Raw genomic sequence first — 144,179 nt, forward strand, 5'->3', positions numbered from 1 at the left:
TCGGTAGGAGAAAATTTACTAAGAGCTATCCGAAAGGTGTCCCAGCTCTCTGGTGGCAATGTGACCAATATGAACATAGCTTTTATAGGATCATTAAATGTAATGCCTTGTGCTGATAAAACTGACTGAAAATGGTGCTAAACTCATTAAGATGATTGGAAATGTATGTCCCTTCATGTTCAATTCAACAAATTGTTTTAGCCAATGAACCTGAGAAGCTGCACTGTGCTTCTTATATAAGTCACATAATTTCTGCCATAAATCATAGCTAGTGGTCTTGTCTTTGACATTGAAGCAAACAAACTTAGAGAGTGTAAGCATGATGGTAGACCTAGTGAGCTCATCCAAGTCTTGCCATTCCTCTTGTGGCATAGCTTCTAGTTTAACTCCTTTTAGCTTGTTAGACTTAATCTACTTTTCCTGCACCAAGACATTATAAATATGCTCTTTCCAAAATGGGAAGTTAGTGCCATCTGACTTCTCAATGTTCAACAATGTATTCTCCAAAGATGATGCCATCTTTAACCCTAGAACAGCTTACGGGCAGATTTCTACATAGCCCAAAATTCTGCGTAACCAAATTCTAATTGAAATTTGTCAAAGTTTTAGTTATATTTGGATATCAAAACCAAAGCAAACTATAGTATGGACTATAGAATCACTGAGAACACTACTCAGCTATATGCCTAAATAAGCCAAGAATACGATTCAACAAATGCATATACACAACAAAGTGATATTGCAGTCCAATGACTAACTGCTGACTACCACAAGTCCATACATAGGTGCAACTTTAAGGGGTTTGTGGAGGGATCGCTCCAAAAACCTATATCACCGAAGAGATATCAACATCCGAGAATTTCCCAACTCAATAATACCTCACCTCGACCCTCACAAAAGGTTGCATTCCATCATTGTAACAAAGATACATTTCACAATTTCATACATAGGGAAAACCACAAGGCCAGATGAGACAACGCTCACATACAACTGGCACAAGCCAAAATATGTGTAACAAGCACACTAGCAAGTGCTATAACAATGCATGAATGTATCAACACTGTGTCTTGCAAGATTTAATGTGCCAATGACTGAAATTTGAGCCAAAAATCCTGACTCTGACAAATGAAACAGAAATGTCCAAAATTTGCAATTTCCTATGAGACATGTAACCTTTATTTATGCATCCTACAACCTATAGATTTGAACCAATATACCTTGTTCTTGCCACCTACAACTTGTCTAGAAAATGACAAAAATGCATGTGTAGCACTTACAATGTCGAAACAAGACTCAAAATGAGCTCAAATGCAATTTTGAAGTGTATGTTGACCTTGATGCGCTTGTCGAAGGGCATCTCATTCTAAGAACATGACCTTGTGTACTGGTAGTTGTACCCTAGAGCTCAAATATGCTCTCATACCAATTCAAGAGTGCACGCGGAGCGTGTTTGTGTATGTGGAGTAGCATAGAGATGGAGAAGAAGAAGAAGACACAAGATGTTGACTCCTTGTCATAATGAGTGACTAGGGTTTGAGAGAGTCCTTATTACTTAGACTACAAAGAATGGTGTGCGGCCGCCCACTTACTTACAGCTAGCATAATGGGCTTTACCACCCCAACAAATTCAACCCAACATCCGTGTCGCATATTGAGTTCTAATTGGGTGAACATCCACTTGAGACTTGTGTGGTCAATAACAAGCTTAAATATCTAACCTAGCAGATAGTGTTGCCACTTTTTGAGTGCGTGAACCACTACTGACAGCTCTAGATTATGGGATGGATAATTTTTCTCGGGATCCTAAGCAACAATATTCATATGCTATGGGGTGACCCTCTTACTACAAGATTCCACCTAGACCTTGGGCACAAGCATCTATTATTACCTAAAAGGTTCTCTCAAAATCTAGAAGCCTAAGGACTAGTTCACTGGTGAAAATCTCCTTCAAGTGAAAGGCTATTATTTCTTAGTGAGTTCAGTGAGAGGTCCTATTATGAGTGCATAATTCTAACACATACTCTGCACCTTCCTGTGAGACTAAGGAATACTTTTGAAATGGTCTTGGGAATTGGCCAAATGACTATGGCTTTAATCTTAGCTAGATCTAGGAAGAGACCATCTTTGGAGATGATGAATCCTAGATAGGCAACTTTTTCTACAAAAAATGAGCATTTGCTATGCTTGGCATATAGGTGAGCTTTCCTAAGGATTTCCAGGACATGGCATAGATGTCGTTTGTAATCTTCTCTGGTTTTTGAATAGAATAGAATGTCATCAAAGAAGACCAGAACAAAATCATCTAGCTCTTTTTTTAAAAGATCTATCATGAGAGATATGAAGGTAACACGGGCATTTGTTAGGCCAAGGCATAAGTGTAATGGTCAAACTTGGAGTTGAAAGCCATCTTGGGAATATCTTCTTCTTTGATTCTAACCTGGTAGTACCCTGATCTGAGATCTATCTTGGAAAAGTATTTGGCACCACCAAGTCAATCAAGTAGTTCATTTATGCAAGGCAAGGGATATTTAGTTTAAGGCTCAAAAATCTATGTAGAGTAGTTTGAAAGTTCCATCCTTCTTTTATGGAATAGTATGAAAGCACCCAAAGGAGTAACACTGGACTTGATGAATCCTTCCTCTAAGAGTTGCATTAGCTGGTTCTTTAGCTCTAGAGATCTAGATGACGAAATATTATAAGGAGTTATTGCTATTAGCTAGGTTCTTGGCTCAATTTCGTGGACCAACTCCCTAGGAGGAGGAAGATCTGACAATTCTTTTAGAAAAATATCTTGATACTCACTCAACCACTCATGTTCTAATCCTTTGCATTCTCTCTCTCTTATTGAGTTTCAAGACATAAATTCACAACCCTTTGACTAATCGATTGAACTTAACTACTTTCAAGGGAGATTTACCCTCCTCTATGCCTTGGACTTTAACTTGCTCACCATCACCATTGGAGGATTGAAAAAAAATGATGCCACGGCTATAATGGATGTTTGCTTTATTCTTACTTAATCAATCCATCCCTATGATTCCTTCAAACTTGCCCATATTGAGAATTTTGAATCTTTGCTTAGTCGAATGGCCTTCTAGCTGAAAGGATAGATCCCTGTTTGTTCGTCCATTTGAATGATGGATCCATTGCTCTAGAGAGCCTTGTAGATTATGGCCAGTGGGGTATGAAGCGACTTGCAATCTTTTGACAATGCTACGATATAGAAAAGGATGTGAGCTACTAGAATTAATGAGAAAAGAAAGTGGCTTACCCTCATATTCTCCTTGGGCTTCAAGGATTGAGAATTGTCAAAATTTCCCACTCAAGTCCAAAGTAGCATAAATCTACACTTGCTCCTCTATTTCATCTTTTACTGAGATAGAATTATTGTTGTTGTTATGGAAGGGTTGTTGGGTGCATGGCACATAGGATTTTGAGTTGCAAGAGGGGGTTATAACTTGAAGTAGATATCTCCTTCCATCTCTAGGGTTTCTAACTTGTCCACCCTGGTTTGTTGGCTGAGGAGGCATAGAAGGCACAATAGGTTGATTTTGAAGAGGAAGGGTTTTTTTTAAGAAAGGTGGGTTTCTTACCATTCACGTACTTTGCCTTCTTATGTCCCCATTCTTTGCATCCAAGACATTTAATGGGTCTTCCGATTTGAGTGATTGAAAGAGCATTCATGCGGGGTAACTGTGACATGGTTGGCTGGGCAACTAGTCTTTGCACATTTGGCACTTTGGGTGGTCAATAGGCTTAATCCAGGTAAGAAGGGATTGTCCACTTTCTATCTTCAGTAATGCCACACTTGAAGAGGCTTCTCACCTTTGATTGAGCTCTAATAAAAGCATCTACTAGTGACATAGGTTTGAGAGCATGTACTTTATTAGCTAACTTTCCCTCAAATCCCTAGGGATGAAGCAGCTCAAATTCTGTTCTTCAGACATAAGGGGGACATACTTATTAGAAAGTTTCACAAATTCTTCCTAGTAGGTGTCAATAGCTTTGTCCCTTCGAATGTAGGAAAGAAACTCATTCATTTGGGTTGTTGAGTAATTTAGAGGAAAGTATTATTCTTTCAGATAATACTTTAGTTTTTCCCATCCCTTGGTTACATCTACCACACTACGGGATTGGCAATTAATTTTCCACCATAGCTTAGATGGTCCTTCCAACTTAGCTCTTCCCATTATACCTTAGGTGAAATGGTTATATTCTATTAGAGCAAAGTAGTCCTCCATTTATATTATCCATTCTTCTAAGGCATTGGGGACATTAACAACTTTTCATGTAAAAGATTTGGGTTGTAGAGATTTGAGTAAAGTCTTGAGGTCTGTATCTCACTTGAAGTCTTCCACTGGGGCTACTGTAATTGGTATCGGGTTTACAAATTGGTTCTAGAATTACATGTGGCATTTATGCGATATTTGTCTCATCATAAGTTTTTGTTAATTTACCCAAATTTAGAGGTATCCCAATTTGTGTTGCATTCTTTGCCATCCATGGGACATCTCCATGGAATCATTTGGGAGTTCTTAGCTCAACCATTCATAAGCACAACTTTTGTGAAGCCATCCTATTAATCTCCCTCCCCCCCACGTAATTGCACAACAAACTTGAAGTAGACAAACTTGAAAAACAATGAAGTGGTGGAAGTGAGAGTGTTATGCTTTCCTTTCCTACTTATGGTCATGCTTTATGGATGCAACTTATTAGACTTCCTTCATTACATTGACTACATTCTATGCAAGTGTATTGGTTTTTTGACATCCTATCTACAATTCATGAGAGGTATTATTTTCATGGATTAGAGTTATGATTTTCCTCTTCTTTGTGAAAGAGGTTTGGATAAAATCTTCAAGTGAGTGAGTGATGCATCATTTTGTTGCACAAATGAAGTGTAAGTTCAAACTTTAAATGCATTAACTTGAAACTTTATTGTAGAGAATTGTGAAAATTTCTATGAGTGATTATGCAAGAGAGTCCCTTTTTTATTAAACAACATTTCCATGGAATTGGATTAAGGGCATAGATCTATTACAATGAAGAGAATAAATTTTTATAAGTAGCCAAGAGGTTTAGAGATTATGGTTTTTCGAAAGAGGAAAGGGGAGAAGGTTTCTTTAGGCTATCTTGCTTTAAGACTTAGGAGAATAAGCATTGAATCTTAAAATTTAAATTGGCAAAACTTTAGCATGCTTCTTTTTAATTAAGAGGCAATTAAGGAAAAAAAGATTAATCCAAATTTGCATTAAAGTGTAAGTAGTCAATTATCATGAGCTTAGTCCTTAGGAAGGAATGAAAACCTTCCTTGAGTAGTACTATGTAAACAAAACTAAAAGAATAGCTTATACACATGAAAAATCAAATGGATAGTAAGAGGGTTATGGAGTGATTAAGGAGGAATTATTATATTAAGTCATCATCTTCAAGTATACTATTACTTCTTTATGATCTTGAAACATTTATGGGTAAAGAGAGTGCTTTCTACTCTCAATAGACCATAACATTCTTTCATGATCCACTCAACTTAACAAAATAGAACTTGACCAAATGTGTAGATTAGTGTGTCAAGCATTGTTTGTAAGAAGGTTGCAAGGTAATTAAGGAGTAATTATCATGTTAGTCATCATCTTCAAGCATACTATTACTTAATTATGATCTTGAAACCTTTATGGGTGAGAGTGCTTTCTAATATCAATAGACCATAACATTATTTCATGATCTACTCAACTTGAGAAATGATTAGGGAGGTAAATCATATAAGTATAAATATGTTGAAAATGAAGAATTAAATCAAGCATAATATGTAGGAATTTAACTTTGAAGGAAGCTAAAGGATGGAGGCTCTTCTTGGTTGATGGCTTGAAGGAAGGTATGAGCAAGGAAGAGGTTATGAAGGTTATTTTACTACCTTGTTCACCTCCTTCCACTTACACCAAAGGGCCTTATGGGGTAACTTTGTGTAGCTTGAGAGGAAGTTTTTTTAATGGATATGGGACACCAAAAATATGGGCAAAGAAGGAACTCTCCTTCCTTGATTGCAAGAGGGGTGAAATTACTTGAAAAGAGAGGGTTTCTTCTTCTTCTCCTTCTTCCACTTCTTCTTATTGTGAAGAAGAGAAGATTGTAGTTCACCTTGGTTGAGATTGGAGATGATTTTGAGAAGATATAAGCTATGAGAAGTTTAGGAGGCACCTTTTTAAAAATCTAGAATGCTACCCACATGAGAAGGAAAAGAGGATAAATGCACCTCTTTTGTGGGAGAAGAGGTCTTCTTCTTACAAGCGTGAGAGAGAGGGGAGATGGGGATTGATGAGCATGTGGAAGGCTTAGCAATGGGAAGCAAAAGGTATGACTAAAAGCTTGTTGGCTATGGAGGTGAAGAGCATGAGCTTACTCTCTATGAAGGATAATGGAAAAATGAGAAGAGAAGCCCTTCTACCATTTTTCATCTAGTTTTTAGAGGAAAAAGCTAATTTCTCAAGCATTGCTCACATTTTCAGATGTTGTGGCGCAAAACCTTCTTGAAAATAAGTCTTAAATACTCTCTAGTGGAGTTCCAAAACTCTAAATTCTTTCTTTGTGCACGCAATTGAAGCTTGAATTCTATTACCCACCTAAGGTTTGGATTTTTGAAAACATACTATGAAGGTTATACAAGAGAATCCTAGTAGATTTGTTATCCTTAGGGTACCTCAATTTAGCCCTAGTGCACCTAGAACTGACCTTGGAATGCACTAAAACAGTATCGTTATGCAAAGATTGTTCTTGAATTGGCCTCGCCTTTTGAAATTAAGTTATTTTATGTTAAGACAAAGACTTAGATGTATTAAAGACAATTGGCTCTAGTGCTGCTGCCTCGGGTCTGCCTCGGGTCAAGAGTACGAGACTTTTAGAAGGCCCTTACACCATTGACATCCCAATTTTGTGTACTCATCCTCATCATCAGCTACATCCTCCGTAATATAATTAAAAAATAAAAAAATAAAAGAAAAGATTTACTAATGGTATATTTTATTCATAGCTACACATAAAAGCTAAAATAAGGTTCCTATCTTGTAAGATCCTACCACATAAAGCCATAACTTGTACATTACTTCTCCCTCTCTTAAATCATTTCTTGGAATTCTTTTGTCTAAATCCATAAAGAAGAAACTAAGCTCTCTTAGATTAGAGATTAAGCTTTCTCCCATATCTTCATGCTTAGATTGAGCTCCTTTTATCATTACATATTCTAATGGAGCTCCATTATACATAAGTATGGTATGAATAAAGGTTACTATTGGGGCTATCTTGTGTTGCATTTAAGCATTAAAAAGAAGCCTATGATCTTACATTATTGAGAAACTAAATTCAAGTCAACAATGCATAAGGTGCATTACCTCTATGATGTTCTAAAGGTAAAAGGACGTAAAGTTGCAATTGTTGGGATGAATGCGAGTGTGCAATATTTTTGATCATTAAGTTGTTGTACCTTGATTGTATATTTCTTATGTTTTCTATCTTTAGTGAGTGAGAGGGAAATTTTGCTTTCTACTTGCGATGAAAAGTGTATTCTATGGGCCTTCAATAAGAGACATGTAGATTAAGAACTATTTTAAGAAAGGCAAGGAGTTATTATTATTGAAAGGGATTGATAATTCCAAACAAGTGCATAATATGCCACTAAGTTGGTAGTTTTACCAAAGCTAGGAATAATCGTGATATGCAATGTTAACCCTACCTCTCTAGTCTAATTCCTAAGGTAGCCAGCACGGATCATGGGCATGGGTGCTACATTAAAAGCTCTTGGACTTGTATTAAGAAAGGAAACTTTGTAGACCCAATATCCTAAAAGTAAAAAAATTTCCCTTTAATAAAGTGGTGTATAGGTGTGTACAATTTGTGTTTGAAATGTGTTTAAAGAGATTTTAAGTGGCAATTGATAGAATGAATATGGGCATGCAAGATTTGCTAACTATGGAATTGTACTTTTAAGTTGTTGCACCTTGATTGAGTATTTCTTGTGTTGTTAATCTCTTGGGAGTGAGAGTCTTTTGGGGTATAGAGGCCACTTCCAAAAATTTCTCCGTTATAAATTTGGTGCCCCCACTGAGGACATTTCATGTATTATTTCTTTAGCTTGCAAGCTTGATGTACATATTCATTTGATTTGTGAACCACGAATTCAAATCCACGGTCAACACTTCAAAATTTGAACCCAAATCTTGATATTATAGTCCAAATTTGTATAAACATTTATGTATTTTTCTATCAAAGGATTGTACAATTATTTGGTGTTGAGCTTTTGTAGGATATTATGGCATCTCCTCACCCTTTTATTCTTCCCATTATTAAGTATCACACTTCTTGTAATACATATATTTTCTTTTTTATTTAACAAAAAGATTAAATCATTATACATAGCTTTTACTTCACTAAGTGGAAGAAGATTTTGGGGATTCTAGTAAACTTCTCTACATTGGTAAGTCTTCTTGCTTTATTATATTAAGTACTTTTTTCTTTGATTGGATGGACCACATAAGGCATTCTCTTAGTATGCCATTTGTAGCCACCTCAAGGCAATATATTCATGTAATTATTGGCACAAAGTTTTGATTTCAACAATGCATACGTAGCATGTTTGGATAAAATGTGTTGGCTACCCATCAATGCGTGAATAGAGCCCTTTATTTTGCTTATCATAAATTATGACCCTACTTGTGATATTTTTATTTTTATTTTTTGCTAGAAGACTTTAGTTAATTTGAAATTGTAAATAAAAAGAAGAAAAAACCAAAAACAAGGAAGAAGAAGAAGAAGAAGAAGAAGAAGAAGAAGAAGAAGAAGAAGAAGAAAAAGAAAACAACTTTGGTAACCATGGCTAGCACTTTTTCTAACTTTCATGGTCATCAAGGTGAGGATGCTTTAGAATTTCTTGATAATCTTGTGATGGCTCATGTGATTTCAAAAAGAGACACTATGGCATTAAGCTTAGGGATTTTTGTCTTGTCCTTAAGGAGGAGGCAAAGGCTTGGTATGCAACTTTACCACAAACCATGAGGGGAGATTGGAATGCTCTCTATATAGCCTCCTTTACCACAAAAGTTGGGAGAGAAGATATGCCAGAAGATTTATAGAAAAAACTTTTCAAACTATCCAAGTTTGTCTTCAAGGCTATGCCAATTATGAGTCTAGATTTGAGGAGTTATGGGCTAGGCAGACAAAACCACTTTTGGGCTCTAGGATATGCCATTTTCCACGTTGGAAGACGTTGGGATGTGACATAATAGTTTTGAGTGTTTTTCTCACTCTTAACATAATAGAGAAAATGAAAATTGTTTTCCTAGAGTCTAACAATTGCACTTGGTAGAATTGCATAGGACCATTCTATATAGGCTTGCATTGTCAAAATATGATGAGTAGGATATTTTTAATGATGTTATTTTTAAAATAATGACTTTAGGAAAATTATATATGTTCTTACAAGATTTTAGAAATCTTCTCAATAGATTTCCCTAGTAGAATCAATCTATATAGGCTTTTTGAATCATAAAAAGGTGCTTCATAAATGGGAACTGCCTACAAAAACCTTAACTTCAAGGTTAAAATATCTCCTTGCTAGAGCTCAAGAGGATTAGAAATATCCTATTACACTATAATAGTGCAATTTTTGTAGCTAGTACCATTCTATATGTCTTTGCATTTTAACAATGTTCTTGGCAAGATGTTCCATAGAATTTGTAGGTCTAATATGCCTCTAGGGGCTATCTACATCTTCTTACATTTAAACAATGGGCTTAGGTAGATTGGACCTAGCATCATTGTATACCAAATTCTCTCATTAAAAAAGGTGCTTGTTAATTGTAAGTAATTTAGCTTACAAGCTAAAGCACCTTCTTGTTGTGGATTTGAAACAAGGATCACATTACACTCGACTAAACTAGATAATGTCAATAGTGAAGTTTTTTATAATACATTTTGAGATACATGGTCTATTTTATGACATTGATTCATTTTGCAATCAATGGTTAAAAAGCCTCTTCAAGGGAGCCTCCTTAGTAGGGTACAATGCACTCTGCTCGTCGAGACGGACATTCCTTGCACAAAACGATAGAGTAAAATTTAATCATACAATACGTACTCATTGTCATGTTCTCTAAACATTTAATGCTAGAATCTCCTTTGCAAATGCAAAATTCTCTTTGTCACAATGGCCCTAATGCCAATTTATTATTCTCATCTTCCAACACTAATGCTAGAATCTCCTTTGTAAATGCAAAATTCTCTTTATTATAATGGCCCAAATGCCAATCTATATCTTTTTACCTTCTAACACTAAACTTGATATATTAGCCACAATATAATAAATCTTAGATTGGAAGCATCACTATTTTCACACTCGTTCTCACGAAGTGGTTGATTTGGGGAAGTAGCTCACGGAGGATACGTACTATGTCAAGGACACATGTGCCTCTAGCTTAATGTTTGGGTGACCTTTGACTAATCAAGATACACTAACTTACTCTAATCAACATGAGAAATTATTGTAAGGATTTCAAGCATCCTAACTTACTCTAATGACTATAATCATGCCACCATAAAGAAATAACACTCATTCATTTATTAGTTAACTACTTAATTAATCAAGGATTAACACAACTCAACAACTGAAGCAACAAGTGCAAGGCAACTCATTAAGAAAGCAGGCTCTTCTTAATCACTACTTATCACACATAATAAGATTACAAGCTTAGATTAGATAGAATCAAGAGAACGAAAAGAAGAAGCATATCAAGATGATTACAAGGATGGAGCTTAAGTAAGAGTGCTTGAAGCTTCCATAACTTGAGTAGAAAAGGAGGAAGCACTCTCTTGTGTACTCTTGAGAATAGCCGAAAAGGTGTCCTCTCTTTAGGAAGGGCTTATTTTATAGAGAAATGACTAGGGTGCCCTAAGTTATGGTTCATCCCACACTTGGGCATCCAACTCCTAAAAGGATAGCTAAATCTATGTTCTAGTGGGCTCAAGTAATTACAAATTGGAACTCATATGAGCCAATTTAGCACTTTCATAATGCGGGCATTTGCCAAAAATTATATGACTTGTTTCACCTTGCCGTAATTTTTATAATGTCACTCTCAAGCTCTCTCGTACACCTTCATCATCATTGCATTCTTCTTGAAGTACACCATATTTGTGCAAGTTCCATGTTTAGTGGAAAAATCCCCCCTTTCTAATCCGCACACATCCTCGGGTGCATCATAGGTAAAATCTACAAAAAAGAGAAGAAATCGAGTAATGAGTCTTTATGATCATAAAAAATGTGATGTAGGTAGCACAAAGACAATAGGTTGCAAGATGATGTGCAAATGTGGAACTAGTTAAAGTTTATAAAATGCAAAAACTGAGAAGTAACACTAGTCCCATCAAGGCTAAGTAATAATCATGTCTATATGAAGATGCATGTGTTAGTGTGCCTCTAGTTATGAGTGTAGTCTTAATTTCTTTTTGTAGGTGGTCCCTAAATTGCACTCAAACTCATCAATATAAGAATGGGTGATTGGAATTTGTTACAGGCTTGAGCATTTAATACATATATATTGTAGCATTTAAGGTTAAGGTTCCACTGCAATGAGAGCCAAGCAATTGTCAGAAGATCTCCATGTAGAGAATCTACAAACCACAAGGTGACTCAAGGGCGATGGAGGCTTGACATGTTTGATCTCAAGGAGAATCCCATGAAGGTGAGAACATCAGGTTCAAGGTCCCATATGGTAAAACCAAGAACCCTACTAGCAATAGCTCCAAATAATCGACTCTTATACCTTTAGTTTCTTTTTTGGTGAGTATTCCATGGAAACCAAGGCATCAATCCCAAGGTGCAAAAGCAACCTAAGGCCCTACCAAGAATCTCAAATGGCAATACACACATCTTTTGTTAACCTTTAATGTTTGGTGAATATTCCATGGAAACCAAAGCATTGATCCCAATGTGCAAAAGGAACCCAAGGCTCTAAAAGTAAGCATTGTCTTCACTTTTTTAAATCAAATATATGACAATTTTGGATAATATTACTATCTAATGCAAGATTCCAACATTGAATACCTCTAGAATAATTTGCAAAAAAAATTACACATCTAGGTCATAGTATTAGGTATAATTTTGGACCTTACATAACAGAGCAATAAAGTGTCAATTGTTGAAATCCACACTTTATGAGTGATCCATTCAAATCTAAGATTTTAATAGTGATCCATTCAAATCTAACACTATGATTAGAACTAAATTCATTAAAATTTTTTGGCACAACTCTCATCGTCGCTTGCTTTTAACTTTGTTTTCTTATTAATGTTAGAGGTTCTTACCCAATTCAGAGACAATGTTATTCTAGATGGAAAGAATATGCTCAATGATTGCGATGCCATTACTCTTAAAACAATGTCTATTATTTAATGTCACAACCTTTAAACTACATGTGAATTAGATAAATTTAATTCAATTATAATGCATAATAATTTTGAGAAAAATCTTATTGAGCTTGATTCAAGGTTCATGCAAGAAAGGCCATAGGGCCATTCAAACATGACATTAGAAACCTTGCACTTAAAAATAATGCCTTACGATGTTAGGGAATTTTTTCGTGCTACCAAAACTTCTTTAAGGTCATACATTACTGGTGCTATGGCCGTTTTTGATGCTCTTTAACATGTAAGAATGACCTTAGGGCCATTGATGTTGCTCTTCATTACAAAAAGAATAGCTTATAATCAGCCATTCTTGGAAATCCTAGGGACAACTCATCATGACTTCGATAATGGACTTGGGGACATGCAATAGCCTATCTTGCTACTCTTTTGCATGAATGTCATGGTTATAGAACCATTGTTGGATTTTTCAAGACATTGTCACATGGCTTTAAGACCATTAGAGCATGCAAGAAAAAGATCTTCTCTACAACCATTCTAGCATATCCTTATGTAATTATAGCATGCAAGAACTTATTTGCACATAAATCATTCCTACATGGCTTTGATGCCTTTATAGTATCCGAGAATGGCATTTGGTCATGTCATAATGGCCTTGGACAATGGCTGTAGGGCAATTCTTATTGCTTGTAAATGAATAAATTCTTCATACTAGATGCCTATGTAATCATTTGAGCTTGGCTTTGGACGCACTTGTGAATGCAAGAATAGCCCTAAGGCCTAGACATAAGGCCATTCTTACATGTCCTTAATAGAGGGATTTGATTACCTTTATTGACTAAAGGATAGAGTCAATAACAACACAAAGTTTTAAGGTTAACAAAGAAAAACATCATCATTTCCACATTAGCTTGATTCTTTACTTCCTTGACCATAATTAAGTAGCACAAGAAGTACACACATTTGAACATAGAGTATAGACACCTTTTGATTCTTGCATTGTGGTTGATATTCAATGGAATTTTAATGCTCATGTGCTTCATGTAATGATGGTGTTGGATGATAATTTGTAGTATCTTTAAGAGAAATTCATAAAATATATGTAATCATGTGGCTTTACATACAAAAGAAGGCTTTCCAAGCACTTAATGGCTCTTTGGGTCTATGATACTAAAATTAGATACCAAAGCATTAGCATCAAATGGGATCATTGGGGATTGTATTCAACATGGCTTCCAATGCTTGGCCCTCTTGCATGTAAAAATAGCCCTACAGTCATGCTTTCTCTACTTTATCATGAAAGAGCATTTCGTCATAGAACAATTCTTTTCATGCACATGCGTAGCTTTTGTGCATTTTACCCCACATATTTTGATGATTATGTGCAATTAAAAATTATCCTAGTGTCACTAAGAATAGCCCTAAGACTATTCTTGAGGGATAATTTGGCACCAAGGTAATTTCTAAATGCACATAAGCATCACAACATGTGGGATAAAATGGCCCTAGGGCCATACTTGATGCACAAGGGCATCACAATATGTGGGATAAAATGGCCCTAGAACCATACTTGATGCACAAGGGCATCAAGATTTGAAATGCAAATGCCTGCCACTTGCCTAATATCCTCAATTACCAGTTCATCTTCGTTGCTTTGCATGAATAGATGTAGCCTTGGAAACTTCTGACCTTGTACATTGTATAAGTCAATAAACCATTTTTTTCATTTATTGACTATTGGGTGAAAGCAGGAAAAGCTGGTATAGTTTTAGTACTTTTTAGGTACTTCAAATGTAAAAAAAGAAAGAGGTTTTTGAGTTTTGATGAGAATAGCACCAATCGAAGTACCAATAGACTTAGAAGTACTTGATAACACTTTTCAACACTATTAGTACACATCTTAGATTTTTATATAGTATGGTTAGAATAGAGTTTTTCTAGTACCTTCAAGCTAGTGTCCAAGATAGTCAAAACTGCATCACCTTTTCTTGCTTTCACCTCATCTCAACATAGGTGGTAGGAGTAATTTTTTCCTTGAGAGTCATCTTCTTAACCAAGAAAGTACCTAAAGTAAGGACCAAAATTAGGAAATATATGAATATTAACACATAACATTTAATACTCAAATATCATACATTAGATAATAATAGCCCTAGGGCCATTCTTACATGCTTTTGTGATTACAAGAATGGCCATATGTCCATTCTTGATGGCTTTAATGCATGCAATAATGACCCTAATGCCATTCTTTCACACACACACACACACGCACGCACGCACGCACGCGCGCGCGCACGCACGCGCACGCCCACGCCCACGCACACACGCGCGCGTGCACACACACACACACACACACACACACACACACACACACACACACACACACACACACACACACACACACACACACACACACACACACACACACACACACACACACACACACACACACACACACACACACACACACACACACACACACACACACACACACACACACACACACACACACACACACACACACACACACACACACACACACACACACACACACACACACACACACACACACACACACACACACACACACACACACACACACACACACAATGCAAGAATGGCCCTAAGAGACCAATCTTAGTTGCACACTCACACACACTCTCTCCCTCTCTCAAAGATAAAAATAATGGAGCTAGGGCCATTATTGCATGATTTTGTTCATGAAAGAATGGCCCTAGGGCCATTCTTGCATACTCAACAGCATTAAGAATGGCCATATTGCCATTCTTGCTTACTTTTTATGCATGCAAGAATGGCCCTCTGACCATTTTGTCATGTAAAAAAGTAGCACAGAGTGGTCCTAGGGCTTTCTATTTTGCACATGTAAAGACACTAAATGTCATCAAAATTCACTTTTGATGAGTTTTGTGCTTTATCAAGGCTTTTCTCTCTCTAAAAGTGGCCAATCGAGAAAGAAACACAAGAAAGCACATATGGTTGGACAATGAGGTATGTATGAAAGTGAATTCCAGGCTAGGGAAGTGCCAAAAGGTGAATTTCATTTCACAAGTGCATGGAAGATTTTCCAAGCAAAATCTCACCACAGTATTTAATGGAGTGCAAATGGGCCTCCAAAGGACATAAAAAATGGTTAAAATCGATGTATGAGAGGTAGCAAAAGTGGGAGTAAGGATGAAGAATAATGAAAATGGGAAGGAGGGCTTTACTTGGCCAATTTGAGACACTTTTAACCCAGTAGGAGGGCAAGAATTAGGTGCCCTCCTCCCCCCATGACATGCTCTACCTCTCTCTAGCTACATGGATGCTAAACTTGGCATCACTTTTCGCCTCATCAAGTCATGAACTTCAAGGAGGCTTATCTCTCTCATTAAGAAGGAAATTAGAGTGATCAAGAGCACAAGTGAAAGCTCTCACCAAGCACTTCAAGCTCAAGTACTCATATGCAAGCTATATGCTTATGATTATGTATTACCCCTTGGTAGATATGTAAGCTAGGCTATGGAGCACTTTCAACTCAAGCTCCTTCCCTAATCCTCTTCAAGGCTCTACTTTTCTCTGCAAGTACTCTTGGCTTGAATATCCATTGAGGCTTTGAGAAGACGACAATGTAGTGCAAGGAGGAAACAAGCACACAAGCTCATGGGTTATGGAGATCCTAGCCTCCATGGTCCAAATGATGTATTAATTCAAGCTACTCTCTTTCTATAAAGAGTTCAAGAGCAAAGATTAGTACAAAGAATTTTGAGGGGTTGGCCTCAAGAAATCCAACCCTCAATCTTGGTTGATTGTGCTAAGTTCTTGCTTTAACGTTTTTGTTATGCATATTATAATTGTTCATGTGTGTGAGTAGCTAAATGAATGCATTAGCCACAATGTTAATCTTACACATGCTATCACTACTAAGGGCATTTATTAAAAAGGAAATCATAAGTGTTATTAAGGCTAGTTGCTAAAAGAGTGAATACTTGTTATTTTCCCTAAAAGAGCTTAAAGAAAATTTTATTTCATTGGTATCAGAGTGAGGTTGGTATTGCCTTCATTAAAACTAGCACTTTGTTTAAAGCTAGAATCCAAGCATTCACATAAAAAAGGTAGTGATTTTTGTGAAGGAATCATGTCTTGTATTCCATACAATGAACATAGTTGGCACCAAATAAACTTTAATGAAGATGAAGCTTCAACACAAGGAACTCATGCTTTAAGAAATCTAGTACAAAGCCTGCATGATGCACAACATAATCCATGTTTAAAGCCCACGGTTCAAGCTTTGATGTTGTTTGCTCATGGCATGGTTCTTGCAACAAGGTCTCCTCCTCGAGAAGTCAATTCTCCACAAGGGAGTGAGCACGTAAGAATGTCTTTGGAATGGGAGGGGCAATCTCCATGAAGTGCTTCTCAAGAATGGCATTCCCATCACTCTCCTATTCACACTCATAGACGGCAAAGATCTTCTTCTAGCAATGGTTCTTCCTCATCCAAAAGTGAAAGAAGTGCAAGAAGTTGTTTTCATCAACAAAGAAGAAGGTCTCCTTCACCTCCATCAAGCCCTTCACCCTTCAAATATGATGAAGAGAGCTTCCCACAAGAAAGGTCAAGTGCATTTACTTGCACACCAAGAAGGCACAAGAGGACCCAATATGCTTGGAAGAGAGCTCTCAAACTTCAAAAGTTCAGAAAGGGTGGAAAGAGTGTGACTTTTCTCACATTTGATGGTATATATGGCAATGCAGATAAAGTACTTAACTTTATCCAACAATTTGGTGCAACTTTTAGTGGTGGGGAGCACTTCACTGAACAATCAAAGCTATGCCGTGTAGCTATATACATGCAAAGGTCCGCCTACCAATGGTGGGCAAGCCTTTGAGCTCAAGGATTGTGGCCCAAGAATTGAGAGCACGTAGGGTTTCTATCATGAAGCAATTCCTAACTGATCAAGCCAATGATGATGTGCTAACATCATGGTGTGCTCTCAAGCTCGAAAAGGGAGAGACTATGCAACACTTTATAGAAAAGTTTTGGGATTTTTATCTCAAAGCAATTGTCTTCGAGAAGATCAACTTTTCTGAGCAAAAGCAGCAGTACTTGGCTGGGATCCATGAAGATGTGCATGGCTATGTTCATGAACAAAAGCCAAAAACTATCTCTAAATTCATCCATCACTCATTGGTGGGTAGTAAGATTTTCCCTCTCAATAAGATGACTATCAAGTTATATGAGAAGGGCGAAAAGATTCCCAACAATGAGTGGCCTCCTCAAGACTCGAAGGGCACGTAAAAAAGAAGGAGAAAGGAGTGTACAAGGGGCAAAAAAAGCTCTCACCTAAGGAGCTTGAAAGGCTTATCCCATAATTTGATTTCAGTTGAGCTAGCCCAAAAATTGGGCATCAAGACTAAATAAATGGGACCTGCACTTGATGCGGATGGAGCCTTTAAATGGCAACAAGTCCCTATCACACCATTGATTGCAAAGCTTAGGCTACACATCCAAGCCTATGTTGATCAAGAGGATTTCTATGTATCTCCTTTGTTGCATGAGGATGTTATTTTAGGGGTGCAATGGTTTTATCGCATGGCCATACAACTCACTTATCCTAATAGTATCATCACTTTTCATCATAGAGGTAAAGCTATTAGTATTAGCAATGAGAAGAAGGGAAGCACCATACCTATTGTATCTAGTGATGCTATACAAAAATCAATAAGGTCTTGTCTTTTTGTGTATATGGTTTTTGCCAAAGACTCTCCTTCCCCTCATGTTACACTCTCTCAAATGACTAATGCTAATATGAGCTTTAATAATGAAATGCATTATAGGTCTTTCCTTCAAGCATATGGTGATTGTTTTTTAGAATCTATTCCTAGTGAGTTACCTACACAAACAAGGAGAGGATGACTATAGGATTAAATTAGTGCCAGGTAGTGCACCCCCTAAAAAGCCCCCATATCATGTCTCTCATGCTCAACAAGAAGAGATACTCTCTCAAGTGAATGAGCTTCTTGAGAAGGGGATGGTGTGACCTAGTTCATCTCCCTTTTGCTCACCTATGTTGTTAGTGCAAAAGAAGGATGGGTCCTATTGCATTTGTGTGGAGTATCATGCACTAAACAACAACACAATTAAAAATCAATTTCTAGTCTCTCGTATTGAGGAAATTTTTTATGAGCTACAAGGTTCATCTTACTTTAGAAGGAAAGACCTTAAAGTGGATATCTTCAAATAAGGATAGTATCTCATGGCATCCATAAGACTACTTTTCATACGTGGTTTGTTTGAGTATATGGTGATGCCCTTTGGTCTTACCAATGCTCCAGCAACCTTTAATAGGTTGATAGAAAGACTATTTATTTAGGAAGCACAAGACGTACACTAGATTGTCCTTTGATTATATTATCATCTATTCTAGAACAATAGAAGAACACAAGGAGCACTTAAAGGCAAATTTTGAAGAATTGCATGCTAATAAGCTTTATGTTAATGGGAAGAAAAGTGAGTTCTTCCTTAATGAGATCAAGTACCTTGGTCACATTATCTCTAAGGAGGGTATCCAAATGGATCTCGAGAAGCTTAAGGTAAAAAATGAGTGGTCCCAACCAAAGAACCTCCATGAGTTAAGAAGCTTTATTGGCATGTGCTCCTATTATAGACACTTTATTTCAAATTTCTCTATAATAGTGGGTCCACTCCATGATTTGATGAAGAAAATGGTCAAATTTCAGTGGACCAGAAAAGAAGACAATGCTTTTAAAGAGCTCAAGGAAAGGCTTATGATGAAACCACTTTTGGTACTCGATTTTAATAAGCCTTTCAAAGTTCATTATTATGACGCTTGTGGTGATAGCATTGGAGTTGTTCTTTCTCAAGAAGGACATCCTATTGCTTATAAAAGTAGAAGGTTGAACTCACAAGAACAAGTACTAGGAATCTATGAGAAAGAACTGCTTGCAGTTATCCATGCTCTAGATTCTTGGAAGCATTACTTGTTGGGTACACCCTTCATAATAAATATAGATCACCAAAGCATTAAATATTTTCTTACACAAACCAAGATTTTTGACAAGTAAATGAGATGGGAAAATTTTCTTTGTCAATTTAATTTCCTCATAGCCTATATTCTCGAAAAGCAAAATACAGTTGCGGATACACTCTCATGAAGGCCTAGAGGAAATGATGTCTCCATAGCATATAATCATGATCTTGCAAGCATGATTTGACAAGTATGCACAAGATGAAGACTATACCTCTATTATGGCAAATATAGAGAGTAAAAAGGTTTATTAACCTTTCTCACTAAAGGAAGGATTCCTCTCGCATGGTTCACAATTATGTGTAACCAAGGAACTTTGTGTAAGAAGGTAATATATGAATCTCATGCTTCTCCATATGATGCAGGGCATCATGGCATTCAAGCCACTACTCAAGCAATAGAAACTTATTTCTATTGGCCCTCTATGCAAAAAGACATCCATGATTATGTAGAACAATGCATGGTTTGTCAAAAGGTCAAGTATGATAGAGGAAAAGCCCGTGGATTATTGCAAACCTTGCCAATTCTAGAAGCTCCATGGGAGAGTATTTCAATGGACTTCATCTTTGGATTGTCAAAGTCCATACAAGGAAATATAAGTATATGGACAATGGTAGACCGATTTAGTAAACACGTTCATTTTATACCTATTAAGAAGACTATTAAGTCACACCACATGGCTACAATATTCATATCCCAAATTTTCAAGTACCATGGGATGCCAATTTCAATAGTCTTTGATTGAGACCCAAGAACGACAAGTCTCTTTTAGAGAGGGCTATTTGAAAATTTGGGCCCTAAAGTCAATTTCTCATTAGCTTATCACCCTCAAACAAATGGGCAAATAGAAATTGTGAACTCCATCATTCTTGATCTTCTCAAAAGGTACATTTGGGAGAAAGATCAAAGTAAAGAATGGTAGAAATACTTACCCTTTGTAGAGTTTTCATATAATAACATGGTGCATACCTCGATAGGGAAGTCTCCATTTGAGACTGTGGAAGGACGTCCAAAGCCTCCACTATCTTAAGGATGCATTCAAGTATATTTGCAGCTGATGAGTATGTGCATGACATCAAGATAGCTTTTCAAAAGATAAAAGAAGCTACTAAAGTGTCACAACAAAAGTAAAAACAAGTTGTAGATAAGCATCGAAGGCCTTTAGAGCTAAAAGTGGATGAATGCTTTGTTCAAGTTCCCCATAGCTCTTTTACATCAAAGGATAGGCAAGGAAGACCCACAAGTCATCAAAAGATTTATCCTAAGCTCTCCAAGAGGTATTATGGTCCATTTGAGATTCTTAAAAGAATTAATGAAACATATTTTAGACTCAAGTTACAGAACATTGGCATATACATTGTGCCTTTCATGTGAGTGTACTACTCAAGCCATTTAATAGTATGCCCCCAATGGACCCCATAGAAGAGGATCCGCCTAAGATTGAGGACCAAGAGGAAATCCTACGACCTGAGGTCATCCTTAAGCACGAGGATAACATTCTTCGAAGTGGTAATGTAAAACATAGATATTTATTTAAGTTTATGAATTATCCTCTTGAAGATGCTAAATGGATGCAAGAACTCTAGTTGAAGGATTCTCTTGCCCTGTTGAGAGATTACAAGCTCCTTCATGCTTTAGATCATAACCAAGACATCAATGTATAAAAATTTTAAAGATTTAATGCAATGCACTTTTTCTTTACTAATGTGCATTAAAATGTTTGATGGTGTACACCAATGTTTCCAAGGAATAGTTTAACAAGACTTGTCTCCTAAACACCTACTAGACTTGCCATCTATTTCAAGAATGTATTCTTGCTCAAATGTGGATCTAGAGCATAGATGGGCTACTTTTCACTTGATACAAGCATATTCGAGAATGACTATGATTTCAAGGGACAGGTAATGTCATCAAAATTCAATTTTGATGAGTTTTGTGCTTTATCAAGGCTTTTCTCTATCTAAAAGTGGCCATTTGAGAAAGAAGAAGCACAAGAAAGCACATATGGTTGGAAAATGAGGCATGTATGGAAAGTTAATTCAAGGCTAGGGAAGTGCCAAAAGGTGAATTCACTTCACAAGTGCATGGAAAATTTTCCTAGAAAATTTTAAATACTATTTTACGGAGTGCAAATGGGCCTCTGAAGGACATAAAATGGTTAAAATACGGATTACAGGAGGTAGCAAAAGTGGGAGTAAGGACAAAGAATAATGAAAATGGGAAGGAGGGCTTTATTTGGCCAATTTGGGACACTTTTAACCCAATAAGAGGGCAAGAATTAGGCGCCCTCCTCACCCCATTACATGCTCGACCTCTCTCTAGCCACATGGATGCTAAAATTGGCATCACTTTCCACCTCATCAAGTCGTGAACTTCAAGGAGGCTTATCTCTCTCATTAAGAAGGCAATTAGAGTGATCAAGAGCACAAGTGAAAGCTCTCACCAAGCACTTCAAGCTCAAGTACTCATATGCAAGCTATATGCTTATGATTATGTACTACCCCTTGGTAGATAAGTAAGACAAGCTATGGATCACTTTCAATAAGTAAGATAGGCTATTGATCACTTTGAACTCAAGCTCCTTCCCTAATCCTCTCCAAGGCTCTCCTTTTCTCTGCAAGTACTCTTGGCTCGAATAGCCATTGAGGCTTTGAGAAGAAGAGGACAACATAGTGCAAGGAGGAAACAAGTACACAAGCTCATGGGTTATGGAGATCCTAGCCTCGATGGTCAAAACGTGTATTAATTCAAACTACTCTCCTTTTGTAAAGAGTTCAAGTACAAAGCCTTTCGAGGGGGGGTTGGCCTAAAGAAATTTGACTCTCAATCTTGTTTTTTTCCTCTTTCTAGAAAAGAAACTTTCATTAGTTATTAAAAAAAAAACCACCCGTAGGTTACAATCGCCCCTCATGTGGGAGAAAACTGTACAAGAAGGAGTATCCATCCTCCAAAATCACACGCACACCCAAGTCACACTAAGCTATGGGATCCGGAGGAGGTGGAGGAGGAAAAAGCCACACTGGCGGTCGATACTGCCATTGCGAAGTACCTTGATGTAGAACTGCAAAAGGTAGGGATCACCATATCCGAAGGAAGGCATCCCTACGTCACCATCTGCTCTCTGAAATGCCCTGAAGTTGCTCACACTCTCCGCGAAGGGTATGGATCAATAACCCCTAGAAATCCCTCACTATCTCATCTATGGGGATCCTCCTGCCATCTATACAGAGAGTGCAGTGAGCTTTCCAAATCTGCCATGCCGTGAGGTGGCTGATGACCTCTTACTGGCTGTATCGTGTCACCCTACCCACCCAATATCTGCATCCGATTGATGCCTGCTGGGAGGCAGAGATAAAGGTCCGCTGCTGGTCCCGCGTCGTCTGAATCCGGATGTGACTCGCCTCCATCTTGTAGTCGAGTGCTGGGCCAGAAAGTGTGCTCCAGGCTACTACTCCCCAAGTGTAGATGTGGTCCGAAGTGGGCAACAGCCTGAGAACTCTCTGCCACACCTGCTGTGTGCAGCCTCGTAGTCCCATAGGCAGTGGCGCTTGACTCACGGGGGAATCCGCAAGCAGCTCAAGCTGGGACTCCACCACTACGTAGAACTCTGCAACCCCATATAAGCCTGGCCCAGTAGTCCTGGAGGAAATCTGCTCCAATCCCCTGACGACGCCTACAATGCTCAGCAGCAGCCGCCGCTGGAGCTACCTGGCACTGAGAAATCTGTATGCGCCTGCCAACCCACGTTGAATACTGGAAAAAAAGGGATGAGGCCTGGCTTGCCTAGGGGGGAAAAGGTGTCACGCCACTCCCACTCCGCAGGATCCCACTCAATCTCGGCCCAGTGGTCTCCTCTCCCTCACCCAGAAGGCCCAATCAACCTGATATAGTGGGGCTGGGTCTATGATCCACCATCTCCGACCACACCTACCAACCACTCTGATACCCCGTGTAAGAAGCTGAAGCCGCTCCACCGGTGGTGGGGATATGCGCTGAAGACGGCCGTCCTCCTGGGGTTCAAAGAATGTCAGCTCCTCCTCTGCGAAGCACCAAGTAACACCTATGAGAAAGCCGAGTCGTGAGAAGTGGCTTCTCCATGCATTTTCTGAGTGAGTCTTCTTATTAGCACAATTTCTACCTCACCACAAGATATGCCTTTATCCCAAATTTGGTTTACCTGTTAGAGGTCCATTTGATAGGTCGCTTCATGCTAGTGAGTTGGGTGTTGCACTACCACGTCAGATTATTTCGATGGTGGATGAAAGGCCTAATATTTGCCCTGCTTGTGAGCCCTGCTTTTGTGATCATGTAATGGATGGACTCACTGAGGTGTAATAATATCTTTCGCTGTTGTATCTTTATCTTCTTTTGTATAAAGATGTGAGAATTAATCTAAAGATGATATTCCGTTTCTTGTATTGAGCATTTCTTTTTGAAAGTTCTCTGCAAGTGTAATTGGCTTGCATTTTTTGTACTTTGCGAGTGCTTATTTTAACCTTGTGGATCACAAAATCTTTAATTGATTGTTGTGAGCTTATGCACAATGATTCTTTATTGATTTATTTGTTTGCCCAAAATCTTTCAGGAAAGAATTTGAAGAGTTTATGATAAAGATTGAATTATATTCATCTTCAAAAGATTACATCATCAAAAGTTTTTACATATCGTGAAGAATAGAAACACTAGAATTGAGAGGAAACAAAACTCATAGCATTGATAATAAGGGTTTACAAAAGATCATATAGATTACAAAAGATAGGATAAATATTATGCAAGGCGGGAAAATTGTGCGACAAGATTGTCGAGTCCTCTTGAGAAGCATCTTCAATGGGGTATCCCTTCCCCTAGACCACAACTTCCCAAATAGTCCTATGGTGTAGTTTTTATTCCTTCATATCCAAAATTTGCTCAAGTTCCATCTAGAACTCCTCTTGGGTAACAAGAATTATATCATCATCATTTAAAATATGTAGTGGATTTACAACATACATTTTTAGCAAATTGACATGAAAGACATTGTGCACATGTAGATGAGGGGGTAGGCTAGCTCCTAAGCTTGTTCTCCAATTATTTCTGGAATTTCAAAGGGACCACGATATTTGTATGCTAGCTTCTTGAATTTTACTAGATTTAGGTAGATCACCATAGCTTTTCATCTTGTCACTTGCCCTCTTGAGGTCTTCCGTTATTACTTAAATTTGGCAATCCATTTCTTCAAGGGTATTCCTGGTTGTGGGTACTGGGAGATTTGGATCTGACATTCTAAGCAAAATTAGATCATCTTGACCACAACATCTCCAAACTTTGGTGATGTGAAGAGTTGTAGGCAAACTCAACTAAAGGTAGATACTTAATCTAGAGATGGACTTGCTGACTACAGTAACATCTTAGCATATCTTCAATTATTTAATTCCCTCTTTTTGTTTGCCCATTTGTCTCTAGATGATAAGTTGAGGTTGAGAATTGAGTGCCTAGATATTGAAACATAGCCTACTAGAACTTAGAGGTGAACTTGGTATCACAATCACTGATTATCCTGGCAGGGATCCCATGTAATTTGACAATCTCCTTTATGAATATTTGGGCAATATCTGTTGTGCTTGCGATGGTGTTTACTAGAATAAAATAAGCTACTTTGGTTAACTTATCCACCACAATGAAGATTGAATCAAAATTCCCAAATGTCGTGGTGGGTAATCTTGATACAAAATCCATAGTCATGCATTTCCACTTCATTTCAAGAACGTCTAGTGGTTGCAACTTTCCTGGAATGACTCTCTCTGCTTTGAATTTCTGACAAGTTAGGCACTTCTTAACATAGTCCAAGGCATCCTTCTTCATTCTTGGCCAGAAGAAAATTTTCTTATGAGAAGTAAACATTTTGTGATACCTTGGGTGAGCTACAAGAGGAGATCTATGTACTTCCTTTAGAATTTGTGGCCTTAGGCAGATGGATATACATAGTTTATTTTTGAAGAATAGTATCCCATCTTTGATAAAATAATCTTCAAAGTATTTTTCATTTACTTAAGTTTGAATCTCTTCCATTTATAAGAGTCCAAAATGATCATCAGTATGAAGGGCTTCTTGGACTTCCTTGGGTAAGGTCGAGTTGATAAGAGAGATGGCAAGGGCCACCACTCTTTAGCTGAGAGCATCTGTGGCCTAGTGTTCTTTGCCTAGTCAAAACTTGATTTCAAAAGTGAACTCTTGTAGAAATTTTGAAGAGTGCGTGTGGAGCATGTGTGTGCATGTGGAGTAGCACAGAGATGGAGAAGAGGAAGAAGACACAAGATGTGGACTCCTTGTCACAATGAGTGACTAGGGTTTGAGAGAGTTATTATTACTTAGACCACAAAGAATGGTGTCCGGTCACCCACTTACTTAGGGCCGGCACAATGGGCTTTACCACCCCAACAACCTCCCACTTAAAGGCCAATGTGCCTTTAAGTAATGGGGTGCCTATATATATATCTACATATACATACAAAAATGGTAGAAATGGTTATCTACCGAATGCTCATCAAAGTTCAACAATGAACCACTCTGAAGGAAGCCCCTTTGTAAGAAGACTTGCAGGGTTTTCATTGGTGTGAACCTTGGCAAGCTGAATCCGCTTATTCTCCAACACCTCTCATGAATGAAGTGATACTTCACAGCCACATGCTTTGTCTTCGCATGAAGCACTGAATTCTTTGCTAGCTGGATAGCACTTTGACTATCACAATGTAGCACTGGTATCTCAATGCTTATGCCCAAGTCTCCCACTAGACAAGTAAGCCATAAATCTTCCTTGCAAGCCTTTGACGCTGCAACATACTTAGCTTCAGTAGTAGACATGGTAATGCAATATTGTAATTGAGATTGCCATGAAATTGTGCCTCCAGTGAATGTGAAAACATAGCATGAAGTAGAGCTTCTCTTGTCTAAATCTCTTGCATAATCTGCATTTGTGTAACCACTTACACATGTTCCTTGACTTCCAAAGAAAATGCACATGTCTTTTGTACCATTTAGATATCCCATGACCCCTTTCATTAATTCCCAATGTTTCTTGCCAGGGTTTGACATGTATCAGACTTTGGGCAATCATTCTGACTTAGTTTCACATATGGGGGCAATGGAGTACTCAATGCCTTCCCCCTATCCATATTGAAATGCTTGAGCACCTTGGAGATGTACTCAGCTTGACATAAATAAAGTACTTTCTTAGCTTTGTCTCATAGAATGCGCATACCAAGTATGTGACTTGCCTCACCTAATTCTTTCATGTCAAAATGTGCATGTAACTTTGACTTCAAGGCTGAAATTTCATCACACTATTTTTCCTGGAAATTAGCATATCATCCACATAAAGGATCAAAATCAGCAAACTACCATCCTGAGCTTGCTTTGTGTAGAGGTAGTGGTCTATGTCACTCCTTTTGTAAGCCTAAGATAGCATAAATGAGTGGAACTTATGATACCACTCTCTTGGTTCCTGTTTCAAGCCATAAAGATTTTTCTTTAACTTGCACATCAACTTTTCCTTGCTCTTCTCAACAAATTCTTCTGGCTACTGCATATAGATATCCTCATGAAGGTCATCATGCAAGAACACTATCTTAAAATCCATATGGACAAGTTCCATGTCCTCTTTGGCAACCAACCCAAGAACACACCAGTAGGGTAGTCATCTTTACAATAGGAGAAAAGATCTTATCAAATTCAATGCCATGCTGTTGCTTAAAGCCTTTAGCAACGAGTCTTGCCTTGTACTTTGATCTGCCACCATCATTAGGCATAACCTTCATTTTGTAGACCCATTCTCATGGTAATGCATGCTTATCCTTAGCCAAACTTCACCAAATCCAAGGTCTCATTCTTAAGCAACGAGCCCATTTTCGATTGCATAGCTCTCTCCCACTTCTTCTTATCGTACATTTGCATGGCCTCTTTATAGTAGGAGGTGTCTCCGCAATTTTTCAACATGACATAATCAAGAGATGGAACATAATGATTAGGAGGATGTGAAACACATGTAGACCTCCTTAACATAGGCTGAAATGCTTGTTGTTCTACTCTATCACCTTGCCCTTCAGCATGTACATTAGGGACTGTTTGTTGTTCATTTTGACTAGTGTGTTACCTGTCATGCACATGTTCATCCTCTTGAAAGATAACCCTTCTTATCTCCACAATAGATGTAGGCCTTTTATGCATCTTTTATTCATTGAAATACACGTCATTGCTGTGAATAACCTTCCTAGCTTCTGGGTCCCATAAGTGGTAGCCCATCTTACTAGAATCACCATAGCCAAGAAAAATGCATTTCTTTGAATTTGGAGCCAACTTGTCTCGAAATTCCTTGGGAACATGGCAAATATGCCTCACAGCCAAAAAGTCTAAGATGCTTATAAGAAGGTGTCTTTCGGGACAAACCAAAGCTCTTTAGCAACCTTCTCATTTATGACCTTATTAGAAGACCTATTAATGAGGTGAACAATAGTACACACTACCTCTGCCCAAAATCCATTAGGCAATTATGCCTTGGATAGCATGCAACACATCTTCTCTTGGATAGCATGGTTCATCCTCTTAGCAATGCTATTTTGTGGAGGAGTGTATGGGGCAGTCAATTCTTTCTTGATTCCTTTCGAATCACAAAATGAATGAAATGCCTTAGATACATATTCCCCACCATTGTTAGATCTCAGTCACTTTAGTATTTTGCCGCCAAACTAATTCTCCACAAGGGTGACAAACTTCTTAAACACTATTAGAATATCATCCTTTTTCTTCAAAGGATACATCCACACCTTACGAGAGAAGTCATCTATGAACGTGACAAAATATGATGCACCACCCAAAAATAAAGTAGGCATACGCCCACATAAATCACTATTATGAACAAGTTCTAGTGGCTCACTCTTGTGTTGGCCCACTTTTCTATGTGGTGAATGTGTCTGTTTACCATATAAACAATGCTCAAACATAGAAAAATAAAAAAATTTGAAGTGAGGGACATAACCAAAACGAGATAGTGATTTGATTCCTTTTTCAAACATATGACCCAACCAGCGATGCCACAAAGAGATGTTTGGCTGCTCGGTCACACAAATTACATGATTTTTAATAGATGACACATGGTGTACAAAGTACCACACTTTGGCCCATGGGAAATAACAAGAGAACCCTTGGATATCTTCCAAGAGTGATCACCAAACTCGCAATGATAGCCTACATCATCCAACTGTCTTGCACTGATCATGCTTTTTGTCAATTGTGGCACATGTCAGATATCCTTTAAGATGAAAGAGGATCCATTTGGAAACTTTAGATGGGCGTTGCCAACTCCTGCAATCTGACATGCAATATCATTTACCAAGACGTACACATCCTTTCCTTGATGCATCATATGTGATAAACCACTCTCAATGTGGAGTAACATGAAAGGAAGCACCTGAATCAATGATCCAATCACTAAACAACACATACGAATCCATGGCAACAAGCTATGCAACATCTATAGATGAGGTGAATAGGATTTCTCCATTCTCATCAGAAACTTCATCCTCAATGCACGTAGAAGTGATCTCTTCAATCTTCATGCTAGAGCCTATCTCCTTTCTGCCTTCATCCTGCTTCTTGTCCTTTCCTTTTTCATTTTTCCATTTGTTGTAGTCCTTCTTCATGTGGCCTTTCTTATAACAATAATAGCATTCAATGTCCTTCTTGCTTCAACCACGTGATTTGCTGCGAGATGGATTTCTATCCATAGACTTCCCCCTTGCATGGGATCTCCCTCTCACCATGAGAGCATTGGAGCCCTTGGCCAGTTCCATGTTCTTTCTATTTAATTCTTTTGTTATTAGCAAACTAGCTTCAACATTTGCACTCGTAGTAAGACCATCAGTAGGGGAAAAATTACTAAGAGCTATCCGAAAGCTGTCCCAGCTCTCCATTGGCAATGTGACCAATAGGAACATAGCTTTTATAGAATTAGTAAATGTAATGCCTTGTGTTGATAGCTGACTGAAAATGGTGTTGAACTCATTAAGATGATTGGCCATGGATGTCCCTTCCTTCATCTTCAAGTCAATAAATTGTTTCAGTCAATGAACATGAGAAGCTACATTGTGCTTCTCATACAAGTCACATAATTTCTGCCATAAATTATAGCTAGTGGTCTTGTCTTTGACATTGAAGTAAACATACTTAGAGAGTGTAAGCATGATGGTAGACCTTGTGAGCTCATCCAAGTCTTGCCATTCCTCTTGTGGCATAGCTTCTAGTTTGACTCCTTTTAGCTTGATAGGATTAATCTACTTTTTCTGCACAGAGACATTATAAATATGCTCTTTCCAAAATGGGAAGTTAGTGCCATCTAACTTCTCAATGTTGAACAATGTATTCTCCGAAGAGGATGTCATCTTTAACCCTAGAACAACTTACGTGCAGATTTCTACAAAGCCCAAAATTTTGTGTAACCAAATTCTGACTGAATTTCAATAGAGTTTCAGTTGTATTTGGATATCAAAATCAAAGCAAACTGTATTATGAACTATATAATCGCTAAGAACACTACTTAGCTATACACCTAAATCAACCGAGAATACCACTCAACAAATGCATATACACAGTGAGGGAGGAAAAATGGGGCGGCCTCTAAATACTCCCACTAAACCCAAGGGTCACAAAAGGAAACTAGCATGCAAGATCCCAACACTAGACCATCTCAAACAAAGGACACAAACCCAGATCCCTTGGCTTACTCCTCAACAAACAAATCCAAATCACACACATGGGGATGGGATCCCTACTCCTCTAGGGTTCACTCCACTTACTCCTCCTCATAAATCATGCACTCAACTCACTAGCCAAGGTTGGAAGGGGCTAAATACTTCCAAACCAAACACATCAATAACTTCTAGTGTATCTTGGGAATATGCATGCAACATATCATGAAACCCTTTTCACAAACAACTTCCTTCAATTAGCAAGACTAAAAGGGGGGCACCACCTCCATAAGGAGGGAAACAAAGAAAATCCAAACTTAATATTTAGCAACACAAACACAAGCAACAACTATGCATAAGACACTATACTTGATAAACAAAATAGGCTTTTGCAAGGAACAAACACACCTTCTTTATGATGATAATTTACAATGGTAGAGAGTTGGGTTGCAAATGAAGTTGATGGAGGTATTTTTTTGTGCCCTTCTTGGTAGCAAATTGCATAACGTGTGGGTGTAGGTTGGCAAAAAAAACATAGGATTGTATTTGGTACTAAGCATGTAGTGAAGATTGATAGCTCATATGAAGCACTAATGGAGCTAATGACTAAAAGGCTCAACTAGGGGGAAAGAAACTAGGGCTCAAGTAGAGTATGGCAAGAAGCCAACTCTCTCTTAGATCCTCACAAGAACTCTCTTGATATTGTAGGTGTGTGTGTAGCTTGCTTATTCTTATGCATGATTTTGAAGGAAGAAGAGGGGGGTATTTATACAATTTTGGAGTGTCTTGGGTTCCCCCGTAACCATGGTTGAGTTTAGTTAAGGGGTTTCCTTTATTAGAAATGAGAAATTGCAAAAATAAAAAGGCTTTACATCCTTCCTCTTGGATATGGTGAATGCCAAGAGTAAAGGGTGCAAAAGATGGGGAAAATAAATTACAATGGCTAGTGGCTCAAGAGTAAATTATATATAGTTTGTACAAAGGAGAGGAGGAGATGGAAGGAATGAAATGGGGGTGAAAACAAGACTAATATTACTTGTTTTGAAAGCCCTTGCGATGTAGAGATGAGGATGAATCCACTTTGTCATTTGTAGAAAGCAATGTTGGTGATGCCTTGGTGGGGCTCGCAAGCACAGGAGCAGGTTGCATGGTGAGGCTTTGTCGTCTTGCGAGATCGGGGTGGTTGATGGAATCCCAAGTTAATGTGATGAGGATACCATGAAGAACTAGCATTTTACTTGATTTTTCTTAAATTAATTGAGAAATTAAGTAATTATTTATTTATATGTACATAAATAAGAGAGGATGATGGTGAGGTGTAGAGATATGGAGGTGGATATGGTGTGAAGAGAAGTAAGAGAGTGTGGGTATGATGGAATGAAAGTGAGAGGGGCTAAAATGGGAGAGAAAGAGAGGAATTTGTAGGTTTGTGTAGGAAAATATAAGAAATTAAGTGAGGTGACATGTGTTCTTTTTGGGATTAACCTATGTGGTAAGAGCTATTTCACCTTTCACCTTGTTTCCTACTATAACTTTTTATCTGTAGCTCAAAATTACATACTTCAAAAGGCAAAAGTTGATGGTTTGTTCCAAAGGCCAACTAAGGCATTTAGATGAGCTGGAGCACACTTTGGAGTCGAATTATATGATTCCTTTTTTCAAGGGTCTTTAAAGGGAAAGTCTTCAAAGAGGTCCCTCCTTAAGATGTCATTAGAGATTATCCCAAACCAAACAAGTAAGGTGAGGCTAATATAGGTCATACACACATGGCTCAAGCAATGATAGTTTAATGGAACCCAATGAAATGTTGCCACAAAAATTATACAAATGATGGAAGATGCATATTGCATATAAAAACATAATGAATATGAAAAATAAATACTAGTAGAATATATACATAGATATTTGTGATTGGTGTGCATATGTAATAAATATAATAAATATGAGGATAATAGGAGGAGTGCCAATAGGATTTTTTCTTTTATTTTTGGAAAAAGATGAGATTGTTGTGACTAAATTAAATCGGTGCACTCAAGTGCATAATTCTCATTATTTTAGGTATTCTCATTATTTTAGGTAGTCTAAAAGTAAAAATAAGAAGATATATAATGAGAAAAGTAGGAGAATGATCTAGAAGCTTTAGCAACATTATTTACAATATAGTCACTGTATATTATAAGAGTGAATAGTGAGAATAAATCCCAAAATCCTTGTGTTAGAGTGGGTACACCCACGAGCAAGAGAATTCTTGTCGAGACTTATTGTGCAACCTAATGTGATACTTAATTGTGCACATAGGTGCTTTAGTAAATCTATTAGGGGCAAGGGAAAAATAGCATTATATACAAAGAGTGAAAGTAATGTGAAAGAGAGTGCATTGTGCAAGATTTTAAGAAATGTGAGTGGTGAAGTGCTTTTGAAGGCTTTTCCTTAATGTGTAGTGTCAGTGGTGGCAAAGACTTGTGCAATGTGCAAAGTAGGCATAATGTAGCCATACTAAACATGTGAGTGTTGCAAAAAATCCCCTATCAACAGCAAAGTGATACTGTAGTCCACTACCACAAGTCCATACATAGGTACAACTTTAAGGGGTTTGTGGAGGGATTGCTCCAAAAACCTATATCACCGAAGAGATCTCAACATCGAGACTTTCCCAGCTCAGTAAAACCTCACCTTGACCCTCACAAAAGGCTGCATTCCATCATTGTAACAAAGATACATTCCACAATTTCATACACAGGGAAAACCACAAGGCCAGATGAGACAACACTTACATGCAATTGGCACAAGCCAAAATATGTGTAACAAGCGCACTAGCAGAGGTGCTATAACAATGCATAAATGCATAAACACTATGTCTTCCAAGATTTAATGTGCTAGTGACTCAAATCAGAGCCACAAATCCTAATTCCAACAAATGAAATAGAAATTCCCAAAATCTACAACCTCCTGCAAGAACTGCAACCTTTATTTCTACATCCTACAACCTGTAGATTTGAACTAATATACCTGGTTCTTGCCACCTACAACTTGTTTTTCACCCAAAAAGACTAAATTTGCAGACTATGTAGAAAAATGACATGTTGCAAAAAATGACAAAAATCCATGTGTAGCACTTATAGTGTCAAAACAGGGCCCCCAAAATGAGCTCAAATGCAATTTTGAAGTGTATGTTGACCTTGATGCGCTCATCGAAGGGCATATCATTCTAAGAACATGACCTTGTGTGCCGGTAGTTGTACCCAAGAGCTCGAATATGCTCTCATACCAATTGAAGAGTGAGTGACTAGGGTTTGAGAGAGTCCTTATTACTTAGACTACAAAGAATGGTGTACGGCCGCCCACTTACTTACAGCTAGCATAATGGGCTTTACCACCCCAACAAATTCAACCCAACATCTTTGTCGCATATTGAGGTCTAATTGGGTGAGCATCCACTTGAGACTTTTGTGGTCAATAACAAGCTTAAATATCTAACCTAGCAGATAGTGTTGCCAACTTTTGAGTGAGTGTGAACCACTACTAACAACTCTAGATTATGGGCTAGATAATTTTTCTCGGGAGCCTAAGCTAACAATGTTCATATGCGATGGGGTGACCATCTTGCTACAAGATTCCACATAGACCTTGGGCACAAGCATCTATTATTACCTCAAAGGTTATCTCAAAATCTAAAAGCCTAAGGATTGGTTCACTAGCCAAAATCTCCTTCAAGTGAAAGGCTATTCTTTCTTAGTGAGTTCAATGAGAGGTCCTATGATGAGTGCATAATTCTAACGAATACTTTGCACCACCCTGTGAGACCAAGGAATACTTCTAACATGGTCTTGGGAATTGGCCAACTGACTACTACTTTAATCTTAGCTAGATCTAGGAAGAGACCATCTTTGGAGATGATGAATCCTAGATAGGCAACTTTTTCTACGAAAAAAGAGCATTTTCTATGCTTGGCATATAGGTGAGCTTTCATAAGGATTTCCAAGACATGGCATAGATGTCATTTGTAATCTTCTTTGGTTTTTGAATAAACTAGAATGTCATCAAAGAAGACCAGAACAAAATCATCTAGCTCTTTTTTGAAAAGATCTATCATGATAGATATGAAGGTAACATGGGCATTTGTAGGCCAAAAGGCATAAGTGTAAACTTGTAATGGTCAAACCTGGAGTTGAAAGCCATCTTGGGAATATCTTCTTCTTCAATTTTAACCTGGTAGTACTGTGATCTGAGATCTATCTTGGAAAATTATTTGGCACCACCAAGTCAATCAAATAGTTCCTTTATGCAAGGCAAGGGTTATTTAATTTAAGGCTCAAAAATTTATGTAGAGCAATTTGAAAGTTCCATCCTTCTTTTTATGGAATAGTATGAAAGCACCCCAAGGAGCAACATTGGACTTGATGAAGCCTTTGCTCCAAGACTTGCATTCGCTAGTTCTTTAGCTCTAGAGATCTAGGTGACGACATCTTATAAGGAGTTCTTTCTATTGGCTAGGCTCCTAGCTCAATTTCGTGCACCAATTCCCTATGTGAAGGAAGATCTGACAATTCTTCTAGAAAAATATATTGATACTCACTCAACCACTCAGGTTATGATCCTTTGCATTCTCTCTCAGTGTTATTGAGTTTCAAGACATAAATTCACAACCCTTTCTTCAACCCTTTGACTAACCGATTGATCTTAACTACTTTCAAGGGAGATTTACCCTACTTTGCACCTTGGACTTTAACTTGCTCACCATCACCACTTGAGGATTTTTAAAAAATGATGCCTTGGCTTTAATGGATGTCTACTTTATTCTTACTTAGTCAATCCATCCCTAATATTCCTTCAAACTTGCCCATATTGAGAATTTTGAATCTTTGCTTAGTCGAATGGCCTTCTAGCTAAAAGGATAGATCCATGTTTTTGTTTGTCCATTTGAATGATGGATCCATTGCTCTAGAGTGACTTGCAGATTATGGCCAATGGGGTATGAAGTGACTTGCAATATTTTTACAATGCTAGAATATAGAAAAGAATGTGAGCTACCAGAATTAATGAGAAAAGAAAGTGGCTTACCCTCATATTCTCCTTGGGCTTCAAGGATTGAGAATTGTTAATTTTTCCCACTCAAGTCCAAAGTAGCATAAATCTGCACTTGCTCCTCTATTTCATCTTTTACTGAGATAGAATTATTGTTGTTGTTATGGAAGGGTTGTTGGGTACATGGCACATAGGATTTTGAGTTGCAAGAGGGGTTATAACTTGAAGCAGATATCTTCTTCCATATCTAGGGTTTCTAACTTGTCCAGCTTGGTTTAGTTGAGGAGGCACAGTATGTTGATTTTGAAGAGCAGGGGGTTGTTTTGGAAAGGTGGGTTTCTTACCATTCGGGTACTCTGCCTTCTTATGTCCCCATTCTTGGCATCCAAAATGCTAAATGGGTCTTCCAATTTGTGTGATTGAAAGAGCATTCATGCGGGCAACTATGACATGGTTTGAGGTTGGGCAACTAGTCTCTGCACATTTGGCACTTTGGGTGGCCAACAGGTTTGATCCGAGTAAGAAGGGGTTGTCCACTTTTTATATTTAGTAATGCCACTCTTGAAGAGGCTGCTAAGCTTTGATTTAGCTCTAATAAAAGCATCTATTAGTGACATAGGTTTGAGAGCATCTACTTTCTTAGGTAACTTTCCCTCAAAGCCCTAGGAGGAAGCGGCTCAAATTCTGTTCCTGAGACATAAGGGGAGCATACTTATTAGAAAGTTTCACAAATTCTTGATAGTAGGTGTCAATAGATTTGTCCCTTCGAATGTAGGAAATAAACTCGTTCATTTGGGTTGTTGAGTAATTTAGAGGAAAGTATTATACTTTCAAATGATACTTTAGTTTCTCCCATCCCTTGGTTACTTCTACCACACTACGGGATTGGGCATTAATTTTCCACCATAGCTTAGATGGTCCTTCCATCTTAGCTCGTGTTGGGGGTAAAGGTGCCTCTGCCTAGCCGCCCGTGTATTACTATACTGACAGTACTTGCCCACTGCACACTGCAGGTGGCGGGTGCCCATCACAGTCACTTATTCTTTATTCTTTTAGTGAAAGTTTGAATAAAGGAAGGCATAGCCACACATTGTGGTTGTTGGAGTTCCCACTTTTGAGTCTTTCTCTCTTGGCTCTTACTCTCCATCTGCCATAGCTCTCACCGCCAAGCTTCTTCCTCCTGGGTTACACTTCCCTCTCAACTGGTATCATACCAAAGGCATTGGAGCTTGCCCGACATTCTCTTCGGCCCAGATTTGAAGAGCTTTAGCCCGAGCTTCAATGGCAGCCATGGCACCTTCATTTGCAGGTATGTTTTGATCTCTCGCCTCCTCCTCGATCTTTCGGACCTTCATCGGCTTCTTTTCGGGCTGTATTGGAGCCCCCTTGACATTGCCAAGTGCCCTGGAGGGCTGTTGAATATCCCCCAACCCCTAGGAACAGCCAATGCAATTTTTAGTGCATTTTTAGGGGGCTGTACTGATCTGCTCCCTGGCATTTCCATGCTCTTCCTTGTCTTCAGGCACTCTTGGTAACCCTCCCGAGAATTGCTTAACTCCCCGGCATTAGTGCTTGACTCCCAGTTGATCGATTCGAGTGCTTCCCCCTTCAGCCCTTTGCTGTATACATAGTCCCAGGAATATCAAAATAGGACATTACTTGACGTTTACTGTTTGATGCTTCTTGGCACTGCCCGTTTGATGCCTATTGATGCCCGGATGTTATGGGATGCTATTTCTATGCTTTGGGACTGATTATTTGAGCACTGTTTGAGCTTCATTTAATAGTAAATTGCTTGCTGTAATATAGTGGGCTGAACCTCATTTACTTGGTGTATACATTGGTTCATGGATACGGGTGTTTACTGAAGGTTTGAATGATCATACCAATGTATTTGGAGGTTGTCAAATGCTTCTTCTTGGTTTTGGAATGCTTTTGAGCTTGTTTTAAGCTCCGACTTGGTTATTATTCACTGGCATTTGGCTTTAGTTGGCATGCTTTGGACCGATCTATGCCTATTGTCACTGCTTGACATTTAGGCCTCTTGTATTTATGCTTTGGTCAGATATGGATGCCACTTGGTTTGCATGCTTGACAGTTACTTGGAGCTTCATATTTAGCTATATTTGAGCATTTTTGATCTACTGGACATTACATTTGTTTGTTAGTTACATGCTCTTTGAATGCTTTCAGGCTTATGCTTTATAGGTTTGAGATAGCTTGGGATTTATGCTCTGGATGTACCCTACTAGGATTTGGCATGTCTAATGCTATTTATTTGATGTATTAGAGCATTGCTTGCTCTCTTTGAATCTGACTTCACTTCCAGTGGGAGCCTCTTAGTATATTCAGATGTACACAGAGTCTTATTTACAAATGATCTTGAGCTTGTGGGACAGTTACATGCATTTGCTCTCTTGAGAGCTTTATATCTGCAATTTGTCTGTAGTGGGATGATTTGATGCACCTATTGGGGTAGGCACCTATCTTCGTCACAGGTTCGTCAATTTTGTATGCATCTTGGATGGTTATGTATTGAGCTTCTTGCTCTATTAGTTATGCTTGTGCTTGGTCTCTTCTCTTACCCTGAGACCCATTACATGCATAACTTCTAGACCTATGAGATGTCTCTTGCCTGACAGGTGATTGGTTTAACAATTCTTGGTACCTTCTTGCCCCGGGTTGGAAACTCACTCTTGGATGCATCTTGCTACCTGGCAGTTGCAGTGACATATGTATTAGTGATTGCTTCACTTTAGGACAGTTTACATACTGCTGTCATTTATTACAGCAAGCTGAAATCTGCAGATTTTGAGCACTTCTATGAGGGTAATGCTTACTATTTGATGTTATCTTGGTCATATTTGGTGGACATGTGCTATTCTTGGTGAAATCCACTCTTTCAGCCAATTTTAGCAGTGTTTTAGTACATTTTCTGCTAATTACAACAACCTACAATTTTACTTTTTTGCATTGATTTGGGAAAATATGGCTGGTCATCTGAAAGACACAGCTCTCTTTAACATTTCCAAGTTGGATGGTACCAACTATGCGTATTGGAAGTTCCAAATATGGCATGTTTTGGTGCAAAAGTTTCAGATTAAATCCTTGCATTTCAAGGGTGTTAAACCTGAAGATATGGATGATGACGTTTGGATGGAAGTTGATGAGCTATGCAAGTTTACCATTATTTTGTCACTCTCAGAAGAAGTCCATCATAATGTTGTTGTAGATGAGAATCAGAGTGCATGGGATTTATGGGAGAAGATTTGGGAGCTCTGCGCAACAGAGTCCTGCATCACAGTGTATTGGCTGAAGCAGTTAATGGACCTTCGCATGAAGGAGGGGACCTCCCTTTCATCTCATTTCAGTCAGTTTCATGCTATCATGAAGAGTCTGTTGTCATAGGGTATTGAGTTCAAAGACAACTTGCAACCTTTGTTTTTACTTGGCACCTTGCCTGAATCAAGGGATGTCTTCCATACTGCCATATGCATGAACAAGCTTGATGGGCTGAAAATCAAAGATGTTGAGAGTGCTTTATTAACTGAGGAAATCAACATGAGAAACAATGATGCTTCCCGCTCTTCACATGAGTTGGCCATTAGAGGTGGCAGACATGGCATGCATGATAATGATCATAAGGGTAAGGACTCTCAGAAGTCCAGGTCTAAGTCACGTGATCGCAATAAGTCCCATGGACGAAAGTGTGGGAGATTTCGCTCAACCGCCAAGACAGACGGACCGCTTATTGCTTCAAGTGTTTCAAGCGAGCTCTAATGGCTATCTCTCACGTAGCCGACACGCCGTCGATCCTACAAGTGTAGTGAGCTTACCTTGATGCCAATGTGAGTAGCCTCCTCTCTTGCACACCTCGGTAGCTCCACGATTCTCGATGCTAGCTCAAGCATCCTCAATCCTCCTCCATTTCCAAGCTCCATCCTCCATAGCCGTGTGCGCAAGAGAAGAGAAGAGAAGAGAAGAGAAGAGAAGAGAAGAGAAGAGAAGAGAAGAGAAGAGAAGAAGAGAAGAGGAGATGGTGAAGAGCTTCACCCTCTTGATCCCTCACTCCCACACACTCACTCCCTCACATTCTCACACTCCCTCTCTCAAGAGCACACACAAGCAAGAAGGAGAGAAGAAGAGAAGAAGATGAAGACTCCTTTTGCCACACACCAATGAATGAGCTTCTCATTCACTTTTCAACTTTATATACAAAACCCTAAATCCCTTTTGGACGGTCATCTCCCTTTTTACAAGGCCGGCCATTGGCCTAAGCCCATTTCTCATTTCCCACCAGTCTAATTTATCCTATTCCCAACTAATGTGTACAATTTGCACAGGAGCGAGCCTGGCACTCTTTTACAAGGATTCGGGAGTGCTTCCACATTTAATGGTGCGCCTTTTACTCTTTTGTTGTCTTCGGGCGACATTGAGACTTTCTAAGGGTCGTGCCCAAACATTTAAAAATTTTAGGGTCTGGTTAGCAGTCAAAGCGCCTTTTCCTTCTTTTATCATGCGCCCTTTTTTTTGCTATTTACTTTTTTCCATTTTCCCGCTCCTCTGCTCCATTTTCCCACTCCTCTGTGCTGCGGTAAACACGGTAAACATTACCCCCCTCCTAGCCAAGTGCCAGTCCCATGGCATTGTGGTGGGAAGTAGTGGCTAGTTGGGTCTGCTGCTAGGCGGAACTGGTAGGTAGATGACACTGATTCAAAGGTGATTGTGTGAATGAGAGGTGATGGAGTTTAATGACGATGACCAGGAGAGATTCTGGCGTGCTTTAGGCTTCATGAAGATGCTCGACATTTCTCACACAGTTGTGGCTTCCATTCTGCGAGATGGCTGATAGGGGTTCCAGTTGGCTGGTGGAAAATATGTAGCCGGTCGTCCCTTGAGCATCAGAAATGCTTGATCACTAAGCAATCACTTAGGAGGATGGTATTGGAGGGATTTATCCTGGAGGAACCACACTCCCCCGCCCCCCCCCCCCCCCCCCCCCCCCCCCCCGCCCCCCCACCCCCGAACTCTGCCTTGACAAAGATATGGTTTGTCTTTGCATTGAAGACCTGTGTCTTTGATTTGAAGATATTTGTCTTTGATTTCAAGATCTTCAATGCTGCATTGAAGATCTTCACCCTTGCATTGAAAATCTTCAGGCTTGTGGAATCAATAAGAGATCCGTAGATCTTGAGACGTTAGGCATGCATCTTTGGAAGATGAGGTTCCAAGATCTATGCCAATGGCAAATCTATTACTGAGCAATCCTTTTGCTTGATTTGGTTTAGTCATGGTAGCCATCAACATGCAGACGGTTGGCGACATGAAGCATGTTGATCCATCCAATCCAATGTAGAAAAGCTCCTGAAACAGCAGCAATGGTGTCACGTCCGGCACATGGAAATTTTTTTGGTCATAATAGGATGCCGTGGGTGATCTTCTTCAGCTGAGTAGCTAGTTCTTGAAACACGAACATAACCTGCAAGAAAAGTTGTGCACTCCCTAAGGGGTGTGTCTGCCTCTCCATGTAGTGCGTGGTGCCCGTGGCAGTGGAACTGGGAGATGGGTCTAACCTTGGGCAAGCCCTTGGTAATGTTCCACACTTGAGAATCCCATTTGTGCCAAGGGAGGTGCGGTGCGAGTGGATTAGGGTGACAGGTCTAACCATAGGCGAGTGTTACCTCCCTAGGTATGTCATGCCCTTGATGTGCCCTAAGGGTGAAGTGGGGGAGCAAAAGGGGCTAGGGGGTTAGGAGCGGAGCCGGCCGACCGAAGCCACCGGGCACGCCTAACTTGAGAACCCCTAGGTGCAGTGATAGTGCTTATGTGGTGATTGAGTGCTTCTACAAGTGAGTGCTTATGTTGTCATGCTTTTTGCTTTGCCTTTCTTTCTTAGCTTTTCTCTTTTTGTACGTTCTTTGCTTTTCTTTTCTTTTCTTTTCTTTTCTTTCCTTCTTCTTCTTCTTCTTCTTCTTCTTCTTCTTCTTCTTCTTCCTTTTTTTTTTTGGGTTGTTAATAAGGGAAGAAGTTACAGAGGGGGATATGGCTACTGTTGCTCACTCTGATCATGTTGGGAAGGAGGTTGGGGTTTGCGGGATCTATTAAGGAAGGGTCAGCTTTGTAGATACCTACGTAGATTGAGGCGGGTTTGGAGTGTGGTGGTGGAGAGGAAGGGATGACTACAAGTTGAAAATCGGTTGTTGCTCATATCCTCTAAAAGGGCTAGGAAAAACGAGGGTAGGAGCATGGCTTGCATCGTGAGACGGGCCATGGCACATCTATCAATCATGTTAGGATCGAAGAAGAGAGGGGGCAAGTTGCGCTCTTGCGGAGTGGGATCTATCCTAAGGAGAATTCTAAGTAGGCAAAGGTAATTACAAGTGGTGATAAATGCTAGGTCAGGGCAAGAGGAGAATGTGTCTAGGAAGTGTACAATGGCATTACATAGATCGCTCGGGGTGAAGGTAAGAGAATCCTCATAATTTGTACAATTAGGGTTGTAGATGACTGGGAAATCATACCTTCCATGGGCACTTGGGTCAAAATCGACTCCAATCCTCGGAGGGTATGGCATGTGAGTGGGATCATTACGCTCGGAGGGGAGTGCATTGCAAAAGGTCATCCAAGTGTCCATATTTTTCAAACATAGCCTTCTCCTCCACAGAGGCTGGCTTTCGAATCCTGGCAGAGATCTTGGCGGTCTGAATATCTTGTTTTGCCAGTATTCACTGTCTACATTGCTCCATGCAGTCGGATGCTACTCTCTTTCCAGCAACCACCTGTCTCTTAGCCTTCCAGCGACACCTATGACTTCGTCTACCATTTTAATGGGTAAAACTCTTCTTAAGTTCGTGGGGAAGCTGAAAGCGAAGTCATAGGGTTGTCTATTCAGTTCCTGCTGCTCCTAGGCGGTGATGTCTGCTTGGAAGCGCGTAGGGCGCTCTTCTAGGGTGGGCAAAATTGGCACTGCGGCCGCTATCACTGGACGAGCCCTCTGTCTAGCCCTGACCTCTTCAATAAGCTTCCTCTGCCTTTCTTCTTGAGCGGATGCTCTCTCTGCGGATGGGTCAGTGGGGTGGCTGGTCTTCTGGTGGTGGTGAACGGGGTGGATGGACCAACTCCTCCTCTTGAGGCCCATTTCGAAATTGAAGTCGATCTCATCCCCCTCTTACCGTTGCTCTTGTTGCACTGTCTCTGCTGTGAAGCCCAATGAGTCTATCTCCTGGGGAGATAGCCCTGCCTCTAGTAGTGAATTTCGTTGTTCTTCCAGGCTTGGGCTGGCTCTTGTCATTCGAGCTGACAGCTGTAGTCCTGCTTTTAGTGCTCTGCGTGCCATGCCTAGTTTCTTGCAGGCTGTTTCCACTGTCTCATTGTCTTCTGGCACTGTTACGTCTAGCAGGATGGTCATGAAAGCACATTGTTGAGCATTGAATCTCATGAGGACGACACCTACCCTGCTTTCCGCCATCAGTTTATCTTTCTCCAACTGTCCTAGGCGTTGGGGTGAGAGTCTTCACCGGCCTTTCATTGTGAGTGGCCCACTCCTCGGCCCTCTTTCTCATATCTTCCAGACTCTCGCCTTGCCTTTGAGCCAGCACTGTCAGTCGCACTGCTCTTGGTCTTGCATGTCCTTCTTTAGCTATACCTGTTTCTCTTGCTCCGCACTTAGCTCCTGTTTCAACTTTTCTATCTCTTGCTCATACCTATGAGCCCTCTCTTCTCGTACCACCTCCAGGTCATTTGCAGCCTTATGGATCTTCTCCCCCTGGGCCTGCAGATCCTCGCAAAATCCTATAAGTTCATCATTTTGCTGTCTTAAAAATGCCATGACCTCGGTGTCTTCACTGGCCTTGGTCTCATACTCGGCTTCCGCATCCTCCTTTTCTTCGAGCTACCCTTTCAGCTCATGTAGTTCTCTCTGAGCTGCGGCTAGCTGCCTCGTTGTTTCTAGCTGGAAGGCAGCTCTAGCCTCTTTCTCAGCTTCTAGCTCAGCAGCCGCGCTGCTTTATTCTCTTCCTTCGCCTTTTCCAGTTGAGCTAGCAGTTGCTTCACGTATTCATCATATTCTTGTGTTGGCATGCCTGTTGTGGGGACGGAGGTGGTGGAAGTTTCTATTTTTTGTCTCTTTGGGTCCCTTTGCGACTCTGCATCAGGAGCTATAGGTCTCTTAGCTTTGGGTGCAGAGGGCGTGACCTCTCCTCCTCCTTGGCCCATCTGCTTGTCAACCAAAAATTGCACCCACTCCAAGACATTGCTGGGATTGACCTTGGGAGTGGAGCCTTGGGTGGCGGTGGTAGTGGGCATTGTCGTGATGAGAGTGGCTGGGGTGGTAGGTACAAGAGAGGGGGAATTGGCGCCATTGGTTCTTTGCCTTTTCCTTCTGCTGGGAGCGGGGCTGTGATTTCTGACACGCTGGTACTGGAACCAGGTGCTTCTGTTCTACGTGGGCTCCTTGCGCCCTCCTCATCTCTTTTGTGTTGCTCCTCAATGGAGCGACGGGTGGCCAGTGCTATTTCTTCCTCTTCCTTTCTTCTCAAATCCTCCTCAGTCTTCTTCCTCTCCTCCTCTGCCTTCTTTGATTCCATCTCAGCTAATCTTGCCTCCTTCTGCTCCTTTTTTCTCGCCTCCTCATCCCTAAGTGACTCCCTCTGAGCCCTCTCCAGATCTTCTTTTTCTTTTTTCTTGCGCTCTTCTTCCCTCTTTCCATGTAGGGCTTTCATTCTTTGTTCTATGTGCCTCTGTGGGCTGCCCTGGGACTCTCCCTCTTCGTCTTTGTCAGTCTATGTTTCATCTGAAGACTTATGCTATTCTTCTGTGTGAGGTGGGGATTGTGATGGTGACTCGTCACTTCCTTCTTCGTCTCCCTTCTTATCTTCTTCTTCCTGCCCTCGCCCTAGTGCTTCTTAGATTATGGTAGTAAGGACGCCTCCAAACCCTATGGTTGAGGCCTTGGAGGACGATGCCTTGCGTTTTGACCTGGACGATGGGGATTCTCCTCCAACTGCTCTTCCTCCTGTTGCTAAAGCCTTAGCTGAAGCCTCTATGGTTCTCCTCACAAACCCATTCAGGTTTACCTCGTCCAATGATTGTGTTGCAATGCTTTCGAGCAGAGGCACGTTGATCCGGCTCATTATGGTGTTGTACCTGTGGCTCAAGAACAAAGTGTGCACCATTTTTGCTTGTAGCTAGATATCTGGGTTTGGGATGTCTGCCAAGCTAATCCCATCGTTGGTATGGACCTTCACCTTGTCCATTCCCAACATGGCATAGACATCCCTCTTCGGCTTTCTTTCCACTTTATTTGGTACCCCCAGTACCCTCTCCACCAATTCCGGGGTCAGCTCAATCTGTACTTGTCGGGTGGCTTCATTCTCGCGCACCGTGATGGTGCCTCTGTTTCTGTCAAAGGTGCGCAAAAAGTCGGCGCACTGGGTGTAGTCCACCCTCTGGCTCATTGCTTCTAGGTATTTCTACAGATGGCACTGGTTTATAATCTGGCGCACTGCTGGCTCTTCGATGGCCACATCTTCAAGGTTGAAGATGTGACGGAACTTCAACTGGTTAAAGGCTCTAGTCTCCACCGTGAGCCCGTACTTCGCTTGCTCCTCCTCCGAGAAGGGGAGCTTGCCAGCCTTGTCCTGGCTTGCCATGAAAAATGCCTGCAAGTTCAGCCATTTCCACTATTAGTGCTTTTTGACAAGTAACTTGCAGAAAGAAGAAAAGCGTAGCAGATTTTATTGATCTGAAATATTTTGAGTATAGCCTTAACTTTTCTTTTCAGACTTTTACCATTACATTTTACCATTGCATTTCAAATTTTATTGACATTTCATACTTGGTTCACTTTTTAAATTCCACTTACCATTGCATTTCAACTTTTATTGACATTGCATACTTGGTTCACTTTTTAAATTCCACCCTACCCCCTCCCCCTTTGGAATGAGAAGAATCCGATTGGAGGTTGAGAGGACAAGGGCATTCAGCATACAGAGCATCGCTCTATTTGCGCAGGAGCCAAGCATAGAAGTTGGGATTGTACTCTAGCTGAGCTTCACGGTCTAAATTGAATGGATGGATACCCACACACGTGATGTATGTCAGAACATTAGTTAGGAGATCGCCAGAATCGATGCGACTAGAAATGTGGAGTTCTTCCTCTGTTAAGAGGCGGTCAAGGTAGGGATGCCCCTTGATGTGCTCTTCCATGGGTTGGCCACGAAGAGTGGTTAGTACTTGATACGAGGTTGGCGCGACGTAAGTGGGATCGTACTCTGCTGTTTTGATTGCGTGGCGTTGCTCAGCGTTGGTCATTATGCGGCACCCCTCAACTTCCCATTACAACCTAAGAGTGTACCAATGCTTCAAAAACGTGGAGTCAGTATCAGTGAGCTTGGATAACTCTGTGATTTCCTGATCAGTGATAGCAGAAGTGGTTCGCTGATCGTAGGATGTGATGAGATGTCGTTTAATGGCTTGCTCTTTGGAGATCTTGCTGTTGAGCAACTCAGCAGTAGAGCGATAAGCTTTTGCAAATGCGAATTCAAAGGTCTCCCAAGAGCAATGCATATTGCGCACTTCCGTTGCAAAGGGTTCTTCTAATAGACCTAAGTCCAAGCAATCGTAGCTAAGGGCTAGTGATAGGAAGGTGACATCGAGTCGTTTAATGCATTCCACCATGTCATCCCCGGTGTTCTCAGCGACGTCGGTGGCCAGCGCTAAAAAGGATTTTCGTTCATAGGAGGGCATAAGGCCGATAGGTGGTCGAGGTTTGACAGAACAAGAGCTTTTGACAACGAAGATGGGCTGTTGGAAGTTTCCTTGAGCCTGTAGTTGGGCTATTTGGAATATGGGTGGATTGGGGTCAGCCACAACAGATGGACTGCTACATTCAGGTTTGCTTTGGGGAGTCGGATTGACTTGGTCGGATGATGCCTCCTATGATGGTGGCTATTGCTTGGGCCGATAGGCCTATGCGACTCTCTTGGGCCGAAGCGTAGATGAGCCGGATGGCTGGGGCTCTGGAGAGCACTAGGCTTATGGTTTTGAGGTGTTATGGGATGTGAGCTAATCAAGCTTGAGGGTGGCGTATGAATAGTGCCTCTGGCCGTGGGGACCTTAGGGATCCACAGCCAGGTATTTCCCTCGTAGTAGCCTTGCGCATGCAAGAGGGCTTTAGGGACCCATCTTTGCTTGATCACGCGGCGCTTCTTGTGATTGCGTCTTGGCCTCCTAGGTTTAGAGTTCTGAGTCTTATGAGGATAGGAGCGTCGACTCCTAGGCGGTTGTTGCGGCTGTTTAGGCACCAATTGAAGGTGAGGCTATAGAGCCTTAGCTTTGGCTGCTGTGGGTTGCGGTTTATGGAAGTTGGGGAGTGGCGGCCGCGCATTACCCCCCTCCTTAGTCTTGCCTACGGATGTTTCTACGGGTGGCTTTGCGGACGGTGATGATGTCGCACAACCCTTGCTGAAAGCTATGACAATGCGCACGTTGCCTATTGTTAGGTGGATGCACTGCGACTCATAATCAACATTGAAGTGAGTCTGCTTTTTGAAGGTTCGCCCCAGCAATGACTTCGTGCCTGCGTATATAGCACTTGGAAATATGTAAAAAATCATTGCGACAGTCTCAGACTCGATAGAAACAGCTACCTTGCACTTGCCGAGGACATTGAAGTCTGCTCCCTCATTGATCAAAGTGTTGAAAGCGCAGGTTTGTTTTGTAGTGACCGTTATGTGGAGGTATGCGGGCTCTACAGCTTCCTCATCCTTGTCATCAATCTCACTGATTGTGGCCACTCGTACCTTGACAGGCGGTTCTAACATTGGGGGCTCGTGCAAAGGATGGGTGGGAGGGTAGTACTTCTTGACACGACTGCCATTGAAGAAGCCTATTCCCTCACCATCTAAGGTTTTGAGTTCGACATTGCTTGTGTGGCTGATTACACAAACTTTGAAGAGTCCTAGGCCTCGAAATTTAATTTTCTATTTATGTCCCTTAACGGAGTAGAGAAGTACTAGGTCGCCCTGTTCAAAGTCACGCTGCTTGACATGCTTGTCAAACCAACTCTTGCGACGGGCCTTCTCGCATATAAGTGCATGGATGGCTAGAAGACGGGTCTCTGATAGGCGTTCAAGCTCGACCAGGCGTTGTGTCCATGCCTCCTTCCCTTCCCATCGTTCTTGAAGGGCTATTCTCAGGCTAGGAATAAAGAATTCTAAGGGTAGGATTGCTTCTATTCCATAGATCAACCGGAATGAGGTTTGACCCGACAGTTGTTTTATAAGCTGTACGGTAAGCCCACAAAGCTGCCATAAGCTTGTTGTCCCAGTCGCTATGTGAGGCTGAGACTACTTTGGTCAGGATATTGACGAGAATCTTATTCGTGGATTCTACTTGACCATTCGCCTGAGGGTAGTATGGCGATGATTTGCGATGGATAACGAGAAAGGTGGATAGAAGATGCGCTGTCACTTCATTGATGAAGTGCATGCCTTGGTCACTGACTAGTTCGATGGGGCAACCGAATCGCAAGATCACTTGCTCCTATAAGAACTTGGCAGTCGTCCTAGCGTCGTTTTTATGTGTGGCTCTTGCCTCTGCCCATTTCGTGAGGTAATTCGTGGCCATAATGATGTACTTGGCTTGTGAGTACTGCGCCACAGGACTGATGGGTCCTATGAAGTCGATTCCCCATTTCTCGAAGGGTTATCGAGCAATAATTGGGGTCAATTCCATCTGATCCTTGCAAATCGGGATCTTTGTCTGTTGGCACTCGTCACAATGCTTGACAAATCGCGTGGCATCGCGAAAAAGCGTGGGCCACCATAGTTGAGACTGCAGCACCTTCCACGCTATCGTGTCTCCGCTAAAGTGTCCTCCTGCAATGCCGCTGCGTGTCTTCGAGAGCACATCGTGCATCTCATGCTCACACACATATCTACGCAGCAATCCGTCTTGCCCCATCCTATAGAGTTGGCCTGCAATTAGCTGATAGGGCTGGATCTTAAGGATCAAGCGCCTAAGTCGGGCTTTTTCTATTGGTCGCTCAGGTAGTCCATGCTCAAGCACTTGGACTATGTCATCCGCCCAATATGGCGTTAGATCAGCCTTAAATAAATCTCTCTTGCTAGACAGGTGAAATAGATGGGTGTCGGGTAACTCATCAACGATGCCTTGTCCAACGGCTTCCCCCATGGGAATGCTTAACATATGGTCAGTCATGTAGTGCTATTTTCCTTTCCATGCAACCACAGAGAAATCAAACTCTAGAAGAAGAAGGAGCCATCGAGCTATGCGTCCTGTAGCGCAAGGTTTGTTTACAAGATAGAGCAAGGCTTGATGGTCCACAAAGAAGGTAAAGGGTGTGGCCAAAAGATAATGCCGGAATTTCTTCACAGCGAACACCATGGATAATCCTTCTCTTTCTGTTGTCGAGTAGTTCATTTCCATCTCAGTGAGTTGTCTGCTAGCAAAGCTCACAGGATAATCTAAGTTGTGTTCACTAGGTTGGCACAACACTGCCCCCATGGAAAACTTAGAAGCGTCGATGTGCACATGGAAGGTAATGGTCCAATCTGGGGCTCGTAGAATTGGTGCTGTCGTTAGAGCCTTTTTTAATTCTTCATATGCTTGTTGGCATGCCTCGGTCCATTTGAAGATGATCAACATCTTGTATAATGGTCTGGCGATCAACGCATACTTCAGTACAAACCGTCGATAGTACCCCATATGGCCTAAGAAGCATTGAACTCCCTTGTAGTTCATTGGGGGTGGAAGGTCAACAATAACCCTGACCTTCAAGAAGTCAGTGGCAATGCCGTTCTTCGACACCACGTGCCCTAAGATGCATCCGTGCTTAACCCAAAATTGGCACTTTAAGGGGTTCAAGGAGAGACGATACAAGCAACACCGCTCAAAGACTGCGCGGAGTTTGTCTAAGTGTTCGATCCAGGTCGAGTGGACATAGAGATCGTCAACAAAGACTTCTAACTCCTTGCGAAGCATGTCCTTAAAGATGGTGCACATGAGACGTTGGAAAGTGGCAGGGGCATTGGTCAATCCGAAGGGCATGACTATGTATGCAAAGACGCCCCACTTAGTGGCAAAGGCGGATGCACTTGCACCTGGTTGTACCCTGAGAAGCCGTCCAGAAAATTGTAGGCTTCCTTGCCTGCCACCCTCTCAAGCATGTGCTCGGTGTATGGCAATGGATAGTTGTCCCTCCTCGTAGCAGCGTTCACCTTCTTGTAATTGACACACACTCGGATTTTTCCATTCTTCTTCATCACAGTTACTATGGGCAATATCCAGTCTGTGTGCTCAATTTCGTAAATGAATCCAGCTCTCATCAGCTTGTCAATTTCCTCTTTGACAGCATGAGGGTGTTTTGGATTCATAGGGTACGGTCGTTGCTTGATCGGCGTTGCGTCTGGCGTCATGGGTATGTTGTGAGTCATGACACTCGGATCTACCCCCTTAAGCTCCTCTAAGGACCAGGCAAACACGTCCATATACTCTCACAAGAGAGCGACAAGACTCATTTCTTCTTCATCGGTCAAGTCATTGGCAATGAATACTGGTCGGGGTGTTTTCCCTTCCTGGGCTAGGTCTACCTCCTTGACTTTGGCTGGTCCCTCGATTGGTTCGCTTGTCTGCCCTTGACGTTTGGCACCTAACAGAACTACTACCCTATCCCCTTTTTTGAATTTCGTGAAGCGTTTAGGGAGGTCCTGTAGCTTTCACTGTTCTTCTGTTCGTGTATCCCTGGGTTTCTTTGCCTTTTCCTACCTTAACCGTCTGCGCCTCAGGTGGACAAGTAGGTCCCCCTTGGTACGTCTGGTCGTGGGTGGCCTAGGGATCTCTGGATCACTGTCCGAACTAACTTCCAATTTAGAGTCAAACCCTCCGTCTTCCCTAGAAGAGGTGGTCTCCCCTAGTGGTCGCAGTTCAGATGGTGATTCAGTCCTAAGTACTGATGTCGTTCCTGGCTGGGTTAGGCCTGCTTGCTCAAGGTCTATGGCTCCTACGTGTTCCAACCAAGCACGATCACATTCCATGTGTATGACTTCTCACTTTACCCTAAAGGTCTGCCTTTCCTACGGCTTGGAGTCTGCTTGTATCTGCTCAATTTCTTGTCCTTCAGTGTCGTATTCTACGGTATCTACTTCACCCTCGCTCTCATCACTGAAGGATTAGTAGTCTTCGTATTCATTGCTAGAATCTTTGTCATCCGACTACTCGTCATCTCCTAGGGGTTGGTATGTCTCGTGTTGTTGGTCAGGAACTAGGGCCCAGTTTTACATGAGGTTTAAATCATGCACCCTGGTCCATTGCCACTTGGGTTCCTCTAAGAGATCCTGGATTGGTTTGAAGTTTGCAGCTGGATTGCTAGCTAGCTTGTTCGTTAGGTATTCCAGTATCCCCTGGAGTTCCCTTTTGTTGGATGGTACTTGGAAGGTGACATGCTTAGGCTTTCCATGGAGGCTTCCTGCCATCATGCAGACTGGTATAGAGAGTGCTTCGTTAGACTTGCCGATCGTTTTATGGCTTGCTCATACGCCTCATGATCTGAGAATGGCAGGTCGATTGTAGCGAGAATGTGCATCCGATCCCACTCATCCTCTGGGCATGGGATATACTTGGTCAAGGGCCCATAAGACTTCTTGACCTGAGTGTTACCCTTGAGCATAGCAGAGATGGCATCTAGGTCAACTGGTGAGGTCTTCCAAGTGTCAATCTCTATTCTTATGGCATCCGTTCTATTGCCAAGGAAGATCAAGCCATTACCCCAATCTTCGATGATTCTAGCATTGTGCATCCAGGGTCGGCCTAATAGGATATCGTAGCCTACTCCCTTCATGACTATAAAGTCAACAGAGAACTGGATACCTGCGATCTTCACTGGCCAATTCTTAAGTACACCGAATGGCTTCACTCTCATACCATTTGCTAACATGACATTAAACCTAGCAGTTTCGACAGCGGGTTTCCCCAAGTCTGAAGCACTGCGTGGCTAAGCACACTAACCCCAGCTCCCGTGTCTACGATTCCTTTTCTTGTTGTGTCACCTAGGGCTAAAATGGCAAGACCGCATGCATCTCGGAACCTTCCTAGAAGGCATTGACGTGCAGCGTCAAGCTCGGTAATTGTGTTTCGGTGTCATTGTCTTGAGGGTCTGCCGTGACCTGCTCTCGTGACCCTTCAACTCACTGCTTAAGATCGTGCCATAGGGTAGGATGCTGCTTAAGTAGATCTCCTAGGCTAAGTGTTACAGGGGTAGTCACTAGCGTGGTCAGGAGATCGTTGGATACTCATCCTTTCCTTAACCTAGATTGTCCTGGCCAATGGCCGCGACTGATCTGCGGCTCTGTAGCAGCAAGGCTTGGTCTTAGTGGCACTGCTTATGGCGTAGTTGCTTTTGCCATGAGGCAGTGATATTGGCATGCTTACGCTGGAGAGATCATCGATCTCGTCCTCTATGATGGGCTCAACGTCCTTGAGATGCTCTTGAGCCTCCTTCACCCATTCCTTCACCTTTTCTATGGCCTCTAACTGTCGCTTCGGATGCGGGTATTCCCCTACCTTAGCATTTCCCTTTTTTTGAATATTTAAATTGTGCATCCATGCGCATACAAAATAATAGATATATGTCAAGGGCTTCAATAAATAGGCGCGCCTAAATAAATATTAGCGTCACACCTTTAATGATAAGACGTACGTCCATAAAAAATGATAATTTCTTCTGAATAACTTGAATACACACTATCGCCCAATGCTTCCCAACGCCATTGCTGCTTGCTCTACACATCAACTGAAGCATTCACAATTGTTAGAAAATAATAAAATTAAACTGACAAAAGTGAATACCTAGCTAGCAATCTTCAGCTACAAAATAAATAAATAGGTTGGAACTTTATCCTAACCTTAATTTAATACGAGTGCACACTCTAAACTCATAAACGTCCATTAATTTAAATATGTATTTTGTGGAATCGCCCACTTGCACATTAAATTAACGTGACGCCCGAAAATGACAGGTGTCCCTGTCAATTTTTCACACAAGGAATCCACCTTGTGTACGAGCCCCTGCAAATAAATATAGTTTTACGGAATCCACCACAAAACCTCACGGAATCCACCGTGGAATATGCCTCCTAGCATCAATCTAATCAACATGAGAAATTATTGTAAGCATTTCAAGCATCCTAACTTACTCTAATGACTGTAATCATGCCACCACAAAGAAATAAAACTCATGCGTTCATTAGTTAACCACTTAATTAATCAAGGATTAACACAACTGAAGCAACAAAGTGCAACTCAACTTGTTAAGCAAGCAAGCTCTTCTTAATCACTACTTATCACATATAATAAGATTACGAGCTTAGATTATATAGAATCAAGAGAATGAGAAGAAGAAGCATAAGCACACTTAGTTAATCAAGATGATTATAAGGATGGAGCTTAAGTTAGAGTGCTTGAAGCTTCCATAACTTGAGTAGAAAAGAAGGGAGCACTCTCTTGTGTACTCTTGAGAATAGCCAAAAAGGTGTCCTCTCTTTAGAAAAAGTTTCTTTTATAGAGAAATGACTAGGGTGCCCTAAGTTATGGTTCATCCCACACTTGGGCAACCAACTCCTAAAAGGATAGCTATATCTATGTTCTAGTGGGCTCAAGCAATTACAAATTGGAACTCATACAAGCCCATTTAGCACTTTCACAATGCCGGCATTTGCCCAAAATGATATGACTTGTTTCACCTTGCCGTAATTGCTATAATGTCACTCCCAAGCTCTCTTGTATACCTTCATCATCATTGCATTCTTCTTGAAGTACATCATATTTGTGCAAGTTCCATATTCAGTGGAAAAATCCCCCCTTTCTAGTCCGCACACATCCTCGGGTGCGTCATGGGTAAAATCTGCAAAAAAGAGAAGAAATTGAGTAATGAGTTTTTATTATCATAAAAAATGTGATGTAGGTAGCACAAAGACAATAGGTTGCAAGATTATGTGCAAAAGTGGAACTAATTAAAGTTTATAAAGTGCTAAAAATGAGAAGTAACACTAGTCCCATCAATGCTAAGTAATAAGCATGTTTATATGAAGATGCATGTGTTAGTGTGCCTCTAGTTATGAGCGTAGTCTTAATTTCTTTTTGTAGGTGGTCCCTAAATTGCACTCAAACTCATCAGTATAAGAATGGGTGATTGGAATTTGTTATAGGCTTGAGCATTTAATACATATATATTGTAGCATTTAAGGTTAAGGTTCCACCCCAATGAGAGCCAAGCAATTGTCAGAAGATCTCCACGTAGAGAATCTACAAACCGCAAGGTGACTCAAGGGCAATGGAGCCTTGACATTATGTTTGATCTCAAGGATAATCCCATGAAGGTGAGAACATCAAGTTCAAGGTTCCATAAGGTAAAACCAAGAATCCTACTAACACCCCACATGGCGATGAGTCTCCAATAATCGACTATTATACCTTTAGTTTCTTTTTTGGTGAGTATTCCATGGAAACCAAGGCATCGATCCCAAGGTGCGAAAGCAACCTAAGGCTCTACCAAGAATCTCACATGGCAATAGACACATCTTTTGTTAACCTATAGTGTTTAGTGAATATTCCATGGAAACCAAAGCATTGATTTCAATGTGCAAAAGCAACCCAAGCCTCTAAAAGTAAGCATTGTCATCACTTTTTTAAATCAAATATATGGCCATTTTGGATAATATTACTATCCAATGCAAGATTCCAACATTGATGAATATGTCTAGAATAATTTGCAAAAAAAAATACACATCTAGGTCATAGTATTAAGTATATTTTTGGACCTTACATAATGGAGCAATAAAGTGTCAATTGTTGACGTCCACACTTTAATAGTGATCCATTCAAATCTAAGATTTTAATAGTTATCCATCCAAATCTAACACTATGATTAGAATTAACTTCATCAAACAATTTTGGCACAACTCCCATAGTTGCTTAGTTTCAACTCCGTTTTCTTATTAATGTTAGAGGTTCTTACCCAATTCAAATACCATCATTATTCTAGATGCAAAGAATATGCTCAATGATTGAGATGCCATTACTCTTAAAACAATGTCTATTATTTAATGTCACAACCTTTAAACTACATGTGAATTAGATAAAGTTAATTAAACTATAATGCACAATAATTTTGAGAAAAATATTATTGAGCTTGATTCAAGGTTCATGCAAGAAAGGCCCTAGGGCCATTCAAACATGACATTAGAAACCTTGCACTTAAAAAGAAGGCCTTACAATGTTAGGGATTTTTTTTTGTGCTACCAAAACTTCTTTAAGGTCATACATTACTAGTGCTATGGCCATTATTTATGCTCTTTAACATGTAAGAATGACCTTAAGCCCATTAATGTTGCTCTTAAGTACAAAAAGAATAGCTTATAATCAGCCATTCTTGGAAATCTTGGGGACAACTCATCATGACATCAATAATGGACTTGGGGACATGCAATAGCCTATCTTTCTACTCTTTTGCATGAACGTCATGGTTTTAGAACCATTGTTGGATTTTTCAAGACATTGTCACATGGCTTTAAGACCATTAGAGCATGCAGCAAAAAGATCTTATCTACAACCATTCTAGCATATTCTTATGTAATTACAGCATGCAATAACTTATTTGCACATAAATCATTCCTACATGGCTTTGATGCCTTTCTAGTATCCAAGAATGGCATTTGGTCATGTCATAATGGCCTTGGACAATGGCCGTACGGTGATTCTTATTGCTTGTAAATGAACAGATTCTTCATACTAGATGCCTATGTAATCATTTGAGCTTGGATTTGGACTCACTTGTGAATGCAAGAATAGCCCTAAGGCCATTCTTACATGTCCTTAATAGAAGGATTTGATTCCTTTATTGATTGAAGAATAGAGTCAATAACAACACAAAGTTTTCAGGTTAACAAATGAAGACATCATCATTTCCACATTAGCTTGATTCTTTACTTCCCTGACCATAATTAAGTAGTACATCAAGAAGTACACATATTTGATTATAGAGTATAGACACCTTTTGATTCTTGTGTTGTGGTTGATATTCAATGGAATTTTAATCTCATGTGCTTCATGTAATGATGGTATTGGATGATAATTTGTAATATCTTTAAGAGAAATTCATAAAATCTATGTAATCATGTGGCTTTACATACAAGAGAAGACTTTCCAAGCACTTAATGGCTCTTTGGGTCTATGATACAAAAATTAGATACCAAAGCATTAGCATCAAATGGGATCATTGGGGATTGTATTCAACATGGCTTCCAATGCTTGGCCCTCTTGCAGGTAAAAATAGCCCTACAGTCATGCTTTCTCTACTTCATCATGAAAGAGCATTTGGTCATAGAACGATTCTTTTCATGCACATGAGTAGCTTTTGTGCATTTTACCCCACATATTTTGATGATTTTGTCCAATTAAAAATTATCCTAGTGTCACTAAGAATAGTCCCTATGACTATTCTTGAGGGATAATTTGGCACCAAGGTAATTTCTAAATGCACATAAGCATCACAATATGTGGGATAAAATGGCCCTAGGGCCATACTTGATGCACAAGGGCCATATCCTCAATTACTAGTTCATCTTCGTTGCTTTGCATGAATAGATGTAGCCTTGGCAACTTCTGACCTTGTACATTGTATAAGTCAATACACCATTTTTTTCATTTATTGACTATTGGGTGAAAGCAGGAAAAGTTGGTATAGTTTTAGTACTTTTTAGGTACTTCAAATGTAAAAAAAGAAAGAGGTTTTTGAGTTTTAATGAGAATAGCACCAATCACCTTACCAATAGACTTAAAAGTACTTGATAACACTTTTCAACACTATTACTACACATCTTAAATTTTTATATACTATGGTTAGAATAGAGTTTTTCTAGTACCTTCAAGGTAGTGTCCAAGATAGTTAAAACTACATCATCTTTTCTTGCTTTCACCTCATCTCAACATAGGTGAGAGGAGTAATTTTTTGCTTGATAGTCATCTTCTTAACCAAGAAAGTACCTAAAGTAAGGACCAACATTAGGAAATATATGAATATTAACACATAAAATTTAACACTCAAATATCATACATTAGATAATAATAGCCCTAGGGCCATTCTTACATGCTTTTGTGACTACAATAATGGCCATATGTCCATTCTTGATGGCTTTAATGCATGGAATAATGACCCTAGGAGACCATTCTTCTTTGCACACTCACACACTCTCTCCCTCTCTCAAAGATAAAAATAATGGAGCTAGTGCCATTATTGCATGATTTTTTTCATGAAAGAAAGAATGGCTCTAGTGCCATTCTTACATACTCAACAACATTAAGCATGGCCATATTGCCATTCCTGCTTATTGTTTATGCATGCAAGAATGGCCCTCTGACCATTTTCGCATGTAAAAAAGTAGCCCAAAATGGTCCTAGGGCTTTTTATTTTGCACCCATAAAGACACTAAATGTCATCAAAATTCACTTTTGATGAGTTTTGTGCTTTATCAAGGCTTTTCTCTCTCTAAAAGTGGCCATCGAAAAAGAAGCACAAGAAAGCACATATGGTTGGACAATGAGGTATGTATGAAAGTGAGTTCAAGGCTAGGGAAGCGCAAAAAGATGAATTTCACTTCACAAGTGCATGGAAGATTTTCCAAGGAAAATCTCACCACAGTATTTTATGGAGTGCAAATGGGCCTCTAAAGGACATAAAAATGGTTAAAATCGATGTATGAGAGGTAGAAAAAGTGGGACTAAGGTCGAAGAATAATGAAAATGTATTTTAACCCAATATGAGGGCAAGAATTAGGTGCCCTCCTCCCCCCTGACATGCTCTACCTCTCTCTAGCCACATGGATGCTAAAATTGGCATCACTTTTCACCTCATCAATTCATGAACTTCAAGGAGGCTTATCTCTCTCATTAAGAAGGAAATTAGAGTGATCAAGAGCACAAGTGAAAGCTCTCACCAAGCACTTCAAGCTCAAGCACTCATATGCAAGCTATATGCTTATGATTATGTATTACCCCTCGGTAGATATGTAAGATAGGCTATGGAGCACTTTCAACTCAAGCTCCTTCCCTAATCCTCTTCAAGGCTCTAGTTTTCTCTACAAGTACTCTTGGCTTGAATAGCCATTGAGGCTTTGAGAAGAGGACAACATAGTGGAAGGAGAAAACAAGCACACAAGCTCATGGGTTATGGAGATCCTAGCCTCCATGGTCCAAACGATGTATTAATTCAAGCTACTCTCTTTTTGTAATAAAGAGTTCAAGAGCAAAGATTAGTACAAAGCCTTTTGAGTGTTGAGAATCATGGACCTAGAACTAGATGAGCTATGGTTGACACAAATCAAACACATGATACATGATTAGAATGAGAAATTGTAACTCAAGTAAATCAAGTTCCAAAATAGATTAGCTTGGACTCATAAACACAATATTGAGTGACTCAAACTGATTGTACCATTCTATTAAAATGAGTGTCAGGTACATGCTTATATAAATTTTGGGTAGTACCACTCTGCTCACTATGCATATGGGATTCTGAACATCTCTTCCTAGAGCATACATCATTTGTCTATCTTTTAGCCTCCTCAGGGCATACATCTAGCCTCTATGGGCAAGCATCATTTGCTTTTCTCAACACCCCCATCAAATGATGAGTCTCTACCCTTGTTGGCTTTTGCCCCTTGCATGTGCACATGGACCAGGAGACTAGCTCTTTGGTAGCCTAGTCAAGTTAAGGCTTGAAACTTTACATCTTGGTAGGGTTTTTACATCCACTATGGGAAACAAGATCCACTAAGGGAGATCCACTATGGGAAATTCTTTGTTGTCAGTAGCAAAAATTTCTTTATCTTCTTTATGCTTCTTTGGCATTCTTTACTTTTCTCAATTTTTTGGGTCTTCTTGGTTGTCTTTGTCTTCATGCTCTTTTCCTTTGTTGTGCTCTTCATCCCTTTTGTTGATGCGCGGTACTTCTGTTTTTTTTTTTTGCTTTAGTCTTCTTGTGAGATCCTTTTGATCTTCTTTCTCAGTGAGTTTGAGATGGATGCAAACAGATACATTAATGTAGCTTGATATGACATAAACCTTGGAATACATAGATTTTGGGATTTCATATGACTTTGACTCATGTCTTGACATTCCATTGGATTTTCTTTTGCGATCATACAACATATTGTCCTTCATTTTGCTTGCTTTAAAAACATTGCCAACAGCATGAATGAGAGGTACAACTCTTTCCAAAGTGTTTGTTGCCACATAATTGTAAAGATGATAGAAAATTCCAATCCAAAAAAGGTCTGTCACAAATTTTTGTCATACCAACTTTTGTAATGGCATTAGCAAATCAATGTCCATCTTGTTTTTGAACATTTCATTAATGTTCCCATAGTTCCCAGCTTGTCTAGCCCCTGGCTATTTGGCCAACCATCAAAATTTTTCACGGCTCTACAAATAAGAAGATTGTCCTTTTCACAAATGGAAAAAGTCAATGATCCAATGGTTCTAACCCTATTTGTACTCACATAAGTTGCTCTTGTTGACTATGCATATCCACTCTATAGCTGCAAAGAATTAGAACGTCCTCTTTTGCAGGCGGTACTTGATGTCACTAAATTGATTGCTTATTAGGCATTCTCTCTTTAATAAATTCATGTCAATAAATTAATGACTCACTTTCTTTAAGTGTTGATGATGATATAGCATGGCCATGAGACCATTTAGAGACCAGTATTCCTAGTGCATCACTTCACGTGGTGATCAGAGCACTGTGACGAGGATATCTGGTACAGGCAGTAGTACAAGTTATGAAGGGAGAAAGAAGTGTCTGCCAAGTGTAAGAGTGTACACAAGAACCAAGGAGTTTCACATTTATGAAGATGGATTGAGTTCTAAGAAGAGGAAGTGCATTAGCATTGTGTATATGTATTTATGTGTGCATCCAGGGACGCCTGGGAATGTTTACTTGTGTGTAATGAGTATTGCATTCATTTGGGGTCATCCTCTCCCCTACGAGTCAAGGTTTAAGGTATTTTCTTTCATTAAGAAAGACGAGAGACATGATCCTCTAGAAGTGAGGAGAGAAGTGATTTTCTCTTTCTGAGGTCTAAAATGATATAAGATTTTGTGTTGAATTCAATCTTAAGGTTGAGGCCTAAGGCAATCTAATGAACTCTCCTTATCTATGACTCAAGGTGGTTTCATGGACCACAAGTTAAGAGTACAGTTTAAAAAGCTATTTTTTTTAAAATTCAATTTTTAAAATATCTTGCAATAGAAAAATGATCTCTGAAAAAAACGGGCTGCGAGGGTTATCGAAAATAGCGAGATCTACAACTTTCTTGTTGGACCTTTTTTCATCCAAACAACGCACAAAGAGATATCTTGAAATTAGTGCTGCAAAGTGGAATAACCACATCTTGCATGAAGATCAACTCAACTCTCTCTCCAAGAAGAGAAGCTCTTGAAAGCCTATAAAAGAGGAGGCTCTCCTTGAGTGTAGGAAAGAGGTGAAGAAAGCATCACTTTGCATGTATCCAAGAGGAGAAGAGAAGGTGTAAGTGTTACGAAAGCCTTGCTGCTGAAATCAAGTAGTGCAAAAGCTATGCTGAAATCAAGTTCCAAGAGGAGAAGAGAAGCTGCGGAAGCTCTATTAAAATCAAGCGCCAAGAGGAGAGCCCTACACATATTGTGTAGGAGAGAAGGAAACTCAAGAAGGATCAAAAGGTGCCAACTTCCAAGTTGTGCAAGCGTTAGCCGGTTGTATACTGTGCAAGGAACCGTGATCTTGTTTCCAAGATCTACAAGTAAGACCTGGCTTATGTGTAATGGAGGAGCTTACTCCTTGTCAATAATATAACTCCACAGGGGGGGGGGGCTAGCCCATCTTCAAGTCCCTAGTGTGTTGCCAATTTCTCTACCTCTCTCTCTACATCTTTGTTTTCTCTCATCTATTCTCCCTCTATGCCAACATAATATTAGCCATATATATTTTAAGTATATCAAAAAGTCGAGCGTGTATTTCGGATTTCATAACAGTGGTATCAGAGCAGGTCTCTTTGCTTTTCTCAAAGTAAAGGCGATCCTTGCAAGAAGGTAAAGATGGAAACTGATGAAGCACCTACAAGTGAGCAATTACACGCTCAATTGACAGAGTATCATAGCTTGTTGGAGATTCCCGAAGTATGTCAATTGATTAACAGCTTAAGGGCAAGGGAAGAAGCTACTTATGAAGGACCGAATCCTCCAAAAGATGGTGATACTAGAGGAAGCATCCAAGTGCTGAAAAGCTTCCTAGAAGGAAGAATGATTCTTGTGTTAAGAAGAGTAAAAAGGCCTCACCTCGAGTGAGGTGGATAAGGAGGGAGTCATCTCCCTCAGCAACCAGCTACTCCCCTAATTACTCAAGTTCCTCCTCCTCCTCCTCCTCCTCATCTTCTAGTTTCTACTCTCTTGGTTCTAGTCTCATGCAATCCGCAAACGGACAAAGAGGGACCATAAGAGGAGCAAGCTTAAGAAGACTAAGACTTTCAAGTCTGGGGATAAGGACATAAAGTTTGACTCTTACTCCGATAAGAGAGATCCTACTAAGGCCTTAGCCTTTGTCAGGCAATTTGAAGTTGCTTTTTTGGATGGTAATTTCTCAGAAAAGTTCAAGCTAAGTCATGTAGGCATTCACTTGAAAGACACTGCTAGCAATTGGTGGTTGACTCTCATTTTGGAGGGAAGGAAACCTACGACTTGGGAAAAGTCCAAGAAGAAGTTTATACTCAATTCTTGCCTCTTGATTTTGAGAATGATCTCAAGAAGGAGTGGGATTGGCTAGGCCAGAAAGAGCATGAAAAGGTCACTAGTTAAGTGGACAAGTTTTGGTCTACTCTTCTCAAGGTTACTTCTTTCATGGAGATTAGCGATGAAGAGAAGAAAAGGAAGTTTGAAGCTGGCCTACTCCCTCATTTACACAAAACCATGAAGGTGTATCCACATGAAGCCTTATCTCGCATGATGGAGTCTGCCATCATAGCTGAAATGTTGCATACGCCTGGTACATATCTCAAAATTTGGAGATGAGTTCTTATAGAGCTAGACAAGAGCAGCTCTATGATCAACCAAGAGAGAGGACTAATCAAAGAAGACATACCTTTACCCATGACCAATATTCAAAGCCAAAGGGTAACAAAAAGAAGCGCAAGTATCTCTCACTCTCTGAGATACAAAACTACAAAGAGGAAGGAAGGTGCTTTCTTTGTGGTGAGTTAGGGCATATGAAGCCTAATTGTCCTCACAAAAGGAAGGAAGCAAATGTGGTTAAAGATCCTCCTCTGCCATCCTCAAATTCTGTTGTGGATGTGCAAGCTAACACTCATTCAAACGAGAAAAAAAGACAACTCTTAAAGGGTTGGGGGACACTCAACAATCAATGAGTTTTAATACTCTTTGATCTAGGGTCCACAGATAATTTTGTGTCAGTAGATACTACTGTTGAAAGGCTATAAATCCCACCAGATTGATTGGGAACACCAATTGGATCAAGTTTAGCATTTGAAGGACTTACAACCAATTCTACTCCTATTCAAGGAAAGTTGAATCTTAGAATTGGGGATTACCGCGACCAAGAATATTTTCTACTTGCACCCATAGGTAACTGTGATGTTATCTTAGGCATGCCTTGGCATTACAAGATTAGACCTCTTCCAGATTTTGTTAAGAAGACCCTTGCATTTCAATTCAAGGGTCGGAACATAGTATGCATTGCTGATGCTAGAGATTGGACTATGCCAATGGTTAGCCATGTTAGCATTTCCAAAGAAATGAAGAAAGTTATTTCTGCGTACATGATTTTTGTGAGAGAGTAAAAAAAACTAATGATTCAAGGGCACTTGGTACCTCTAATGAACACACAATACCAACTAATGCTTCTAAGTCTCAGACTTTAAAGGAACCCCTCTCTTTAATTGATCAAGTTAGACATGATTTTTTTAAACAATATGAAGATTGTTTTAGTGATTCACTCCCAGGAGAGTTACCTCTTAAGCGCCCGTAAGATTACACAATTGATCTTATCCCAGGCAGTTCACCACCTAACCAACCGTTTTACCGAGTAAGTGCAAGTCAGCAAGAGGAGATCCTAACTCAAGTAAAAAAATTGTTGGAAAAAGGGTTAGTTCAACCTAGCTCTTCTCCATACTGCCCTCTAGTCTTACTTGTTCAAAAGAAAGACAGTTCTTTCCGTATGTGCATAGACTACAGATCTTTGAACAAGATCACAATCAAGAATCATTTTCCTATCCCAAGGATAGATGATATCTTGGATAAGTTGCAAGGGGCTAGTATCTTTAGTCGCATTGATCTCAAGAGCGGCTATCACCAGATACGGATAGCACCTGAAGATGTTCATAAGACAGCTTTTCGTACGACATTTGGACTATACGAGTTCTTAGTCATGCCATTTGGTTTGACTAATGCACCTGCCACATTCAATCAAATGATGGAGAGAATTTTGAGACCTCACTCAAAGTTCACAGGTGTCTTCTTTGATGACATTCTAATATTTTCACGGTCTGAAGAAGAGCATAGAAAACATATATCTATTGTTTTTCAAGAGCTTCGCAAGCATAGACTACATGTCAATGCTAAGAAGAGTGAATTTTTCCTTTCAGAAATTCATTACTTAGGCCATATTGTTTCTCACAATTTGGTGAGAATGGATCTTGAGAAGATTCGAGTCATTGTTGAATGGCCTACGCCTACTTCTATACATGAAGTTAGAATTTTCTTAGGCCTCTATTCATACTATAGGAGGTTCGTACGAGGTTTTGCGTATGTTGCATCTCCTCTACATGACCTTACTAGGAAGGAATGCATTTCTGCTGGGGATCAAGGCAACTACAAGCCTTTGAAAGAATTAAGTTTCTTGTGACTCAAGAACTAGTTCTCATAGTTTCGAATCTTCAAAAACCTTTTGAAGTTCACTGCGATGCTTTTGGGGATTGCATTGGAGTTGTGCTTAACCAAGAGCATCATGTAGTAGCATTTGAGAGCCGATGCCTCAAGGAGCATGAGCTACATACTCTAGTATATGAGAAAGAGCTTATGGCAGTGGTACATGCTCTTCAAGTATGGAAACACTATTTACTTGGTGCAGATTTTGTTATTAAAACAGATCACCAAAGTCTAAGATACTTCCTCACTCAAAAGAAGCTCTCAGAGAAACATATGCATTGGGCAAATTTCTTATCGATGTTTCATTTTCAAATCCTTCACACATCTGGAACTAAGAATGTGGTAGCAGATTCTCTATCATGGCGACCTCGAGTGAATGCAATCACAACTGTTTACCATAACGAGTTCATGGATTTACCCAAAATGTATGCAACTGATTCTGACTTCTCAACCATATGGGATCAGCTTAACTCGGGTCAGTTGATTACACCTTACTCGATTCGAGATGGTTATTTGTATCATCATCAAGCAATTTGTGTAGCATTACCATTACGACACAAGGTAATGGATGAAGCATACACATCTCCATATATTGGACATAGGGGTATTCTACCCACTACTCAATCATTGGAAAGATATTTCTTTTGGCCCACTCTTAGAGCTGACATTAAAAGATATGTCAGTGAGTGCAAGATATGCCAAAAGTAAAGTATGGTAGGCATAAACTACCTGGTCTACTGAAGCCATTACCTATTTCCAATGAGCCTTGGGAAAGTATAGCCATGGAATTTATCATGGAGCTTCCTCACACACAAGCAAGCAATGATGCAATCTGGACTATCATTGATAGATTCAGTAAGAAAGCTCACTTTATACTTGTGCGAAAGACAATCAAAGCCGATCATATGGCTAAGCTATTCATTGCTCATATTTTTAAGTATCATGGCATGCCTAAGTCCATTATAAGTGATTGAGATCCCCGCATGACCAGCCTCTTTTGGCAAGCTCTCTTTGAGAACCTCGGGACAAAGTTAAAGTTTTCATCCTCTTATCATCCTCAAATGAATGGGCAGAGTGAAAGTGCTAATTCTACTATTTTGGACCTTTTAAAATTCTATGTCTCTAATAATCAAAGAGAATGGGAAAAGTATTTGCCTTTAGTGCAGTTTGCATACAATAATATGGTGCACTCTAGTACTGGTAAGGCACCCTTTGAGATCATCTATGGTAAGCCTCATGTACCACCCATTCTTCTTGCGAAGGATAAGATCTTTGCAGCAAATGAGTTTTAGAGACATTGATACAACTTTCACTCAAGTAAAAGTTGCTATCCAAAGGACACAAGAGAAGCATAAATGCGAAGCAGATAAGCATCGTCATAAGTTAGATCTCAAGTTAGGACAATATGTTCTTCTTAAGTTTGAGAAGGATCGCTTGAAGAAGCAGAAAGGTCAAAAGGGTAAAGTGGTTAAGCTTTCTAATTGCTATTATGGCCCTTACAAGATCATAGATAAGATAAACGACGTGACTTTTTGTTTGAATCTACCAAGTCATTTGAACAGTCATAATGATTTCCATATAATTTTGCTATGTCCCTATATTTGAAAACCTCCAATGGAACCAATCAATGAAGATTTACATGACATAGAAGAAACAGAAGAGTTCCTTCTGCCTGAAAGAATTTTACACCATCAGGACAATACTCTAAGGTCGGGTAAGGTATTACGAAAGTATCTGGTTAAGTTTAAGAATTATCCCCCATTGGACACTCAGTTTATGATTGAGAGAGAACTACAAGACTTTCCAGATCTTCTTAAGGACTATGTATCCCCTCTATAGTTGAGGTCAATTGTTTAGAAGGCAGAGGGATGTCACTAAATTGATTGCTTATTACGTATTCTCTATTTAATAAATTCATGTCAATAAATTAATGACTCACTTTTCTTTAAGTGTTGATGAATATCTAGCATGACCATGAGACCATTTAGAGACCAGTATTCCTAGTGCATCACTTAATGGGGTGATCAGAGCACTGTGACGAGGATATCTGGTACATGCAGTACAAGTTATGAAGGGAGAAAGAAGTGTCTGCCAAGTGTAAGAGTGTACACAAGAACCAAGGAGTTACACATTTATGAAGATGGATTGAGTTCTAAGAAGAGGAAGTGCATTAGCATTGTGTATATGTATTTATGTGTGCATCCAGGGACGTCTGGGAATGTTTACTTGTGTATAATGAGCATTGCATTGATTTGGGTCATCCTCTCCCCTACAAGTCAAGGTTTAAGGTCTTTTCTTTCATTAAGAAAGACGAGAGGGAATTCTCTCACTAAGAAAGACGAGAGACGTGATCCTCTGGAAGTGAGGAGAGAAGTGATTTTCTCTTTCTAAGGTCTAAAGTGACACAAGCTTTTGTGTGGAATTCAATCTTAAGGTTGAGGTCCAAGGCAATCTAATGAACTCTCCTTATCTATGACTCAAGATCCATTTTTAAAATATCTCGCAATAGAAAAATGATCTCTAAAAACAGGTTGCATGGGTTATCGGGAACAGTGAGATCTACAACTTTCATGTTAAACGTTTTTTCATCCAAACAACGCACAAAGAGATATCTCGAAATTAGTGCTACAAAGTGGAACAACCACATCTTGCATGAAGATCAACTCAACACTCTCTCCAAGAAGAGAAGCTCTTGAAAGCCTATAAAAGAGGAGGCTCTCCTTCGGTGTAGGGGAGAGGTGAAGGAAGCATCACTTTGCATGTATCCAAGAGGAGAAGAGAAGGTGCAAGTGCTACGGAAGCTCTTCTGAAATCAAGTTCCAAGAGGAGAAGAGAATGTGCAAGTGCTGTGGAAGCTCTGCTAAAATCAAGCGACAAGAGGAGAGCCCGACACATATTGTGTAGGAGAGAAGGAGACTCAAGAAGGATCAAAAGGTGCCAACTTCCAACTTGTGCAAGTGTTAGATGGTTGTATACCATGCAAGGAACCATGATCTTATTTCCAAGATCTACAAGTAAGAACTGGCTTATGTGTAATGAAGGAGCTTGCTCCTTGTCAATAATATAACTCCACAAGGGGGGGGACTGGCCCATCTTCCAGTTCCTAGTGTGTTGCCGGTTGAGGACATCAATTGCAAACATGGAACACAAATGCTTCTCAGATAGACAAAAAGAGAAATAAATATATGAGCTATGATCAAAACATGAAAACCAATACTTGAAGAAAAGAAGAGTATTTGACTAACAGGAAAAAAATATGATATTTAAACACTTATTCATTGAGGTCACAAGTTTGAGGGTTTTGAAGCAAATGTCATTATATTGAGGGCCATACCCGCATTTGCATTCTCCATAAGTTGATGAGTAGACAGTTGTAATTGTATCATATGAACATGCATGTGCACACACACACACACACACAATGTCCTTAAATTAGGATGGGTATCTACCTTGAGGAGGATGGAAAATTTGGACTTTGATAATAGCTTGGTTGTATTTGCTAGAACCATGGGCTTTGCATTTGCATGATCATCTACTTTACAACAACAACGATGACTTGGGCAACCACAACATAAAGAGGACAAAATCTATAACTTATTCTACTTTAATCCTAGCCACCACCACAACATAAACGGGATGAAATCTAAAACTTATTCTACTTTAATCCTAGCCACCAGAAACCTCCAACATTATTTGCCCCTCCACAAATGCCACCTCTATTGCATCACCACTATGTTTTGGCATCCTTATAAATTATAAAAGCATACACAAAAATGTAGCTCGCTGCCTTCTTAGACCTAGTTGTGCATGCATTCTAGGTGGCTCTGGAAATATTTTCAATTGAGACTATAGAAAATTTACAAAACTAAAATGCTTAGGTGCCCTTTGATTGCTTGCATTTGTTGGCACCTTCGTTAGGGCAGAGTCGTTTTGCAATGGGCTTGATTGTAAAAAACTTGAAGTGAAGCATTAGTTAACTAATACTTCACTCCAACTTTTTTACAATCAAACTCATAATGCTTCACTCCATATTTTTTACAATCAAAACTTACAATAGAACTCATTGGAATGGCTTTGGAATGCTAGCAAATGCAATTAATCAATGGGCTTCCAAGCATTCTTGTTTCATAAAATTTCTATAGGCCCAATAGAAATTATTTCCTGAGCCAGATAGGAATATATCCACAATCAAGTTTAAGAAGGTAGTGAGTTGCATTTTTGTGAAGCTTCTAGAATCTACAAGGGTGCCTATAACAATACTCTAGGGGTGGCATTTGGAATGGGGCTAGAATGGTTCTTGAGGTTCATGGTTGGTGTTATAGTAGAAGCAATGATAGACTTCATTGTGCTACTAAGTTGTGATTGCTCAAATTACCAATATTTATCCAAGAAGATGCCCATTGTTTTAAAAACTATAACCAAACTATTATTAAAGTCTTAATTTTTTATTCTCCTCAAGGAAGTTACCCATCCTAATCATAGGTTCACAATTGGGATTGCCATGATCTTGAGTCTCCATTATTATGTTCTTCCCAAGGTGGATGCTATTTTTGAATATTTGTAGTATTTTAGTTGTCATTTTCATCACTTTGTTTCGGTAAAGAAGAATAAGTTTAGCCTTACATATTTTGTGTATCTTCTTTATTGTGTGTGTGTGTGTGTGTGTGTGTGTGATTTCAATTGCTCCTTCTTACCCCATTCTTTTCATCTTGGGCACTAGTTATTTTTGCCTTCATTATTGCTTCCAAAATTTATTCATTGTGGTAGAGGAGGTAAATATTTTTTTGTGCATTTTGCTATGTTGTAGAATCAAGTGCAAATACGCAACACAAATACTTCTCAAATAATGCTTGAGCTTTTTTGTGATCAAATCATCATGAAAATTGACAATCAAAGATAAGAATAGACTTTTATCGATAGAAAGCAAAAAATGATATTTCAACACTTACACCTTGAGGTCACAAGCTTGAGGGTCCTAAAGCAAATGTCATACAAAGCCTCATTATCGAGGACCATGCTCTTATCTGCATTCTCCATAAGTTGATGACTAGACAAAGTTGCAATTGTCATATGTACATACATGCTTATGCATGTATACACACACACAACTACCTTCAATAAGATTTCACTTGATGTTATGTGCAAAGGAGAAATCTCCTCCTCTCTATTTAAAGATGAACAATTCACCCATACTTGGAAAGTGTATGGACAAGGGTGATACAAATGATAGCCATGATCCTACATTGAAAAACCAAAGCAGAAATTCCATATTAGATTTGAAACATGGCTGAAAAGTAGGGATTTTGTGTGCAATATCACTTGCATAGTTCCATCTACAAAGCTCCATGAAAACTCGTATTACACATGGGCAAAGTACAGTAAAGAAGGAGAGAAAAGATGAAAGCACATTTTACTTCGACATGACAAAACCAACAATTTCTTCTTTATGCTACCAAACCAAAAAAGCTAATCACAATATGTAGAGAAGAATGAAGTAAGGCCAAGAGAAAAAGAAGCTTGAATCATAACTTCTAACTAATATAGAAAATGTAGTGCTTGTGGATATAACATGTAAAGAAGATGATGCACCATTGTAAGCTGCTTGTATGGTACACATTGGAATCCATGATACTTGAGAAGAGCAAAAGCAATGATTACAGACTACAAATGTACAAGGCAGTGGTGTTTGTGAAAAAAAACTAGATATGTTAGGAGAGTTGCATGGAGACAACAAAAGAATGAATGCCAAAAGTAGCAGAAAATGAAAGAATAGCCAAGAGCAACCTATAGCAGATACTTGCTACAGGAAGATCTCTCAAAGCATCACCTAATTGGCTTTGTCTTCATATCATATGCAACCATGTTGTGCTATTACATGGAAACACAATTAGAACTAGCTCAAAAATCTCCACTCACCATCTAGCTAAATTTCCATGACATGTTTTCACATCCCATTCTTGAGGGATTCCTCCCTGATAATGGATATAATGGTGGTTTCTATACTTAGATTAATTAAATCTTTCGAGAAAGCATCCTCTCCAAAGAAACATGCAAAAGCTTATTAATAAGGATTTAAAAAGGAAATTTAAGTTTACTTGGTGTTGAGAAATTTTAGAAGAACATGATTTTGGCTATGCTTAGAGTAGTCAATAGACTTAACACCACTTATGCTGGATCAAAATAAAAAAACTTAGCAAATATAGTAATGATATGTTTGTATTTACGCTAATCTCTAATGGTGCAACCTCGTAGAGGATGACACACATGCAAAATTGGGGGAGTCTAAAGCAACTAGAAACCATCATTCCAGTTGTAGCCCTGTAGTCAAGAATTTTTGGTGCTTCAGGTGCATATAGATAGATCAATTCATAAAGATGTTGAAAACTGACCTCATAGTTCATCTTGGCAAGATGGGGTCGACGTATATATTCCCAGAATACCATTAGCAAATTACACAATATCGACTACATTCTCCATGAGAATATATTGAGGCTTCACATCATCAACAATATTCATATACATGACAATCTACTTATTTCTTTTATACTCTGGAGACTATTTGTTTTGAAAGCGATTGAATCCACTTGCACCTTGAATGGAGACCCTTCGTGGATCACATCTACATCACTGTGAAAAAAATGGTAGAGCAAGATTTTTTGACAAATAGAAATAACACAATTGAGCATAAACAAACAATGATAAAATACATAGTGAGAAATCTAGTACACAAGGGTGAAAATTTATAGGTTGGAGCAAAGAACTGAAAAGTGAATATATTGTAGATAGTCCACAACCAAAGGCTCTCAAGTTTCATTAGTAGTAGCTTCATACGCCCATTCCAACAACAAACCTGAAAGCATTGGTGTGGTCAAGATTATCATCAAATGTGAATACAAGAGAAATATCACAAAGAATAAAAATAATAAAATTTAAGCTCTTGACCTTCATTCAATCCCTGCTTTCTTGGATTTCTGGGGAGTATCACTTGTTGCAAGTAAGTTAGCTGATGCATGAACTTTTTGTGGGTGGAGCAAGTGAATCAATTCTCTTCTAATGTACTACTGAGCAGAAATAATCCAGCGACATGAGTATGTATTCAATTTGTTGCACATTCTTGTCTTTGAGATTGTGTAGGCATGTATAGAAGGTTTTCTTGTACTCATCAAGGAATGGAGAAGTTTGGGTGGCAAGTATGTCAAGGCTGAGAATGTGGACGACAATATGGCGCCGTGGAACTGCAGTTGTGGTTGCAGATTATTCTGAACTCCCTGCGCAAGATAATTGGCATTCCCTCTCTCTCTCTCTCTCTCACGTACCCATTGCAGAAGCTTGTTCCACATGGCCGCCACCTCCAATACCCATAGGCATCATTGACACTCTCAAGTACAGAGGAATTCAGATCCCATGAAATTCAGCTATGGCGATCTATATGTTGTGCACATAAGTTTTTCTTAGCAAACGTCAGGGTTCAAAATCCTTTGAGTTGTTTCTAGAACACGAGAAGTTTTTGGCATTTTCTCTAGCCCCCCTGGCCCTTATGTTTCTCTTCTCTTGAGTGCTCAATATCACGAGCTTCTATAAATGAGGGCTCTGCATACATACCTAACTAGGTGCGGTGGGGGCACCGGGCTGACTAGGACTAGCAATCCATTTGCCCCCCTTGGACCTAGCTAGGTATGCAATGTTGTTGTAATATGCAAAGTGGGAATTATATGACGAGGACATGTCCAAAACTTCTTGTGAAAGGAAAGTAGTGTCCAAAAATTAAAAATGATAAGGTTTTGCTCTCTATTTGAAGGGTAGAAGAGCCTTGAGCCTATGAGAACTCGACAAAAGATAATAATTCTATAGATGTGTGTATCTCAGCACATATGGGCTTGAAACACTAAACATTGGTGTATTGGTTGTATGTCAAAGCAAAGTAGTCTTCAGAAATAAACAACTAATGTTTTGCTTGGAAAAGTTGTATCAATTGGATTTTTCTTTCCTCTGAGAGCGGAATTTAGGTGACGGGAAGTGCTTAAAAATAGCTAAAAATTATGAATATCAAGGGAAAAATATTCACTGTCAAAGGCGGCGGCTCGATCTAGGACGATTTTAAGCGCCAAAGTGCTTTAAAGGCGCCCGAGCGACACTTGGTGATTTTTCATAATTTTTCAGACAGTCGTGCGGGTTGACACAAGCTACTGGCCAATGCGGGATGCTAAGCCGGACGCCCAGGACTTTTCAGAGCTCGATTCCGAGTCCAGACGGGGGAAAAGGCCACAAACCGGTCAAGATTTGAAAAGGTGGACTTATTTTTGGCCAAAGTGGGCATGACCCTTGGGAGCCCAAAAAATTTTAATGTCACATGAAACTTTGAAGAGGAGAGATGCAAGAAATCGTGGGAAGGAGACGTGAGCAGATGGCGCCGAAATTCACGCCATGATGTTGATCATGCTCCTCCCTGCCTGCAAACAACCCCCCTGTTTGACAATGGCCCCTCATTCCCCTCCGTATCCTGACTCTATCGCCGCCCTTCGCCCGTCGAATGATGGCCTGGTTTGAAATTTCTGATTTCAGTCTTTCTCTCTCCTCCCTCTCTCTCTTCTAAAGGCAAGTTCATGTGGGAAGAAGAAGGAAGAAGAAAGAATGATGGAGGCTTGTCCGGCATGGACCGGATTGCTATACGGGTTGAGAATGGTGATTGGTGATGTTGCTGGACATGAAGTGTTGCTGTTTTCCAAATCTACAGCCATGGATACAAAACCCGAAACACGCAAATAAGCGGTAATTTAAAATTTTCAAAGGAAATTTGAGTTTTTATGGCTTTTGATGGATGAAATGGTGTTCATGTGGGATAATAATTGTTCATGATACTGTTTTCTATGAGTTCTTGCTGGTCATAATCAAAAAATCAGAAGAATATACATTTTATGGTTCAAAATAATACATTAAAACACGTAAAACATGAAAAATCAAGGGAAAATGGGGGTTTTTGGCATAAAAATGGGGAAGTAAATAGGAACATCAACTAAACTTTCATTTTTCTGCAAGAAGGAACTAAGGGCCACAGCCCATAACCTGTTTTGAATTTTCAGCAATTAAATAATGCAGGAAAATAAGGGAAAATAGGGAAAAACCATGAAAAATAGGGGAAAAATGCATTTTGGGTTCCGAAAAATAGGGATAAATAAGAACAATGCTTGTGAATGGTTGTGGGGATTGAAGCATGAGGATTTGCCTCAGTTCAACCCCACTTTCTTGTGCTAGTGTGGTTTTTTTCCGCTTTCTATACATAAAATGATGTCAAAATGCCCTATAAATCTATCCAACGATGCACTATTTAAACGGGGAAGGGTAGAGAAGTTGAAATATGTTTAAATGCCGTGTGAAGTGATGGGAAAGTTGCTGATTTCTATGCATAGCATTTAGGACGGGTGATAATTAAGATCAAGAGCTTAGTAGCACGAGGATCACCTCGGTGCTAAGCCCATGCAACGAAGCACAAAGCGGTTAGAAAGAAAAACATGAAAGAATGATTTACACTTGTGCACGATACTGTTTTGCTAAATGTTTGAGCACTAGACATTCACCAAATGCATGGAGCATGAAACGAATTTAAGAGTATCAGTGGTTAGCTCCTGGACATGCATTGCAATTGGTTTATGAGGACATGACCTACGTTGAGAGGCACCCATGCTGTAGGCTAGTCGTGGGATCCCAAAGGGGAAAACTTGTGAGGACAATGGTACATTCCTGGACACGCTTATTTGGTACCTTGAGTGACTTGTGTGCGGAATGTCTATATGTTGAGCGGCGCATCGAGGGGCCAATCCCCAAGGTGTAGGAGAGTCGCAGAGGGTTGACGGTATTCAGCCGTAGGAGGAACCCCATGTGTATGTGATTCGAGCCTTTTGGCTATGTGAAAGGGACTCCCTCTGAGGAGCAATATTGGGTTAGGATCAGTTGGACTACAACGTATTACAAACGCAATGTTTAGGAAGGCAGAGATTTTGATAGACGCTCCTGGCCGCGAGGCCGAGGGGTTGTCTTGTGCATAGTGACGAGGTCCGGCTAGTGCATGAGCCAGTGCCGGCCCGTTTTTAGGTCCATCAGTGGTGCGTCAGCCGGGAGCTGCTTAAAAGTGGCGGTTCTCGAATCCTGGTTGTTTAAGGACCAACTAGTAGTTTATGCCAAAGGATACTGAGATTGATCCGTTATTTATTGATAAGCATCGTCTAGCAGAAATCCAAAAGCAAGAAAGAGACGAAAGAGCTAGGCGACGTGCTGAAATTTTTAGGAGATATTCCCCTAAGCGTAGCGGTGCTGAACCCTTACGAGGGAGTGGATCTAGTGGTCTTAGGACCACAAGCAACAAGTTAGGAGAAGGTGGAAGCTCTAGTGCTCCCCTTCCTTCTATAAGCCAATCCACGTCAAGTACGGGAGGTGTAACCCCACCGGTCTTTATTCCTAGTGCAAATCCAATCCGCGTCATGGCGCAGCCTATTGCAATTCCAGCAGGAACGACGGATTTGCCAGCTCTAGGTTACCCGCTACCCATTTTTAATGGGTTAGTTGAGGAAGATGCGGAACTACACATTAGGGAGTTTCAAAAGCTGATGTTTAATTGTCGCATTCAAGAAGAAGGACATTTAATGATGTTCTTCAACATGACTCTCAAAGGAAGAGCCGCTACATGGTATCATGGTTTGGAAGCCGGAACCATATTGAACATTGATGCATTTTATGGAGCTTTTCGAAGGGAGTTTGCCCCTGAAAGGGGTGGGCAATATTGGTTGCGTGTACTCAACGTGACCCGCCAAGATCCACACGAGGATATTCGTGCTTATGCGAAGAAGATAAAAGAGGTCTTCCGTAAGTTGGACACCTCTATTCCTATCCCCGCAGCTGCCCAATTGCAATATTTCCTACATGGGTTGGACTTTAATATCCAATTGCAGTTGAGTAGTGTCCCCTTGGGGGATATAGATACTGCCATTACACGAGCACAAGAGGTGGAATCCCGACTACAAGCAGCCTATGCTTCTCGCGGCAATTCGAACATGGGTTTAGTATTGGGAAACAATATGGCAATAGCTAATGGCAGTAGTGGCCAAGGGATAGCTATGGCTAACCCTAATGGGAGAGGGAACATGATACAGAATGTCCCTTTATTACCAGCTCCCCCTAGCATGTCGATGCCGACGGGCAGTCAAATGGCTCCAAATGGTGGAGGCCAGGCGGTCAATTCTAATACCATGCCTGTGGCTCAACAACCAGTGCCTAATCGAATTGTTAGGCCGATGGAGCGACATGGTAATGACCAAGGCTATGAGTCGAGTTCTTCCAATGTTCTTGGCGAGGTTAAGGACATGATGAAGCATTATACCGACATGATTACGGAGCAGTATCGACAAATAGCCGTTGACGTCAACTTCCTTAAAAAACAACAAAATTTGATAGGAAGTAGATACCCAGAGGAGGGTGCACCGTCGAGGTTTAGTTGCAAATGGTGTGGCGGGCAGCACTATCCAAGAAATTGCCCAAATGTTAAGTGCGACATTTGTGGAAAATCCGGCCATTTAGCAGCTACTTGCTGGAGTAAGATCAGTTCCCTCCAGCGAGGAAGTCGGCAACCAGGGCCTGTCAATCATCGTGCCCAAGGAAATGACTCCCAGCCAGAAAATGGGCCTAAACAAATACTTCAACGACCAAAGACTACAGTGGAAGAGCTACCAAGTGGTAGTGGGGTTAGTTTGATTGAGGCTGTACGCGTTAATGATGTTGAAACCTCTAATTTGCGTGCTGTTCTTACAAGAGGTAAAAAGGGTAGAGAAGCCGACATGGATAAGCTTGTCGACGGAAACCCTAAACAAGGCGACAAAGGGACGCAAGTTTTGGATCCTGCCCTAGAAGGGGGACCTTTGAAGCCCGTAGAGAGTAAAGCCGATAAGGAAGCACCAAAGAAGAAGGTGAAAGTTAAGAAAGAGGCAATAAAGCCAGTTCAGCGACCTAAAGAGCGAATGGTTTGGCGTGAAAAGCGAGCTCTATCGAACTATCATGAATTCGATTTGGCGAGCTCCCTTTGCGAAGTCAAGCCGGATGTGAACCTCTTACAGCTTATTAAACTTTCCCCAGGAGTACGCAAGGAATTTAGAAAGATCCTACGTACCGGGTATATCGTAGAACCTTTGGGTATTGCGCGAGTTGGTGATGACTGGTTTGAGCATGCTGAGAAGCATTGCCCAAGGGTTGCAGCCTATGTCGATGGGATATTAGTAGATTATGCCATTGTCGACACGGGATCATCTGTTAACATTATGAGTTCTGAACTAATGGAAAGGTTGGGTCTTGCGATTCAGAAAGATACTTCCACAATTCTCAGAATGGCAGATGATAGTTTGAGACAGCCGGAAGGCTGCATTACTAAGGTCCATGTCACTGTTGCAAATGTAGAATGCATGTTGGACTTTAGGGTGATTCGTTTTGCAGGGCGGCCAAGTTACCAAGTATTACTTGGACGACCTTGGATCTTGCAAGCGGATTGCCAAGTGGATATACCCGCTGGTCGACTGTTATTCGGCAGAGGTGCCCAGCGTGTGGTGGTTGATGCTTATCCTGAGTCCCCGCAGAGTGAGAGAGCTCCTCTATCTTCTACAGAATTGGAGACATTCGAAGATTTATCTGCTAGTGAGACATCATCGAGTGATGAGTCCAAAGAGGGATCCACCACGGAGGACATCTATCAGGTCACTTTGAACGAGCCGATAGAGGGCCAAGATCGTATAAGGGATGCAGATGTTATCGAGCTAGACCTTGGTACGCTTGATGATTCGCGGCCAATCAAATTAGGCTCTATGCTCAGCACAGCAGAAAGGGAGGACTATGTGGCCTTGATCCAGGAATTCCGTGATATCTTTGCCTGGAGTTATGATGAGTTGAGAGGCATTCCTCCTAGTCTTGCTGTTCATACAATTCCGTTGAAAGAGGGCAGTCGTCCTGTACGGCAGAAAGTAAGGCGTATGCCTTTCGAATTGAGGGACGGGCTGTTTGAAGAGTTAGAGAAGCTTCGAAAAGCGGGTTTGATTTTTCCTGTGCAACACACGGAATGGTGTTCGCTAGTTGTGATTAGAAAGAAGAAGAATAATCAGATCCGTTTGTGTGTAGACTTTAGGGAGCTGAATAAGCAGACAGTTAAGGACTACTACCCATTACCATTTATTGACCAGATTTTGGATCAATTAGCGGGTAGGGAGATATATTCGTTTATGGATTGCTTTGCAGGATACAACCAAATGGCAATTGCAGAAGAGGACAAGTTGAAAACAACTTTCATTACCGTATTTGGTACTTTTGCGTACCATGTGATGGCCTTTGGTTTATGCAATGCGCCTGGTTCGTGGCAACGAATAGCCGATAAGACGTTCGGTGACATATCCCCTGAAGAGTTGAGGGTGTTTATTGATGACTTAGGGGCCGCCACCGTGAGAGAAAGGCAGTTGATCATTTTGAGAAAATGCTTTGAGCGCTGTAGACAATTTTGCATCGCCCTAAACCCACGGAAGTGTGCTTTTGGAGTACCTTATGGGCTATTGCTGGGCCATGTGGTCAGTTCGGTAGGAATTGCGACAGACCCCGAGAAGGTGAAAGTTATAGTTGCCATGGGTCCACCACGCACTCCGAAAGAAGTTCATAGCTTTCTGTCTTCGGTTGGTTACTACCGTAGATTCATTAACGCCTTAGCAGAAAGAACGTTGCCGCTTACAAATTTATTGTCCTTTAGCTGTCCGTTTGTATGGGGTGACCCTTGTAAGGTAGCATTCGAGGATGTGAAACAAGAGCTAGCAAGAGCGCCCGTTTTAAAAGCACCTAAAAGAGGTGAGGTGTTCTATATATTCTCAGCAGCCACCATGTATAGTATCAGCTGCTGTTTAGCCCAAATTTGGGAAGAGAAGTGGTACCACCCGATTGCTTTTGCTAGTCGGAAGCTGGGGGTATCCGAAATCAATTACACCTACATGGAGAAGCTGTGTCTAGCGATGGTCTTTGGGACCAAGAAATTTAGGCATTACATTCTTTATGAGAAAGTCATACTTTATACGAAGGCGGAGGGACTTCGACTATTGATGAATAAGCTACAGCCGCCTGACCGTCTAGCGAAGTGGTTAATCACTTTGCAGGAATTTGATTATGAAATCAAGAGTAAGCCACCAAGGTTGCAAGGCATCGTGGAATGTCTAGTGGACTTTGGGGAGCCGAAAGAATCTGTGGCTGAAGGTAGTGACATGGAGATGATATTTAAAATAGATACGGCATCTATTCCCTCCTGGTATGCTGCAATAACGCATTATTTATCAACGGGAGAGGCGGGATCCGAATTATCTAAGGCTGAGAAAAGGAAAATTAAGCAGCAAGCGTTAAAGTTTGCCTTGATCGCAGGTACATTATATCGGCAAGGGGTTGATGACATCTATCGCCGGTGTGTGACGCCTGACGAGGTGCCATTCATTTTGGAAGAGTGCCATGATTCTGCTTGCGGTGGCCATTTTGCTGGACGGCTTACAGCACAAAAGGCTTTAAGAGCAGGTTATTGGTGGCTTGCCATCTTCCAGGATGCGTTTGCGTATGTTAAGCGATGCGATATTTGCCAACGACATGATAGTCGAGAGAATAGGAAACGACCACTCACCCCTATTATGGCGATACTTCCATTTGAGAAGTGGGGAATAGACTTTGTGGGTCCTATTACTCCGTCATCGACTACGCAAAAGCGGTACATCATTGTAGCAACTGACTACTTCACAAAGTGGTCAGAAGCACGTGCAACAAGGAAAGATGATGCTAAAGAAACTGCTAGTTTCCTTTTAGAGCAGATAATATGCCGGTTTGGTCCACCGAAAGAATTAGTGTCGGACCGCGGAACTCATTTCCTGAATAAGGTGATCAAAGGTTTGACAGAGTTGTGGAACATCAAGCATAACAAGACAACCCCATATAATCCGCAAGCCAATGGGCAAGTCGAAAGCACCAACAAGCAGCTTGTGGGCATCCTGTCCAAAACTGTGTCGGAAAAGAAACGGGATTGGGATAAAAAGTTATACGTGGCAGTGTGGGCCTATAATACGACTTTCAAACGAGCCACTGGCCATACCCCGTTCAAGTTAGTATATGGGGAGGAGTGTGTCTTGCCTTTAGAGATTGAGCTGCCGACTATTCGGTTTGCCATCAATCATTCTTTGAGCGATGAAGACGCTCTTTTTGAGCGCTTGACGACACTGGCACATTTAGATGAGCTTAAGTTGCAGAGCTTCTTGCACCAAGAAGTGGCGAAGCGCCAAATGAAGAAGCTACACGACCTCAAAGCCAAGAAATACACCTTCAAGAAAGGACAGCTTGTTCTGTATTATGACGCACGACGTGAATTATTCCCAGGCAAGCTAGAACCCAAATGGGATGGGCCTTATAGGATCGTTAGGATAGGAAAGAATAAATCTACAGTGTTGTTAGCTAACCTTGAGGGGATAGAATTTAAAAATAAGGTTAATCTTAATAAGATTAAACCTTATTACTTCTGATTGTACTAATGCTATGACTGCTTTGCAGGTCTAGGCAAGATCGATCAAACATCTGCAAGGAAATCGTGATAGAGGTTGATGGGCCGTCTGATCCCTTATTTAGAACACCCATATTTAGAACAGAGATATCATCAGGGAAAGCTCATTTGGTGGAGCAAAGGATACAAGGTGATTGAGCAAGAAGGCGGGACATTTATTTGGGAAATCAAGGTCTTCTGCCATCACTGCCTACAAATTTTGACGAGCATCCCTGTTGAATTCAATGATGATGGAGGGATGGAGCCTACAGTCCACTCGTTGAATATGCTGAATTTCGATTACCATAATTACGAGTAGAGTCCAGGATGGCAGGATATGTAAACCCTTTATGGACGTACACATTGTACTTTGATGGGGCGTCCAGGGGTGCATGCAAAAAAGGAAGTGTAGGAGTTGTCATCCGCGACCCCCGACGACGCATTGTCATGAAGTTAGCTGCTTATCTCGGGGCGAATTTTACTAATAATATGGCAGAATACAAAGCCCTGATCATGGGTTTGAATATTGCAAAGAAGGGTGGTATCCGCCAGTTGTTGGTGAAAGGGGACTCTCAGTTGGTTTTAAATCAACTCAATGGGACGTACATGGTACGAAACCCCATCCTTTGTATGTACCATCATACAGCCATGGCCCTGCTAGATGAATTCGATAGAGTGTCTTTTCAGCTGATTCCACGGAATTGGAATCAGTTTGCCGATTCATTGGCTAATCTTGCGTATGAAGAGGACCTCTTCTTTAATTGTGGCCCTTGTCCCGATATATCTATTGATGGTGAGACAGGACCTGGTCGTTTGTGGGGTATGCTTTCTGAACATGCCCTCTTTGGCAGACGATGGTTGATTTGGGTGATGCAGAGGGTAAGCGAGACTCATCTGCTTTTATTATCTCGGACCCACAGACTGATTCGACGACATGTGATGCGAACACCTCTTGCGATATACGCAGGAGGGATAGGTCATAATCTACTGCACCTAGTTTAGGGCTACAAGCCCTGTTTCCCTGGGAATAGTATGCTTTGCTGTCTATCATAGTTGTTTCCAGGAGGATGTTATGCATAGTATTGTTTTATTTCATTAGGCCAAGAGGGCCATTTCCCTGTCTAGTGCGGGTGCGTTTAATTGGGTTTTTGTTTAGTGTTGTGCTGGACAGGTTTTGCGGGTTGTGGAATTTTGTGGAGCCTGGAGGAGCCTTTGCTGCGATGGAAGCTTCTTGTGGCCAATCCAGGTGATATTTCTCCTTTACGAGTACCTTTCTTTCCTGTTATATGTGTATTTGTACTTGTTGAGGGGATACTTTTTGTTGGGGACCGGCAACCAAGGCATGAAGTCCCAGGTTTAGGCTAAGTATGTTTGAGGGAGGTCGGAGTAGTCATTGCCTCCTGTAAAGACATTGCTAGGCATTGAAAGACCTGTTTTAGAAGGAAGTCCTAGTGGCTCTGTTCTGTTAGCCTGCTAGGCAGCCGTTCTCGGAGTTCCTGTTAATAGTGAGGCAGTTAGAGAAGCCTGCCAGAAGATAATAATAATGATGCCAAGAAATCCTGAATATCCTAAAAGATGAATATAAATGCGAAGGTGTGTAAAAAGGGGGTTCTAACCCCTATCAAAGAAAAGAAATAAAATCGAAAAATATATAAGCAGTTGCTCATTGCCTTGCGAAGGCCTGGTAGGTTCCTGGGGACGAATCAGACCCGGGGCCGATACCTTGTCTTCCTAGGGGTGGCTTCTTGCTGGAGAAAATTTACAAAACAAGGAAGGTTGGAGCGAAAATAAAAGTGAGCGTTAGAAAAGGATTAAGTGTCGCCTTGCGAGGGCTTGGTAGGTTCTTGGGTGCCGAGACAGGTCCTGAGACCGATGCCCTGTTCTCCTTGGGTCACTACGCTCAGCTCCCTCCTTTTTACATGCCCAAGTATGTTCATCCAATAAAAATCCTAAAAGAAGACATGTACTGAAAGAAAATACTCCTTGATCAGGCTATAGGAGTCCTCGCCTTGCAGGAGCACCTAGTTGTGTTGTCTTTAGTTGGTCAGTAGTTCAGACTACCACTTAGGGCAACCTCTTTGGCAGTTTTTTTTAGTTTGGCTGTGTTAGAGCAGCTGGTTAGTGACTCGCTTCGGATCTTCTATTAGATGATGCTAGGCCCACTCCTTGTGGATATCATGCCTTGGTTCTGTCTAGGGGTAGGGGGAGCATTGTGCTGAGTTTTAGTCTATAATTGTTTTGTATCAGTTTGATGCTTCTTTGGTTGTTTATGTGCAGATATGTTCGTGGGTTCGACGGACTGAGTCGCCCTATCCCGTGGTCACCAATGAGAGCGGAATTTAGGTGACGGGAAGTGCTTAAAAATAGCTAAAAATTATGAATATCAAGGGAAAAATATTCACTGTCAAAGGCGGCGGCTCGATCTAGGACGATTTTAAGCGCCAAAGTGCTTTAAAGGCGCCCGAGCGACACTTGGTGATTTTTCATAATTTTTCAGACAGTCGTGCGGGTTGACACAAGCTACTGGCCAATGCGGGATGCTAAGCCGGACGCCCAGGATTTTTCAGAGCTCGATTCCGAGTCCAGACGGGGGAAAAGGCCACAAACCGGTCAAGATTTGAAAAGGTGGACTTATTTTTGGCCAAAGTGGGCATGACCTTTGGGAGCCCAAAAAATTTTAATGTCACATGAAACTTTGAAGAGGAGAGATGCAAGAAATCGTGGGAAGGAGACGTGAGCAGATGGCGCCGAAATTCACGCCATGATGTTGATCATGCTCCTCCCTGCCTGCAAACAACCCCCCTGTTTGACAATGGCCCCTCATTCCCCTCCGTATCCTGACTCTATCGCCGCCCTTCGCCCGTCGAATGATGGCCTGGTTTGAAATTTCTGATTTCAGTCTTTCTCTCTCCTCCCTCTCTCTCTTCTAAAGGCAAGTTCATGTGGGAAGAAGAAGGAAGAAGAAAGAATGATGGAGGCTTGTCCGGCATGGACCGGATTGCTATACGGGTTGAGAATGGTGATTGGTGATGTTGCTGGACATGAAGTGTTGCTGTTTTCCAAATCTACAGCCATGGATACAAAACCCGAAACACGCAAATAAGCGGTAATTTAAAATTTTCAAAGGAAATTTGAGTTTTTATGGCTTTTGATGGATGAAATGGTGTTCATGTGGGATAATAATTGTTCATGATACTGTTTTCTATGAGTTCTTGCTGGTCATAATCAAAAAATCAGAAGAATATACATTTTATGGTTCAAAATAATACATTAAAACACGTAAAACATGAAAAATCAAGGGAAAATGGGGGTTTTTGGCATAAAAATGGGGAAGTAAATAGGAACATCAACTAAACTTTCATTTTTCTGCAAGAAGGAACTAAGGGCCACAGCCCATAACCTGTTTTGAATTTTCAGCAATTAAATAATGCAGGAAAATAAGGGAAAATAGGGAAAAACCATGAAAAATAGGGGAAAAATGCATTTTGGGTTCCGAAAAATAGGGATAAATAAGAACAATGCTTGTGAATGGTTGTGGGGATTGAAGCATGAGGATTTGCCTCAGTTCAACCCCACTTTCTTGTGCTAGTGTGGTTTTTTTCCGCTTTCTATACATAAAATGATGTCAAAATGCCCTATAAATCTATCCAACGATGCACTATTTAAACGGGGAAGGGTAGAGAAGTTGAAATATGTTTAAATGCCGTGTGAAGTGATGGGAAAGTTGCTGATTTCTATGCATAGCATTTAGGACGGGTGATAATTAAGATCAAGAGCTTAGTAGCACGAGGATCACCTCGGTGCTAAGCCCATGCAATGAAGCACAAAGCGGTTAGAAAGAAAAACATGAAAGAATGATTTACACTTGTGCACGATACTGTTTTGCTAAATGTTTGAGCACTAGACATTCACCAAATGCATGGAGCATGAAACGAATTTAAGAGTATCAGTGGTTAGCTCCTGGACATGCATTGCAATTGGTTTATGAGGACATGACCTACGTTGAGAGGCAGTGAGGTACCCATGCTGTAGGCTAGTCGTGGGATCCCAAAGGGGAAAACTTGTGAGGACAATGGTACATTCCTGGACACGCTTATTTGGTACCTTGAGTGACTTGTGTGCGGAATGTCTATATGTTGAGCGGCGCATCGAGGGGCCAATCCCCAAGGTGTAGGAGAGTCGCAGAGGGTTGACGGTATTCAGCCGTAGGAGGAACCCCATGTGTATGTGATTCGAGCCTTTTGGCTATGTGAAAGGGACTCCCTCTGAGGAGCAATATTGGGTTAGGATCAGTTGGACTACAACGTATTACAAACGCAATGTTTAGGAAGGCAGAGATTTTGATAGACGCTCCTGGCCGCGAGGCCGAGGGGTTGTCTTGTGCATAGTGACGAGGTCCGGCTAGTGCATGAGCCAGTGCCGGCCCGTTTTTAGGTCCATCATCCTCCAATCATTGAAAGGCATGTGGAGTGATTTCTGAGGGCTTTCTTCTCTTTGGCAGGTAGACTATGGCATGTTGTGTGCTACATTACATGGCCAAGTCTATTGATCCTTTTAATGGTCAAAGTTGAAAATTCTATAAATCCACAAGGTAACATAAAGACCGTTCCTTAATTTGTTTTTTTGAATCTTTATATTTTACTTTTGGAACACTTGTCATTCTTCACATTTCTCATATCGTTATCCATTACTTATCTTTGTAATGCTCAAAGTTATACCATTGAACTTTAGAATTATTTCCATGATGTTGATGTTTAAAATGTTAGCATATCCATGTGCATGTGTCAATCAAGTTTCTAGTTTGTATATCTTAGGGGAAGGGGGAGGGGGTTATTTTTCATGTCTAAATTTTTATTATTTTTATTCAACTTATGTGATTTTAGTTACCACTTGAAACCAAGTTTGTTTTAAACTCCTTAAGGGCAAGTAACAAGTATTTACTCTAGCTCTTTTAGCAATGATATCAAGTTGCTTGAATCTCTTTTAGCAATAGTTTATTAACACTTATGATTTCCTTTAATCTCCTCTCTTAGTAGTGATAGCATGTGATAGGGGTAACATAGTGGCTAATGCATTCATTTAACTACTTGCACACATAAACAACTAGCATATGCACTCGTTTAGCTACCCACACACACAAACAACTAGCGTATGCATTCATTTAGCTACTCACACACACATGATCGAGTAGCATATGCAAAACAAGCATATTAAAGAAGTAAGAACTTAACACAATCAAACAAGGTTGAGGGTCAGATTTCTTGAGGTCGACCCCCCCTCTCAAAAGGCTTTGTATTAATCTTTTGCTCTTGAACTCTTTACATAAAGAGAGAAGCTTGAATTAATACCTCTCTTGGACCATGGAGGCTAGGATCTCCATAACCCATGAGCTTATGGGCTTGCTTCCACCTTGCGCTACGTTGTCCCCTTCTCAAAGCCTCAATGGCTATTGAAGCCAAGAGTACTTGTGGAGAAAAGAAAAGCCTTGAAGAGGATTTAGGAAGGAGCTTGAGTTGAAAGTGTTCCATAGCCTAAGTACTTATCTACCAAGGGTAGTACATTAACATAAGCATATAGCTTGTATATGATGAAGGAGGTAGGCAAGATGGAGGCGCTTTGGCCATAGTTGAGTGCTTATGGTCGCGTGCAACTACCTCCCGCTCCTTGGGTTTTGTCCACTAAAGAAGAGCGCATTGTGAAGCAAGTAGTCAAGTCTATTCGCACTCCGATGGGTATAATGTGTTCTCTCAGATCTGCATTTTCTAAAGACGATCAATTATCTGGGCTAAAATCCCATGACTGGCATAAGATATGTCAGGTTTGTACTACGAATGGATTGTAATTGGCGTGCGCATTTTGCTATTTGGAGTGTAGCTATTGTTCATAATGCTTTCTCATTTGTGGCAGTTTGTACTATCGATCGCGATCGCAGGATACCTTACTCTAGAAATACGCGGGGCCATTTATAGGTTGTCGACTTTAGTGTAATGGATCTCACAGAAGGAGATTAAGATGTCCTCTATTCAATCCATGAGGCGGGGAGCAGTGGAGACGGTTTGTCTCTTTGAGAAACACCTGCCTATCAGTATGCTCACGATACAAATCCACCTTCTTGTGCATCTTGTAGATGAAGTGGATATTGTTGGACCTGTCCATACGCGATGGATGTTCTTCTTGGAGTGCTTCATGAAAACCCTGAAAGGCTTTGTGCGACAATGAGCTCGGCCAAAAGGTAGCATGGCTAAAGGTTGGTTGGTGTCTAAGGTGCTAGTGCATATTTCACAATGGCTACCAACGGTAGATCCAGACAACAAAATGCTATGGTCGCTGAAGGACGATGATAGACTAACCGGAGATGTGGTGGTTGGAAATGGGATAGAAAAAAGAATGGATGCTGTAATGGAGGAGAAGGTGAATCGCTTTTGTATGTTGCACTATGTCCCTATGGAGACGTGGCTCGCTAGGTACTAGATCGTTAGGCAAGATCGAGAGGAAGCGCGATCTGAAATTCGATGTAGTACACGCCATCGACCGTTTCGATATCCCGAGGGGATGGAGAAGATGCCACGGTTCATGTCAACGCGATGGTTGCATGGAGCTTTGACTGCAGCATCTCGTGAAGGGGCGGAGGTCTCAATTGAGGAGTGGGAATTCTCGAGGGGATGTAGTCCAAAGGTGATGATGTGTTTAGGAATTGTCGTATCTATATTTTATATGTGACAACTAATTGAGTGTTTCAATGTACAGTGCAAAATATATAGTGCAGCGTGGTCATGCCGACGGCATTTTCTCATGGAGCGTATTGACAAAATGTGCTCCACAATGGACTGTGGTATCATGGCAAGGTTCGAGCAGGAGAGCTGATGATGAGTGTTAACCCCAACACGAAGAAAGCAAAATGAAATAAAAAAGATGCAGGGCAAAGGCGGAAAAAAGGTAGCCCGATTGAAGAAAGAAGAGGAGAAAAGGCCAAAAGCGCAGGGGCAACCTTAAAAAGTCCAAGGCAAATGCAAAAGGGGAAAGGTGCATTTTAAAATACAAAGGTGCACCCTAAAATCTTGTAAAAGAGTGCCAGGCGGTGGAAAATCTGGAAAGTTAAAACAGAAGACAAGGACAAAGGCCAAGGCAAAGAGAAACGGAAGACAAAGGCGCACAAGGAAAAGCGCAAGTCAAAACTTTTGTAAAAGAGCACAAGTGCATCATGGTTTAATTCAAGGAGCGCCGAGCTCTCACCCGTGCAATTTGTAAATATAGATGGGCGGTGGAAAGGAAGCTAGAAAGATAGAAGGACAATGGAAAAAAAAAGGCCTAGGCTACGGCCGGCCATGTAAAAAAGGGGATGACCTCCCAAAATAGATTTAGGGTTTTTTATATAAAGTTTAAAAGTGAATGAGAAGCTCATTCTTGTATGTGGCAAAAAGTGGCTCTCCTCTTCTTCTTCTTCTTCTTCTTCTTCTTCTTGTTCTTGCTTGCTTGAGCTTGTGCTTGAGAGAGGGAGTGTGAGAGTGTGAGGGAGTGAGTGTGTGAAGGTGAGGGACTGTGGGGTGGAGAAGCTCTCCATCTTCTCCTCTCTTCTTCTCTCTTCTTCTCTTCTCTTCTCTTCTCTTCTCTTGCTCGCGGTGATGGAGCTTGGAGCGTGGAGCTTGAGGATGGAGCTTGTTTGAAGCTTGCACTTGGATCGTGGAGCTACCGGAGTGCGCGGGAGAGGAGGTAACTCGAACCGCATGGAGGTAAGCTCACTACACCCGTAGATATGGATGGCGCGTCGGCTATGTGAGAGGTAGCCATTAGTGCTCGGCTTGGAACGCTTGAAACAATAAGCAGTCCGTGGGTCTTGGCGGTTGAGCAAAAGCTCCCACATTTTGGTTCCATTGCCGGGACCAATGGATTCAAGCCTTGAGCGCTTGCATGCTTCGAATCGAGCATCGAAGTAAGGGCTTTTCTCAAACCGGTGCTTGAGATAGGTAGGAAGTAAGGGGGTTGAAGATGGTATTCGATCTCCTTGGCAAGTAGGTTTTTTGCTTTTTTGAGATTTATGTTGTAAGATGGAGCAGTGTAGGTATTTACTTTGTGGATTGGATGCATTAGAGTAGTAGAAAACAAAGAAAAACAAAGAAAATAAGCATTAGGGTTTACTGTTGCAAAATAGGGAAAAAATCGTGCAAAAAAAAAGGTAAAAAGCTCGCTTGTGATGCCTAAGATCGGCAAGTGAGTGATTGGGGGCATCAACACCATACCTAGGAAGGGGCATAAGAGCCAAGAGACCAAGGGAGAGCTCATTTGTGACCATTTCAGTGAGAGAGAGAGAGAGAGAGAGAGAGAGAGAGAGAGAGAGAGAGAGAAAGAGAGAGAGAGAGAGCCATTGGACAACTTGCTCCGATCTTGCCATCGACGAGCCTACTGCTTTACTCAGGTATATGAATCCCTTCCCCTATCCCCCTAGATAGGATCTGGAGGTTTATGCTTGCTATAATTGGGTAAATTGCACGAATCGAGCAAGATTGACATCTCGTTGTTGTCGTCGTGCCGCGTTCGGCCCGTCCGAGCGGCCCTTGGCCCTCTTTCGCTCGGCCCACTCGGCCGAAACCCTAATCGGCCCTCGGCCCTCGGCCACGTGTCCTCGGCCATTTAGACCATTGACCATTGACCAATTCGGCCCTCGGCCACGTGTCATATTCGGCCCTCAGCCCAAGTGCCTCAGCCAGTCTGAGTAACCTCGTCCAAATTGACCACTCGGCCCGTTCGAGTCTATCCAGTCCGAGTCACGAATTTGGCCCTCAACCCATGCGTCTCGGCCCGTCCGAGTGACCCATTCGGACCCTGCAATTCGGACCAGCTGGGCCGAGTGTAAATTGCTATCAACTTCTCAAAAATTTGGCCTGACCCACCAGCTGGAGTTCAGCAGTGCAAAATGTCGAAAGTCCATCTAACGCTCAGAACTTGATTCTGGCATATGGAATAGACGAAATTGTAGGGAGCAGCTGCTTAGCAGCTTGAAGTAGGCAGCAGCGAGACCCAGAGACCTAGACGCAAAACGCTGAGCAGCTAAAATCTGATTGGCCAAAGACAAATGAGGCAACATATTAGAAAAACCCTGAACCCTGAAATTGACCCCAAAGGCTACATAGAGCTAAAGGCACATCACTGGGCTGAAACTTAGAACATTAGTTCAAAATTTGGCTAAACGGTCCGCCAAATTGTGCATGGTGTTTATCGTAACGGCCCTGCGGGTCGGGGGGACTGCCCCCCCAGACCCTCATAGAGGGGGCTCTGCCCCCTCCGCACCTCCCCCAAGTAGGTTGGAGAGAAAATGCGCGCAGTGACAGGTTCTCCAAATTAGACCTTAGTGTAGTAATGGCTCTACATGAACGTGGATCCTCACTAGCAAAAGAGCAACCAAAAGCCCATACCCGAACCGAGAGAGATAGAGACCCTAGAACCTCAATGGGCCAATCTAGCCAACAAGGGCAAGGAGGCCACATTGCAAAAACACATACGTGTTACATTCGGACTACATCTAGTCAAGGCAGAAGGCAACAACATCAGGCTACGATAGCGAGAATGACTAGATATGACAGTCCTGACAATAGATGCTCCTTGAATAGCCCTGACGAGCCAAGACATCAGTGGAGAATCCAAATCTGGTCATGCAGTTGGGGACTCAAGGGCATTTGTCAGAAGGCTTAAATTTACAAGCCAAGACTCGGAAGATGAAGACATAGTACCACCTGTTTATCTTAGGATCAAACTCATCGCGAAAAAGAGAGCATACTATCGATGCTCTGATTGATGAACGAGCAGATTTTAATGTCTTGACCTATGAGGCATGGACCCTACTAGGCCAACTAGAGCTGGCACCGACTAATACAACTCTTAGCCCTTATGAGGGACCTCCACAAGCACTCATAGGGAAGTGCTATATCCTTGTGACAATTGAAATTGAAAGCTTGCCTATCCTATTTCATGTTCCTCCAAATACTACTAAATATAATAAGGAAACCCTCCTGGGAAGACCCTTCAAAAGGGCGACCAAATGTGAGGTTGACTATGTAGCACAGAGGATACACCTAACAGTACCGGGTGTGAGGATAGTCACAACCTTTAGTAAGGGTGACCTCATCGAACCTCGAGGGAAAGGCAAGGAAGGTGCTGATGTAACAGTCAAGCCTACTATCGAGAGCAAGGACTTGTTGGAAGAGCTGATACAAGCACAGGTCAAACAATGAGAACCAGTGGTGAGTGAGGCCACGCTTGAAACAAGAAGGTCAAGAGATAATGCCAAGGAAGGGCTTTGGACTTACAAATATCGTAGAAGACCCCAAAAGAAGCCCAAGCCTTATAGACGAAGGCATCAATGGAAGGTCAACACAATGCCGCGATGGATATCCAAAGCGTTGCTACGTGCTCAAGGGTATTACGCAGGTAACCGATGGATGTGGGTACCAAAATCCCCTGCTAAACCATCTCTATCAGCAGAGCTGAAGGCAAGATTGCATCAAAAGCAATGAAGCACAGGAGGAAATCTAAGAGAAACTCTAGGTCTCAAGGCAAGAGACCGGACATGAGTGTTCGAAAGAAAGAGCCTCAGCCTAGCATGCTTACTAAGCAGATGTCATATGTAGCCATTGAGCGTGCACAAAAGCCATCAGTGCCCAAAGAGCCTTTGATTTTCCAAGAGAATAACATGCATCATAGGCACAATATTGCTCATGGCAAGGCTGATTGCTCGATAAAGCAAATGATACGATCATCTAATAGCCTCAAGCAAATCATTCAGCCAGTGCCAAGTCCACCTAAGATTCCTAGATCTCCTACATCCTCTTTTTCCAAACGAACATAGGAAGCACAACAGTGATCGTCAATGGCGGTTGTTCACTCCCAATCTCTATCCCCATCAAAGCTTCCAGATGTCCAAGAGGCAGGACACAACACCACCCTTAGCTCTCAACCTAAGGATATGCCCGTGCAATCCACCGTGGCTAGCTCAACTGATACTCGATCTACGCAAGTGAATGCTCTAAGGGCAGCAAAAGACACGACCACTTCCAATTTCCCCAAGGACTTAACACCGCAATCCACCAATAGTAGCAAGTCCACTGAACTAGCTATTAGTACTTCAAATAGGGATCACAGCAGTCACAGCCCTTGGCCGTGACAATGCCCCTTGCGGAACGTGTCCTTAGTAGTTTACCTATGGAGGAGGTGTCGTAACCAACTTCATTAACAACTCCAGCACTTCCAAAGTGCTTAAAGCCCAGGATGGAGGAGTTAACCACATGGAAATTGGTTGAAGAGCTAGACTCTCCCACAAGGGCGACAGTTGTACCCTCACAACTTGGCGAGGCTAATCAGCAGGCCACGGCTGTGTCCCATGAGGACACACTAGAGAAAGGAAATGCTGAGGCCCAACCTAGCACATCAACGGTTGACCTAGTCCAGGGTCCTGAGTCGTTGAGAGATGCACCTTCACTGACCAGGAAAAAGAGGAGGAAACAACGAAGACAACAACAGTTGCAGGTGGTTGTGGACCCCAAGAACATTGAGATGAAGAGCACTGGAGAGCTGATGAATAAAGAATCGAGTCCATCCACCAATGAACCCATCGATGCCTCTCCTAATAGCAATGAAACCTCAGACACATCCGTGTGCTCTGAAAAATCAAAGCAGTCGTTACCATCAATGGCTGCTTGCAACGCTCAATCCACCGACAATGAAACTTGCATTGACCAACCAAGAGTGGATATAACGCTGTCACAATAGGGTGACAAGCCTATACCAGTCACATCCAAGGAGAACCATGACGCAATAACGAAGCCTTACGAGACACATGGAAACCCCAAGAGCATAAGAAATCCTAGCATTGGCCAAACTTGCACATCTAGGCCTGAGCCCCCAGCTATGCTAAAACCCATGCAAACTCCTAGAACCTTGCATGAGATAGCAACCAAGCAAGCCCTCGTTGAACATAGAAGTGTCATAGAATGCTTAACTGAGTTGGATGCTAAGCTCAAAGTGTTCGCACGTGTCTATGTCCTGGTAGACATGCGCGCATTCCCTAAAGAGAAGCTCGAAGAATACTTTCCACTTCCCTTATCTTGGGAAGAGCAAGAACATCTTGATGTGCACTATAACAGGCTCCTGTATGAATGCATGTGACTCATCTCTGGCGAGGAAGCCGACGAATTGCGCTTAACTGTCACATTCAATGATGCACTCTACCAACCAAATCTCTTAGAGATATAGCAATTAAAGCGATTATTAGAGGGCCGAAGTCAATTTGAACAGCGTTGGTGTGATAACCGTGTTGCAATGGTTGAACTAGGAGCCCAGATCATGACAGTCTCAGAGGAGCGATTGGCCAAATGGCGGTCTCAAAGAGACCCAACCTATGTGGCACTAATTTTCCTTCGAGTGTTGACTGCCATTCAGGATACGGACTTAGCTAAACCTAGCCAAGAGGACTCTCTGTTTGATAAGGTTCTCACTGAGGAGGAGTTACATCTTGCCAGTAGACTCAGACAAGGTTCCATGCTACTCGATGTTGCAAAATATCCATCGGTATTGAGTAAGCTGCCACGAGTGCTGGACGCGTGCGCCATGCTCCAATACAATCCAGAGTTCTACAATTGGCTTTTATCCTCATGAATTGACATGGATTCATGGATATGTATGTAAATAAACAATGGCTTTTGTGACCCTGTATAGACACTATCAACACACACAAGCAATAATAGTCAAGCGCATGGAGAAGAGTTGGGGTCAACAGGCTAAGCTTGTCCCGTCCTCCTCTCACCGCATATTTAGAAGTTGCGTGACCATTTCCACCTCTGGGCGGAGGGCATGCACCCCTCATTGCCACCATGGGAAGCCCTGACCAACATCTTTGATGGTGTAGGCAGGGTGCAGTCCCTTTCTATACACCTTTCCCTTTTCGGCCTATCCTTCCGAGGATGAGCCCTGCCCCAATCCATGACCACCAGTCCACGTAACTCAGTGTGAGCCAAGATCTGCTAATGGCTGGAGGCTAAATGAACATCATCACGGGGGCCATCCCTCTACAACAAGCACTGCACATCTCACCCCTTCCCTTCTTGTCATATGCGCTTGATGACCCACGCTATAATCCTTTCCATGCGAACGGTTATATTCTGTATCAAAGCCTAACCCTTGGTTCGCATCTTGTAGGCCCCCTATGAGGAAAACATGGAGAACCTAGGGCAGCTGGCTTGCAAAGATGCTCTCTACTGTCGAGGGAACATGCAGCACACACCCCTTCGCCGGTGAACTATGTGCCCACCCTCAAAATGTATGCAAAGAACGAGGTCCCAAGCGACACCGCCCCGGACGTAGGCCGAAGAATCCCTGGGCCAGGGGAGTAGAAGCTTAAAGAAGCACACACGATGTGGCAACACCAGTCGCGCAAACCCCCAATGGACGCTCGGGCACCAGGTGCTCAAAGGCTGAAAGGGCTGCTCAAGACAAGGAAGAATTCGATGCCTTGTTCAAAAGCATCTTGGAAACGGTCGCGGCCAGAGACTACACCCTTCACGTCCCGGCCGACATCTTACCACACAGGAGCCCCTCACCAGCAAAGCCTCAGTTGCCTAACCACCCGGACTCACCTCGCCTTGTGCAAATCGAGTAGCCCCTACGATACGCAAGCAGCTTAACAAGCCACCCCGCCATAACTTTTTGTCTTTTGATGATTAGGGGCAGACTCCCCACTTGTACATACTTCCTCTGCCTATCGTTAATATATTCCACACCTTCAACAAGCACTGAAATAGGCATTGCAATCAGCATCATAGCATTTTGAAAAGTTATATCTTGACATGATTGCATTTGTTCCTTATACTTGGCGCATAGGACTTGCATATACTCTCATGAAGTGACAAGTGGATGCAGGATGACATAGGTCTTCGTACAAACGTGTTCAATGCCCAAATCACCGCAAGACTACCAACCGCACAAAGAACCGCAACCAAGCCACACTGCCGAACGCGAAAAATCACCCTTGCGAGTGCCCACATCGCACGAACCAAAGCATAGTCATGGGCTAGGCTCTCTTCTTGGGTCAAGCTCTACAGTGAGCTCACGACGGTTGTTACCTCAATCGTACCAACATCGCAACCACGGCTTCTCTAACAACGGGGCTAGGGCACAATCATCACTGTCATGTCCATTTCCTGAGCCCTCGAAGCTTGACATTTCCCATAGCCTCAACATATTGCAATCGTTGTACTCAGGCAAGTCAAAAAAAAAAGAAAAAAAAAAACAAAAGAATGAAAAGATAAGAAGCACCCACGATCACAACACCACACCTAGGGGTCCTCAAATTAGGTGCGTCCAGTGACCTTGGTCGGCTGGCTCCATCCCTAATCCCCTAGCCCCCTAGCATCCCCCACAATAGTTTAGGGCACATCAAGGGCAGGACATACCTAAGGAGCTTGTCTCACCTATGGTTAGACCTGTCACCCTGACCCATTCACACAATTCCCTCTTGCACTTTGCCTTAATACCATTGCAATCAATTGTGGTAAGCACTGTACGAATGGCCATGAATAGTACACTGTCCTCATCGCATAGGCCCAATGTCTACCAGCTACCGATAGTGTAGTATCCCTGTATTCTATTCTGTTATGTCGTGCAATCACAATGCATAGGATGTCGCATACACCTTCACGTGTACTTCTTCCCACCATGGACGACTTTGCTTCATCCACATGTCGTTATGAGAAACTAGCCCGCGGTCTTCTACCTATGTAATATCTAAGTATGCACGAGCACTCACATAATATCTACATCAAAGTATATACACAGTTTGGGTCCTCAAGTGCAGGACAATAATCTCAGCTTGCTTAGAGTTCGACCTGTCTCCCAAACTAATTGAACTATGTCTTGTGCACGATAAAGAAGACTAGCACTATCCCTAGGGAGAAATCACCTATGAGAGGTTTTCAATTGTAGGTATTGAAGACTCCAACGAGGGTGTCGTTCACTCTTCATCAACACTCAACTGTGAATTCCTATCCGTATCACCCTGTAAGCCTGCCATTGTACTCCATCAGTGCAACCCCCCCAAAGAACAACCCTACCACCAACTCCCATTGCCCTACTACCTACCACTTAACCCACCAACATGCCCCCAACGACCTTCCTCCCCACCACTACCAACACTCAGCCATGGCAACCATAGACGTCCTTGCCATCCATGTCTTCGGTGCATGCTAAATGCCTGCTACCTATGACGGTGAGTGCCATGGGACTGACACTCGCCTAGGAGGGAGGTAATGTTAACCCCAACACAAAGAAAGCAAAATGAAATAAAAAAGACGCAGGGAAAAGGCGGAAAAAAGGTAGCCCGACTGAAGAAAGAAGAGGAGAAAAGGCCAAAAGCGCAGGGGCAACCTTAAAAAGTCCAAGGTAAATGCAAAAGGGGAAAGATGCATTTTAAAATACAAAGGTGCACCTTGAAATCTTGTAAAAGAGTGCCAGGCGGTGGAAATTCGGAAAGCTAAAACAGAAGACAAGGACAAAGGCCAAGGCAAAGAGAAATTGAAGACAAAGGCGCACAAGGAAAAGCGCAAGTCAAAACTTTTGTAAAAGAGCACAAGCGCATCATGGTTTAATTCAAGGAGCACCGGGCTCTCACCCATGCAATTTGTAAATGTGGACGGGTAGTGGAAAGGAAGCTAGGAAGATAGAAGGACAATGGAAAAAAGGGCCTAGGCTACGATCGGCCATGTAAAAAAGGGAAAAAGGGGATGACCGCCCAAAATGGATTTAGGGTTTTGTATATAAAGTTGAAAAGTGAATGAGAAGCTCATTCTTGTATGTGGCAAAAAGTGGCTCTCCTCTTCTTCTTCTTCTTCTTCTTCTTGCTTGCTTGAGCTTGTGCTTGAGAGAGGGAGTGTGAAAGTGTGAGGGAGTGAGTGTGTGAGGGTGAGGGACCATGGGGTGGAGAAGCTCTCCATCTTCTCCTCTCTTCTTCTCTTCTCTTCTCTTGCTCATGGTGATGGAGCTTGGAGCGTGGAGCTTGAGGATGGAGCTTGCTTGAAGCTTGCACTTAGATCGTGGAGCTACCGGAGTGCGCGGGAGAGGAGGTAACTCGAACGGCATGGAGGTAAGCTCACTACACCCGTAGATATGGATGGCGCGTCGGCTATGTGAGAGGTAGCCATTAGTGCTCGGCTTGGAACGCTTGAAACAATAAGCGGTCCGTGGGTCTTGGCGGTTGAGCGAAAGCTCCCACACGAGCAACGGATCCAAACACAATTATAGATGAGATGGAGTATTTTGGGAACTTGCAAAGTATTGTTACGGTAGATTACTGTAGCTTCTCCATGATATTATTTGATGTGCAATGGTTCAAAGTGGTACTTGAAGGAGCTGGAGCAACAATTCGACGAGCTCCATCTAGATTTCTCGAAATAAATTCTAAAAAAAAATGGACGGATTTGCGCAACACCTTTGTGTTGCCGGTCCATCGTGAACAGGTGCATGAACTCATTTGTTTGTTAATTGTATTACGACATGGTACATGTCACAATAGTTTAGTCTCTCTTGTACGTGTTTGTGAACATGTAATCTTCTATCCAAACCTTTGACAACCTCGATGGTGATATGTTATACCTTTAGCTTCCCAAAGTGCGAGAGTATATGATCAAAGCGATGTTCCGAGCATAGATGAGGACAATATGCAAATAGAGGGGTTGATATTGCAAGGGGTGGAGGTCACCGAAAGCTTGGCACATGTAGAGGAGACAACATCGGCTAACAATGATGGAAATACATGAGTCCAAGAATTCTTTGAGAACGAGGTGGACTCATCCTTTTGTGGTGACATGTCTATTGACCTTCCAGTGTATGCAGAGTTGTGTTAGGAGATTGACATGGAACCATAGGATACTTCATACTTGGAGCATCCACTTACTCAATTCGTTGACTAATCGCTTATAAGGGTACATAAGATATGCATTTTAAGTGAGATCATTTTTTTAGGATTTATATTACCGTGCTTCGTATGATTTAAATTGATTATGCTAACATCATTTTTTGTCTATGCAGGTGACCTTTTTGGATACTTAGATCATCAGGATGAGCGATGAGGAGTTGCAGGATATCTTCATGCACATGTCTTCAGGTCAAATGGCGAGATTCAGAGACATGGCAGACCAAGAGCTGTCTCAGACATCGTCAGGCCGCTCTATTAGATCTACTTCGGCGCGATCAGATGCTTTAGCTTCGAGCAGACGAGGTCAAAGCTCCAGACTTGGGCCAGAGGGAGGGAGTGCTTCAGGGTCAGGGGGATGCTGTAGAGATACGGAGGCAGTGAGCCCGTGGTCAGAATTAGATACAAGTGCTACTCCTCGCTCTTGTGGGGATTCCAGGGAGCGTGGCTCAGGTGGTTGCTATGGAGGGACGGACGCGGTATCTCCGTCTAGTCATTCTGGTGGAGTTGCGTCACCTCCAGGATTTGTCACACCTATGGAGACGTCTACTCCAGTTACTTCGGCTTTTGCTCAGCCGTCTGCATGTGGCATCCCTATGGGTGCTATATCGATAGGTACTACCCCGGTCGGTACACCAAATATACAAGGGTCTCCTGGATATGCCTAGGAGCGTGGACGCAGGTGGGAGAGGACCCATCTTAGGCATACCCTAGAGAGATATGCATATCTTGTCGATGATAGGTAAGGAGCCATCATCATGAATGATGAGGGGAGGAGGGTGATGGCTCGCATGAGAGAGTTGTGCCAACAAGTTTTTTAGCACAACATCTTAGATCATTGGAAAAATATACTGGAGGGGGGCAAGGACTACATAGTAGCATCATTGCATGAGGAGTTTTTGGTTCCAACCACAGCAGATAGATTTTCTACGAGCTGGATGATGGATTGCATGCGTGCATATATGTCACACAGACAATCGGATGCATGCAAGGCACTCAAGAGTGGGGTTGCAAAGCCCGAGTGGCTAGACACGGACGACTAGCACCGACTAAGGGAGGAGGCTACAGATTCTCCAAGACGTTGGAGTCAGCAGCGTGAGGCGGCAAGGGCATGACTAGAGGCCAAAGTGGTCCATCATCTTGGGAGTGGTGGCCACATGACATATCTGGAGGACTTTGTAAGTTTTTCTTTTGTTTTGCTTGCCTATTTTTTTACAATATCCTTTGTACTGACAATCATGTTTCTAACAGTTAGTATTTTGTTTTCTTTGCAGCACTTCATTACAAATCGCGATCCGATCGGCCTTGAGACTCGATATGCAGAGAGGCACGGTCTCACTGCATTGATCGACTGATTGTATAAACATGGCGGCCTTGTAAGTCACTCATCTTTCTTGTTCGTAGTTACCATGTTTAATTAGAATGCATTATTGTATGGTGGACTGATGTGTAGTTGTTTCTTTTTTTGTAGAGTCTGTTTGATGCTCCTTTGTGGCGGGACGAGCTTTCGGATGGCAAGGATGCATAGCTTGCCCTTGGATCCCTGGAGCTCACACACCCTTCTTTTTTGGTTACCTGATCTGTGTAGACATTTTCTATGTAGAAGTGATATCTTGCTATGATTGTACCAGTCGCTTTCATTATGCGATCATGTATTTATTTCATGTATCAGTGTTATGATTTAAGTACACTTTGTTTTTGTTTACACGAGCATTGTACACAGTGCAGAAACTATTTTGTATGGCCCAAATAAAGCACACAGTGCTAAATTTTTTTCCCTTGTTACCGTCACTATTAGCATTGCAAATTTACTGCACGCATCGTTATTGGCGTCGTTATTAGCATCGCAGAGCATCGTTATCAGTGTCGCTATTTGCGTCAGTATCAACGTCGCTATTTGCGTCGGTATCAGCTGATACCAACGCAAATAGCAATGCTGATAACGACGCTGATACCGACTGTTCTATGGAGTCGCCAATAACGTCGCTTTTTGTGACGATAGGGGCAAATTTTGTTATTTACATTTCTGTCGCTTTTAACGTCGGTATAAGGCCTATATCTTGTAGTGGTAGACAACATTTAATAACTTGAAAACAATGGTGCTCACTAGCGAAGTAGAAAAGAAAGCCTTGGCCGTCTTAGAGCTAGATGCACTTAAGAGGGCTAAAGAAGAGGATTTAGACTTGGTAGTAGTGATGCCTAAGGATAAGAAATCCAAACTACTCCAAACCATCCTTACACGATTTTCCATGGCTTGGGACAAGGCCTTAGCTACACTGAGTGATTTTTACTAGGAGATCACACAAGCCATGCTTGTACAAAAGGAATTAGAGCAATTTTCCAACCAACAAGGAGCACAAAATAGTTCAAGACTAGCTCTAGTGTGAGAAAATCTACCTACAAGTCAAGGGAAGGAGATGAAGGGACCAACAAAAAGCAATAACTCTAGAAGTTAGATTACTAGAGGTCAAATGTGTTGAAGCTAAGAGGGGAGAACAAGAGGTAGATGCTCAAGAGAAAACCCCCACTCAAGAATATATTGATCTAGTAAGAAGATTACAAGAAGAAAACCTGGAGCCCAAAGCACAACATGTTGAAGTGGAGAAGCACCATCCCTAGGATTTAGATTACTAAAAGTCAAAGGTGTTGAAGCTAAGAGGAGAGAACAAGATGGTAGATGCTCAAGAGAAAACCCCCACTACTCAAGAATATATTAATCTAGTAAGAAGATTACAAGAAGAAAACCTAGAGCACAAGGCACAACAAGTTGAAGTGGAGAAGTACAAGTAGCAATTAGACTTGTATGAAAAAGAACATCGCATATATATCCTTGATGTGGAGAGAGTCTTGAGGCGGCAAACACCACAGAAATCCATTGAACATAACATGAAATTTCCAACAAGCTATCCCAGAGTGACCAACATGGCTCTAAAGCACAAGTAACAAATGCTAACAAACCTCGAGAAAATAGTAGAAAATAGAAAATTGTTAGGTGACCTACAAATTTCTATAAAATAAGGCACAAATGTCAAACTCTATAGGATCAAATTGCACGTGCTCAATGGGGAGCTAGTGAGGATGAAAAGGCCTCTCCACCAACATACAAGGAAGGCCCAGAACTCAAACAAAAAATCTAGGAGGATCCCTTGTCCCCACACATCCATTATGTCACTAACTACAAGCAATCTGCTTAGATGGATCATAGAGAAGATACCCGAAGATCAGGAAAACCCTCACACCTAAGAAGCTTCTAAATAAAGAGCTCATGTAGAATTTTACTCATGATTATTACGAAAGGCACTTGTGCTTATAGTGTGATCATCTATGTCCCATGCTAGGATAATATATCCAAAGCTATAGAACTACATAGCTTTAGCATAGAGACGCATGAAGACCTATCATGGTTCACTTATAATAAGGAAGTGGAAGGGAAAAAATACCTTATTAGTTCATATAATTTATTGGGCCTCCTCTTACTTCCATTTCATTTGTTGACCCATTATGCGAAAGGTACCTAGACTCCAGAGAGGGAATGTGACCTTAGTGGGTTGCGGACCATCATTTGGCATGTTTGTTTGTAATGTTGGCCACTCTCATCAACTTCCTAGCCCCTCTTGCCTTCTTAATATTTTCATCTCTTGAGGTTCCACTTGAATTCAATTGCAAATCATCTCCAAAAAATATATATTCTCTTTCTTCAAGGAATTGATGACGATACCCATTGTCCTTGTATTATTCTTTCAAGCCTTCCATGATGATACCCATAGGCATTTCTTTTTGTGTCTGTGTCATCCTTGTGCAAAGGTCATGTGAATATTCTCTCTATTGTTCCAAGTTTATTAGTTTTCTTTGAAGAACATGTGACATATGCATGTTTTCCACTATTTTCAATGGTTTGACCTATGGAGTACTTGGTTGACATGTAATATATTTATATTTGATGAAGATACAAACATAGAAGCTCACATACGCCATATATGCACCAAATATTTCTTTGGCATGATATCTACTAATCTTTTAAAGAAGGATCAAAATCTTCCTTGGTTGGAGGATTTATGCTTACACACGGCTCTACAATTATTGGTAGGGGTAGATTGCCCAATTGTTAACATGGTAGCCTAAGTTTTGTGTATTAAGTCATGCGATAATATAAATACACACTTATTACAAAGAGAGAGGGGGGGTGAGGAGGAATAGTGACCTATGAGATCTAAAAGATACAATCATACCAAATATGCCCATTTTTTAGGGCAATAGACCAACAATGAAGCTCTTTGTTAATTCAATTCAATCATGTTTCTCTTTTATCATGAATGGTACTCTCATTGATCCACCCTAATCTCAACAGTCACATGTTCCTAAAGTGAATGAATAGTGGGGAAACAAACTTTGGGAAGTTATCCAAAAGACAAAATGGGAAAAGACACCCTCCCATGGTCCACCTATTGATGAAATTGACTTTGATTGGGGGACCTTAGAATTGGAAGTCAGATCGGAGTATGTAGATGCTGGCTCTAAAAAATCTGAGGCTAGCAAAGTAGAAACCTTGAAGACATTGCTACCTTTTCTTGCTAACTACGAAGCTAAGTTAGACATTCAAAAGCTTCCTTCTCTTAAACTAGAATCACCTCCAATTTTACATGTGGTAAATCTGTTGGTTGCACCAATTGAGTGCACGCTACCATTGGCTAATGTACTGAATGTAAGACGTGATTTGTGGAAGGATGTGGCAATGTGCTTGGAGAATATGGGTATTCAAGTACATTTCTCAAACACCATTCCTACCATAAAGGAGGAAAAGACCAAAAGAATTGTTGAACCAGTACCACTAAACAAAGTGGGAGAATACTGTGAAGGAGAAGATGGTAATACAACCCTACTAGTAGAGTATGGAGGTCATACCACCTTAGCTATCTTAGATAGTGGGTTAGGTGTGGCCATTGCTACAGAAAAGGTATGGGAGCAATGGGGAAACCACATTTAGTCAAAACATGCATGAAATTATAGTTGGCTGATGGACATGTTGAGAGACCCATAGGGCTTCTACAATGAGTTACTGTCACCTCGTGTGGAGTCAAGTATGAGCACACCTTTGTGGTGGTGGACTTGGAAAGAATCCTAACTATGATATCATTTTGGGACAATCATTTATGTGGCAACTCCAAATGATTCAAGATTGGGGTTTCAACTATGTCTACCTATAGCAACAACAAAGTGATATTACATGCATTAATTTAGATAATCACCTCTGTAGAGATGTGGCTAGAACTCCAATAGAAGACTTTGAGTCAGCAACCACAAAGGAAAAATCCTCGACCACATCTTGGTTAATTTCCCATAAAGGAACTTGGATGTGTGGATACTTAAAGGATGGGTCAGAAAAAGTGGAAGTTGAAGTAACAAAGGAAATTGACAGTCACATCTTGGATCCTTTTCTTTAAGATGAATTTGAACCTCAAGGTTGGATAGACATATTAACTACATTAGATGTGTGTTTCAACAACATATAGCCCATGAAATTTATATATGATGAGGGCTATGATCTCAGGCCTCCATTGCAAATTATTAGAGTAGTCCCATAAATTGAAACAGAAACAAATGAAAATCTAAGGAAAGATAGACCTTTAGAACCCGAGAGTAGTGATGGAGACTGTTCACTAAGGCAAGTTGGAGAACGAGATGAGATCTCCATTAGAGACAAAAGTGACAATAGTAGTGAAACTACAAGTGAGCTATACTACGATGCTTCAAATATATTTGAAGACCTCATAAAAAAAGTTCATCGAGAAAATAAAATAAAATTGAAATTGAGGGGAGGAAAGGAGGTTGAGATACTTCCAACCAAACCTGTGAACCAAACACAAGAACAAAAACGAAAACAAGGTCAATCTAAGGGCCAAAAAAAACAGAAAGAGATGCCACACATATCTCGGTAAAGATAAATTTTGATGCTAGAAAGGGCATCAGATAATGTTAATAAAGAGGAAGTTATGGGGCGATACCTAGCATCGAAAACACAAAATAACGACAAATGTCAAAAATGACACAAAATGCAAATCAAAGGAAAACCGAAACTAAAAAGTCTACAAAAGCATCAATGATGAAGATTGAGAAAAAGGCTAAATATAATGAGCTAAAACGAGAAGTAAAGGAAGAATGGACCACAGACGTGGACACAAAAACTGAGAATGAAAATGGGATCAATATGCCTTTTCATTTCAAGGAGTACATGATCCAAAAATGAAAAATAATGGTGCAATAGCCAATACAAACACTTGAGAAGCTTGACGAGTCTTATGGTGGGCCAAAAGATGCTAAGAAAATAGACTTGGCTGAAGAGGGAGAAGAGCCAAAACTTGCATATATAGCTATGGACTTGATGAGGAAGAGCTCTTGATTCAAACACTCAAGGAGTACAGGGATGTGTTCGTCTGGTCATATAAGGATTTGAAAGGTGTAGATCCTACTATATGCCAGCATACCATTCCCATGAAGGATGATGCAAAACCTACTAGGCAAAGGCCTTATACATACAATGATACTTTTGCCAAGAGGATAAAGGAAGAGATAGATAAGCTTAAAGAAACACAATTTATCTATGAGATTGAACACTTAGAATGGGTCTCACCAATTGTGGTAGTTCCCAAAAAGAATGAAAAACTTTGAGTGTGTGTAAATCTCAAAAAAGTAAATGCTGCTATTATTTGTGATAACTATTCTCTTACCTATTTATAGACCATGTAATAGAACGAGTTGTTGGAAGGGAAGCTTATACCTTCTTAGATGGGTTCTTAGGTTATAACCAGGTTTCCATAGACCCAAAGGATAAGCATAAGATTGTATTTGTTACTGAATGGGGCATTTCAGCAAAAATAATGAGTCATGCTTTTTAAGAATATCTTCACGAATTCTTGGAGGTCTAAATGGATGACCTGTATATACACTCAAAAGAGAGACGCCAATATAAAGAGCACTTGGAATTATTTTTTGAGAAGTGCACAGTTTATTGAAAGTGCCTCAATCCCAAAAAGTGCACGTTCATGGTCAGACAACAGGGCAAAATACTAGGCCGCCATATTGTCTCTAAAAATGGAATATCCACAAACTTTGAAAAAATCAAGGTAATTGTAACCTAGGCCAAGAAACGCTAAGGAAGTTCAAGGTTTTATGCGCCATTGCAGATATTATCGTGGATTTATCTACATGTACGTCATAATTGGTTGCTAGACCCCTGTACAGCCTTCTCAAGATCTTTGTCTAGATGGGTGAATACAAAGAATCCTTCAAAAAGCTCAATGAAGCCTTGATATCCACACCAATACTCAAATTTTCAGATCGAAATCTTACATTCCATGTGCATATAGATGCATTGAACTTTGTAGTAGGAGCTATACTAGCACAACCAGTACAGCATAACATGGATTTCCTTGTGTCATATGCTATAGCTGAATAGTGAAGAACACAATTACGCCACCACAAACGTGAGGGTTTATATAAAAAAGTTGAGGCATTATTTGCTCACGAACAAGTTCATTTTCTTCACAGATCACCAAGCCTTGTTATATCTAGTAAACAAACCTTGTAATACTTGGCGAATAGTAAGATGGTTTATCATCTTACTTGAGTTTTATTTTACACTGGTAGTTAAGAAAGGAAAGACTCATGAGAGAGAAAATCACGTGTCTCGATTAACATCCACAAGGAATTGATGAATTGCCAGAAAATTACATGTCTCGATTAACATCCGCAAGGAATTGATGAATTGCTAGATGCATATATGTTCAATCTTGACATGGTTTTAAGATGGAGTGAAGAGTACATGCCGTTCATTACAACTGTTCATTTCGATTTTCCTTATCTACTTAGTGAGAAGCCATAGACTTGATCCCATGATCGTCTTAAGATGGTCTCAAGTCATCTTTATAGGTGGGGGGACCTAGTTGGAATATTATGCCGATGCTACATTGAACCATGCGAAAGAGAATATTATCTAAAGACCGCTCATGTAGTAGTTGTTTGCAGGGAACCAAACAGTGAAGAGACTATTATGGCAAGGAGCTTGGTGCCCTAACATGAAGAGAGATGTGCATGAATATGTGACATGATGCCCTGATTGTAAGGCTTGAATGCCATTGCCACATACGACATTGTTTCATGTCTCAGTAGCACCCAAGTGGAGCCAATACTTGGTTGACTATTTATCTAATGGAGCTTTCCTAGAGGGCACAACACGAGCTTGATGTAAGGTTATCAAGCATGAAGCAAAGGATTATGCCATAGTTGGAAACCTACTCTATAAAAGAGGCAAGGACCAACATTTATGCTTGTGTTCTTTGCAGAGCGAATATGTTCCTATTCTAGAGAAATCACATTTGGGCATGGCAAGTGGCCATTTCTTCACAAAGACAATGGCAAAAGCAATCATGAATGAACTAAGCCTTAATGCAATAGTTCGTATTGTCATAGAGAAGATAACATATTTGCCCTATTTAACATGGTTGTAAGTAAGGTATTTGATCATGAATATCTTTCTTGATCCTGGTGAACCACAAATAGCATGCAACCTTACAATGGATGATGTAATGAGATTGTAAATGTTCTATTATTCAAGTGATAGAGTTGCATTTTCAAATTCCTTAAACTCATCTATCATTTGAAGGATTGAGATACACGATCTATTGGAGACATTGATGTCATCGTTGTCAAGGTCCTCGACTGTAGTCATGCCTACAATTGTTGCACCTAAGGGGCTGTTTTGCATAATCATGTTTGTTAGTTGGTCTCTATTTTCATCTATAAGCATATGGACCTTACAATATTGTTCGACTAGAGTTTCAATGTCTTGTTTTGTTTGTATGAGTTGTCTAATGTGGCATTCTAAGAAGTAGGATTTTGATTGATTGTTTATGAAGAGTAGCTCATTCTCATTTTTGAAAGATATGCACTTCAATAAAACATTGTAGAAGAACCCTTCGAAATGGCATGCTAGATGGTAATCTATGAAGCAAATGATGCATTTTGTAAGGTACACATAGTTCCCCAAGGAATGGACAATTACTTCAATTGCTTGCTTTCGAAGACTTATCTTCTGTATGTCGTATTTTTTCCAGAAGACATAGAATGTCATATTCTCCATTTGAGCTGGATGGCCACAATGTGTTGATTGGGTGCATTATTGAGACACAATATTCGTGGAGGTATCTTTGGCATAGCGATGGCGGGGATGAGTCTATGGAATGAATAGCTTCACATCTTTGAATGGTGGGAATTTTCAAGGTTGCTATTGCTACCTCTGTTGGCTTTGATAGGACGTATGCAGATATCATTTTTAACTTGAAAGGATCTAGGCTATTTAGTTTAAGTGTTCTTGCATCATTTGGGTTCAAGTTCATATGGCCCATGGGCTCAATTTTCATGGTGTACTTTAACAAGTAGTATGATAATCTTATGTTGGTTATTCTTTGAATGTTCATGTGCGCTTGCCATAGGAGTAGTATTCCTGCATGGTAGGGAATGGCATTTCGATGTTCAAGTGTTGGGTGGTAATAGAGCCATCTCTGTGTTAGTGGATCTAATGTTAGCGGGCACGATTTTTACGGGCGGGGGTGGGTGCTGGACGCGTGGCACCCGCCCCCGCATTCTCTTTTCCTTCTTGTGGGGGAGGTGGGGGGCTGCCACGTGGCACCTGTCCCCCACCTCTCCTTTACTAATAGTATAGATGTTGATGCCGTCCTTCAACCTTGTGTTGAACATGCTGATATTTGTTGGCTTCAAATTCTCACTCGCATCAAGAACATACAACAAAAGAGAGGAATATTGTAAGAACATAGAATTGAAATAGATATATGGTAAGGGAAAGAATATGAAGTACATTAATAATAACCACACATCGTATGGGCAGGGAGGTGTTACACTTCCTTTCCCATAAATTTATAATCCAAGGGAATGGGCCCGTCCCTGGGTGTCATGAGCGTCGTGAATAAGAGTCCAGTAGCATTGTGAGGCAGCGTCGTGAGTGCATTAAATAATAACATATTACTTGAATGTTTCTAGTTGTACTCGTTTTGTAATCCGATAAGTTGCACAAAGCAGTCATGTCGTTGTCTTTATGTGTCAGCAAACATGCAAAGAGAATCCCTCTTCAATGTAGGATATCAATAAATTCTCAAATTATGATACAAGTAAGATAACAATTTGTGGTTCTTGATTCACTTGTTAAAAAAATTTGTAGTCGTGTTTGCTTGATGTATACAAAACCACACACCCTAGGATCCATGTTAGCTTTTGCCACCCTAGTAGCCTTTCACAAAAACAATTTGCAAAATTGATTCTAATTTTCCAATAAGATTTGTAGAAAAAAGGTGCATGTGAAGCTTACTTAGAAAAGACTTATAGCTATATTGGTAGTAACTCCATCCTTCTGCTCGCATTCTTTGATTTTTTGATGCAACACTGCTCTTTTGAGCATTGTTATGAAATTTGTACTTGTCGTTGGTTGTCAAGATGCTGCGGCTGGACCAGAAAACATGTCCTGGTCTTTCCGCTTGGCTTCCAACAAAACAAGCGTTTCCTTACGTAACCGCCCTATTGATGTGCATGCTCATCGTTGGCCTAACAATAGCACATAGCATCATCCTTTCTAGATTGATGTGATTGAGATTGTGTGGGCTTGTAGTCTTTGAATCCGTCCATTCGAATATGGCATCTTCAACTTGTCACTAGTGCCATTCAGGACCGGAGTGTTTCTTCTTGTCTTGTAGCATTACTGGTGTGCTCAAGTGAATTGCAGAGATGGATTGTGGAGGAGTTAGTATGGCATGGCAATGAAGAAGCAATAGATCTATTGCATACCATTTCCCGTCCAACATGCAGTCTACATCTAAATGCAAGTCCAATCCTGACTCACACCCATCCTTCGTCTAAATTTTGAATTCGCAGGCAGGTCTGTAGTTGGCCCCAAGCATGGGTGAGGGCGATGTGATGAAGCGAGGGAGGGAAAGGAGACATGATAGATTTGCTACAAGATTCGATGTCTTTGCGGATGACATCTGAATTGATTGTGGCATTCAACCCACAATCCAATTTCCAAGAAAATTGGATGCATGGCTCACTGCTGTTGTAGTTTATTTTGGTGCGGTGCAAGCTCCACAAATATTTATGGAAGATAACATGGGAGGAAAATTTCCCAGTCTTTCTCGCCTGGGGCGATTAATGCGAGTGAGGCATGGATATTTTCGCTGAGCCGTCACGCAAGGTACGTGTATGTCCACCCTGCGGACGAGCTTTGCCAGGACGTGGAGGTCTTGAAGCTCAGTGTGGCGTTTCAGGAAGTGCCCGAGGGCATCACAAGCATCGTGGATCCTCTACAGTGGCTGAAAACCAGCCATGGTGTGGCTGACGTCTTAATGCGTTCCGGATGGATGAGGCTGCCGCAAGGGGATTGAAACCACATTCCCAGAGACAGTTCAGGAAGATATTTTTGCTATATAGAACATGCTAGATGCATTTTTAAAAATTAATCACATGCAGAGGCAATACTGTGGGCAGAAGAGGATTGATGGACCAGCCGCTTTACAGGCATTTATTTGTTACGTGCTTCCGAACAAGCCACGCCCTGATGTTTGTTATTGCAAAGTTGGCCGTGGGCCAGACACATTCTCTTCAGTTGCCGGCACTTCGGAAGGAAAACAAAGTGGTGCAGGCGAAAACTGGCACAGGCATGGAATTTTCGCTTTGCAGCATTGCAGAAGGTATTTGATGTTAAATCTCCTCCAAATGAGCCCATTTGGAGAGCTTCTCGAGTTTTTGGAGACACGAGCGTTGAATCTTTTAGCACATATACTTCTTTGTTTGGAATGCAACACAAGCAATCTCTCATGTTCCGAACTGATGATACAGAGGATGATGCTAACAATGGCAAGTGGGTTGTTTGGGATGGTATTCTTGGGGTCAATAAGCTTCTTCAAGAATTCACTTGGGGTGTTGGTGTAACGTATTCGCTCATCCACCTGTGGGACACGTCTTAGCAACCCATCAGGAAGAGAATCTAGAAAGCGTCACCTGGCACTTGCAAGGAATGTCACAGAGTTTGCGATCTAGGTCTTTCCGAGTCTGCCCCGAGCGGAAGTATCCGGCCGTTCCCACTTAGGATCGACCTGAAGTCAGGGTTTCTTTCCTATCAACAAGGTCTCTAGGAAGTAGCTAGCGTCGAGCTCCAAATGACCCACTTTGCGTAAGAACAACAGAGTCGAAGCGGATTTATGCTGCACTTGGTTCATGGAGAATGGGAAACGAAAGGGATGCGAAGCTCAACCTCTCTGCCCATAAGGCATAGTCCCATTCCACTCCCCTAAAACAGCATACATCGGGATTCTAACTCTATCGACTCTAGATCTTCACAAATTTGTTAACACGTCTTTTGAGAAAAGTTCCCAACTAACTGGGACCACCCTTCCATAGGACGGACCCAAGTCTCGTCCACCGCACTTTTCTCGGTTTAATTAGTTATCTAATTACCTACCACATTATGTTTGACATGCAAAAGCAGCTTCCTTAATTAACCAATTTAAACACAAGTTCCTTCACCTAACTTAGGCATCGACACAAAAACAATGTCAAGCAAGTTTCTTTCTCAAATATCTGATCTTTATTTATCATAGTCCCGGAATACATCAAGTATCATGTCTGAAGGCTAACCCAGCAATCAATGCCCGTAGACTAGTACACAGGCCTCGAGATCCCATCTCAAGTCACGTCGGCCTCTTGTGCAAGATCCGGAGGCAAGGAATTTATAGCCAGAGCCTTCCCTGGCACCCAAGCGTTTTCTCGCTCCAAGCAGCACCCATGGAGAGACCTCTCACGGCGGATTCGGTCCATATACCCAGCGCGGCTAACAAGCCCCTTGGATAGGGCCAGGCAGACAGTCAAAGGTAACTGAACCTGCCTCTCCCTCCAGGCTTTTAACCTGAAGCATTAAGTATTTTGCCTTGAATTAGTTCCTTGAGTAAAGAAGTTCAAACAATGTACCTAAGTGTACAATCACGATCATTACGGTGGTCGTTCGTACGACCAACTGCTAAGGTGCGATTCCTTTTTCCCGAATGCTCCCAGCATTCGATCCTGGATCGTTCGTGACTTGGTGAGATTCCAGGGGCTTGGCAAGCTAGGTTGCTTGTTTCCCCTTTTTCTTCGGGTTAGGGTTTGTACCCTACCGACCCTAATTATCCTTACCTTAGGTCTCCTTGTAAGATGGATCATGGACAACCCCATCATCCTCGGTTGGTCTACTTGCTGGTTGTCTCCTAGATTCCTTGAAGTACGTATGTACCTTTAATTTTGATCTTAATTGATCAAGACTGTCTATCCCCTTAACCATGATTGGTCAAGATGGTTTTGTTTAGAACAATTCCTACTCCATCTTAAGTATAGTCTTCTTAAGCCCTCTCAATAATACTCACATGCACTAAGCTTTTACCTGAGCTTTTACCTATCCCTCTTGAAGCCACCAAGGACTTTGACATGGGTCTCATGGATCTCAGTCCCATTTGGTAAATTACAAACAATGTTGAATTTTCTCAACAACTTTAATGTACACAACGTAATGCCATGCCTTCATTTCAATGCTTACAATTTTGATATAATCCATACGGTATTTTATGCCACACATGCAAAGGTATTTTCTATGAATGCAATCTTAATATTATCCTCTATGTAATTATTTACATGATCTTTAACCTTCTTGAATGATCTGATCTTTATACTTTATGTGGTTATTGTATGAGTCTAGCTCTGCTTTAATCTTTTCTACAGTTTATTACATGTACCTTAGAATCCATCTTGCGATATGGAGATACACTTTGCTTCTTCCGATGTCCTCTGAAATGTATTTTGCAAGAACTTGTGCAAGGAGCAATGCACTTTATGTAGGAATTTATGCAAGACGTTTTTGGTAATTTACGATGCAAGGAGCAACCTGGGTTTGGAGTGAAGTCTTGATTGTAGTGGTATTTACGCCTGATGATCGACCATTCGTGGTTGCGGTGCCGTCTTGATTCGAACCACCATCCACACTTGTAGGGTTTCCGGCCATCCTTGTGGAACTACGCTTCGGGGCCATACTCAAAGACACGTGTAGGAGTGATAGAACTCTTACACTGTCCTATGCAAAATTCTCGTCGCCTCTCCTTGAGTGGAGGAAAGATAATGAAGGGGAGTATATTTTCAGAAATATCAAGAGGAGTGTGTGACCTCCCTTTAAGAGGGGGGAAAGAAGAAGCTTCTAGAAGCTTCTCTCTCTCTCTCTCTCTCTCTCTCTCTCTCTCTCTCTCTCTCTCTCTTTGTGCGATGAAGATGGGGGAGGGGGGGATTGAGGGTTTTGATCACGAGGAAGGGGAAGGGGGTTTCTTTTCAGCCCACAAGGGGGGGGGCGTGATACATCAGGCTGTTGGGGGTAAAGGCGCCTCCACCGTGCCGCCCCGTGTATTACTACACTCACAGTACCCGCCACTGCACACTGCAGGTGGCGGGTACTGTCAGTGTAGTAATACACGGGGCGCCCACTGCACACTGCAGGTGGCGGGCGCCCGTCACGTCACTTTATTCTTTATTCTTTTAGTGACAGTTTGAATAAAGGAAGGCCCGGTCACACATTGTGACTGTTGGAGTTCCAATTTCTTGTCTCTCTCTTTCTTGCTCTTGCTCTCCCGCCATAGCTCGCGTGCAAGATTCGATCCTTCTCACCTTTCAACTGGTATCAGAGCTTGGCATTCTCTTACTCGAGCTCGACTCGATGCTTCCCGACCTTCGCATCGACTTGCTTCACGCATTGGGTCTCCATCCCGGCAGCCATAGCCGACCTCTCGAGCTCCCGACTCTCCCCGGCTTCCCGAGCTCCATCCCGGCCTTCTTGAGCTTCATCAGGGCCTTGCCCTTGAGATATTGCTTCAGCATTTGCAGGCATTTGAGTGTATTCTCAATTTGAAACAGGGCAGAAACAAAGGGCAGCCACTCTTCTTGAGCTCCATAGCTCATATCTTCCCTCCCCTTTGCATTGGGCCTTCATGGCTTGGTATGTGCCTACCTTGGGCCATCATTGAGCCCCCCAACCATCATAACATTCAGCCACATGATTGGCAGCAGCACTCCAGGCCTCAACACGCTGAATATGGCACCCATTTTCAGACTTTGACCTCTACGTTTTACAACTGAATGCTTTGTTGCTCATGGAGCACTCATCATTGGCCTATTTGGAGGGCATTTGAGCCATTTTTGGATGTCATTTTGATGCTTTGGCTTGACATTGAGGTTGGGAGCTGATCATTCTCAGTTTTGAAACTGTCATTCACTGCATAACAGTGTTGGAAACAGGGCAGCACCCCTGACACTGACATTTGTTGCTTATGCCTCATTCCATTGGAGCTATTTGATGCCCGTATGCGGTCTACTTCCTACCCGGATGTATTGGGGATGTATGCATTTGGTTTGACCATGATTTTGGCTTGAATTCGGGGCTGAAATCTACTGTTTAGAACAGTAAATACATGCTGGAATAACAGTGGGCTGAAGGTACTTTACATGCTTTGGCACTTACCTACCGATACCAGATGTATGCTTTGAGCTTTGACATGATGTCTCTGACATTTGAGGACGACTTGGAGCGATTTTGGCTTGAATACGGGGCTGAAATCTACTGTTTAGAATAGTAAATACATGCTAGAATAACAGTGGGCTGAAGGTACTTTACATGCTTTGGCACTTACCTACCGATACCGGATGTATGCTTTGAGCTTTGGCATGATGTCTCTAACATTTGGGGACGACTTGGAGCATATGTATGAGATTATGGGATGCTTTTGAGCTTCGCATTAGGTCCGTCTTCACTGGCATTTGGACCGACTTGGCATGCTCGTGGACCGCCTATGCCTCATGTCTCTGCTTGACAATTAGGCTTTTGCATTACATGCTTTGGTTCATGACATATGCTATTTGGTTCGTGTACGCCATACCGACATTTGGAGCTTGGATTTGGATGTATTTGAGCATTCCCGACTTACTTGATCACTGATCTTGGTTGCTATTTGGATGTCATTGAGTTGATCGAGAGCTTATTTAGGCTTATGTATTGCTTCATGGTTAATACGACCGGTGCTTCATGTATGTCATGCTCTCTTGGATGCGCTTGATGCATTAATAGGGTCACTTATCACTGGTGCTTTCTCTTGGGTTGTTTGAGCTTCTGAGCTCGCTTTGTACGCCTTTTGTGCCAGTGGGAGCATTTTACATGCTTGCTTGACCTTTGACAGTTGCATGCTATTGGAGCACTTACATGTATTTGGAGTAGTTTATGTCTTGAGCAGCTACATACGCATTGAGACTTTGGGATCATACTCCGATCTTTATGGATATGCATTGATGTACTCTTGGTTCACAGGATGCTTATGAGCTAAGTCTCATATTTGGATCTTTCTTTTTTAGCAGATACCTATTTGTGTCAGGTTTTGACAGTTACATGAACACTTTGCCTAGAGTGTCTAGGGGTGTGCCTTTCACTGGTGGCAGATGTTATTTTGACATGCTTCGGTATTGAGCTCATGTTCTTTTCACTGTCATTGGCCTTGCTTATGTCCGTTTCATGCCGGCTTTGGACCTAGCATTGTTTGCTTGACATGGGATCCTATTTTGGAACAGTTTGCTCTCTAAACTGCATACCTGCAATTTATTACAGCAAGTAGTTATTGGTGGACTGAGGTGTACTTTTCATGCTGAAATATCCTGATTTGGTATACCGCACCTAGTACTAAGTGGGCAGCAACTTTTGGCACACTTTGCTCGCCCTTTGGGCCCCGTTTTGGTCATTTTTGGGCAGTTTCTGTAGTAAAACAGCAAGCAGTTTTGGACCGTTTGGGCATTTCCAGCCTGCATAATGGTGTCATCTTCGCATAATAGTGCCATCTTTAACATTACAAAGTTGGATGGTACCAACTACTCTTATTGGAAGAGTCAAATTTGGCAAGTCTTGGTGCAGAAATCTCAGATTAAGCCACTTCGGTTGAGTGGGGAGCAGCCTGAAACTATGGACAATGACGACTGGCTTGAACTTGATGAGCTATGCAAGTCCACGATTGTATTGTCTCTCACTGAACAGGTACATTATAATGTATTTGAGGAAGCACAAAGTGCATGGGATCTATGGAATAAGATCAAGAATCTTTATGATAAGAAAAGTCCAGCGAGTCAGATGTACTGGTTGAAGCAGCTTATGGATCTACGCATGAAGGATAATGCGACTATGTCTGCTCACTTGAGCCAGTTCCATGCTATACTGAAGAACCTGACTTCGCAGGATATCACCTTTGGAGAGGAAGTAACTCCTCTTTTCTTGCTTGGGACTCTGAATGAGTCATGGAATGTATTCCGCACTGCTCTTTGTGTCTCTAGTGCTACTCTAAAATTGGCAGATGTTGAGAGTGCTCTTCTTCAGGAAGAGGTGAATCGCAAAAACTTGGATGCCTCTCGTGGTAGTCATGCTTTGACAGTTAGAGGCAGGAATGACAGGAATGATTGTGGTAATAACCGTGGCCGTGACTCGCAGAAGGGTCGGTCTAAATCTCGTGGCAAGTCGCGTAGTAAGTCGCGTGGGCGCAATGCAAATGTCACTTGTCATCATTGTGGGAAAAAGGGCCATATTAGACCACAGTGTCATGAGTTGCGCAATGAGAAGCGCAAGGATAAGGGGAAAGATAAAGTGCAGGAGAAGTCCTCTGATCGCAGCATAGTACCTGCGAAGTCCAGCGTCAAGATTGAGGAAATTAATGTCACGCAAACTGAGTAGTCCGATGGTGGTGATGAGTTTATACTTGCAGCTAGTTCTTCTGATGCTTCACACTTGACTGAGACATCTAGTATGTATGCACAGTGTTGGTTATTGGATTCAGGTGCGTCCTTCCATGTGACGCCTTACCGTGAGTGGTTTCACTCTTACCGTACTGTATTTGGATCAGTCAGACTTGGAGATGACAGGTCTCTTGATATTGTGGGCTGTGGAGATATTCAGTTGTAGTTTTCCACTGGCAATTCCTTTTTGCTCAGGGATGTACATCATGTACCTACGCTTACGCGCAGTCTTATGTCTGCAGGACAGTTGGATGATGCAGGGTATCATGTCTGTTTTGGGGATTCTGCGTGGAAAATTACCAAAGGCAGACTTGTGCTTGCTACAAGCACCAAGGCTGGCAGCCTCTATCCTCTTGTTGTATCTGGGTCTTCTGTAGACCATGTTTTGGCAGTGGGCTCTATCCCACATGTATCACTTTGGCATGCTCGTTTAGGGCACATGTCTTTGAAGGGAATGAAAATGTTATCTGGTTTGCAGTATCTTCCGCCTTTGGATTATGCATGTTTTGACTCGTGTGATCATTGTCTTTATGGTAAGCAGAATAGGTCTACGCATAAGAAATCGGGTAGGCCACGCATGAGTGAGCCCTTGGCATTGGTACATTCCGATGTTTGTGGGCCTATGCCTTGCATGTCTATGGGTGGCGCGAAGTACTTTGTTACCTTCATTGATGATTTTTCTAGGAAAGTGTGGGCTTATCCCATAAAGCAAAAGTCCAATGTCTTGGCAGTCTTTCAGCGTTGGCTTGCTCTTGTTGAGAACCAGACTGGGTATAGGCTGAAATGCCTTAGGACTGACAATGGGGGAGAATATGTCTCAAGTGCTTTTGAGCAGTTTTGTGATGACAGGGGTATTAAGCGTCAGTTGACCGCCCCTTACACCCCACCCCAGAATGGTTTGGCTGAGCGCATGAACAGGACTATTCAGGAGCGTGTGCGCTCTATGCTTAGCCATGCAGGCCTACCCCAGAGTTTTTGGGCTGAGGCAGTTAGTACGGCAGTGCATGTCATAAACCGATCGTCTTCCAGTGGATTGGATTTCCAGATTGCAGAGGAAGTTTGGGCTGGTAAGCCACCCTCTTATGCGCATCTCCGTGTCTTTGGATGTGAGGCATTCTGCCATGTGCCCAAGGACAAGAGAAGTAAATTGGATCCAAAGAGCATTAAATGCATATTCCTTGGCTATGGTGAGTCAAGAGAGATGGGCTATCGCCTATGGGATCCGCAGGCGTGGAAAATAGTACGCAGCCATGATGTCGTCTTTCATGAAGACAAGATGCACAGGCAGCCTGAGAAGGTGGTTGAGATCTGCAGAGTGATCTTTCAGGAGGAGCCTAGAGCTCCAGCATAGCTAGTAGTACAGCCTGCAGCAGTTCCTCCACAGGGCCAGGGTATTGGACAGGCAGTTAGACAGGCAACAGAGCCTGCGGTGAGACGGTCTGCTAGAGACAGACGTCCACCTGACAGATTTCAGCCCTCTATGCATTATGTTTTGGTTACAGATGCAGGAGAGCCTTTCACTTATGATGAGGCTATGCGCAAGGGTGACAGTCACTCCTGGGAGAGGGCTATGCAGTCTGAGATAGACTCCATGTATAAGAATGAGACTTGGGATTTGGTTGCCTTACCTAAGGGCAAGAAGGCTTTGCCATGCAAGTGGGTGTACAAGCTGAAAAGTACCCCTGGACACCCCAAGCCGGCATACAAGGCTAGATTGGTAGAAAAGGGTTTTAAGCAGGAACATGGTGTGGACTTTGATGAGGTCTTCTCTCCTGTGGTTAAGATGACCACCTTGCGCTTAGTCTTGGCTTTGGTTGCACAGCTTGACTTAGATCTATATCAAATGGATGTCAAGACGGCTTTTCTACATGGGGACTTGCATGATGAGATCTATATGGATCAGCCTAAGGGCTTTGCAGAACCTAGCAGGGAGCACCTAGTGTGCAAGTTGAAGAAGAGCTTGTATGGCTTGAAGCAGGCACCTAGGGAATGGTATCATAAGTTTGATACCTTTATGCAGTCACAGGGCTACAGCAGGAGTGCTATGGATCCGTGTCTTTACACAAAGAAAGCCCGTGATGGCAGTTTGCTTATCTTGGTACTCTATGTTGATGATATGCTGATAGCAGGGAAAGCTCATGATGAGCTAGATGCTCTTAAATCTCAGCTGAAGAAGAGCTTTGAAATGAAGGATTTGGGACAGGCCTCACATATACTTGGGATGCGCATTAAGCGCGATAGGCATCAGGGGCTTTTGTATCTCTCACAGCGGGAGTACATTCATAAAGTCCTTGAGCGCTTCTGCATGTAGGATGTAAAGCCTATTGGCTGTCCATTACCTTCTTATGTGAAGGTATCACAGGCCGATTGTCTGCAGACAGATGCGCAGAGGGCCGAGATGGCCAAGATCCCTTATGCTTTAGCCGTGGGCAGTTTGATGTATGCCATGATAGCCACTTGTCTAGATATTGCGCATGCAGTTGGTGTTGTGGCACGCTATATGGCTACACCTGGCAGCAGACATTGGGATGCCGTGAAGGGTATCATGAGGTACCTGAAGGGCACAGCAAATATGTGTATTTGCTATGGCAGCCAGGATACAGGTGTCGTGGGATACACTGACTCCGATTATGTAGGACATGCAGATAGTAGGAAGTCCACTTCTGGCTATGTATTCACCTATGCTGGAGGGGCTGTCTCTTGGATGTCCAGGGTTCAGAAGTGTACGGCTTTGTCTACCACTGAGGCCGAGTATGTTGCAGCCACTGAGGCTTGCAAGGAGGCCATATGGCTAGGCCGTCTAGTTGCTGACCTTGGGATTGATGCTATACCTACACTGCATTCGGATTCTATGAGTGCCATTCAGTTGGCTAAGAATTCGGTCTTCCATGCGAAGACGAAACACATTGAGGTGAGGTATCACTTCATACGTGGTGTTGTGGAGGACAAGTCTATTGACCTTGTCAAGATCTCCACTGACGAGAATCCTGCAGATCTGCTCACGAAGAGCCTCACTACTGAGCGCTTTGCCTTCCTTAGGAGGTTGATGGGCGTTGGATGAGATGTCGCCTTTCCTCATCCCTTGTACCTATGTACATTTGTACTGTATTTTCTTTTTTCTTTTCTCTCTCACTAGGGCAGATTCGCGCCTTTAAGTGGGAGGTTGTTGGGGGTAAAGGCGCCTCCGCCATGCCGCCCCGTGTATTACTACACTGACAGTACCCGCCACTGCACACTGCAGGTGGCAGGCGCCCGTCACGTCACTTTATTCTTTATTCTTTTAGTGACAGTTTGAATAAAGGAAGGCCCGGTCACACATTGTGACTGTTGGAGTTCCCATTTCTTGTCTCTCTCTTTCTTGCTCTTGCTCTCCCACCATAGCTCACGTGCAAGCTTCGATCCTTCTCACCTTTCATCAGGCAGTGAGGGAGGGGGGAGGGCGTGATGCGTCAGGCGGTGAGGGAGGGGGGCGCTGCCTTATATGGTGGAGGAGGGTTTCACGAGGGGAGGGGAGAGGGCCATTAACGACCGCCACCCTCCACCTGGGGGGTTGCATACCCCCCTTCTTACTCCTTACTCTCTCTCTCTCTCTTTCTCTCTCCTCGCCATGCAATCGGTAGGGGGAGAGAGGGAGCGAGTAAAAAAAATTGTATTAAAATTTTAAAAAAATAAGGGGGGTTCTTATGGGAAAGGTACGGGGAGGATATTGCATCCTCTCCCCCTTAGAGGAATCGAGATGTCCTCATCTCGAGAAGACCTGGGGGTATTGTTGGTTGAGAGTATTTTCATCCACCCAGGTGGCATCCTCTTTAGGATAGTCTTTCCACTGGATGAGGTATTCTCTCAAGGTCCTTGATCTCAAATGCCTCTCCCTAACATCCAGGATTCTATCAAGTCATAGCTCAAGGACTCCTTGGCTAGGCATTACAATTTGCTGATCATCAAGTACATTATTCAAATTAGGTAGATACTTTTTCAATAGGCTAACGTGGAATACATTATGAATCTTTAGAGTTGCGGGCAACTATAGTCTGTAAGCATTAGGCCCTAGGCACTTGGTGATCTTATAAGGTCCACAATACCTTGGACTTAGCTTCTTGTACTCTCCCAAGGACAGTGAACTCTTTTCAGGGCGTACACGGATGAAGACCATATCACCTTCGACGAAGGATCTGTCTTGCCGTTTCAAGTCAGCGTAACCTTCTGTTTATCCTTGGCAGCTTGAATATCTTGTCTTATTGATTTGATTTGATCATCCATGTCTTCTAGCATCTATCTAGAAGCTTCTACCCTCAAAGTTGGATCCGAGAAGTTCAAGGGTGTACGACAATCATGCCCATACAATGCTTGGAAAGGGGTCATTTGAATACTATGATGGTAAGAAGCATTGTAGACAAACTCAACCAGTGGTAAGTATTGAATCCACTTTTTCGGTTCACGACAGCAGTATGCCCTAAGCATATCTTCAATGACTTGATTGACTCGTTCTGTTTGACTATCAGTTTGGGGATGGTAAGCTATACTGAAACAGAGTTGAGTTCTAATAGCCTCAAAGATAGCCCTCCAGAAGTGTGATGTGAAAAGAGAGTCACGATCACTAATGATTCTTCTGGGTAACCCATGAAGTTTGAATATTTTCTTGATGAATAATCTTGCGATGTTTGAAGCTTTATAGATTGTCTTGACAGGGATGAGATGTGCGACCTTGGTGAGCATATCTACTACAACCATAATAGAGTTATATCCTCCCTGAACTAGGGGTAAGTCAACAATGAATTCCATACTAATGAACTCCCATTTCATTTGGGGAATGTCAAGTGATTGCAATTTCCCAGGCATTTTAACATGTTCTGCCTTAATGCATTGACAAGACAAACATTCCGTGACATATTTGAGTACGTCTCCCTTGAGCCTTTCCCAATAATAGCTCTTTCTGACCGTATTAAGGGTCTTGGCATAACCAGGATGTCCTAAGAAAGGGGAGTCATGGGCTTCCCAAAGTATCTTCTACTTGAGAGTTTGGCTTGTAGGGATACATAATCTTGTCCTAAAGTATGTAAAATATTACACGGCGCAGCGAACAGAATCTGAGAAAGAGATAGAGAGTACACAACAGATAAGAGGAGAATCAGTAAAATTCTTTAACTCCAAACAACTGATACAAAGATGGCTCTGTCCACCCGTGCGCTTCCACTGTGTGAAGCTTAGATGGCGATCTAGACAGAAGATAGGTGAAGAGCTTAAGGCTAGCTGGAACAACAACTCTGACTGGGTGAAAGATGAGTGTCAGATGGCTGCGAAGGGGTTTAGCTTTTATAGCTCGCGAAGGTCGTTAGGTCGGCCTGCTGACCGACCTACCATATGAGCCTCCACTAGTCGGCCAGGGAATATTCCCTTTACCATCGGGCCGGGGGCGCTGCCCCCGGACCCCCGCCAGGGGGGCCGCTGGCCCCCCTGGGACCCCCCAGCCAGGGGCCGCTTCCGCGGCCCCCGGACCCCACAATAGGGGCCCCTTTTAACTCCCTTACCACGCAACTCAATGCAATGTGCCTCGAGTTGCTACCAGCTTAACCACTCCGTCTAACCCAAAGATTAGACCCACAACAGTCACCTTTTTGCCATCCGGTCACATAGACCTCATCTGATATACAAGTCAGGACTCAACCAATGTCCGGGCTCACATTTGGCTTCTCCTCATAATGGGGGCCTTACAACTTTGAGCACCATGGATCATTGGTAGCACCTAATGAGGGTGGGGCATTGATCATATCTAACACCCCCCCTCAATGTCCACCCATAGGTGAACTATCTCCTCGGCCCAATGCCGAGTCTCTGAAGATGAACTTGAAGCAGATCCTTCGTAAGTGCTTTGGTGAAGATATCTGCTCCATTCTCCTCTGTTGGACAGTAGACCAATTCCACTATCCCATCCTCCATCAAATCACGCACATAGTGATACTGGATCTCTATATGTTTGGTGCGTGCATGAAACACTGGATTTTTGGCAATGGCGATGCAACTCTGATTGTCACATCTCAGCACAGTTGGTTCTTCATCCTGCACTCCCATATGCCATAGAATCCTTCTCAACCATACGGCCTCACATGCAGCAAAACAAGCTGCCTTGTACTCTGCTTCGGTAGAAGACAATGCCACTGTTGGTTGCTTCTTACTAATCCAAGAGAAAATTCCTGAACCCAAAGAGAAACAATAACCAGAAACTGACTTCCTGGAATCAATGTCTCCTGCCCAATCTGAGTCACAGTTTCCCACAAGAGAAGTTCCGAAACTGTATGTGATACCATAGTCAAGAGTTTTCTTCAAGTATCTGAGCACCCGCATCCCAGCCTTCCAATGACTCTCATGAGGTTTGTTTGAGAACCTGCTCAAAACACCAACAGCAAAACTGATATCTGGTCTGGTGTTACACAAGTAGATTAGACTGCCGACCAACCTCCTATACCTCCCAATGTCTGCTAGTGCTGATGTATCCTCAACGGATAACTTTACATTCACCTCCATAGGTGTAGTTATCTCCTTGCACTCGGTCATACCAAATGCCTTCAAGATCTCCCATGCATACTTCTTCTGAGAGATGAAGATCTTTCCTGGCTCTTGCCAGACTTCAATCCCCAAACAATAGTGCAGCAAGCCCAAGTCTGTCATTTCAAACTCAAAACTCAAAGCCTTTCGAGTTTGGTTGATCATATCTTCATAGTCACCTGTAATAAGAAGGTCGTCCACATATAGGACAATCACTACAGACTTTTTTACCATCCCTGTAAACATACAAGTTAGCATCTGAGGCACATCTTTTGAAGTTTAGGTTTAAAAAGAACCTATCTATCCGCTGGTACCATGCTCTGGGGGCTTGTTTCAGCCCATACAATGCCTTCTTCAGTTTACACACTTTGTTCTCAGAATGGGGGGCCTCAAACCCTGGTGGCTGAGCCACGTACACCTCCTCCTTGAGGTCACCATTTAAGAACGCTGACTTAACATCCATTTGGTACACTGGCCACTTCTTGTGGGCAGCCACTGCAAGTACCGTGCGAATAGTGGTCATTCTGGCAGTTGGGGCAAATGACTCTTGAAAATCAAACCCTTCAACTTGTGAAAATCCTTGGGCAACCAGTCTAGCTTTGTACTTTTCTAAGGTACCATCAGCCTTGTACTTTACCTTCCAGATCCACTTGGTGCCAATAATCTTCCGCTTTGCTGGCCGATCCACTAGCTCCCAAGTGTCATTCTTCATTATGCTGTCATACTCCGCCTGCATAGCAGCCTTCCATGATGGATCTGCAAGTGCTTCTTCTAAGTCAGTTGGCTCCTTTACTTCTCTCATAATCTCAACCATCAAGGCCATGTTGACTATGTGAGCAGAAGCCCTCCTTTGCTCCTCTATTCTCTGAGACCTCCTTGGTCCGTCTGCCTTCTCCTCAACAGATGCAGGCATAGGATTATTGTGGTCATAGAGCTGCTTCACCCAGCGCGGCAATGGCTTTTCCGGTGGGGTGATGTCAGGTTGGTGAACTTTTTCCTCATCATCTGAAGATGATGCTTCCTCCTCCTTAAGGATAGGGATAGCTCTCGGGACAGGTTCATAGTGGACTACTTCTTCGCTTGATGATAAAGTGGAAGTCCTTGCCTTCTCCTCCTCCACTGTATGCGGCTCCTCCTTGAACACCACATCACGGCTCGCGATGATCTTCTTTGCCTCTTGGTCATATAACTTGTAAGCCTTCTGCTCATCACTATAACCCAAGAAGATACATTTTCTGCTTTTTGGTTGTAACTTGTTTCTCTTCTCATCTGGAACATGTGCATAACATTCACATCCAAAAATTCTGAAATGTGAAACAGATGGTTTCTTACCAGTGTAAGCCTCATGAGGTGTTTTTCCCTTGAGAGCCTTTGTGTAGCTCCGATTTAGAATGTAGACTGCAGTATTAACAGCTTCAGCCCAAAAATGGTTAGGCAATCCCTTGCCCTTTAGCATGCATCTTGCCATCTCCACAATGGTACGATTCCTGCGTTCCACAACACCATTCTGTTGAGGTGTGTGAGGCGTCGTCAATTGACGCTTGATCCCTTTGCTCTTGCAAAAGCCTTCAAACTCCTTTGAGTTGAACTCACCACCACCATCTGTTCTAAATTTCTTCACACTTTTCCCTGTTTCATTCTCAACAAGTATTAGCCATTCTTTAAACTTACCAAAAGCTTGAGCCTTATCACGAAGGAAGTACACCCACATCTTCCTACTGTAGTCGTCGACAATCAACATAAAATAAGAAGATCCCCCCAAGGCCTGTGTAGGCATCTTACCACACAAGTCAGCATGCACCAACTCTAGAGGAGCATGTGCTCTATTCTTGCTTTCTTGTGGAAATGCCTTTCTCTGTTGCTTGCCCATCATACAAGCTTCACATGGTTCCTTCAATTCAGTTATTGTAGGTAGGTGAGCAACCATACCTTGCTTTTGCATCTCCTTCAATACTGCAAATCCGATGTGTCCAAACCTTTCATGCCAAAGCTTACTTGTGCCCACTCCAGCGGTGGCTGTAAGAGCACTTAGCTCATACAGGTTGTTCCTCCTTTCTCCTTTGCCAACAATTGTGCCAGCACTATCAATAATTTCTGCACCTGTCTTCTTGAACCTTACTTCATGACCAAGATCAGTTATGGCAGCAACTGATAAGAGATTTCTTCTGATTTCGGGAACATACAACACATTTGAAAGCTTTTTGACTTCACCATTTGCAGCAACAAAAGAAATAGTACCTGTGCCCGCAGCAGGGCATTTAGCATCATTTCCAACCGTCACAGTGATGGATTCTTGTAGAGGCTGCATAGAACTGTATAGACCTTTCTTGTTGGTCATGTGACGGGAGGCCCCACTATCCAACACCCAAGAGTCAGTGGTAGATTCTTCTTGCGCCGAGGAGCACACTTCCTCAATGGTCGCCATGAATAATTCCAACTCTGCTTCAGCCGTATTGGCTGTCTCTTTCCCTTTAGTTTTAAGGGTACCATTCTTTTCATCTGCCTTCTTGACACGACAATCTGCAATTGCATGTCCTTTCTTCTTACAGTAGAAGCACTCTCCTTGAAACTTCTTCTTGCCGCCCTTTTTCTTTTTGTCACCATCATTTTTGGTGGAGGAAACACCTTTGCCTTTTGCATTGGCAGAGAATGCAGCATCTCCATTGTTGCTTCCTTCTCGGGCTTTCAGCCTCAACTCCTCCTCCATTAATAATGCACAAAACTCCTCAAAAGTCAAAGCTTGAGGTCTCACCTGAGTATTAAGGGCAGTTACTAGTCCATCAAACTTTTGTGGACAAATCCGAAGACACCTCCGAGCTAGCTCTTCGCTAGTCTTTTGTATCCCAGCGCCAGCCATCTGGTCGCGCAGATTCTTAATCCGAGTGATGAATGCTTCAACCGTCTCTCCTTCAGCAAACTTCTCCGCTGCTAGTTGATTCTCCAAGTTTTGAATCCTTGTTTGGTTTCGTGTTTCATACTGACTCCTTAGTACATTCCAAGCCTCTGACGCTTTGGTTGTATGCTGAATCAGAGTCAAAACACTGTCAGAACAGCTTGTAACTAAGGCACACAATGCATCTGCATTCCTTCGTTTCCAAGCTCGTAGGAGATCTGCATTCGGAGGAATCATCACACTAGGATTTGATGGGTCGGGGGTAGGCTGTGGTTCTGCGTCAGTCCCCAGCACAGTCTCCAGAAGCTCATAAGAATCAAGGATAGTAGTAATTTTGAACTTCCACAAGGTGTAGTTTGTACCATCTAACTTGCCTTCGCTGAAGGTTGGTGGACGAATCCTCAGTGTTTGAATAGCCGGTACAGCAGCACCACCTCCTGCACCGCTTCCTGATGCGCCAGAACTGCTTCCCGGAGTCGACATCGTTTCTCTTTGCTGTTGAAGCCTTTGCCTCTTGCACTCTCTCCAATCTCTAGAGCCCCCTGGGCTCTGATACCATGTAAAATATTACACGGCGCAGCGAACAGAATCTGAGAAAGAGATAGAGAGTACACAACAGATAAGAGGAGAATCAGTAAAATTCTTTAACTCCAAACAACTGATACAAAGATGGCTCTGTCCACCCGTGCGCTTCCACTGTGTGAAGCTTAGATGGCGATCTAGACAGAAGATAGGTGAAGAGCTTAAGGCTAGCTGGAACAACAACTCTGACTGGGTGAAAGATGAGTGTCAGATGGCTGCGAAGGGGTTTAGCTTTTATAGCTCGCGAAGGTCGTTAGGTCGGCCTGCTGACCGACCTACCATATGAGCCTCCACTAGTCGGCCAGGGAATATTCCCTTTACCATCGGGCCGGGGGCGCTGCCCCCGGACCCCCGCCAGGGGGGCCGCTGGCCCCCCTGGGACCCCCCAGCCAGGGGCCGCTTCCGCGGCCCCCGGACCCCACAATAGGGGCCCCTTTTAACTCCCTTACCACGCAACTCAATGCAATGTGCCTCGAGTTGCTACCAGCTTAACCACTCCGTCTAACCCAAAGATTAGACCCACAACAGTCACCTTTTTGCCATCCGGTCACATAGACCTCATCTGATATACAAGTCAGGACTCAACCAATGTCCGGGCTCACATTTGGCTTCTCCTCATAATGGGGGCCTTACAACTTTGAGCACCATGGATCATTGGTAGCACCTAATGAGGGTGGGGCATTGATCATATCTAACAAAGTAGACCAGCCCACTACTGATGGAGAATTCTTGATACTTCGTCTTTAGCTTCGGGTCTTGATTCTTGATGGGGATCTCCCTTAGCATTTTCTCATAGACTGGATCATGATATGCCCCTTCTTTTGCTAGCTCAAGAATTGGGTTGTTTGACATTGATACCTTTGTGGCTAGAGACCTTGCTGTTGATGGATCTTGCAAAATGAGAGAATTTAGAAATGCCTTGTGACTAAGTGCATCGGCAACTATATTCTCTTTTCCAAGCCTATATCTGATTTCAAAATCATATTCTTCCAGCACTTGATCCATCGACGTTGCCTCATATTGAGCTCATTCTGGGTGAAAATCTATTTAAGACTCTTGTGGTCCGTTACTAAGGAAAATTTATTACCTAGCAAGTAATGTCTCCAAAGTTTGAGAGTATGGATGACAACGAATAGCTCTAGGTCGTGGGTAGCATAATTTCTTTCATGGCTCTTCAATTTTCTTGAAGAATATGCCACGGGATGATCTTCTTGCATAAGTACACATCCTAAAGAAAGTGTGCTAGCATTAGTTACCACTTCAAACTCCTTACTAAGATCAGGAAGTTTCAGGATGGGTGCTAATACTAAACTTTGCTTTAGTTTGTCAAAGCTGATTTGTTCAGTAGCAAGTGACCATACAATCACTACTTACTTCTTTAGTAGATCAGTCATCAGAGGTGCTGCAATCAAAGCATAATCTTCGATGAAAATCCTGTACCACCCTGTCAACCCAAGAAAACTACGTATTTCTTTGACAAAAGTTGGTGTTGGCCATTCCAGAACCTCTTTGACCTTAGCTGGATCTACTGAAATTCCCTCTGCTGATACAATGAGTCTTAGATATTCAATCTGTCGCTTGAAAAATGCACACTTCTTCTTCCTGGCATAAAGCTTGTGTGCTCTCATTGTTTCAAGAACAATGCGAAGCTAGGGTTCATGATCCTTTCTCTGTTTTGAGTAGACTAGGATATCATCAAAGAAGATGAGCACGAAGTCATCAAGATAGGGCCTAAAGATATCCTGCATTAACCTGTTGAAGGTAGCAGGAGCATTCGTTAGCCCGAATGACATCACTAGGAATTCGAAGTGTCCATACCTTGTACTGAATGCAGTCTTCAGAATATCTTCTTCCTTGATCCTTATCTGATAATATCCACATCTAAGATCTATCTTTGAGAAGACCTTCTCTCCTTGAAGATGGTCAAGTAATTCATCTATTCTTGGAATGTGGTATTTATTTTTTATAGTTGCTTGATTCAACCCTCTGTAGTCAATGCATAGGCAAAGCGTTCCATCTTTCTTCTTTTGGAACAACACTAGAGCTCCCCATGGAGAACTGCTAGGACGGATGTAGACTTGGTCTAACAGTTGCTTGAGTTGCTCTTTCAGTTTGATAGCTTCCGGGATGGACATCTTATATGGCCACTTTGCCGACTGGTGCATCTTCTAGTAAAAGTTTGATTTTGTGATCGACTTCCCTTTGGGGAGGAAGTTCCATCAAATCTTCAAGGAATACGTCTGCGTATTCCTTTAACCATGAAGGTTCTTCTTCGGATTCCTGATTCTGATCTAGCTTATTCACTTTAATTAGATAGACAGATAGACCCTTTTGAACACCTTTTATTATCCGTGTTGCTTTTGCCAATTGTATTTTCTCTGCATGCAATCTTAACATTATCCTCTATGTAATTATTTAAACGATCTTTAACCTTCTTGAATGATCTGATCTTTATAATTTATGTGATTATTGTATGAGTCTAGCTGCACTTTAATCTTTTATGTAGTTTATTACATGTACCTTAGAATCCATCTTGCGATATGGAGATGCACTTTGCTTCTTCCGATGTCCTTTGAAATGTATTTTGCAAGAACTTGTGCAAGGAGCAATGCACTTTATGCAAGAATTCATGCAAGACGTTTTTGGTAATGTAACGTGTCCAAATGTTCCCTTCAGTGCACGTCTTAGCAGCCCATCAGAAAGCATGTCTAGACCGCCCGGCACTCCCATGGAATGTCACGGGGTTGGCAATCTAGGACTTTCCGTGTTTGCCACATAGCGGAAGTATTCTAGCCGTTCCTAGCTAGGACCGACCTGAATCAGGGTTTTTCCCTAATGGTCATTTCCAAAATGGCAACTAGCGTCGAACCTGAGCGAACTACTTTACACAGAAATGCCAGGGCTAAAGCGGATTTACACTGCACTTGGTTCAAGGAGAATGGGAAACGAGAGGGATGCAAAGATCAACCTCTCTGCCATAAGGCATAGTCCCATTCCGTTCCCCTAAAACAGTATAAATCGGGATTATTATAACTTAGACTCTAGGTTAGTGCCCTTGTTGTTCGTGTCCTTTGAAACGATCTTCTTGCTATCCATCATGATTGAGAAAAGTTCCTGGCCAACCGGGACCACCCATCCGTACGAAGCGGATCCATGGCCACATGCACCGCACTTTTCTCAGGTTGTTTTAGTTATCTAATTACCTACCACATTTAGTTGGACATGTATCAATCAGCTTTCTTAATTAGCCCGTTAGGCACTGGTTCCTTCACATAATCATAGTACTTAACATTAAAAAAACAATGTCAAACAAATTCCTTTTCAACAACTTATTATATTTATCTTTGAAGTACATTTAAAAAAGTCCAGCCCGTAGGATTATCCATAATCCGCTCGAAGGCTAACTAGCAATCCACAGCGATTACTAATCCAAGATTCCACCCATAGACTAGTATGCGGGCCTCAAGATCCAATCCTGAGTCACATTGGCCTCTTGTGCACGGCCCGAAAGGCAAGGGATTTATGGCCAGAGCCCCCTGGCACCCAAGTGTCCTCTTGCTTCAAGTAGCGCTCAAAAGAGAGACCTCTCGTGGCGGGTTCGGTCCACCTTCCCGGTGCGGTTAACAACCCCCTTGGTTAGGGTCAGGCAAGCAGTCAGGGGTAACTGAAGCTGCCTCTCCCTTCAGGCCTTCAACCTGAAGCATTAGATATCTTTTCATCCTTTAATTCTTTGAGCAAACAAAGCAAAACAGTGCTCTTAAAACTGTTATAAGCACAATCATTTCCATTGGTCGTTATTTGGCCAACTGCTAAGGAGTGAATCCTTTTTTCCGAATGCATCCAGCACTCGATCCGGGATCAATTGCAACTTGGCAAGATTCCCAAGGGTTTGTTTGTTAACCCTTATATCCTTGGGTTAGAGCCATACCCTATTAACCCAACTTAATCAATACCTTAAGTTCTATTAGCAGTAAATATGTTATTCCAATTTACTGATTGGTCTTTTGCTTCCAAGCAAATATCTGATCCCCGTATCTTGGTTACTTTACCCAAGAAAGGTACTATATCAAGACAATTATTCATCATCTTGCAAGATAAAATTGCGTAAGAATCTGCCAATCTCATTTCGACGAATTGGCCATTCCCTTGTAATCAACTCACAAGTTCATGCGACACTGCAACTTGTTGCACAGGTGTCGCATCAAAACTATGGGACTATTTCACCCATCGAATGGGGTCTTCTAATCACGAATTCATGATTAGATAGGAAACAGGGTTAGGGTGTCTTCATAACAATCCGTTCCCGATTGCACTAGGCCAACATTGTCGGTCCTAAGGTTCCAAATTCAAATCGAGTTTCATCCTTTTAGCGAGTGATCCTTAGGGTAAAAACTCTAGATCGTCTCTCGCAAGTACGTCCTATTGTCCCTACATTCCGTGAATGTGGGCAAGTCTTTAGGTTTAAGAATTTCAGCTTTGGCAATAAGAGCGATTAGGTCACGAGCTCAACGTGCTAAATCCCCGTTAGCACTTGGGATATATTGCATCGATTTAACCATTCCTAATGAGTCCCTCGAGGTTTAGGTGTTTAGGTTAAACCAATTTACTTGTCTACTCTTGAAGCTATTTACGATACCATTTTCATAACCACATGATTCATTGCTTACATATTAGTAGATTTACAAACCCTAACTTTTTTTTGTTAAGATCAAGGCATATGTTAAGTTATGGCATAATTCCAATTGATCCTTTAATAACATGCATTCAAGATTCATGCTACTAAACTTTAGGGTTTTATGTGAACCATGCAACCTTTTTCTAACTTCTTTTCTAAATGAGATATTCGTACCCTAAATGAGCATTACACAACCTTTCGTAACTATTTACATCGTCGATTGAGATTTAAGGCAATTGATTAGGGTTTAATCTACTTCACACAGCTTAAGAACCATTTTCCACACCTTGCAAATTCCTACGGATGATTAGCAACCTTCTTTTAATGAATCATTTCGAAGGAAAGATGCCTAATAATGCGACATGCAATTTATTCTTTCCATGCATAATTGAAGCGTACTATCATTATTTCAACTCGTGAAGATGGGCATTAGTTAATCTAAGTTCGTTACTTTGCAATGCATAAAAACCACTTGCTAAGAATGCATAGAGATCTTATGCTCTTCTTTTTCATTCGTTTAATACAAATGATCGATTCTTTGATTGAAGTTATTTCCTTTAATTTAGCCAAGGTATTTCAATCAAAAAAGTGCATCCTAATTTTCGTAAATGAATCATGCACAATTGAAATATTACGACGTAAACAAAATTAGGAAGAAAACCTGAACTTGTGGTGAAATGTCCACATGGATGCTAGGAGATGATCCTCCTGCATTTGCGCCTTGTGCCTTCTTAGGAGCCATCGCGAATTCAGCCTTTTCGTCTTAGACGTAGATTTATGATCTTGGTTGTCTCCTTCGCACGCGAAACTCTTTGTGATTTGGCTTCCTTGATTAATTTCTCCGTGTTTTGGAACCGGCTTTAGAAATGGAACTTATGAATTTTCCCTTCCTTTCATAGAAGCTCCGAGGATGCAATTTGTCTACACGGAAAGGGGAAAGAAATAGCTTTGTAGTATGCAAGGGGGGAAAAGTTGCTTAAATTTTGGGTTATATAGACCCCTTTGGAAAGGGTTTATAAGATTCCCTAGGAAGGGCTTTTAAGAGAACTTATGAGAGGTAAATCCACGAGAATTGCTAAATTGGATATTTGTGTGGAAGGATTTAAAAGGAACCCGGGGTTAAATAGCCTTGTGGAAATGCTATGAAAGGCTTAAAACCGGCTAGGGGAGGGGAAAATCCATGAGAATTGGATTTGAGGACTTGTGTGGGAAGGCTAGGGAAGGTCTTTAAAATCCGACTAGTGTGGCTTTTGGGGGATGCAAAGAGAAAAGGTCCAATTTCTGGGGATATAAGTGACTACTTGGGAAGACGAATAGAAAGGGAGTTCTAAAGGACCTCAAGGTTAAAATGAACCTTTGTGGGACTTGCAATATGAAAGGGGGCTTAGGGAGCCCCCTTACAAGCTTCCAAGAAGCTTCTTGGAAGCTTCTGTGGATCTTAGAAATCACGTGGGGGAGAGAGGGAATGATTATATTCCACGGCTGTTGGCGGCAAGAGACGAAATCTAGCAGCATCGGATCTCAGACAATTCCTCCTCCCTCTCGGCCAGCAGAGCGGCGCGGCTCTCTTCTCCCCTTCAACGGCAGTGTCCCGCTCTCCCCAGCTTACTCCCTCCTAACGGCAGCCTCACGATTATCACCGCCTCCTTCCCTCCTCACAGCTCCCCCCTCACAAGGTTTATATAGGCTAGGGAGGGGAACCTCCCTCCCCCACGCGGCCTTACGCATGGCTGTAACTCCTCCAACAAGCTCCAGTAAGGAGCTTGGTAATAGCGCCTTCCCTCCCTCTCCTCCAGCATGACAGTCAGTTGGGGAAAAGAGGGGGTAATTTTTTTTTTAATGTCGTAATTTCAATTATTATCCTCATGACCTCCTATCAAGAGGAGGTTCTTATGAAGAACATGGGTTATAAATCAGAAATATTACATTCTCTCCCCCTTGGAGAAATCGAGATGTCCTCATCTTGAGATAAACTGGGGATATTGATAGTTGAGAGTGCTTTCATCTACCCAAGTGGCATCCTCCTCGGGATAATCTTTCCACTAGACGAGGCATTCTCTCAAGGTTCTGGATCTCAATTGTCTCTCCCTAACATCTAAGATCCTATCAGGCCGTAGTTCAAGGACTCCTTGACTAGGCATTACAACTTGATGGTCATCAAGTACATGGCTAGGATTAGGTACATACTTCTTCAATAGGCTGATATCGAATACATTATGAACCCTTAGGTTCTCAAGGAGTTGCAGTCTATAAGCATTAGGTCCTAGGCACTTGAGGATCTTGTATGGTCCACAATACCTTGGACTTAGCTTTTTGCAATCTCCTAAGGATAGGGAACTCTTCTTTGGGCATACGCGAATGAAGACCATGTCTCCTTCCTTGAAGATTCTATCTTGACGCTTCGAATCCGCGTATGCCTTCTGTCTATCCTTGGCGGCTTGGATGTCCTGTCTTATTGACTTTATTTGGTCATCCATCTCTTCCAACATCTGCCTTGAAGCTTCAACCCTCAAGGTTGGATCTGAGAAGTTTAGGGGAGTTCGACGGTCATGACCATACAATGCTTGAAAAGGGGTCATCTGAATGCTTTGTTGGTAAGAAGCATTGTAGGAAAATTCCACCAAAGGTAAGTATTGAATCCAACTTTTTGGCTCACGACAGCAGTGTGCCCTAAGCATATCCTCGATAACTTGATTGAATCACTCTGTTTGACCATCGGTTTGGGGATGATAAGCTGTACTAAAATAGAGTTGATTCCCAATGGCTTCAAAGATAGCTTTCCAAAAGTGTGATGTGAAGAGAGAATCACGATCACTAATGATTCTTCTGGGTAGCCCATGTAGCTTGAATATCTCCTTGATAAACAACCTTGCAATGTCTGAGGCTTTATAGTTTGTCTTTATTGGAATAAGGTGTGCAACCTTAGTTAGCATGTCAACCACAACCATGATGGAGTTGTATCCTCCCTGAACTTGGGGTAGGCCAACAATAAAGTCCATACTGATGAATTCCTATTTCATTTGGGGAATGTCAAGTGGTTGTAACTTTCCTGGCATTTTCACATGTTCGGCTTTGATACGTTGACAAGACAAACACTCAGTGATATATTTGAGAACGTCACCTTTAAGCCTCTCCCAATATTAGCTCTTCCTAAACTGCATTGAGAGTCTTGGCATAGCCAGTATGTCCTGAGAAAGGGGAATCATGAGCTTCCCACAATATCTTCTGCTTAAGTGTCTGGCTTGCCGGTATACATACTCTCGTCCTATAGTAGACAAGTCCACTGTAGATAGAGAATTCATGATACTTAGCACGTAGCTTTTGATCCTGATCCTTGATAGAGATTTTGCTTCCTCTCTAGCTAGCTCAAGTATTGAGTTGTTCGGCATGGACACCTTTGTGGCTAGAGATCTAGCTATTGATGGATTTTGCAAGATTAATGAGTTAAGGAATGCCTTGCGACTGAGTGCATCGGCAACTACATTCTCCTTTCCAGGTCGGTATTTGATTTCAAAATCATACTCCTCCAACACTTCAATCCACCGGCGTTGCCTCATGTTGAGCTTGTTCTGGGTAAATATCCACTTGAGACTCTTATGATCAGTCTCACTAGAGAAAACTTGTTATCCAACAGGTAGTGTCTCCAAAGCTTTAGGGCATGGATGACGTCTAAAAGTTCTAGATCATGGGTAGCATAATTCTTTTCATGGCTCTTCAGTTTCCTTGAAGAGTATGCTACAGGATGACCTTCCTGCATGCGCACACATCCTAAGGCAAGCGTGCTAGCACTACCTCGAACTCCTTACTGAGGTCTGGAAGTTTTAGGATAGGTGTTGATACCAAACTTTGCTTTAATCTATCAAAGCTAGTTTGTTTAGGAGTTGACCATGCAATGGATGTTTGCTTCTTCAGTACATCCCCGTCAGAGGTGCTGCAATCAAAGCATAGTTTTTTATGAAGACCCTATACCATCCTATCAATCCAAGAAAACTCTGTATTTCTTTGACTGTTGTTGGTATTGGCCATTATAGCACATCTCTGACTTTGGCCAGATCCACTGAGATTCCTTCTGTTGATACGATGAATTCCAGATACTCAATCTGACGCTTAAAGAATGCACATTTCTTCATCTTAGCATATAGCTTGTGTGACCTCATTGTCTCAAGGACAATCCAAAGTTGGGGCTCATGATCTCCCTCCTGTTTAGAATAGACTAAAGTGTCGTCGAAGAAGATGAGTACAAAGTCATCAAGATATGGCCTAAAGATATCCTGCATTAACCTGTTGAAGGTGGTAGGTGCATTCGTAACCCTGAATGACATAACTAGGAACTCAAAGTGTCAATATCTTGTGTTGAAGGCCATCTTTGGGATATCTTCTTTCTTGATCCTTATCTGATAGTAACCAAACCTGAGATCAATCTTGGAAAAGATCTTCGCACTCTGAAGACGATCAAGAAGCTCATCTGTTCTAAGAATAGGGTACTTGTTCTTGACAGTTGATTGATTCAACCCTCTGTAATCAATACATAGTCAAAGCGTTCCATCTTTCTTTTTCTGGAACAGCACTGGAGCTCCCCATGGTGAACTGCTAGGATGGATGTAGCCCTGATCTAGCAGTTGTTTGAGTTGTTCCTTCAGCTCAATTGCTTCCGGGACGGACATTCTATAAGGTCTCTTTGCAATTGGCACAGCTCTTGGTACTAGCTTGATCTCATGATCCACTTCTCTTTGAGACGAGAGTTTTGTTAACTCTTCAGGAAATGCGTCCACGTATTGCTTTAGCCAAAAAGGTCCTTCACTAGACTCCTGCTTCTGATCTAACTTGTTGAGCTTAATCAAGTAGACAAGTAGTCCTTTTTTGACTCCCATTATAATCCGAGATTCCCCTTCAGAGTTGTGACCAATTCCCCTTCAGAGTTTTGAAAGGAAATTTGGCCCTTTCCACAATGAATGTGGGTGTCATTAGGTTTAAGCCAATCCATTTTGAGTAGACACTCATGGATATCTAAGTTCATGACTCTGAATTTGACCGAAGTCATCTTTCCTGCCAAAAAGAATTCCACCTTAGTAGTTTGCCTGGTATAAGTGACCTCACGACCATTTGCTAATTCCACAAGCAAGGCAAGTGCTTTTACTATGGCTATTCCTAATCTTTTTGCACAAGCTGGTGAGATAAAGGAATGTGTACTACCACAATCAATCAAGGTTTTGAAACCTTTACCTTGCTAGTCTGACGATGTTTGAATTACCGAGAACTGGTGATTTGGCCCTTTCTTGTGAAGAGTGGCATGGACCGTCGCCCTTTCAAATTTTGCTTCCATGCTCGGATCCTCTTCTTCACACATTTCCCTGTTGGCAACGCAGGCGGTTCTTCCTCTGTCTCGGGTAGCCGCTCCCTGGCTACGGCCCGTTCCTTGGAAAGGTGCATGGCACTGTCCTCCTCCAAGCTTGGAACATTGCCTCTTGAAACGACCGGGCTTGTTGCAGTGGAAACATCGGAGGTTTTGGCCATTGCTTTGAGTAGGAACAAAGTTGTTGACATTGTTAGTCCTTGCTCCCTTTCTTTGTCCCCAATTTTGACCTTGAACTCTCTTCATTTGAGACCTAAATGCTCCTTTGTTCGGGTCATTAAAAGACCAAGTTTTATTACCCCTTGGCCTAACCTATACCTCCTAAATTATAGACGCAGCTCAAATGAGTACGTCCTGAAGATCCGATGGGCGCATAGATTCGAGATGGGTATTCACTAGTGGATTTAAACCAGCACAAAATTTTGACACTTGTTATGTCATGTCCATCTGTGGCGCATACTTAAGAAGTGAGACGAATTTAGAGTAGTATGCGTCAAGAGTGAGTCCTAGATATTTTAGCTAGTAGAACTCGTTCATTTTCTGTGTGTGATACATAGGTGGTAAGTATCTTCCCTGCACGGCTTTCTTCAGCTCCTCCTAGGTAACGACTTTCTTCAGCTTTTCCCAGATAACGGATCCTTTCGCGATCTCTTGATGCCTGCACCATTGTTTCCACCAAAGCCTGGCTTCGTCGGTGAGCTTTAGCTTAGTGAGCATACCCTGGTTGGTGGGTGCAGTACCGGCTGCTTCAAAGTAATCCTCCATGGATTCAATCCAAATTTCAGCGTCCGCTTGGATGGATCTGCCTTTCCCGTCAAATTCAGGTTCCTTAATCTGTTTGAGAAGAAACTTCTTCTCCTGAATTACGGTAGTACTTGATATAGGAGGAGAACTAGGAGTCTGTACTTGGGGTTGTGCCTGGGAAAAGGTTTCTTAACGTTATTACTCATTAATCATTTATGATCTATATTTCATCTCCACTTCAGCTATCAACCAAGCAATCTAACCACTTAACTTCTTGTCAATTCTCATGAACAAAATAGACATTGATAAAAAGAAGTCTTATTGCATTTATATAGGCATAGCCCTTTCGGAATACAACATTTCATGATAGGCCAATTGTTTACATTTAGTTTGGGGAGAATAATGTTGTATTACATTTATCTACGGGAACTGGATAATACTATGGTTTCGGATCATGGATCTTCAGGAATCGGTAAGTCATTGGAAGATTAGGGTATCCTTTTCTTTGGAATCCATTCTTCTCATAGCGCCCAACACCTTGATCCTGTCGGCGGGGATTACACGGATCACTTTCTCATATACATATGAGTTCAGCTCAATCCTCCGACCTCGGATATGTAAAGTTGAGTTTACGTGAGCCTCCACAAAAATGAACAGCTTCACGATCTTCAAGTCTTCCAGCCACTTGATCCTCTTTAGGTTGGTTTGAAGGTATGCAAACCGATGGGCAACTATATAGTAGATTCCTGAGGCACCCGTCCATCTTCATTACACGTACAAAGGCGATGGATTATAGATACGATCTAGGATATTCATCATCTCAACCCTTTGTCGATAATCTAGGGAATGTATCGCAGTCATAAACATGACTCGGAACACTAAGAACATGTTCCATGCTTCATAATTCTGCAAGACAGCATCGAAAGTAAGAAAATGTTCGAGACGCAACATTTGATTTACTTCCTTTTATTAAAATTTCTTAACACAAGTTTCTCGTTGGTTCGCTCTGATACCAACTATAACGTGCCCACCTGTTCCCTTCAGGACACGTCTTAGCAGCCCATCGGAAAGGAGGTCTAGAAAGCTCTGCCCGGCACTCCCATGGAATGTCACGAAATTGGCAATCTAGGACTTTTCGCGTCTGCCACGTAGCAGAAGTATTCTAGCCGTTCCCACTTAGGACCGACCTGAATCGGGGTTTTTCCCTAATGGTCATTTCCTAAACAGCAACTAGCGTCGAGCCCGAGCGAACTACTTTACACAGAAATGCCAGGGCTGAAGCAGATTTTCGCTGCACTTGGTTCAAGGAGAATGGGAAACGAGAGGGATGCAAAGCTCAACCTCTCTACCATAAGGCATAGTCCCATTCCGTTCCCCGTAAATCGGGATTATTATAACTTAGACTCTAGGTCAGCGCCCTTACTATTCGTGTCCTTTGAAATGATCTTTTTGCTGTCCATCATGATTGAGAAAAGTTCCCGGCCAACCGGGACCACCCATCCGTAGAACGGACCCATGGCCACATCCACCGCACTTTCCTCAGGTTGCTTTAATTATCTAATTACCTACCACATTTAGTTGGACATGTATCAATCAGCTTCCTTAATTAGCCCATTCGGCACTGGTTCCTTCACATAATCATAGCACTTGACATAAAAAGAACAATGTCAAACAAGTTCCTTTTCAACAGCTTATCATATTTATCTTTGAAGTACATTTAAAAACTCCAGCACGTAGGCTTATCCATAATCCGCTCAAAGGCTATCCAGCAATCCACAGGGATTACTAATCCAAGATAATCCAAGATTTCGCCCATAGACTAGTATGCGGGCCTTGAGATCCAATCCCGAGTCACGTTGGCCTCTTATGCAAGGCCCGGAAGGCGAGGGATTTATGGCCAGAGCCCCCCTAGCACCCAAGCATCCTCTTGCTCAAAGTAGCGCTCAACGGAGACACCTCTCGCGGCGTGTTTGGTCCACCTTCCTGACGTGGTTAACATCCCCCTTGGTTAGGGTCAGGCAGGCAGTCAGGGGTAACTGAAGCTGCCTCTCCCTTCAAGCCTTCAACCTGAAGCATTAGATATCTTTTCATCCTTTAATTCTTTGAGCAAACAAAGCAAAACAGTGCTCTTAAAACTGTTATAAGCACAATCATTTCCATTGGTCGTTATTTGGCCAACTGCTAAGGAATGAATCCTTTTTTTCGAATGCATCTAGCACTCGATCCGGGATCAATTGCAACTTGGCAAGATTCCCAAGGGTTTGTCTGTTAACCCTTATATCCTTGGGTTAGAGCCATACCCTATTAACCCAACTTAACCAATACCTTAAGTTCTATTAGCAGTAAATATATTATTCCAATTTACTGATTGGTCTTTTGCTTCCAAGCAAATATCTGATCCCCGTATCTTGGTTACTTTACCCAAGAAAGGTACTATATCAGGACAATTATTCATCATCTTGCAAGATAAAATTGCGTAAGAATCTGCCAATCTCATTTCGAGGAATTGGCCATTCCCTTGTGATCAAATCACAAGATCATGCGACACTGCAACTTGTTGCACAGGTGTCGCATCAAAACTATGGGACTATTTCACCCATCGAATAAGGTCTTCTAATCACGAAATCATGATTAGATAGGAAACGGGGTTAGGGTGTCTTTATAACAATCCGTTCCTGATTGCACTAGGCCAACATTGTCGGTCCTAAGGTTCCAAATTCAAATCGAGTTTCATCCTTTTAGCGAGTGATCCTTAGGTTAAAAACCCTAGAACGTCTCTCGCAAGTACGTCCTATTGTCCCTACATTCCGTGAATGTGGGCAAGTCTTAAGGTTTAAGAGTTTCAGCTTTGGCAATAAGAGCGATTAGGTCATGACCTCAATGTGCTAAATCCCCGTTCGCAATTGGGATATATTGCATCGATTTAACCATTCCTAATGAGTCCCTCGGGGTTTAGGCGTTTAGGTTAAACCAATTTACTTGTCTACTCTTGAAGCTATTTACGATACCATTTTCGTAATCACATGATTCATTACTTACATATTAGTAGATTTACAAACCCTAACTTTTTTTTGTTGAGATCAAGGCATATGTTAGGTTATGGCATAATTCCAATTGATCCTTTAATAACATGCATTCAAGATTCATGATACTAAACTTTAGGGTTTTATGTGAACCATGCAACCTTTTTCTAACTTCTTTTCTAAATGAGATATTCGTACGCTAAATGAGCATTACACAACCTTTCATAACTATTTACATAGTCGATTGAGATTTAAGGCAATTGATTAGGGTTTAATCTACTTCACACAGCTTAAGAACCATTTTCCACACCTTGCAAATTCCTACGGATGATTAGCAACCTTCTTTTAATGAATCATTTCGAAGGAAAGATGCCTAATAATGCGACATGCAATTTATTCTTTCCATGCATAATTGAAGCGTACTATCATTATTTCAACTTGTGAAGATGGGCATTAGTTAATCTAAGTTCGTTACTTTGCAATGCATAAAAACCACTTGCTAAGAATGCATGGAGATCTTATGCTCTTCTTTTTCATTCGTTTAATACAAATGATCGATTCTTTGATTGAAGTTATTTCCTTTAATTTAGCCAAGGTATTTCAATCAAAAAAGTGCATCCTAATTTTCATAAATGAATCATGCACAATTGAAATATTACGACGTAAACAAAATTAGGAAGAAAACTTGGACTTGTGGTGAAATGTCCACATGGATGCTAGGAGATGATCCTCCTGCGTTTGCGCCTTGTGCCTTCTTAGGAGCCATCGCGAATTCGGCATTTTCGTCTTAGACGTAGATTTATGATCTTGGTCGTCTCCTTCGCATGCGAAACTCTTTGTGATTTGGCTTCCTCGATTAATTTCTCCGTCTTTTGGAACCGGCTTTAGAAATGGAACTTATGAATTTTCCCTTCCTTTCGTAGAAGCTCCGAGGATGCAATTTTTCTACACGGAAAGGGGAAAGAAATAGCTTTGTAGTATGCAAGGGGGGAAAAGTTACTTAAATTTCGGGTTATATAGACCGCTTTGGAAAGGGTTTATAAAATTCCCTAGGAAGGGCTTTTAAGAGAACTTATGAGAGGTAAATCCACGAGAATTGCTAAATTGGATATTTGTGTGGAAGGATTTAAAAGGAACCCGGGGTTAAATAGCCTTGTGGAAATGCTATGAAAGGCTTAAAACCGGCTAGGGGAGGGGAAAATCCATGAGAATTGGATTTGAGGACTTGTGTGGGAAGGCTAGGGAAGGTCTTTAAAATCCGACTAGTGTGGCTTATGGGGGATGCAAAGAGAAAAGGTCCAATTTCTGGGGATATAAGTGACTACTTGGGAAGACGAATAGAAAGGGAGTTCTAAAGGACCTCAAGGTTAAAATGAACCTTTGTGGGACTTGCAATATGAAAGGGGGCTTAGGGAGCCCCCTTACAAGCTTCCAAGAAGCTTCTTGGAAGCTTTTGTGGATCTTAGAAATCACGTGGGGGAGAGAGGGAATGACTATATTCGACGGCTATTGGCAGCAAGAGACGAAATCTGGCAGCATCGGATCTCAGACAATTCCTCCTCCCTCTCGGCCAGCAGAGCGGCGTGGCTCTCTTCTCCCCTTCAACGGCAGTGTCCCGGCTCTCCCCAACTTACTCCCTCTTAACGGCAGCCTCACCATTATCACCGCCTCCTTCCCTCCTCACAACTCCCCTCTCACAAGGTTTATATAGGCTAGGGAGGGGAACCTCCCTCCCCCACGCGGCCTTACGCATGGCTGTAACTCCTCCAACGAGCTCCAGTAAGGAGCTTGGTAATAGCGCCTTCCCTCCCTCTCCTCCAGCATGATAGTCAGCTGGGGAAAAGAGGGGGTAAATTTTTTTCTAAAATGTCGTAATTTCAATTATTATCCTCGTGACCTCCTATCAAGTGGAGGTTCTTATGAAGAACATGGGTTAGAAATCAGAAATATTACATTCTCTCCCCCTTGGAGGAATCGAGATGTCCTCATCTTGAGATAAACTGAGGATATTGATAGTTGAGAGTGCTTTCATCTACCCAAGTGGCATCCTCCTCGGGATAATCTTTCCACTAGACGAGGCATTCTCTCAAGGTTCTGGATCTCAATTGTCTCTCCCTAACATCTAAGATCCTATCAGGCCGTAGTTCAAGGACTCCTTGACTAGGCATTACAACTTGATGGTCATCAAGTACATGGCTAGGATTAGGTACATACTTCTTCAATAGGCTGATATCGAATACATTATGAACCCTTAGGTTCTCAAGGAGTTGCAGTCTATAAGCATTAGGTCCTAGGCACTTGAGGATCTTGTATGGTCCACAATACCTTGGACTTAGCTTTTTGCAATCTCCTAAGGATAGGGAACTCTTCTTTGGGCATACGCGAATGAAGACCATGTCTCCTTCCTTGAAGATTCTATCTTGACGCTTCGAATCCGCGTATGCCTTCTGTCTATCCTTGGCGGCTTGGATGTCCTGTCTTATTGACTTTATTTGGTCATCCATCTCTTCCAACATCTGCCTTGAAGCTTCAACCCTCAAGGTTGGATCTGAGAAGTTTAGGGGACTTCGACGGTCATGACCATACAATGTTTGAAAAGGGGTCATCTGAATGCTTTGTTGGTAAGAAGCATTGTAGGAAAATTCCACCAAAGGTAAGTATTGAATCCACCTTTTTGGCTCACGACAGCAGTGTGCCCTAAGCATATCCTCGATAACTTGATTGAATCACTCTGTTTGACCATCGGTTTGGGGATGATAAGCTGTACTAAAATAGAGTTGATTCCCAATGGCTTCAAAGATAGCTTTCCAAAAGTGTGATGTGAAGAGAGAATCACGATCACTAATGATTCTTCTGGGTAGCCCATGTAGCTTGAATATCTCCTTGATAAACAACCTTGCAATGTCTGAGGCTTTATAGTTTGTCTTTACTGGAATAAGATGTGCAACCTTAGTTAGCATGTCAACCACAACCATGATGGAGTTGTATCCTCCTTGAACTTGGGGTAGGCCAACAATAAAGTCCATACTGATGAATTCCCATTTCATTTGGGGAATGTCAAGTGGTTGTAACTTTCCTGGCATTTTCACATGTTCGGCTTTGATACGTTGACAAGACAAACACTCAGTGATATATTTGAGAACGTCACCTTTAAGCCTCTCCCAATATTAGCTCTTCCTAAACTGCATTGAGAGTCTTGGCATAGCCAGTATGTCCTGAGAAAGGGGAATCATGAGCTTCCCACAATATCTTCTGCTTAAGTGTCTGGCTTGCCGGTATACATACTCTCGTCCTATAGTAGACAAGTCCACTGTAGATAGAGAATTCATGATACTTAGCACGTAGCTTTTGATCCTGATCCTTGATAGAGATTTTGCTTCCTCTCTAGCTAGCTCAAGTATTGGGTTGTTCGGCATGGACACCTTTGTGGCTAGAGATCAAGCTACTGATGGATTTTGCAAGATTAATGAGTTAAGGAATGCCTTGCGAATGAGTGCATCGGCAACTACATTCTCCTTTCTAGGTCGGTATTTGATTTCAAAATCATACTCCTCCAACACTTTAATCCACCGGCGTTGCCTCATGTTGAGCTCGTTCTGGGTAAATATCCACTTGAGACTCTTATGATCAGTCTCACTAGAGAAAACTTGTTATCCAACAGGTAGTGTCTCCAAAGCTTTAGGGCATGGATGACGGCTAAAAGTTCTAGATCATGGGTAGCATAATTCTTTTCATGGCTCTTCAGTTTCCTTGAAGAGTATTCTACAGGATGACCTTCCTGCGTGCGCACACATCCTAAGGCAAGCGTGCTAGCACTACCTCGAACTCCTTACTAAGGTCTGGAAGTTTTAGGATAGGTGTTGATACCAAACTTTGCTTCAATCTATCAAAGCTAGTTTGTTTAGGAGTTGACCATGCAATGGATGTTTGCTTCTTCAGTAGATCCCCGTCAAAGGTGCTGCAATCAAAGCATAGTTTTTTATGAAGACCCTATACCATCCTATCAATCCAAGAAAACTCTGTATTTCTTTGACTGTTGTTGGTATTGGCCATTCTAGCACATCTCTGACTTTTGCCGGATCCACTGATATTCCTTCTGTTGATACGATGAATCCCAGATACTCAATCTGATGCTTAAAGAATGCACATTTCTTCATCTTAGCATACAGCTTGTGTGACCTCATTGTCTCAAGGACAATCCAAAGTTGGGGTTCATGATCTCCCTCCTGTTTGGAATAGACTAAAGTGTCGTCGAAGAAGACGAGTACAAAGCCGTCAAGATATGGCCCAAAGATATCTTGCATTAACCTGTTGAAGGTGGTAGCCGCATTCGTAAGCCTGAATGACATAACTAGGAACTCAAAGTGTCAATATCTTGTGTTGAAGGCCGTCTTTGGGATATCTTCTTTCTTGATCCTTATCTGATAGTAACCAGACCTGAGATCAATCTTGGAAAAGATGTTCGCACTCTGAAGACGATCAAGAAGCTCATCTATTCTAGGAATAGGGTACTTGTTCTTGACAGTTGATTGATTCAACCCTCTGTAATCAATACACAGTCAAAGCGTTCCATCTTTCTTTTTTTGGAACAGCACTGGAGCTCCCCATGGTGAACTACTAGGACAAATGTAGCCCTGATCTAGCAGTTGCTTGAGTTGTTCCTTCAGCTCAATTGCTTCCGGGATGGACATTCTATAAGGTCTCTTTGCAATTGGCGTAGCTCTTGGTACTAGCTTGATCTCATGATCCACTTCTCTTTGAGGCGGGAGTTTTGTTAACTCTTCAGGATATACGTCCACGTATTGCTTTAGCCAAAAAGGTCCTTCACTAGACTCCTGCTTCCGATCTAACTTGTTGAGCTTAATCAAGTAGACAGGTAGTCCTTTTTTGACTCCCATTATAATCCGAGATGCTTTGGCCAATTGAATTTTTGGCTTCCCAGCCTCTCCTTGAGTTGTGACCAATTCCCCTTCAGAGTTTCGAAAGGAAATTTGGCCCTTTCCACAATGAATGTGGGTGTCATTAGGTTTAAGCCAATCCATTCCGAGTAGACACTCATGGATACCTAAGTTCATGACTCTGAATTTGACCGAAGTCATCTTTCCTCCCAGAAAGAATTCCACCTTAGCAGTTTGCCTGGTATAAGTGACCTCACGACCATTTGCTAATTCCACAAGCAAGGTAGGTGCTTTTACTATGGCTATTCCTAATCTTTTTGCACAAGCTGGTGAGATAAAGGAATGTGTACTACCACAATCAATCAAGGTTTTGAAACCTTTACCTTGGTAGTCCGACGGTGTTTGAATTACCGAGAACTAGCGATTCGGCCCTTTCTTGTGAAGAGTGGCATGGACCATCGCCCTTTCAAATTTTGCTTCCATGGTCTGATCCTCTTCTTCACACATTTCCCTGTTGGCAACGCAGGCTGTTCTTCCTCTGTCTCGGGTAGCCCCTCCCTGGCCACGGCCCGTTCCTTGGAAAGGTGCCTGGCAGTGTCCTCCTCCAAGCTTGGAACATTGCCTTTTGAAACGGTCGGGCTTGTTACAATGGAAACATCGGAGGTTTTGGCCATTGCTTTGAGTAGGAACAAAGTTGTTGACATTGTTAGTCCTTGCTCTCTTTCTTTGTCCCCGATTTTGACCTTGAACTCTCTTCATTTGAGGCCTAAATACTCCTTTGTTCGGGTCATTAAAAGACCAAGTTTTATTACCCCTTGGCCTAACCTATACCTCCTAAATTATAGACGCAGCTCAAATGAGTACGTCCTGAAGATCCGATGGGCGCATAGATTCGAGATGGGTATTCACTGGTGGATTTAAACCAGCACAAAATTTTGACACTTGTTATGTCATGTCCATCTGTGGCGCATACTTAAGAAGTGAGACAAATTTAGAGTAATATGTGTCAAGAGTGAGTCCTAGATATTTTAGCTCGTAGAACTCGTTCATTTTCTGTGTGCGATACATAGGTGGTAAGTATCTTCCCTGCACGGCTTTCTTCAGCTTCTCCTAGGTAACGACTTTCTTCAGCTTCTCCCAGGTAATGGATCCTTCCGTGATCTCTTGATCCTTGCACCATTGTTTCCACCAAAGCCTGGCTTCGTCGGTGAGCTTTAGCTTAGCGAGCATAGCCTGGTTGGTGGGTGTAGTACCGGCTGCTTCAAAGTAATCCTCCATGGATTCAATCCAAATTTCAGCGTCCGCTTGGACGGATCTGCCTTTCCCGTCAAATTCAGGTTCCTTAATCTGTTTGAGAAGAAACTTCTTCTCCTGGATTACGGTAATACTTGATATAGGAGGCGAACTGGGAGTCTGTACTTGGGGTTGTGCCTGGGAAAAGGTTTCTTAACGTTATTACTCATTAATCATTTATGATCTATATTTCATCTCCACTTCAGCTATCAACCAAGCAATCTAACCACTTAACTTCTTGTCAATTCTCATGAACAAAATAGACATTGATAAAAAGAAGTCTTATTGCATTTATATAGGTATAGCCCTTTCGGAATACAACATTTCTTGTGATGATAGGCCAATTGTTTACATTTAGTTTGGGGAGAATAATGTTGTATTACATTTATCTACGGGAACTGGATAATACTATGGTTTCGGATCATGGATCTTCAGGAATCGGTAAGTCATTGGAAGATTAGGGTATCCTTTTCTTTGGAATCCATTCTTCTCATAGCGCCCCAACACCTTGATCCTGTCGGTGAGGATTACACGGATCACTTTCTCATATACATATGAGTTCAGCTCAA

At 41.9% G+C, this 144,179-nt stretch overlaps 1 non-coding gene across 1 annotated transcript; it reads right to left on the reverse strand.

Annotated features, from left to right (window-relative positions):
* Nucleotides 1–99,470: 99,470 nt before the first annotated feature.
* LOC148010461 (U6 spliceosomal RNA) lies at nt 99,471–99,571 on the reverse strand. Its single transcript, XR_015689637.1, has one exon. It is a non-coding gene; the product is annotated as a U6 spliceosomal RNA (small nuclear RNA).
* Between the last annotated feature and the right edge of the window lie 44,608 nt (nt 99,572–144,179).

The sequence above is a fragment of the Lygodium microphyllum genome, chromosome 29 (genome assembly GCF_053477565.2).
Source record: "Lygodium microphyllum isolate KBCC chromosome 29, Lygodium_microphyllum_v1.1.10, whole genome shotgun sequence".
Taxonomy (NCBI): Eukaryota; Viridiplantae; Streptophyta; class Polypodiopsida; order Schizaeales; family Lygodiaceae; genus Lygodium; species Lygodium microphyllum.